The 125,615-nt window shown below is 31.5% G+C and overlaps 10 protein-coding genes and 1 long non-coding RNA gene across 17 annotated transcripts; 5 read left to right on the forward strand and 6 right to left on the reverse strand.

Annotated features, from left to right (window-relative positions):
- Positions 1 to 4,475: 4,475 nt before the first annotated feature.
- LOC101263203 (uncharacterized) lies at positions 4,476 to 7,440 on the reverse strand. Its single transcript, XM_004236964.5, has 4 exons — positions 7,111 to 7,440; positions 6,161 to 6,341; positions 5,864 to 5,927; positions 4,476 to 5,096 (listed from the first exon to the last, which is right to left on the reverse strand). Exons 2-4 carry the CDS (start codon positions 6,307 to 6,309, stop codon positions 4,782 to 4,784), a joined length of 528 nt encoding a protein of 175 aa, XP_004237012.1. The 5' UTR covers positions 6,310 to 6,341; positions 7,111 to 7,440; the 3' UTR covers positions 4,476 to 4,781.
- Positions 7,441 to 16,745: 9,305 nt separating this feature from the next.
- LOC101254375 (uncharacterized) lies at positions 16,746 to 23,092 on the reverse strand. Its single transcript, XM_004236934.5, has 6 exons — positions 22,752 to 23,092; positions 21,547 to 21,679; positions 21,367 to 21,470; positions 18,341 to 18,512; positions 18,114 to 18,254; positions 16,746 to 17,406 (listed from the first exon to the last, which is right to left on the reverse strand). The coding sequence occupies exons 1-6, from the start codon at positions 22,799 to 22,801 to the stop codon at positions 17,035 to 17,037; spliced, it is 972 nt and encodes a 323-aa protein (XP_004236982.1). The 5' UTR covers positions 22,802 to 23,092; the 3' UTR covers positions 16,746 to 17,034.
- A 10,115-nt stretch (positions 23,093 to 33,207) lies between these two features.
- Positions 33,208 to 34,185, forward strand: IPT2 (adenylate isopentenyltransferase). Its single transcript, NM_001257985.2, is given in 1 exon segment — positions 33,208 to 34,185. A coding segment is annotated over 1 exon segment (978 nt).
- Positions 34,186 to 48,989: 14,804 nt separating this feature from the next.
- On the forward strand, positions 48,990 to 55,828 carry LOC104646740 (uncharacterized). The gene is made up of 4 exons (XR_740937.4): positions 48,990 to 49,101; positions 49,208 to 49,282; positions 49,349 to 49,482; positions 55,086 to 55,828. It is a non-coding gene; the product is annotated as an uncharacterized lncRNA (long non-coding RNA).
- An 8,718-nt stretch (positions 55,829 to 64,546) lies between these two features.
- Positions 64,547 to 66,201, reverse strand: LOC104646739 (uncharacterized). Its single transcript, XM_010321119.4, has one exon. The coding sequence runs from the start codon at positions 65,543 to 65,545 to the stop codon at positions 64,748 to 64,750; it is 798 nt and encodes a 265-aa protein (XP_010319421.1). The 5' UTR covers positions 65,546 to 66,201; the 3' UTR covers positions 64,547 to 64,747.
- Positions 66,202 to 66,446: 245 nt separating this feature from the next.
- MKS2 (methylketone synthase IIa) lies at positions 66,447 to 72,643 on the reverse strand. Of its 3 annotated transcripts, XR_011220389.1 has the most exons (6): positions 72,180 to 72,643; positions 71,067 to 71,167; positions 67,796 to 67,905; positions 67,025 to 67,120; positions 66,709 to 66,936; positions 66,469 to 66,631 (listed from the first exon to the last, which is right to left on the reverse strand). XR_011220389.1 is itself a non-coding variant. In NM_001347563.1 (5 exons), exons 1-5 carry the CDS (start codon positions 72,377 to 72,379, stop codon positions 66,817 to 66,819), a joined length of 627 nt encoding a protein of 208 aa, NP_001334492.1. In that variant the 5' UTR covers positions 72,380 to 72,457; the 3' UTR covers positions 66,447 to 66,816. The 3 variants fall into 3 exon arrangements, 2 of the variants coding, with proteins under 2 accessions (NP_001334492.1, XP_025886196.1); NM_001347563.1 differs by having other exon boundaries at positions 66,447 to 66,936; positions 72,180 to 72,457; XM_026030411.2 differs by having other exon boundaries at positions 66,469 to 66,936; positions 71,634 to 72,434.
- Positions 72,644 to 73,628: 985 nt separating this feature from the next.
- On the forward strand, positions 73,629 to 78,454 carry LOC101251672 (PHD finger protein At1g33420). Its single transcript, XM_004236925.5, has 6 exons — positions 73,629 to 74,580; positions 75,299 to 75,425; positions 75,711 to 75,926; positions 76,069 to 76,686; positions 76,776 to 77,688; positions 77,768 to 78,454. The coding sequence occupies exons 1-5, from the start codon at positions 74,250 to 74,252 to the stop codon at positions 77,593 to 77,595; spliced, it is 2,112 nt and encodes a 703-aa protein (XP_004236973.1). The 5' UTR covers positions 73,629 to 74,249; the 3' UTR covers positions 77,596 to 77,688; positions 77,768 to 78,454.
- A 1,550-nt stretch (positions 78,455 to 80,004) lies between these two features.
- LOC101245750 (nuclear pore complex protein NUP98A) lies at positions 80,005 to 93,082 on the forward strand. 4 transcript variants are annotated; one of them, XM_004236904.5, is made up of 14 exons: positions 80,005 to 80,190; positions 81,141 to 81,194; positions 81,305 to 81,373; positions 81,751 to 82,020; positions 83,739 to 84,263; positions 84,640 to 84,864; positions 84,941 to 85,572; positions 86,336 to 86,420; positions 86,504 to 86,549; positions 87,175 to 87,313; positions 87,539 to 87,655; positions 87,766 to 87,943; positions 90,401 to 90,460; positions 92,066 to 93,082. In XM_004236904.5, exons 3-14 carry the CDS (start codon positions 81,355 to 81,357, stop codon positions 92,752 to 92,754), a joined length of 2,985 nt encoding a protein of 994 aa, XP_004236952.2. In that variant the 5' UTR covers positions 80,005 to 80,190; positions 81,141 to 81,194; positions 81,305 to 81,354; the 3' UTR covers positions 92,755 to 93,082. The 4 variants fall into 4 exon arrangements, with proteins under 4 accessions (XP_004236952.2, XP_010319418.2, XP_010319417.2 ...); XM_010321116.4 differs by having other exon boundaries at positions 92,069 to 93,082; XM_010321115.4 differs by lacking the exon at positions 81,141 to 81,194 and having other exon boundaries at positions 80,008 to 80,190.
- Positions 93,083 to 93,175: 93 nt separating this feature from the next.
- On the reverse strand, positions 93,176 to 98,297 carry LOC101250495 (uncharacterized). Of its 2 annotated transcripts, XM_004236921.5 has the most exons (10): positions 98,204 to 98,297; positions 96,991 to 97,219; positions 96,708 to 96,809; positions 96,335 to 96,504; positions 95,762 to 95,895; positions 95,492 to 95,669; positions 94,558 to 95,113; positions 93,896 to 94,008; positions 93,574 to 93,820; positions 93,176 to 93,503 (listed from the first exon to the last, which is right to left on the reverse strand). In XM_004236921.5, the coding sequence occupies exons 1-10, from the start codon at positions 98,257 to 98,259 to the stop codon at positions 93,282 to 93,284; spliced, it is 2,007 nt and encodes a 668-aa protein (XP_004236969.1). In that variant the 5' UTR covers positions 98,260 to 98,297; the 3' UTR covers positions 93,176 to 93,281. The 2 variants fall into 2 exon arrangements, with proteins under 2 accessions (XP_004236969.1, XP_010319420.1); XM_010321118.4 differs by lacking the exon at positions 98,204 to 98,297 and having other exon boundaries at positions 97,095 to 97,219.
- A 1,888-nt stretch (positions 98,298 to 100,185) lies between these two features.
- LOC138347827 (uncharacterized) lies at positions 100,186 to 100,788 on the forward strand. The gene has a single exon (XM_069296370.1). The coding sequence runs from the start codon at positions 100,186 to 100,188 to the stop codon at positions 100,786 to 100,788; it is 603 nt and encodes a 200-aa protein (XP_069152471.1).
- Positions 100,789 to 107,585: 6,797 nt separating this feature from the next.
- LOC101258849 (transcription factor bHLH75) lies at positions 107,586 to 110,593 on the reverse strand. Its single transcript, XM_004236949.5, has 6 exons — positions 110,069 to 110,593; positions 109,693 to 109,815; positions 109,285 to 109,350; positions 108,935 to 109,003; positions 108,712 to 108,792; positions 107,586 to 107,834 (listed from the first exon to the last, which is right to left on the reverse strand). The coding sequence occupies exons 1-6, from the start codon at positions 110,519 to 110,521 to the stop codon at positions 107,736 to 107,738; spliced, it is 891 nt and encodes a 296-aa protein (XP_004236997.1). The 5' UTR covers positions 110,522 to 110,593; the 3' UTR covers positions 107,586 to 107,735.
- Between the last annotated feature and the right edge of the window lie 15,022 nt (positions 110,594 to 125,615).

The following is a 125,615-nucleotide window of genomic DNA, read 5'->3' on the forward strand; positions in this document are numbered from 1 at the left end:
TATTATTGATAGAAATGTCTAAGTTTAGTAATTTTATTGATACAAAATAAAAATTTAATGACTTTTCTAGATAAATTCTCAAAATTGAGTGATCTTTTGAGATATCAACTCCAAACTTAACCTACAAATAGATAATTAAGTGGAGGAATAGTTGATAATCATAGTAAAATTGTGAATATTTTATAAGTAAGAAAATTCAAAAATGGACATTTCAATTAATTAAAGGTAAAACCTGCATAATTAAGTATCACAATAACTAAAATCAAATCCTGTAATAAATTTATCTTTAGATTGTAGGTTCTCCAGTGATAATTGCATAAAGGTTGAGGTTGATAAACAAAGAAATTGGCCAAAAACAAATGCATAAATTTGATTCTAATTTTCATTTTGACACTTTAATTCATGTTATTAAGGCACATTTTAATATTTACGAGTCAATTTTTAGTAATCACTCGATTTTCTTGATTTTTTCTTGTGTATTAGCCCATGAATTTGGTGCAATGGAGCATCAAAAAAAAAATTCTGAAAAAACTTTATGAGGTCCTCCGTAATAATTAAGTATTATCCATAACTTTTAAGCCATACTTTTGCATTTACGAACCACTTTTAGAAATTACATGATTCTCTTAATTTTTCGTGTGTATTAGCCCATAGATCTGGCGCCTTGAAGAACACATTTTTTTTTGTGAAAGAACTTTATGAGGACCTCTATAATGAGTTGCAGAAGAATTACGTATTATCACACCATTTTTAAGGCATATTTTTGAATTTATGTGCAAATTTTTAAGAATTACACGACTTTCTTGATTTTTTTATTAGACCATGTATCTGGCGTCTTGGAGTACCAAAAAAATTTCTAATAAACTTTAGCTCTATAATGAGTTGGTTTTTCACGACTAGGGTTTACGAACCAACCATTAGGAATCACGGGACTTTCTTGATTTTTCGTGTTATCAGCCCATAGATCTGATGCCTTGGAGCACCAAATTTTTTTCTGAAAAACTTTATGAGGAATTCCATAATGAGTTGCGGAACATTCCATATAGTCGCACAATTTTTTAAGACATATTTTTGCATTTACAAGCCAAGTTTTAGGAAGTATGCGAGTTTCTTGATTTTTCTTGTGTAATAGCAATTGGATCTAACTCCTTGGAACACTTAGAAAGAATTTCTGGAAAAAAACTCTATAGGGACCTTCATAATGAGTTAGGGAAGCATTACGCATAGTCACACACTTTTTTAAGGCATATTTTCGCATTTAAGACTAACATTTAAGGAATTACGAGATTTTCTTGATTTTTCGTGTGTATTAGCCCATGAGCATGACCCCTTGGAGCACCTGTGTAGTTAGTTGGGGAGGTATTCCATATAGTCACACAATTTTTAATGCATATTTTTGTATTTACAAGGTATCTTTTAGAAATTATGTGAATTTCTTTGTTTTGTATGTTATTAGCCCATCGATTTAGCGCATGGAGCATCCACAAAAATTTTCTAAAAACTCTATGAAAACTCTTGTAATGAGTTGAAGAAGCATTATGTAAAGGCGCACCATTTTAAGGCATATTTTCATATTTATGAGTCAACATTTAGGAATTATGTGACTTTCTTGATTTTCGTGTGTATGAATTTGGCCCCTCCGAGCATCCAATTTTTTTTCTAAAAAAACTTTATGAGTACCACCGTAATGAGTTGGGAAAGCATTACGTACACTCCCACCATTTTTTTTCAACCACATTTTTATATTTATGAGCAAACGTTTAGTAATTACACGACTTTCTTAGTTTTTGTGTGCATTAGTTCATGGTTTGACGCCTCGAAACGCACAAAAAAAATTAATTTTTTTTTATTGAGACCTTAATGAGTTGGAGAACCATTATCTGCAGCACAACAATTTTTTCAGGGATATTTTCACATTTACAAGCCAGCTATTAGGAATTACGTGACTTTCTTGATTTTCATATAGCGCATGAATATGGCGCCTCAAAGCACCCAATATATTTTTCTGAAGGAACTTTATGAAGACATCTATAATGAGTTGGAAAAGTGTGACGTACAGTCTCGCCATTTTTTAGAAATATTTTCACATTTATGAGCCAAATTTTTAGAAATTACACGTTTTTTTTTTGTTTTTCGTGTGAATCAACCCACATATTTGGCGCTTCAGAGCATCGAAAATATTTATTCTGAAAAAATTTATGAGTTAGGGAAGCGTTACGTATAGTCCCACCATTTTTTTCAAGCATATTTTCAAATTTATGTGGCCAATTTTAGGAATTACGTGACTTTCTTGATTTTTCGCATGTATTAACCCATAGATCTGGCACCTTAGAGCACTCAAAAAAACTCTGAAAAAAGTTTATGAGACCTTCATAATGAGTTACGGAACCGTTATGTGCAGTCCTACCATTTTTAGGCATATTTTCGTATATATGAGTCAACGTTTAGAAATTACGTGACTTACTTGATTTATTATGTGTATTAAATATTAACTCCATAAATCAGGTACCTTGAAGCACCAAAATTATTTTCTGAAAAACTTTATGAACGTTTTTGTAATGAGTTAGGAAACGTTACATATAGTCTCGCCATATTTTTAGACATATTTTGGCGTTTACGAGCCAACTTTTAAGATTCACACGACTCTATTTGTTTTTCATGTGTAATAGTGCATGGATCTGGCGCGTTGAAGCACCCAGATATTTGTTTGGAAAAAACTTCAAAATGAGCTCCTTACTTTTGGGGGAAGCGTTACGTATAGTCGCATCATATTTTAAGGAATGTTTTTTTCCATTTACGAGCCAACTCTTAAGAATTATGTGATATTTTTTATTTTTGTGTGTAATAGACCAAGAATTTGGAGTCTAGTAGCACCCAAAATATTTTGAAAAAGCTTTATGAGGATCTGTGAAATGATTTAAGAAGCAGTTTTATAGTCGCACTATTTTAAGGATCTATTGTTAAGGTCTTAACTAACATCCATGAAAGAATTTGTCAAAAAATATTCAAAATTCGGATCACCAAAAATTAATGGATCATAGCACACGAAAATTGGTGAAATTTAGTTTTACCTGACTTGGACCTTGTTTAAACTTGAAAACGCGCTGGTTTGATCCTCTTGATCAACTGACTTCATTGCTAAGGTCTTAAAGAATTTCCATGAAAACTTTCGGCCAAATAAAATTTGAAATTCCAGATCATCAAAATTTCATGGATTATAGCACATAAAAATGAAAAAAATTGATTATACCTGCTTTGGGGCTTGTTGCCGGTTCGCCCATCGGAACCAAGTGGCTCCACTCCTAAAAATTTTAACGGACGTCCATGAAAAATTTTGGCCTAAAAATATTTGAAATTTCGGATCACAAAAAGTTTATCGATTATAGCACACAGAAATCGAGGGTAAAATCTAATTTTATATGCTTTAAAGCTCGTTTAAACTTGAAATCGATTGGTTTATACCTCGCTACCAACTGGCTCCACTGCTAAGGATTAACGGACTTCTATGAAAAATTTTGGCTAAAAAATATCTGGAATTCGAAATCACCAAAAATCTATGGACTATAGCAAACGAAAATCGCTAAAATTTTATTTTACCTACTTTGAGGATCGGTTGAAGTTGAAAACGTGCCGATTTGTTCCTCAGGACCAACTGGTTCTAGTGCTAAGGTCTAACTGGACGTCCACGATAATTTCGGGAAAAAAATCTAGAACTTTGAATCACCAAAATACATGGACTATAGCACATAAGAATTAGTAAAAATTGATTTTACCTACTTGAGGCTCGATTGAACTTGAAAACACGTTGGTAAAATCTTTTTTTCAATCAAAAAAATGAAATTTCGAATCACCAAAAATTCATTGATGATAGAACATGAAAATTGGTAAAATCTTTTTTTACAAGTTGTTATTGAGCTGACAAGATCTATTGCACCGAGAACGAACAACAGGACCAAGTTGATTTGAAACCCGGGTTGAGTAGTGGACATAAAACGGTTTTAACTTCCAACAAAAAGAATAGTGATATATGATTTAGAAATTATGCAAATGGTTGAGAAAGATGTCTTAGTCCTGTTATCTTCCTCTGTAACTTCGAGTTTAGTCATTATAATATTGAATGTTTGTAACTTCATAACATGAAATTGAAGTTTTTACATATATACTCCATGAATTTTGAGTTAATATGCGCATCTAACAATATTTTGACCAAAATTTTTTGTGGACTCGAGACAACCTATTTAACGAAATAGGTTTTTTCAAAGGAGCAAACATAATTTTTTTAAAATTTAAAAGATACACAAATCGAAAGATAGTCAACCTTCAATGCAAGTATCAAATAAGGTAAAAAGAGGGGGAGGTCCACTTGGGTGGCGTGACAAAGCAGCAAAGCATCTTCACACCACACAAGCATTAAATTGCTACCTACACAATGTGATCGATACAAAATACGTAATAAATATGCAACACAACAACCAAAGCCGTAAACGGAATTCTTATATACATATCATACACATTTTACAATGATTCCACTCAACAACTAATTTTTCCTTCTCATTTTTTACAAAATTTCTTCGAACAAGAAACCATTAAATTACTCCTAATTAGACTCTAATAGCTTTGTTAATAACGACTCTCATTTACTTACAGAGACAAAAAGACACTATATTACATTTTTTACTTACATAGAGATCCCTTTTGAACTTATATTTACACTAGGCAAAAGGATCTTTTTCCTTTGTTTCTCAGTCTGACGAAAATCTTCCTCTATGTACTGTTTTCTCTTAAGCCAAGGTAGGGATGCTGCAATTACGACGATCCCTGTCAAGGCAATCGAAACCTTCAACTCTCACTGCTGGATTATGGCCAAAATTCGCCCTGCTCACACATCCGCCTTTCCTGGCGGATGATGTTGAGGGGGACGAAGCCAATCCAGAGGGAACTGGTATTGCCCGTGGGGATATTGGGGTGACCTTCTCATCCCCAAATCGGGCATCTTGAATCAATGGGTTAGATACTCTGCTCGGCGGTGAACCACAAAAAAATGGGGGCGACGAGGCTACTTGAGCTGCTGATTGATCCATACTACTACCATCACCCTGAATATATTTTCAAAACCATATATTAGCAAATGAATCTACAGAACCTTTTAGCAGACTATGCATACATTGACAAAAAATACCATCTTTTTAGTAATTGGGAAAACCAAATACTCTTTTTCGGATTTGGATACGAACTATCAAAGATCTTTCTCCTTTGGGAAGATACAAGAGCGAAATAATCAACACTATTGATATTAGAAGACCCACGGATTCTTCCGATGAATCATTTCTGTGCCAATGAAACTCTATTATATAACGACCACTATTACAAAGCGTATTACACTCTTGATCATAAAACCACGGATTGATTATTGAACCCTATGAATTGCGTGAAAGTAGGATACTGCATTCCTAATTTTATGAAAATACACATATCTATGGCTAACTCCCACTTTTCGGCTTGAAAAATCTTTATTTTTTGAACTCCGTATTCAATTAAATACCATCACATAAATTGGAACGAAAGAACAATACTTTAAACATCTACGCAAATAGACAAGATGGACCCCAAAAAAGAAAGTTAATCAATAATGATGTGTTAATTGCTTGTAAGCCACTCGATGAAAGCAAAACATGAAATTCACATTCTACGGCCAGCACCGACAAGAACATGGTGCCCACACACTTGGGCATAAGCCTTTTTCAATAGGTCCACATATGCACTCTTTTTAATTTTATTGAATTTATTTTTAGCTTATATACAAACAATATAATGAATTCCATAAAAAAAAAATAAAGTTACTGCACAAAAGTCATAAACTAACCTTTGTGAGGATGATATCCAATAAATCAGCTCCAGCTCTAGAATCACAAAGGTCTTGCTGATTGCTGAAAAAGTAGGTGAAAACTTGGTCAGTATGGTGACCGCACTGCGTGACTTAGTGGTTAATGAAATTAAATTAAAAATCTCATAAAAATAAGATTTTCCATTTTTCCTAAAACACAGTGTACAAAATTATCTGATATTTGCCGCTAGTGAAAATTGACAGCTATGTTGTGGGATTAATCACGCATAAGCTGACCTAAACATAGCGATTAAACAACAAAAAAGAGAAGTTAACCTGACATGCCATCTGAGAGGTCTCGTAGGGCTAATACGACGGGGTTTTGGGCAAACGACGGCGTCTTTCTTATCGGAAATGGAGGAATAAGAACGCCTCATCTCATCACAAGCAGCAAAGTTGCTTTGTTGAATAGAACAGTGGTTCATTTTTCAATTTTTTACAGTTTTAATAAATATACCTGCACCAAAGATAAATAAATAATAATTTTTACTAAAAATTAGAATTAATTAGTAAAAGAAAAAATAATTCTAGATATACTTGACAGATCTAAAGATATACAACAGTGACGTAAGAATAAAAAAAAATTCCTTGAATTATTATGTTGAATTTTATAGATCTAGTCAAAGCTAAAAAAAATTAAAAATTCAAAAAAATAACCATAAAGCCGAGATTAGCCGGCGCAGAATTTGACCTTTCAGTTGCCGGAAAAATTAAAACACCGTAGATCTAAAACAAAAATTAAACATAAGATAATACTTTAAATTAGGAGAAATTAAGAGATCGTTGATTTCCAGCTTCATATAAATTTAAAGCAGCATAATATAACTCAAAACTAGAAAAAAATTTATCTCTCCGTTGAGAAAACATAGAAATCACCGGAAGAAAAAAACGAAAAAAATTAGAGAAACGCGGATCTGAAAAAAAAAACACCTTCAATTCATGTCAAAATATCATAAAATTTCGCTTTATCAGATTCACAGCTCAACAAAACTTACTGAAAAATCGAGAAAATCAGATGATTTCTTCGATTTTTTCACAGATCTACACATAATTTAACACAGCAAAAACTCGACCTTCAAAAAAACGATGAAAAACAAAGCATATCACAATCCTAACAGTATATACTACTTTGCTATACCTCCATAAATCAATTTTTCTAAACTAATTTGAGATTCAACACAAAAAAAAAAACAGAAGAAATTTGCAAAATCATAAGAGGAATTTACCTGAGCGAAGTGTGGGAAAAAAGTATTATTAATTTGAAGAGAAGATTCAAATAAAGAAAAGAGAAAAATAAAGGGGGAAAATAATAAAGAGAAGAAACGGTCAGTTTAAGACAGGAGTAAAGAGGGATAACAAAGACGGGTTCTATGACTTTTATACATTGCAAGAGAGAGAAAAAAATATCAAATCAAAGTACTATATATTATAATTTTATACTTATATAGTTTTAAGGAAATTGAAAAAAAAATATATATATCAAATTAAGTAGAAAACTTTTTGCTTTAATATATTCTCTAAAATTTGTTACCATTGAAAAATATTAGAGAATTCCCACTCTCGCCTGAACATGTATTAATTCGATATATCATTTTACACATATGTTAAAATATATTTAATGTGTCAAGATATTGAGTAATATATCAAAATATTAAAAGATCTATTTCAAATGTGTCTAAATATATTCAAATTTCACCAAATTTAAAAATTTCTGATAATTTAAAAATATATATAATTAACTCTTAACAATATAAAATTTATATAAAAATTGTCAATTAAATAAAGTATTAGTATATATAGAAATTTATTTTACAATTATAAACCCAAGATATTAACTTGAAGGACTAGTATACGAGTTATAGCAATTGTGAATTATTTTAAAATTGTCAAATTTAAATAAAAATGCTAGAGTAAACATTTGGTATTACCTTAGCTAGCGTTTGGCCATAGATTTCCAAATATTCTTGGCAAATATTATTTGAGTGAAAATTTGGGTGAAATTTCACCATGTGTTTGGCCATAAAATTTGGGAAATATATTTCACCTTTTTAGAAAAATATGATTTATACACACAAGTTTTAAAAACTACCAAAACTAACTAAAAGTTTATATTACAAGTCAATTGAATGTTAGTTACAACAATAACAAATAATGTCCAAGACACTGAAACAATGTGGTAATTTGGAGTGAGTGCAACAACAATTATTCCATACATCGTGAAGTAGATAAAGTACATGACTTTGTTACCTAAAGCCAATTTTTAATAATTTTCATCAACAATCATATCATTATTTAATATTTACTAAATATTTCATCACTATTTTGGTGTTCACGTAAAAAATGATGTAATACAACGCAAGCAACTAGTAGAAATGGTGTTTTTGTAAAAGATAAAAGATTGGGGTAAAATTTTAATTTTTAAAATATCCCAAATAATGATATTTGGCCCAAATACTAGAAAAAACTAATATTTGGAAATTTGGAATTTGCCAAATAATGACAAATTGTATGAACAAATATTATTTGCCAAATTTTTCCCAAATATTATTTGGAAAATTTATTGCCAAACAGTTCCTTAATTATTATTTCGAGAGAATAGAACATATGATGATTTTTATTTTACATTTTTTTAAGAAAAAAAAGCAAAGGATATTTAAATTAATATTTAACTCAAAAAAATAATAATCATAAAAAAAAGTAAGATATTACGTTACTTTTTTTAATGTATCATGCTGGCGGTGCCTGCAGCGAGATATCTCCTCGATATTCCCACCCACTTCGAACCATTTTCTTTTTAATTTAAGAAAAAGAATTAGTTTATGATTTTAAATATGTTCTTTGATTTTTGTGTCCATAATAAATGATATTCATTGGTTTTAAAAAGATTGACTAGCTTGATTTGAAATAAAGTTTACGAAAAAAATTTAATTTTACGATTTTTAATTTAAATTTATGTCAAATATATCAAAATTAGTTTAATTTTATGATCTTAAACATATCACGTGAAAAGTTAAAATTAAAATGTTATCAAAAAAAAAAATGTGTCATTCTTTTTTAAATAAACTAAAAAATAAATAAGATCCATTTTTCTTAAGCGAATGAAATATTTTTTTCGATCTCAATTTTTTCAATTTGTTTAAATTGGATATCGAATTTACAGAATAGGGAAAAAATAATTTTTTTTTTGAAACTACCTTTAAAATGTAAAACCTTAAGGAATTTTGCTAAATAAGTGGATCCATATTGATAATATTATTAAATATTTTTCAAAAAAAAGTATATTTTTAAATTGATTTAAATAAACACATCACACAATTAGAACAAAATAAACATTTAAAATTAAAATAAAAAATTGAAATTCTAAGTTTATTTGAAAGATAAAAATAGAATCATTAAGATTTTTATAAAAAAAAAATATCACACAAAATTGTTAATGTTGTTTGTAAAGTACATATTGCACTCACCTCTAATGGTCATTTTTGGGTAAAAATTATGTATCATAGGATACATATCACTCAAAATTATAAACCATTTTATGGCCTTATTGTCACAATAAGCTCCCACATGCTTCTTACCTTAATAACATTGGTTTAACCATAGATATTGGTCGATCATTATTTCAATTCTCGAACTATTGATAGTCTTAAATTAATTAAACTTATATATTCTCTTGATCTGCTACATTACATAGCTAATGGTATTTAAACTATGTTAGGAGCATTATGCTCTTAATAAAAAGCTAAGAGAAAGTTGAAAATATATTTAGACTTCACTCATAATACAAGATCAAATGTGTATTAAATTCAGTTAATCAAGTAAAAGAGTGTTTTTTAAGTTGTCAATAATTTAAGGATAAGACTAATAATTCACGACGAACTTCGATGTGTTTTCAACACTTCTCCTCTGATTTACACATTGTTTGAATGGTTGTTACCCGTTGTATTTGTATTGTTAGTTTTTGAATAATGTTTACTTAAATTCTATTGTATTGTATCGTTTAAATTCAATCGTTAGTCAATATCGAAAACACTTATTTTATGTAACAACCAATTTAGAGTGATCGTGTCGTCCCTTTAATATTTTTCTTTTCATTCTATCTTTATTTATTATTAATAATTGTATTTCATCTTTAATCTACATTTTCTTAACAACACTATCACTTATTCTACTTTTCTTATAAATTTCTCATTTAAATTATAAACACATAACATTATATAACAATAAAAAATAATATAATCTATCAAAATACTATATTTACTAAATCGAAAGAAACATACACAATACCATACATTAAAATTAATTGATGTTTGACTATCTAAATGAACTTTGACTCGTGTCGCCACATAATTATGAATACCAACCTTCCATACAGATTAGTTAACTGTTGGAAGTTGGAAATGAAATTAGGAGATTGGATATACGACGTCGTTTACCTAAAATATTTTGAGCCACAAGCTTTATTGGAAAAATTATTACAAAATATTCTGTATTTTATTTTTACTTGTTCATTTATTTATCAAATAGTAATATTTTCTAAGGAATAATTTGATAATTAATTTAGAAAGTGGATTATGTAAATATTAAATTTTTGCATAATATATATAATATTAGATAATTGATTAGAAAGTAACTTAATGTATAATATTTTATTTATAAATTAAAGCTACGAGATTAATAAATATATAAATCATGAGAAAATCTACATATTATATTTATTCATAATAAAAAATGAAATAACTATTATAAGAAAGAACTAGCTCCCTTATATCTAATATAAAATAATATCTACATATAATAATAAATATATTTTCTCATAATTAATATACGGAGAACTCTATTGATTTTTACTTTGTCAATTAGCTTTTTCTTTGAGAAAAATAATTCCAAACAATTAATTTCATAATTTCTTAAATCAGGAAATGTGATTTAAAATATTATATTGATTACAACTGTTTTCAATATGAAAATTTTGAGTCCCAATGAATATTTACACTCCATTATGTATAAAGGATAATAATATTAACTAGGAAATCAATCAAATGATATTTTTTCTTTCCCAAGAACAATCGAAAGATTGAATTTACTTTTTTTTTTTCTGTTTTTATTAGAAGAAAATAGATTTTTATTCTTCTAAACTTGACGAATATTATTTACCAATATATTTGAATTATTACATTATCAAAAAAAAAATATATATCACTATCTTTAAACCCCTTTACCCCCTCAATTTCAATAATAAATGTCACTATATTTAAGAAAGAAATATTTTGGATTTAATATTAGTATAAATTTTGACTTACTTAAATTTACAATGTGTAAAATCTTATTCAGAGGAGAGAGGAGGAAATTGTTTCCCCATAAAATATTTTTATATCGAGGCTCATATTTAAGACCTCTAATTAATAAATAAAAATTAATTTATCACACCAAATTCTTTAATGACGACTCTGTTAAATGTTATATAATACATTTTAAATTTTAAATTAATCTCAACGACAATAACATATTATTAAAATTCCACAAATGCATCAAACTTATGTGAAAGAAAAAGAAAATAATGAAAGAAAACATAGTAATGAACTGTTAACAAGAAAAATAACGTAAAATCTATTAGAACAAAATAATTACATCAAAGAAATAATATGATAATTCAAATACATTAAACAATATACGACAAGAACTACACGGTACTATCAGTCCTATACGACAAACACTAGACCTACATAAGACATATAAAACCACACTCAACCCCTACTAATATCATTCTATTTAAAATCATGTTTTCAGTAATATAAAACTGCATTATCTTTTGCTTAATCACCTTTGAGACTATGCTCAATGCTTTATAGTCCTACTCCTACCCCTTCAACATACCCCTATACAACTAGCCTCTCGTACCTCTTCTATATATGTTCGAACTATTTTAATTTTACTTTTTTTTATTTTATTTATCTCATAAGCTACTCAAACGTTCTCTCGAGGCTATGATAGTATTATAAAATAAAATTTTATCAAGAAAAGAAAAAGGTAAAAAAAAAAAATCACGTGTAAGGGCACAGAGAAAGTTATTAAAGAGCCACAAGTGGTAAAGCAGAAGCTTCAGCATGTTGGACGCTGCACGCTACTGCTCTTTAGTATATAAAAAATTCATTCATAATATTTGTTATTTTATAAAATTAATACATAAATTATAATATTTTATTATACTTTCAATAATTACTCAGTTTTGAAATAATTATTTAATCGATTTATCAAAATTAATAAGTAATTTATATTCATTTTAATTACTTTATACATTGATTATTACTCTTACTATTGCATTATTCTATAAAATCTGATTTTGAAGAAAAAAAAATCCTCAACAAACAAATTAAAAATAAAAGATGAATTTTAATTATCATTTATTAAAAAATTGATTTTAAAAATTATATTAAATAAAAATAGAATAATAAATTTACTTAATTTCTTAACAAAAAAATCTAAAATTGTGACATATAAAAAAAAAAAAGGAAGAAAGTATTAATTGAGTTACGCCTTCTATTTTTAAAAATGAAATTTCACCTCATTTAGGTCTTTTCTTATATGTATTGTCCATGTAATTAAAATAATTTTTTGTTATTTGTTATTTTCAAAAATAATTGTTTATTATTTGATTCTTTTTACTTATTACTTTTGAATTATTTTTTAAAAATATTTTATATTTAATATTAATTATTTATTATCCAAATTACTTTTCAAAATTTAATAATAAATGTCAATGAATATGAATATTATAATAAAACACTTATAACAATTATTTTTTTTTAAAAGGCACGAAAAGTTCAACATAAAAAAAATTTACAAACTCATTAAAGTATTAATTAGATTGACTTTTATATATATATATATATATATATATATATACATACTTAAAAATGTGAGAATTGTAGCCCAATAGAGACAGCTATAATGGATTTTATATGATCAAATCATTGAGAGATTTGTGGGGTTGCCCATAAACCCCATGTAGCATGTAATGCAGCCTCTTACTGTACATATGGTGGCACAAGAAATCAAATATATTGATAATTCTTTAAATTTATCGATGTTTTATTTAGATATTTGAATTATAATATGCTTGAAATGAGCACCTGATCAATAGAGTACATATACATAATAAAGTATTGTTATTTGGTATTCTCAACTCAAATTTTAAAAAAGTTTTGTTTTATCAAACGTACATTTCATAGATAAATTAACAAAAGCGAATCAACCTCAATTGATACGATTTTGGATAGATATTTTAAATGATTAATTTATTTATACGATGAAAATTTGAAAACAATACACACGAAAACTTTTACAAGGATCAAATGTATATAAAAGAATATTATTATCTTTTAAAATAGACTTTTCGAAATGAATTAAAAATTGCTCAGTTCAAAACGAATACCAAACAACACAATAAAAAATAAATACCTAAGTCAATATTTCTATCCAAAATAAATACCTAAGTCAATATTTCTATGCAAATTGGATTTTGCAGCTATCTTTGTTGATTGTGGACCTACCCTAGTCCTATAATTAAGAATTATGGTTATTCTGGACCAACACTTAAGTCAATATTATGTATTTAGTTATGAGAGAGTTATAGTAGAAGATGAAATAGTTATTGTACATGCATATATATATATATATATATATATATATATATATATATAATAGCAATGATTTACTGGAAAAAGTATATGTGAATCACTTTTATAATAATAGAATATATGTAAATCTCTTTTTATAACGATGAATACATCAGTCCTAAATCAAAAATTTTAATGTATATCAAAACATTCTCCCTTTTCTTTTTATCAAAGAAGGACCCTTCTATATAGTTGATTTGGTTAGGTGAGTGACATGTTATAGCATATATAGTGAACATCACATGCTTTGCCTAATGCCTAATTCTTTAACAAGGCAAATTAGGTAAGGACTCCTTTTACTTTCCCTTCTTGTAGGGTTCAAAAATATTCACTTTTTTTTTTTAAAAAAAAAATGATTTCTCCTGCCTCCTAGTAAAAAAAATTCTCCAAGAAGTTGAAAATAAAATTCTAATTTAACAACACAATAAATAAATAAATAATAAAATCTGAAATAATTGGAAAAAAAACAGCTTAGCATTTCTTTCTCTTCATTTTGGCAATAACAATAATGGATTATTTGATTCGGAAAGGAATTATTTTGGGATTGGTTATTTCAGGATTGTTATTTCACTCTTAATATGGAAAGAAAATAACATTAGAATTTTGGAATATACTAATATTGTGATAAGTTATTCTGTAATTTTATTCCAATCAAATATAAAATTAATTCATTCTAAAATTATCTGAAAATTAATTATCTTTTATCCTTCGTACAAAACGAGCCTAAGAGCTACTTTTAAAACAAAATTACGTCGCAATCCTCAAGGTTATAATGTGTATGAAGATTTTTAAGTCAAGAACTATCATAATTGTGTTGGATGGATAATCTTTCACTTTTTAATCAAAAGTCCTGCATTCATATTTAGAAACACTTTTCTCTTTTAATACTCTCTCTGTTTGATATTATTTGTCATAATTTCTATTTTTAGAGTCAAATTATAAAAATTTTAATTAACATTTTAAGATGTATTTTTCATTATATTAATACACAAAAAATTGCAATTTATAGTACTTTTCATATAGTTTAAGAATATCTAATTTTTTTGTTATGTGATCTAATTTAATTTTAAAAATTAATCAAATTGACTTTCAACAAACGTAATATGACAAATAATCTCAGACGGAGGAAGTAGATCACATGTAAAAACGATTATCGATAGAGAAAAGAAGTCAACAAATCTATTGCTATTTTTGATGCATACTATCACACATTTAAGAGAGACAATTGAACAATTTAAGTCTCATTAGAAGATTATTGAGCTAAATTCTCCATTATGACTTCTTAAAATAAGTCAAATAAATTAAAATGGAGAGAGTATTTATCCGCTTATGAAGACACTGATTTATATTTTGTACATTTAACCTAATTTTAATTTAGAATCACATAATCAAAAATCTTTTTTATTTTCTTAAATTCTGTATCAAATTAAACTAGGTGTATATAGTTTGAGAATCACCACATAAAGTAAAAAAGTATGTGTAACACACTTTTCCACTAAGCTCACCTTTACTTCAGTATTTATTTACTTTCTGCATTTAGATACATGACTTCATCTTTTGTCAAAGAGGAAAGAAAATATTCCCTTTCCTATTATAATATTCATCTTCCGTTAAAAGACAAAAGTATAGAAAACATCCTTTAACGTAGCGTAAGATTATTAATTTTATCTTTAAATAATTGTTAGCCTTAAAAATGTTTCTTTATTTGACTAATTAAATTTAAATATAACTTTGGCTACACGGGTGAAATCCACCTCTAAATTTTGGTTAAGTTCAGGAATGTTTTTAATATTTCTCTTGATTTTTTTATTAAGAGCTCCACACTTCTATGAGAATTTGAGATTACTTGCGCATGACAGATCGGGTGTGTATTTAAGTTTAGTTATTCAAGTAAATGAGTGTTTTTAAGGCTATTTTCTGAAACAAAACTAATAATTTACGTCAAATTTATGGGTGTTTTCAATAGTACTACTTCTCTCTTGGTTAAAAAGATTTTGAACTTCATAAATTCTAAATTCTAGCACAACAATAACAAATATTAGTAATTGAGAACTAAATTTATTATTTTCTATACATATTGCAATTCTTTTTAATACAATTATAAAATTTAAACTAAAGCTATAATAAATTCAATAAAACTCATATATATATCGGTTTCTAGCTCCGTCCCTCGCTATAAGATTGACACTTGCTACTCTTAGAGAGGTTACATCAATTGGTAACCTAAGTAAATATGATGAGTATCAAGACAATAGAAAATGAAAGATGTGAAAGTTACATAAGACTAATTCTGTCTTGACAAAAAGTTGATCTATTGTCTTCTGAATATTTGAAAGGTTACAATACTTAAAATTTGGACCACGTCCAAATTTGAATAAATCAACAAATTGTCACAAGAGTCCAAAGGTATGGGGAAAAATAATAAAAGGCAAAGGAATTATATATTTTTTGGAATAAATATATAGTAGAACAAATAATAATACAAATTTGTTGGAATTTTTGCTTTACATACATTCCTTTTCTAAAGTGACAAGAGCATCAAATTTTGTGGCCAACATATGTTTTGGTGAAATATTCCTCACCTCGTGTGAAGTTCTATGGAACCTTGTACGTCAACTTCTAGCTCCGTCTCTTTTTATCTTTTTTTGACCTAAAAATTATCATAGTTCATCGTTTAAACAGTCTTTTAGAAAACTAAAGGAAGGGAGATGGTTTTGAGCTCAATGCTTTTCAACTTTATGGTTAGTGATTAGTTATATCACTATTGACCACTAAATTAAACACTTTGTTTTTTGGTTAAATGTACTTAATTTGACACTATTGATTATTGATGTGCGAAAAATTACATATTGAGTCTGACATATCAAAACTTTTTTACATGATTATTGAGAAGAGACTACAAAATTTACAATGACATCAAGGTTGATTTGGCTCTTTCGATCCTAAAGGAAGGAAGGTTATATCTAAACATGCATGTTGATAAGTCCTCTTACTTGATTGCGACATGAAAAATTATGGCAAATAAGATAAGATATCAAGTTGGAAATGATTTTGTGACAAGCACTAAACCAAGCATTTGTTTGTTAATTGGGACATGACAAAATTATAAGATGTCAAGTTGGAAATAACTGCAAATTCCATCACATGTACTTAAAGCCCCACTATGAAAGAAAAAGAAAAAAGAGTTGGCAATAGAGATGATTTGCTACATCTAATCCAGAAATTGAGAGAGATAATTATGTGCAGCCAAAAATACATATTTTACAAACATTATTGTTCTCAAAGCTGGTCACTTACTAATAAGAAAACCACCAGCATTATATGTTAAACTTAATGTGTGCCTTTTTCTTCACAACAGTGTCTCATCGACATAAGCTGCCACGACGATAAAGTTAGGATCCTGTTGCTCTCTCTCACACACACACATAAGAAAAGAGGCATCAGACAGATTGAATTTCGAAATAATGATTTAACTTAACTCTTGTCTTCCTCTATCTTTGAAGAACTGAACTTGACATTAACCAAATCTGCAGCAAGTCGTGCAGCAGCAGATGCACGCTCTGCAGCAGAAATAGCAGAACGGGCTCTCTCCAATACATCTGATGTTTCTGGTCTTGTATCCTTTTTTATATCGACTGCATCAGCCAAAGTGCTGTCGCTATGTGATGGTTTATCTATATTGGCGGGCCATAGAGGTGCTTTAGTAACAGAGGTTGGAGAATCAAGACTCTTAGCTCCTCGATTGCCATTTGGAGACGTCACAGGATTTTCAGAAGTTGGTGGATGACCACGAGTATTTGGTTCTAGAGATGCCCGAACAGGTGCAGCAATTTGCTTTGGTCCATTCTACATCATGAATTATTGTGGCAGCAAAACAAAGTCAGATCAAGAAACAAAAAGCCACTTAAAAGTCCAATAGACGCATTACAAATCTAAAGAACTTGATCCTTACAGACATAAGCTTTCAACTGTGTTAGCATAAGACCAATTACAAAACTTTAAACTCCTCCATATGCAAAACATGCGTGTATATTTCAGGGAAAACTAGGTCTCAGTCCCATGTCATAGCATAGCCGCAAAATTTGTCATTTTTAAGTTTGTGCATGATAAAGATTAGACCTTTCATTAACATAGTGTTGAATGCCTTGAATCGTATACAATGTCGTTGTATTGGGCCCTTAATTATCTGTCAATTCTGTATTTTGGGCCCAAGCCTGTTAGGGCGTAGCTTAGCACTATATATATAGACGCTATGGCAAACCCTATTCTGTATTCTGTTCTTGCCTCTCCATAATAAAACTGCTCCCCCTCTTCCCGTGGACGTAGCCAATTTATTGGTGAACCACGTAAATCTGTTGTCTTGTTTTTCGCGTTTATATTTTCTCGTATTATCTCGAATTCCGCATAACACATAGCACACAAGAAAATGCATATATCAATCTTCACAAGAAAATAGAGATGGACCAGGAACCATACCCCTAATTCGGACATTTTCAAGCTTATGAACGACTAAACATTCAAGACACATTAGAAGATTTAACAAAGGAAAGTACCAGAAGGTCCTCCGGGTTTTTACTTAATTCTGCTTCTGTGTAAGAAGAATCCCATTCCACGTTGTACTCTTTTGCAATTTCCTTCAGTACATTGAGCTTTAGTTCAGCTGATGGAGCACCAACTGAAAGTTTCTCTACAATCTGCATATTCATATAAATAACCTCAGCTTAATATAGACAACCCTGCAAGAATATCATTAGCACAATGAAGAAGACGAGAGCGTAACTGTACGGTTAACACTTGTATCAGGCCGAAGCTCAGATGCTGCGGCTATAAATTCCTTTCCGTATTTAGCTGCAAATAGATTCCTGACATGCAATAGATCTGGCAAATCTGAACATCTTGGAGCTGCAAAGATTATACTTGCAACAGCTTCCCGCAACTCTGAGGGGCATTCCCTGATACACCAAAAGAGATAATATTTCATTACAAAGAGCTTTTAGATTATAGAAATGACCAAGACAAACTATAGTGTCCACTAGTAAAATGTGAATAAACCATTAGGAGTGAGTTTGTTGAATTGTGCAATGATCTTGGGCGCATTTATACACCTAAGTGCCGCATATTGTCCATGTTTAAGCTTAAGTTCCGAGAATCAACTCATGTATATCCATGTGTTTGATGTGGATAATCTAATATATGTGATTATACATATTTTAGGTTAAAATGCAGTAAGAATCGACCCAAATGACAACAGGAGTAAAAGTCGAGCATTATGGACGAAAAAAGGCACGTGGGCAGTGAAAAAAGGGAGTCCGCAATGCAGAAAAATCCCTTCATGTGGAGGGCTCGCCAGGACTGTCATCAGACTCTAGAGGACAGGAATGCCAGTCCCTTGCTAGATGGAAAGGAGGGCTTCATGCAGCTGGTACTCTGCGTTGATGGACGTGGCGCGGAGGCAGTGCTTTAGTGTGTGATCTTTTTAAAAGTCAAAACCAAGTAGGAATGAGGGGTACTTTCCACCACTATAAATAGAACCTTTGGACGATTTTGACGGGGGATCACTTTTGGGCTAACCACGCGACAGAGAGAAGACTACAACACTAGGGTTCTTACTTCTCTACTCTTTAATTTTGCATGAACAACATCAGTTCTTGCAATTTTGATTAGAACAAAAGAAGCCAATGACTAATGACCTGTTTATGGGTTTATGGCTAAAAGCATGATTATTTAGTAGACGATTGATTCGACAAAGTTTGTTTATCATATTAGTTGTTCTTATATTCTTGAGCTTGCTATTTTATTGCTTAGCTATCATTGAAATAAATCTATATTCTCTTTTTGAACTCGGAAGAAGGATCGTGAGATAGAACAAATAATATAGGGAGTAAAGAACCTTTAGTCTAGAAAAAAAATGATTTGCAGCTTGGGTCGGAATATACCTAGATCCTCTTACTTGGTTACAAAATGGGAAGACATATAAATAAGTTCGGAATGGTTTACCACATCCCTGCTCAACGATGTAGGTGTGAGGTCAATCTAGATAGACGACTAGAGGCTCGAAAGACCATAATCATGCCATTAACCCCGTAAATCAACAACTAGATAAATGAACTAGTAAATGAATTCAAATACTGTACATGATTGGGAATAAGAGACGTAATCCAAGAATATCTATCTTATAGTGATCACAACCCTTGCTTGCTTTTCGGTCTTTCAATTTACTCATAGAAATAAATAAAATCCAAAATTCTCTCTTGGTAACTTCAGCACTTGTTTACTGTTGCAGTATAGGAATTGACTAGATTCTTGCTGAATCACAAGTCTCTTGGGTACGATAATCCAGGCTAAATCAGTTTGTACTACTTGGGCGACCACATACACTTGCATGTATGTTGGGAGTCGCAACACGCAACTAACTAGAAGAGAAGATGTAGCTACTCTTGCTTAATAACGTACTTTCCCTAGTGGCACCTTACATCCTTCACCTACCAGGTCAAAATGACACAATGTTATAGCAACTATTTTGGTGGCGAACTTAGACTTAAGCCATTTATAAAGGAACAAGGTCACTAGACCTCAATAAAAAGTTCTAGTTGACCAAGGAACACATACCTGTTAAATTATAAATTTTAACGACCAAAAACCACAATTGGACCAAGGTGCATGTAACACAGTTATGTATGATGGTTTGATCTACACAAACCTCTATAAATGCACCGTACGTAAGAGGTACCACTATGATGACTGAGGTCACTGAAAAGAAAACAAGATAAATCCAAAATTACATGGAGGAATTCATCTCAAAATACCAATAGACCACAGCATCTTGAAATATATGTGGTCTTGACGAACAACAAAACGCAAAGGAAGCGAAGTATATGCATAGTCGGGTTTGTTGTTGGGACACTTGCATTAGGTAGATTGTTTTAGTTTGGTTAGATTTCTCTTGTCAATAACATGATATTAGAAGAATCTCTAGTTCAAAAGAAACCATAATTTGTTCGAATTTAGAAATTATTGAGCATTTTTAAAAATATGAACACACATAAAGCAGAATAAATATTGAGAATATATATAGCCAATCTCATTTAGTTCGGGATTAAGGCATTGTTGTTGTAGAGATGAATGCGCTTGCAAATAACATTGGTCCTCAAGGCTGAGATTAAGTCGAATTAGAGTAAGGGTGGTTGTTAGGAAGAAGAGAAGGCAATAATGGAGAGGAAAGATTGTACAGCCATCGATCTACCATGTTATGTCCCAGCCTCCCAGGAGAAGTCATTGGTGAAAAATTGAAAGGGATTCAACATTTTGGCTAGTTATGGGTGTGTAGTTATGTCCTTGACTCCAACCAAACAATTACCTTAAAGAATTAAATAATCTCTCTTATGGTTATGGAATTTAAACATAGTTTAGTTGGTTTCAAATATAATATAAACCCTCCTACTTTTATATGTTGTATTACAACACAAACTTTGGAAGGAGGTACTGCTAGCATTAATTGAATCTACAAGAGACTCTTTCTAGCATTAATTGAATCAGCATACTGGAATAGGGTCTTCGTCTATTAAGCAAAAGAAATGGATAATAAACGCTTTGAGGGATGCACGCATATTATTGACAGCTTCAATTGATTGGTAATCACATGAGAAACAAAGACACCATCTCAATTCACAATATAAGAACATAGACTGTTTGCCTATACAAACCATCTCTTGATTTCAATTCACTAAATAATGCCATCACACCCCGGACCTAATGAGTAAAGAAATTTCACTGCTTTGAAAAAAAGTACAGAAAGAAAGAGCTTACTTTTGGCTTTCAAGGATAGGGACACGGGCAAAAACAAACTCGCAGAACAACTCCAAAATCTCATAGGCAGCCCATACATTTTGCTCGCGTATAATATGCTCAACCTGAATGAAGTTAATACTAGTTAGAGAAATTCCTAATGGAATGATTCAACAAGTAAAAGTATCTCAGAATTTCTACCCTAATTCGAGCTATGGCTTCCTGGCCTGTTTGCAGAAATTGGGCTATCTCCTTGCGCATAAGTCTGAGCTGTGCATCTCTCTTGTTTTGTAGTAATTTGATTCGTGAGATTGCCAAGGTCAAGCACGTCTTGCTACACAGTCATCCACCAATATCAACAGTTACATCCACAGGTAGTGTCACAAGATAATAACAATAATAAGCCTTGATCCTAGATAACTAATTTGATTCAGCATCTTTTTCAATTAGTTTGGCATATGAATCCTCATAAACCATTTTTTTAATAACCATGGTGTCCTTGTTAGGTTTCATGCACCTCACCTCAATTAATTCCATGGGATACCTTCCACCTCTCCCAACAGGTACCAAGTATAAGGTAACTCTATCCACTAAGGCTAGGACAAATGGAAAGAAATTACCTAATGTTTATTTTGTCCACCAAGGCTAGGACATATGGGAAGAAATTACCTAATGTTTATTTATCCTGTGCTGGGATCATTAGAACCCCAGGGTTTATAGTTCTCAACTCACTTCATTGACCATAAGTCCACGTTTAACCATCTCGCTTCATCTCGACTATTACTTTAGTTCTTGCTTTTGATATCTAATATTTGGTTGTTCTTGTTCCTTTCTTGTAGGATTTGCACTACTTCCGCCATGTTTTTTCTACTATCTTTTTATTCTTTGTACTTAACAGTCTCTTTACCTCCACCAGATAGTGGTAAGGTCTGTATCCACTCTACCATCCCAAGCCCAGGACCAACATCATTCAATGCTCAATAATTCGTCTTTACAGACTAATTAGGTATTCTCTGACACTACATATTTTCTACATTTTCTAACACAGTTACAAGAATAATTAGCAAAATCGGATTTTAACAAAATATTGAAACAATACTACTCCAAATCTAAGGAGATCATTTATGTTTCAACCAACACAAAATCACATCAACACAAATCATGCATCTTAAAAGCTGTCTATACCCTTAAATTGCACAAAACCCAAATTTGGGGCTTTACAGATGAAACTTCTAGAAAATTGAAAAAAAAAACCATAAACAGATCTCTGGCCTTCTTTTCTAAAAAAATGAACAGAAAAATTCAAAATAAATTCTCGGATTCGATAAATAAAAGACAGAACAGTTGACAAATGAAGTAGATTGATAGTTTCAGCTAAAAAAAAAAAAAAGGAGTTTTTGACTAACCACTTTGAGCCTTGAAGTCCCCTGTTGAAGAGTTGATTCAGCATCGACATGAGTCGAAGAACTCCACAAAATTGTGGCAATTGCTTAAATATATATCGCAATTCACAATTTTGCTAAGAATTTTGATACAAATTGGTGATCATTGATCTGCGCTGTTAATTTCAATGTCTCTAATGTAAACGATGGAAACAAAGTCAAATTTCAGGTCTCGGGTTTAAAATATAACTAATATAAAAATTATATTTATAAATTATAGCTATAATTTATTTAATTATACTTTATAGCAAATTTTATATTTTTTTATGAAGCTTTTCAATTTATATAATTCGCTATAACCATCCAAATATATTATGACCTTTGGGTTTGAAGAAATAATAGGTCATTGCTTATACTTGATGGGAGTTACATGTACTATTATATTTCATAGGCAGAAATTGTTAGTAGCTTAAAGTTACAAAATTATAAAATTGGATTTTGTAAATAAGTTTTGTTTCGAGTGGTTATTATCGCAAAAGATCAAAAAGTCTAAATATGAAATTCTGAGTGATTTGGCGTAATTTTTGAGATTTTTTTGAATAAATGTATGTTCGAATTCAAAAAGAAGATGAAGTTCATCTTTTTATATATAATATTGTGTATGAGTGTATAAAAGCCTCTTATAATTTTGTATAACATTATATATTGGTGTATAATTATTTTTTAACAAATTTTTGAACATTTTGTAAAAAAACATAATATGCAAATTGTGTATATTGTTGTATATCGAAGGTATACTATTGTATATCAAATTGTATATTGGGCTAAAAACTTTTAAGGTAAGTTTTAGATTATATTTTCACAATATAATTAAGTAAACTATATATTTCTGAAATCTTCCTAAAAAAAACTGTATCCAAAACAATCTATAGCGTAGTAATTTGATCCCTTAGCATTTGATTTTGTTTATATTATGAACCTATTTGCAAGTACAAAATTTCCTAATAATTGAAATTATTTAAACTTGATTTTGCAAGGTGATTTTAAGCTTGATTTTACTCTATGAAAGAACTATTGATAAACATATTTGGATGACTCTAAAAATGATTTTCAAACTTGAGAAGCGAATTGATATACCTATATTAATGATTGACATGCAACATAAATGTACTTTTAAACTTAGCTTCACTTGACATTTATGTCCTCCAACGTCTATGGGTGTACATAGACACTTAAACTATTCAAAAGTTAAACAAGTAGACACGCATATAACATGACATCCTACGTGACAATATGCATTTCAGATGACATCTTACATGTATTATGTTATATAAGACGTGCGTGTCTAAAACAACAACATATATACTTAGTGAAATTTCTCTAAATGAGATCTGAAGAGTGTAGAGTGTATGTTGACTTACCACTACCTCGTGAAGATAGAGAAATTATTTTTAAAAGTCCATCACCTCAAGTGCATCAAATTTAAGTAACAGAAAATAACAATAAAAGAAAAAAATAACAATTAATTAAAAAGCATTATAAAATCTACATAAAAAAATCTAAGTTTTTCAATATTACTACTTATCCTAGGGTTAGACCCATGATGAAATCAAGCCTTGTAATAGTCCATTTGGGATTTTGTTTCAATATTTCACTACACTTTTTCATATGGATCTAATATTATTTGTCCATTAAGTACATAAAAATTCTTTTTGATGGTAAAAAATGATGAAATCTAAACCTATCGTCTCTTAAATTGTTAACGAAGATATATATGCTTTTATGTAATTACCTCTTCAACATAATACAATTTCACTTGAAGTAAAAGTACTTGAACATTATCAATTGTTCAATACCCTCTTCGTCGGAAATGTTTGTCATGTAGCGCTTATCGAAAGTCAATTTGACTAATTTTCAAAGGTATATTAGATCACATTAATTCGATATTTTAAACAAAAAAATTAGGTATTCTAAAACTATATGAAAAGTACTATAAATTACAATTTTTTGCATATTAATATGATAAAAAAATACATCTAAAGATGTTAGTCAAAATTTTTATAGTTTAACTCTTAAAATAGAATTCATGACAAATAAAACCAGACGGAGAGAGTTGTAGTCAAGAAAAAAAAAAAGAGAACCTCAAAAGGACAAAAGAGTAAACTTTTCAAATATTTTTACTTCATACCCTAGGGTTATAACCTATGGTTTTATTGTTATTTTTAAAAATGAAATAATGCCTTGAATTCCAACTAATTATAATTGCCAATTTTGGAGTTTTCACTATTCAAAGTTCATGCGAGGACTAAGCTATATATAGAACAGATTAAAAGTAGCCCCTACAAACAATAGGATAATAATTATTAATAAAAGAAATGTCAAAAAAACAATGTTTTTTATTAAAAAAAAAAAGTTAAAACTTTATAATAGTCAACTGCGCATGAATGTGGATTAATCGTTTGACATTTAAAAGGGTACCTCTTATCTTTGAAGTTTTTCAACAAAATATAATAGTAATTAACAATGATGATTTATAGTACTTTATAATTTAAATGTAACTTCTAAATACATAAATTTTATTGAAATAAAATTTAAGATTTTATGTGAATTGACACTAAAAATTAATCAGTTTAACCCTCGCACTTCTAATCAGGTTACGTAAATTAAAATAGGGTGGGGGTACTTCTAACTCCAATTATACAATGCTTCTTCCGTTCGATATTGTTTGTCATGATTTTTATTTTTAAAGTTGAATTATAAAAACTTTGACTAACATTTTAAAATGTATTTTTTCATCATAATTAATACGGAAAAAACTGCAATCTATAGTATTTTTCATATAGTTTTAGAATATATAATTTTTTTGCTTAAAATATCGAATTAATATGATCTAATTTAACTTTTGAAAATTAGTTAAATTGACTTTCAAAAAACACAACATAACAAATAATATCGAACGGAGGAAGTATTATTATTTTTTAGAAAAAAATAGTTTTGGTCAGAAAATTTGTCACAATTTGTCTAGACTGGTAGCTTACCTACTAGTTTTATCCTTTTGAATATTTTTACGTACCTTTTAATTAGAACATGAAGAAAAGATTGAAGAAAAGATTAGTTTATTTTAAAATAAAAAAATATTATATTTTAAAAAAAAATTTATCAAATTTTTTGGCCATTTAACATTACCCTATATCGAAAAAAATTGAAATCAACAACAAATATAACTGATAAAAACAACTTCAATGACCTCATGAATGATGAAACTTAGACAATTCTTGTGCTTTCACTTGGGGATTAGACTTAATTTCGAAGTGAAGAAAATAAAAAATTTAACAAACACATTGTTTTTTTTCTTGGGAAAATGCTTGCTTATCTTACTATTCTTTTTTAACCTTGATGAAGTAAAAATAAATAAAATTCTCTATGGAACAAAAAGAAAGTTAAAAGTCAACCATATTTGTTGAGAATTATGAACTTTTAGCATCAAGAATTGCTTTTATAATATTAAAGAATTTTAGATTTCAAAACCAATTTTTATATAAGCATAATTCTTAATAAGATATTTCAACAAAAAATAAGACATGGTTTTGATATGCTAGCAAAGAAAAATGGTAGAGGACATATTTTATGATAGAAAGAAAAAGACTTGTCACTAAATATTAATTCAAATCAAAGACACATCAAATCTTTTGGGAGCCCATTATATGGATTTCAAAGGGTCTCTAATTCAATTATAAAGCCTATATAGGTCACATAAAGCTAAAAAGCCATATTTGTGGTGTTTTCTCATGCTTTAATTTTATACTATGGTCATTATCTCCATCTCATCAAATAAACTTGGAGAGAAATCTTTTGTGAATGGTTAATTTCATCCTTAAACTTTTTGATAACTTCAAAAACACATCTTTACTTGCTTATTTGAATTTAAATATACAACGATCACATGACATAACAGATGGTTTTAACTCTTGTAGGAGAGCACGACTCTTAATAAAAAATCAGAAGCGTTGAAAAGATTCCAAAAACTTAACGAGAATTTAGGGATGTATTTTACCCATCTGGCAAGATCAGGGGTGTATTTAAATTTAGTTAGTCAAGTTGAAGAGTATTGTTAAGATAATTTAGAAACAAAACAAACTATTCACGCTAAGTTTATGAGTATTTTCGATACTTATCGTGATACACGAGGAGTCACTATCATTCAAGATCTTGTAGTCTTAGTATCTTTGAAAGTTACTCTAAAAAAGGGATTAAGAGATGATCATGAAATATATCTCATTAACTTTTGAAATCCTTCACTCTTTTGTTTTCTTCCTATCAACTTAAAATGTTCACTTATATTACTTAGTGGGTTTACACACGAATTATTAAAAAAAATTCATATATATATATATATATATATATATATATATATATATATATATATATATATATATATATATATATGTCCTTTCTAGAACATTGAAAAGTTTATTATCTATAGTAGAGAGATCGAGAGCATGGACACGACGGTAATGGGGCGGGGCGGTGTAGAGCGGGGCGGATTTTAAGCTATGTTGGGTAGGGTGGAATTGGTTAATATTTTTGTGAGTTTTCGTCAGGATAGTTCTAATAAATCGATGACCTAAAATCAAATTTGAATGGAGGTCTTAAATTTGAATATATATATATATATAGTCAATTATTTAATCTTTCTTGAGACAATATTCATAATTTGTCAAAACTTCTAATAATTATAGATTGTCCTTGCACATGTAAGAGTAAATCGGGGTTTCATTCACTGTCAAAAGAGTTTGAAAACTAATTCAAATTTAATGAAAATTATAAAGGAAAAAGTTTAACATTATTTTTTTAAAAAACTATTGCATAGAAGCGGGGGTTTTACCCCGTGTGCACCCAAAGAATAGCGACTGCGATGTTCTTGTCATCAATTTTTTTTTAATAAAGAAACAAGTGTTTTTTTCTTTTACTCTCTCCTCATACTACACTAGATTTTATTATTATTATTATTTGAATTTGAATTTGAATTTGAACTTAACCTGAAACCTCATGATTCTTAATCTGCTTCACTAAGTGACATCATTGAGTATAGGCTTCTAACGAAGATCTTTTGTTATAATTAGCGATTTCGAAATTGTAAAAATTATCACTAACCACTCAAAATCTTGTCAAGAGCTCAAGAATTGCTTGATGGGAAAATTACAAGGGGGAAGAATGAGGCATACAAAGGTCAAATTATTAGATGGTACATCTTATGGTCTAGTAATTAAATGTCAAATGTAGGCACATTTGTTGTCTTAGCTACTAATTCAATCACTTCCCCTCTTTATTTCCTAATAACAATGTCATATAGTCATATATATCATTGTCATGCTTCAAGTTGAAATGATAATTAATTATGTTATTATTTCAGTTTATCTTATATGGTTTGAGTCAATGGGAACATAAAATGAAGAGGGTTTGTAGTTGCTAAGATTATCCAGTAAAGATTATTAAAAGAAAATAATAATTTTGAAATTAAAATAAAAGGGAAATATTTTATATTAATTTGACGTACACATCCGAGTTATATAATCTTTGGAGGTCATCTTGATATGGGTGCACTTAAGTACATGCAATGACTTCCATAAAAGCAAAACAATATTAATGATAACAATGATTATATATTTAAAAAGAGAAGTATAAGTTAGTTATCTTGGAAGGGTTTGGTTATGAATTGATGTTTGATCCATCTTAGACCCAATCTATTTTGGGTAACTTATACTAGTTTAGGAGATAACTATTTAGGCTCACGTTTATTTGCAATATTATGGATCTTACTAGATCTTGAACTTTTGCTACATGTATTTGGGTCCTCTAGATACATGTTTTTTGGATAATGAGGTCTAAATTAGGTGTAGTTTTTCTGAAGGAATCGTCATTTTCTATCAGGGACGCTATGTCATTTTCAATCCCGGTGTATTTCGGATGCTTGAAGGCCCCGCTGACATGAAGTGATTTAGAAAGATTCTTCTTTATCGATGGTGATCGGTCATGGTATCCATAGCCTTGCTTCTTTTTTGGCCAAATCTTTGTTTAAGATGGAATGTATCCAAGTGAATTCGCATATATCTGAATCTCTCGTTCACCTATATATCTTCTATATCACTCGTCACTTTCCTCTCTTTCTCGCTTTTCTCCTTCTATATAATATCCAAAATACATGTATATAGTGTATCTCATATACATGTATATATTATATCACATGTATTTGTGATAAGTAGACTATTTTGTTTGCCTCCCTTCTATCTCTCCTTTTCTCGCTTGCCTCTCCCCTATTTTAATATATCTGATAGCAAATACATGTATTAACTTATTTGACTTATAGTATAAAACAGTTAATTAGTGAAACAATATATTGTTATTTAAACTATATAAAAAAAATAGTAAATATAATCCAAATGTTTGTCAAATTAGATGGGTTTTCCATCTATTTTTACCCAAGCAAAATTTGGATGATTTAAATCTTAACTCAATAGTTAATTTAATTCATCTAAAGTTAATTAAACCTGCTCATTTGCCTCCCTAAAAGCAAGATAATAAAACGAAAGCAACTCTACTAACTTATTAATTAATTGCAATAAATAATCTAAAACAGTCCTATTTGTCCACAATCTCACTTCTATCTTCCTTTCGATATCTTTTTTAAGATTCCATCAATATCTTATTATTTATAAAACAATTGAAGAAAAGAAAATTGTATTATGGCAAAGCAACATATGGATGTTCATATCTAGAGTATAATATTATATTTTTTTTAAAAATAAAATAAAATAAGGGTTAAATATAATGTCATGATCTTAGTGCAAAAAAATAATAATTAGTTAATCGACTAGTAGTTTAGTAATGAATTAAAAATCGAACTAAACAGACTTAAGCACGGATACCCTTAATTTAGATCTTCCAATATCTCCTCTAATTACTATTTTAATTAAGGTTTTGTGATATTATATGTTTATAAATTATAAGTTTAACTTTAAGCCTAACGTACGGTCGATAATGATGGACAAATCCTTCTTGTAACACCATGTTGCTTATACATAAAATTAGTGTTTTGTGCTAATCCTACTTAAAACCTAACCATATAGATCTTCACCAAATGGCTACTTCTAGTACAAAGCAACTCTATAATCAATTATAGATTTTTCTAATCACAATTATATTAATTATAACATATGGTCCATATTTAAAGTTAATACAATAACTAAAATAACGTACACAAATTTAAATTTTGTAGTACTGCATACACTTTATCTTTTTTAGAATCCGTTTTTAAGATTTCATTGAATGTGTCGGTTTTTATTATTGTTGATTTAAAATGGGTAGTGTTTACGTAATCTATCTCCTATATTGAGTAACCAAAAAATAATTGTATTTGATAGATCGTCAACTCAAATAAAACATATCAAGCTGCATCAAGTATATGTAAATCTAACTTGATATTAGTATGGTAGAAAGAAACAAATTTTAGCTTTTTTCTTCTTTGATGTCCGATATTCAATCCGATCAAATTCTCCAAAACACAACATAACCCAAGGCTCAAATCACATCTAATTAAGAATGAAAAAAATACTTATTAATACCCAAGGCTCAAATCGCATCTAATGAAGAATAAAAAAATACTTATCAATATAATCAATTTTACAGTTGGTAATCATGAATTTTAAGGAAGATGATATTTATTTAATAAAATTTAACTTTATGTTTAACAAGTTTTAACTTTTGATATTTAAATGTTTATCAATTAAATAATAATAATTGGTGTTGTATTTTTATTAATAACAAGTAAACCAAATGGTGCTTTTGATTTTTCAATCTAAAAGTGAGTGTTGAATCTTGAATTGACCCTTTGAATAAAACTTGAATCTTGAATTGATTATTTGAATAAAAGTTGAACAATGAATTTCCAAATAATTACGACAAATCTTAAATAAAAATTAAAAGAATATTTAAACGTTGGATTTAGGATTGAATTTTGAAGTTAGACTCAATTTTGAATTTAAAATTAGAAAAAAGACAACTCTAACTTGATGCCAATTATTCTTTACAGAATATTCTTATTGGCGTTAAAATTTAATCTCTAAGATAATGAAAACACCAAGTATTTACATTAGTTGAATAAAGTCATAAGTTAGAAGAGTGAATTTTGAATTATTTCCTTAAATAAAAGTTGAATCTTAAATTTTGGAACAACGTCATAAATCTTAATTATAAACTTGAATTAAATTAAATGAATATTTGAACTTTGAATTTAGGTTTGAACTTTGACGTTAGAATTCAACTTTGCAATTAGAATTGAAAAATGCAATTCTAACTTAGAAGCCAATTCAGTTATACAACTCTAACTTTAAAAAATGTTGAGTTATTACTTAATTTAGTGTTTAACAAATTCAAATTTTGTAATCTTTTGTGTATATGAAAGTTTAGTTGAATCGACGATATAACTAATTTTGGTTGAATGGGGATGAGGTATAAATTTGTAGAAGGTGTCAACGATTTTTTAGACTATACTAGAACCTTTTCAACTTAATGGCTTGGTCAAGTGTTATCATAAATGAAAAATTAAAGATTATTGTGCGTTTTGGGAATACATAAGAATTTTGAATTAGCTTGAAATCTTATCGTATAACTTATGACTTCTACTTATTATTATCATTTTCGTTCAATTTCGAAATACTTTAAAGTAGATTTTCATGCTGTGTTGATGAAGAGGATATTTAGTAAATATATTTGTTGTAATCTAATTGATTGTTAACCGTTCTTAGACCTTAATTTAGCTAATTAGAATGTATATATTGTTGAATTGAATTAAAAAGACATTCAGACTGTTGCAAAAACAACAATTAACAACCAATTTTTATTTTTATTTTTACAGAAAAGAAAATAATTTTATTTTTTAAAAAAAGACGACCTCATGAGATCACTATTTACGAATTAAATAAAGTTAATAAAGTAAGAGATCGCATAAGAAATTTTTTAGCAAAAATAAAATATAAATAAATAATAAAATAGCAATCTTATGAGATCTCTTTTTGTTTTAAATAAATAATATATCAACCTCATGAGTTCTCTTTTTTAAAAACTTTTTAAAACTAAATTGGTCTTATCGTGAAGTCTCTTTTTGACGGCCTCATGAGGTCTCTAACGAAAAATGGCCTACGTTTAGATATTTAACGTTCAATTCACTTTTTCTGTATTTCTTTCAATTTCTTTTATAGTTTTTTACTAGTAGTAAATAGTCTTAGCATAACTAATGTAATAATAAGTAATAAACATCTGTATTGTCAATACTTATAATACATTCTATTCAACATTGTTTTTGTAAAATCTATGAAACGACCTCCTAAAAATGCTACCTTCCCAAATCCACTTTTGAGATATAGTGGGTATATTTGATAACTGGTTAGAACAATGCACGTATTAGTAATGTGACAATTAGTTATAAGTGAATGTATATACTATCTAATACATGAATTAGTTACACATGTATAACTTATTCCACCTTCTTACCCTATATAAAATAATACTCTCTCTGTCCCAATTTATGTATCATTTTTTCTTTTTTGAGACCATACCATTTTAGTTTGACTGAGAATTTGCGCATGAAATTTTCAATTATTTCAAAAGAAATTTATATTTGCAAACTACGTAAAAAGTATTATAAGTCACAATAATAGTTAATTCAAAGTGTTTAAAAAATTTATGGAAAAATTTACAGTAAAGATAGACTTATTTGAATCTCAAAATTTAAAAAACGCCACAGAAAATAGGACGAAAGGAGTACATAGATCCACTAATTACTTATACATGTATCAGTTATGCAGATTTTCTAAATTATCAACTAAACATACTATCAGTTTTACACATTAATAATTTATTGTTTATCTACCTATAAAACGTCGTATAAGTTATACAAAAAATTAATATCTGAATATTTTATTTCTTATTCAACTACCAAACGACCGATTATTTGCAAACTTGGACATCACTTATGCTGGTTGAAGGATATATAAAGGGACACAATTGTACATATATTCTCCCTCATATCACTAACACTTCCATTAATCACCATACATATAAATATATCAAGAAAACTACACTACCTTACTTCAAAAATGGCAACACTTGCAGCAAGAAACTAAGTTACCACGAAGGAAATGATACACGTAATGATCAAAAAGTGTTCATTATTCATCGTCATTGAAGTAAAAAAGCTCGAAAATTGTTCGTAGATGTGAAGAAGATGAACCAGCAAATATAATACACTATAACGAATAACAAATATATATTCCCATTATCTGTTCCACTTTCATCAACCCTCTGTTTCTTTTTTTGGTACTATTCTCTGCCAGAAAAACAATCCATTATTTTACTGTGCATATAAATAGTTGCTTAATTTATCATCATTATCGTCATCGTAATCATTATCATCTCTTACTTTATGAGAAAATTATCGTTTTTATCGAGTGCTAATCATTCCAACACGTTGTTTTTCTTCCCCAAATGGACTCGTAATGTGGTTATATCAGCAACCAGTAGTAATGTACCACGATTACAACGATCCAAAAAGATCGTCGTAATAATGGGTGCCACTGGTTGTGGAAAATCAAAACTCTCTATCGAGCTCGCTACTCATTTCTTCCCATCTATCGAAGTCATTAACTCCGATAAAATCCAAGTTTACAATGGTTTAGACATTACAACAAACAAAATTTCAATGAATGAACGTTGCGGTATCGTTCATCATCTTCTCGGAGAGTTCAAATCTACTGAATCACAGCCGGAGTTTACCCCTTCCGATTTCCGATCAGCTGGAGATTTCAGAATCAACGAAATCGTTAATCGAGGGAAAATCCCTTTTATTGTAGGTGGGTCAAACTCATTCATCTATGCTCTGTTAGTAAAACGATTCGATTCACGATTCGACATTTTCGAATCGTTAAATCCGGTGAGTGAGGAGCTTCGTTACCAGTGTTGCTTCATCTGGGTTGATGCTATTGCACCTGTATTGAATCAGTATTTAGATAAACGAGTTGATGAAATGCTCGATTCGGAGATGTTTGAAGAGCTAAAAGAGTATTTCGAGAAAGAGGGGTTTTCCGATTCCGGTTCCGACGGGATCCGGAAGGCTATAGGAGTACCGGAGTTCGAGAAATACTTTAAAGGGAAGATATCGTACGAAGAAGCAGCCATGGAGATAAAGGAGAACACAAGGGTATTAGCAGAAAGACAGGTGAAGAAGATAATGCGGTTGAGAGAAGGTGGATGGAACATACAAAGAGTGGATGCAACAGAAACGTTAACGGCGAAAATGGTGTCGGAAAAAATGGCCGGCGGCGAGAATCCGGCGGGGAAAATATGGGAAGAAGAGGTACTGAAACCAAGTGCCAAGATTGTGAAGCAGTTCTTGTTGGAGTAGGTCATTTTCCAGCTATTTCCAGCTCTCAATTTTTAATTTTTTTTTTAATTTCATCTTAATTTAAATTTCTTTTTTTGAAAAAAAAAATATAGGGGGTAAATTGAGTAAGAGGGCTGAATCAATATTAAAGTCAAACTCGTGATACTATGATCCGAATTATTACAATTAGTTGATTTAGCGAAATATTTTATCGACTATTATTTTTGAGGTTCGCTTCGAGTAAAGTAGAATAGATGTGATGTGTTTATAAATGAGGTACAAAATAGTGCTTAGTTTTTTTTTCTATGTAAAGCTAAATGGCTTTGTGTTTTCTCACTCAATTTTTTAAATAATTTATGGATTTTTATAATTCGTGGATATATTTGTATAATTGAGTTATTTTTGCATAAAGTTGAAATAATAAATTTATACAAACACAAATATATGAACTTTAAATAGTTATATAAAACTACATTATACAAAAGTTATACAAATTCTAAATTATCAAATGTGCGAATTATATAAACTCGAAACTCATGTCTACATAATTACCATTGAATGTATGATGATTAATAACTAGTATATATTTGTTTAATTATGTAATTTCCTTTTAATTCAAGTCTCATACGTATCATTGTATGATTTTGTTAAAGTAAGAGACATTTATAACTCTAGAATTATTATTAAAGGTAAGTCTAATTCAATAGGTGGATGACAAAATGTTTTTATTTCGTAAGACTAATGTGAGAGATAGACTATATTAGGTATTCAAAGAGATAGAAGTAAGTCGAAAAAGTCTTTAAAATGGTGATCACACTAAATATAATACATCTGTAGCTTACAAGCGACATTACGCTAGACTGAGAAACATGAAAATTGAGAATTATGCTAAAAGGTTAGTAGGTAATCAAGAGGCGTCATGTTCTCTTATCAATATCTGTTACTTATTTCCTTTGTATCAGTTACCATATTTTTTATTATTGCTTCATATTCTTTTCTTAATTGTTTCGAATAAACGTTCTTTATTATTATATTTGTTTTACAAGTTTTTCCAAACTAGAAATAAATTCCCTTTAGAATATCAAGAAATTATTATTTTTCATTTTTCGACTCTATTAAAACTATATATCAAGTACTCCAAATATATCATATATTTATATAAATATATATTTTTTTGTATAAAAGGATTTTCTGACGTTTGACCAAAAAGTGAATTAGCTTTTTAGAATGAACTGAAATTCTTGGATTTTAATTGGGACCCACTCATTATTCATTCTAATTTGTGGGACATCTGACAAATAGGACTGTCCTTCGTACCAATTTTCTCAACAAGGATAACCAATGCAAATGGGACAAAAAAAAAAATTATTCTAATATTTATTTTTCAAAAAGATATTATAGGAGTAATTTATATCTATATTTGAAAATCTTTGTAATTTATACCTAAAAAGGATAAACAAAATTTAGTGTGTATTCATCTATATTTTTTAACTCGTGTGATTTTAGTTTATGTGACACTCTTAACTTTTCGTTATTGAAATCTTTTAACTTTGATTGTATATTTGAATATATATATATTTTATAAATTTCTGATATGCAATTCTAGTCTTGATTTTCGACTTTTATCCATCTAATTCCATCCATAAACCCAAGGTTTTGGGCTTAAGCAGTTGTTAGCTTTGTTTCGATTTATTTATCTTATTTTGACTTAACTTATTGTTGTGCAGATGATCGCGCCATCTTATTGTTGTTACAATATTTTTGAATATGACCGTCCGTTTGTTATTGCTTTGGTATTTATTATCATGTTCCTTTTCACTATCTTTGTTATTATATTATTATTTTATTTTGTTTAAACTGAAAATACGTGAAAATTGTTTGTATATACTCTATTTTATTCAGGATCTACTTTTTAAAATTTTACTAAATATGTTATAATCGTGTGATCTAATATCGGAATGCATTACAACCTAATCTTAGATTTTCTTTTTGAGAATTTGATCCTCAAAATATAATTCAATATAAAAATTATATACTTTACATGTCTTTTATTCACTCAATCTATCAAAAGATTCTTTAAATCTTAGCATACACAATTTTATACAAAAAATAAATAAACAATGAATCTACATTATATTGGGTATAATCTTGTCTTCTTTATTTGGTCACAAAATAATGCAACTAAGGTTTTGCCTTTCTTATTTTGTCTATAAGATGGATGGATTTTAATTTAAAACAAATATTTTACAATATTTTTTGTTTGCAAATAAGACAAGATTATAATTCCTAAATTTTTTCTTTTTATATAAAAATAAGTTAAAGGTTGGGTGCTTTTTTAAATCAATGGTGATTTGACGTATCAACATGATATTAAGCATAATACAAAAGTTCAATGCATTTAAATTTTTAATATTAAATTTATTATATTTTAAAAGAATGAATTTTTATATCTACTCTTAATAATTTTAATAAATTATATTATATATAAGTTTATATTTAATACTACCGAATATACGAATTCATATAAGCTCAATATCAACAAATTGCATCCGTTTCTATACAAAAGAGATAAAAATATTAATTTGAATATAAGTAATTAATTTTTTAGTAATATTAAAATAGAAAATATATCATTCATATAAATAAGAATTTTGGGATATATATTTCAATTATGCACGATATTAATTTAACTGAACATGAAATTTAAAAAAAGAAAAATTCATACCTAACACACCCTAAGTTTAAAGCTAATTTTATTTACTAACATCAAAAGAATAATGTCACAAGTCTTTAATCTAAAAATGTATTCATAAATGATAGCTTATAGAAAGACAATTTGAATGCTAGATAGAGTTTAGTTGTTGAGACAATTGTCACATTGCTAGAGTTATGGCTTAGGAGGGACAGCTAAATGAACCAAAAAACTAGTGAAACATCATTAAAAAGCATAATGGAAACTTCATTTTCTTAGTACAAATTGCTATTCAATTCTTATTTGAGTCCCAACTTCTTGTAGTTAACATCTGGTAAATGTGGGGACCTAGATCTACTTGAAAGGTCTTCATCACATTGCTATATTCAAAAATTGTGTATATGCTATGCTTTGCTTAGCCCTTAGGCTCAATTCACAACTATTCTAAGATCAACAGGTCGATCCTTCCGTATTAAGTGAATGCAGAATTTCATTGACTTGAAAAGCATCATTGCTTGTTAGTCCTCTCAATATAATCAATTTGAAGGAGGTACATCGCGGTCATTCTACTACCTCCACCCCACCGTCCTCGTTCAATATGATTCACCGATTCTAAAATTGAATTGTTGTGGAATAATAGAGCTTCTAGTTTTAATTTTACAAAGATTTTATATAAGCTTGTTTGATGAGAGTTCAAATTGGTCCACCCATTAAGATTTAAATTTCGAAGTTTTTGATCTGGCAACATATCGCGAAGGGTGATCAATCAAACATTATTTTTTTTTAAATTCTTAAATTATGTTCCAAATTGTGTTTTTTTTTGTACTTTGTATGGTTGGCTATATCTTAAATAGGTAAGACAATAGGCAAGACATGATCTAATCATAGAGCATATAGAAGAAGTAATGTATTTATTGGGTCCCAATTGATAGAGTAAGGACCTATATCCATGACTTTAACCAGCTCATTTAATAGAGATTATTTATTTAAGAAATGGTCATTTATGAAATTGAATTGTTACATTTCAACAACCCTTCAAGGTACTTTAGAAATGGACATGTCCATGGTATGTGACATTTCATAAGTTGACTAGTGTTAAGCTCGAATTCGAAAGGTAAGGTTGGTACCTACCTTAAAAAAATGGAGGCTTGCCACTTATTAGGAGCAAAGTCAGGTAGAATCAAACGATTAATTTAATATTTTTAGATAAAAATTATAATATTTTATATATGTTTTATTGAAAAATTAAAAAAGAGCAAGTAAAGTGTTGTTGAACATATTTAAAAATATTCTTGAACCCCATTTGATAATTTCTATGCTAATGTAAATATCTTGAACCATTTATAGTTCCTAGCTAATATTGTTAATTAGTTTCTATTATATTTTGTACTGTTTTTAAAAACTAATTAGCCTAATTAATGATTAAACAAACCGGTCACATTTCTTGATTTGTTGACCTTTGTCATAAAAAATATTTTCTAGTATAGGTCATTTTAAGCCTCAACTAATTTAGATTCTTATATAAGGTGCGTTGGAATAATAAAATTTTCTATCAAGATTTTTTATTTTTATTTTTAGGACTCAAAGTCGAGATTTCTGAACCTATCTCGAATTAATAAAACTTTTACACTAATTTGGGTTGTAGTCATTGTTGAGGACGCACCAATTGATATAGTCTTTTTTTGTTCACTTAGCTTAAAGGGAAAAAGAAATCACCTTATAATTAGAGGTATTAAGTTCAAGTCTTAGGTATGAAAAAAATTTAATTAGTAGCGTTACTTATGCTTAATTTAAATTTAATCGAGATTTTAACGCAAATTTCAAACACCGAACCAAAAATGAAAAAGATCGAAAAGGAAACAACAGGCTGAATATGCTGATCACCACATGGGACTTAATAAACCCAAACTGACATATATATAACTCCACAACTTGCCTAATGGTAATTTATAATTGGTACTAGCCACAAACTTAAATCAATGTAACAATTTTATATGAACATTAATTGAATACGACCTCCAAGTAATTTTTTTTAATTGTATGAAAATTTATATAAAATATTCTAACATTCTCACTTAGTTAGATTACCTAATTTTTACCCCTAGATAATTTCTACAATGAAAGAGACAAATTAAAGTCATAATTAATAACACTTCCCTTGGCACTCAAAACTTGTTTACTCATGTATATCAAATTTATAAAATATTTTAACCACTACCTTATCCTTAATTAAATGTAGTACTTATCTTATTAAGTAAGTATAGTACTTATCTAATTTTTTGTTGATTACATAATATTCATTTGAAAGAAAATAATTAATACTTTTTTAATTATACAAAACATATAGATGTAATGTGTGAAAAGAAGATGCACAAATATCTTAACAAGGAGGTGTTAGACTTGACTATGGCAGTGATGTGGAGATGAAGAGGTACAGTAAAAAAGTATCGAAACGAAGTGATTAGTTAAATAAGACATGAAACATCTCCATCTTACCAAACGAGGACGTGATTATCTTAGATAAGAGAAATGAAAGCTAAGAATTAGCATAGAAGATTAATAGACGTTGAATATTGTATTATTAGTATTTACCTATACTATCTTATTCTCCAATCTTTTACTATAAGCTATTGTTTTCTTTTTTTAATTTTATTATTGATCACTCTACCATTATCTTATTTTTTTATTATTTATATTATCATTTGTTATACTTTTTATCCTTGATTATTATATATATTATTCATTATTACTATCATCTTGTTCTTCATTATTTTTGCTTTATTTGAGATAATGTTATTTCAGAGACAGCTTTTCTACCTTTTCATGATAAAAATAAAATTTATATACACATCATCTTCTCTGTAAATTTTGTTTATGTGATTATATTAAATATGTTATTATTGCGGAGATCACGAGGCTAACGATAAATTTGTTAGGAAACATGACAAAGACAAAAAAGGGTGGCATGCGTGTAACACTAAGGAAAACTAGTGTTAGCCCATGCCTAAGCCAACTAGCCACAATATATGAAAATCATTGGCTGAATTTGGACATGCTTTGGTTAATTAACCAAGTTTGTTTGACTGTATAAGAAGAACATAACATTTTCTTTAAGACATCCATCACATGTACACATTTTTATATGCTGACCATATAATAAAACAAATTAAGAGAATGATGATTGAATAATTATATATTTAATGGGAGATCCAATGATAATAGTGAAAGACAAAAATAATATCGAGAAAAAAGTGAACTAATCAAGTGCCTTGGGAACATCTCGAATTAAATCTTGATAAACACAAAAAGAAAGGAAAAAAATAAACGACTTTCACGTATAGTAAATAGAAAATTTATACTTATATGTTATAAAATTTTTGTATTATTGCGCTTCATAGTAAATATAATATATATAATTCGCTATAATATATAAAAGAAGCAATTGTATACAAATTAATTGTATAATTTGTGTATGTATAAACGAAAAGAGAGAAAGATAAAAAAAAATTGGGCAGAGAAATATTTGTATTGTATAATTATAAGTGTATAGGAAGAAGATATATTTATTTGCAAGTGTACATACAATTTTTTCTCGCTTTATACAAATAGAAACACAATTTATACATTTCGTTTCTATTTGTATAAGCAATAGTGGCGAAGATGGCGAGCGAGATCTACGAGAGTGACGAGCGAGAACTGAGAGAGGGGAACGAAAATATATCTATACATATAATTTTTTTCTCGCTTTATTCAAATAGAAACCCATTTTATACACCTGTATTCGTATGAAAATGAAAGGGAGTGAGCGAGAAATGGAGCGAGAGAGGGAGAGTGGCAAACAAGAGTTTGAGGGAAAGAGATGACTAACAAACAGTTTACTACATATCACAATTAAATCAAAGTGTGATTATAACATTTAATTTAATTTATTAATTTGTCATTATACATACAATTTTCCCAAAAAATAATATCCCTTCTATTCTTGATAAAATAACTATTAGGTTTAAATCATTTTACGTTCGTTAAGAAATATAATAATAAATATAAGATATAATTTATAAAGATACTTATTTTTTATTAGGTATTTTTTAAAAATTAAGCGCAATTAAAAGAAATACTTTTTTAATATAAGACTAACTCTACTATCTTTATTTTTTATCTTAAACTTCTAAACTATAAAGCAACACTTACTTTAATTTTTTTTTTAGCTAAATCACACTTATTTTAAAATAAAGAACAGTAATAATTATCCGCAATCTACCACATCTATATAAAATATAATCAATACAGGCTGAATTTTTTACCCCAAAAATAAATTTTAACGATAATTAAATAACAATAATAATTTAATTATCGCTAGTACTTTTATAATAATTAATCATACATATTCGACCAACCTTAATATGGTTAATTCAAATTTTATAAATTATTAACTTAAAATATATTTTAAATTCATAAATTTAAAATTTTAACTCGTGTATTAATATATATGAAATTAACAAAGTTTGAGGTTAATGGCTTGGAAGAAAGATGAGGTGGGTTTGAGTCAGTCCGCGTGCGTATCCTTTGCGCATGATCCTATAAAACCCATACTGCCTCATAAACATCAATTTTTTTTAAATATAAATTATTGAAAATTTCAAAAATATTTATTTTGACTAATTAAATTTATTTATACTCGCAATTATAGATCTTATAACATGATTGAAATACATTTTTGTTTTTATAAGAGTTTGAGATCGCTTGTTATGTCATGTGGTAGATTAGGTATATCTCCTAAATTTAGTTAGTCAAGTAAAGAAGTGTTTTTAAGACTGTTATTAGTTTAGAGATGAAATTAATAATTTGTGTCAAGTTCAGAAGTATTGTGAATACTTCTCTCTTTTTTCTTTTTTTTTATCTTTGTGAGTATATAATCAAGTCAGAATATCACGAACGTTCAATTTTTGTGATTTGTTCTTTATCAAATTTCGATTTTTGATAAATGACCTAATAATATATATTCTGTCTGTTCATTTTTAATTGTATTGCGTTTTCGAAAATTACTTTAACTAATTTTTAATATCAACTTTAGATTACATTCACAATAAATTTAGATATTAAAAAGCTATACGAAAAAAATAGACCACGAAAAATAGTCTATGAAAACGTAAAATAATTAGATATTTTTGGAGTTGCAGAGTTGAGTACTGTTTTTGCCAATATCGAAACAGTTGCGTCATGACTGTTTATAAGCACAAGGAGAAGAATGTTTGTTGGCCTTTTGCATGCTCACCATTTAATTTTTTTTTTAATTTTCCATACTCCAAGACAAGAAAAATAGAATTCATTATACGAAAGAACGTGGTTTAGTAGATGAAATTATTTTCATGTTAATAGAGGTGTCATGTTTGAGCTCTGAATATAAAATGAAAAAAAAAATTCAACCAAAATCTTATTAGAATGATATTTTTTCTATGTTTTTTACCTTTTAAAATATTTTTATTTTTTAACGTTAATGTTATCTTTGAACTAAATAATGAAAAAAATCAATTTATTTTAAAATTAAAAAATATTATAATTTTTTATATTTTTTTGCAAAATTTTGACTATATTCTCTGACCATTTAATACTTTTTAAATAGAAAAACCCTAGGAAGTGTTTCCTATCAAATGGAGACCCCAAATTAAACCCAACTTAGGCTGTTAAATAGCTTTTTTCTGATCTCGAATTTGAATTTTTGATATGAAAAAATTTCTATTGAAAATGTCTTTTCCATATAATCGATGTAATGCATGATTCAAATTTAATTAAAGTTTCAATACAAATTTCAAACGTCGAAAGGAAAATTTATAAAAAAAAATATAATAATTACTTCAATCACAACATATAAACAGAGTAAGTAATAGCCAAATTAATGTTTTGGACCAAGTGTTGTTCATGATATATTATATTACTCGTCCTTAATAACAATATCAAATAGTTTATATTAGTTTTGACAATAAACTATTGTTATATAAAAAGGTTTTAACAATGGAAAACAATTTATTTAAATTAGAGTTCGATTAAATGTGTTAGGAAAGTACCACTAAGTTATTGAATTACCACTAAATTTAAGCTATTTGAATTTTAATTAACATTCTGAAACATGTTTATTTTATTGTATTGACATAAGAAGAATTGAAATTTATAATATTTATGACATAGTTTTAGAAAAACTAAATGTTATTTTTAAAAAGATGATCTTAATTAATTTGTTTTTCTGGGCTATGTATGTTGGGCTCTTGTTACAACATCGGCCCAGGCCCAAATTCTACAGATAATGACACTACAACAAAAACGTATATGATATTAATTTAATCTCACTCAAAGTTGAAAGACATAAATATCAACTATGATCAAGCTAAACAGATGATTACACAATAACAAAAGCATATATGATATTAACCTAATATCACTCAAAATTAAAAGACATAAATATTAACGATAGCCAAGCTAAACAAATGACTACACTTCAACAAAAACATATATGATATTAACCTAATATTACTCAAAGTTGAAAGATATAAATATCAGCAACAGTCAAGTTCAATAAAATATTTATGTATTATGCCTTAAAATAATAAAATTTGTCCCACTATATTTTTTTGTCATTATGGTTTTTTGTCACTTTAAAGATTATCTCAAAAATGTTATTGAATAGTCATTAAATGGGCATTGAATTAATATGATAATCATTAAGAATTCACATGTCAAACAAACTAAACTAGAAAAATAAATAGACGAAAAGGTTTTAAAATATTTTACGAGTTTAATCTAAAATACTATTATATATCATATTATACTAAAAGCCAAAGTTTCTTTTTAACTTACAAATTGAAATATTAAAATACCTATTAAAGTTGAATGACCATCTTATATCTTACAATAAGACTTTATTCCTATGATATCTTATGCAAACGTCAATATACATTTTATTAAAGATCACTATTAGATATAAATTATCTTATAAGATCAGTCAATTGTATAATTATCTCCGCATAGAATACTTTCTTTCATAAGTTGAAAAATAATTAAGTAGTTGCAATAAATCACAACATGGTCCATCTTTTATTTTTATTTGGTTTACCATTTGATATGCAGAGTCTACATTAGAGCTTCAACTAAATTACTTTAAATTTCATATTAACTAATTTAAATTTTGAGCTCTCTGTGGTCTATATTCATCTACGCAAAATATGTATTGTAATTTGCATAATTGTGCTCCATAACAAACATAAATATGTATTTTCTCTATATATATATGTTAAAGAATGACAAAAGTCCCACATAGGTGGTTAATGAGATGCGTGGACTCTTTATAAGGCTTGGGCAATCCTCCTCCCATTGAGCTAGCTTTTGGGGTGTGATTACCCAAGCCTTGTAAAGAATCCACCCATCTCATTAATCGTCGATGTGGGACTTACAAAAAATCTGTTGTATAATTCATTATACATATACAAAGAAACCATTTGTATAATTCGTTATACATATACAAAAGAAAACAGCTGTATACAAATCAATTGTATAATTTGTGTATGTATAAAACAAGAAAGAGAGAAAGACAAAAGAAAATTGGCCAGAGAAATATTTGTATTTTATAATTATTAGTGTATAGGACGGAGACATGTATATTTGCATGGGTATATACAATTTTCTTTTGCTTTATACAAACAAAAATGCAATTTGTACATTTCGTTTCTGTTTGTACAAGCGATACAGGAAAGGGTGGTGAGCGAGATCTAAGAGAGCGGCGAGCAAGATCTGGGAGAGGGGAACGAAAATATATGAATATATACAATCTTTTCTCGCTTTATACAACCACAAACACATTTTATACATTTATGTTTGTATAAAAGCAAGCGAGAAATGGAGAGTGACGAGCGAGAGTTTGAGAGAAAGAGGTGACTGACAAATAGTTTGCTACAGGGCACAATTGAATCAAGTGTGGTTATCGTATTTAATTTGATTCATCAGTTTGCCATTATATACAATTTTTCATTAAAAAAAGGAAAAATTAGTAAAAAATTAGTCAAAATAAATAACATATTTAGTAAAAATATCCATACTTTATAAATATTAGCAATAATGTCAAAAATGTCATTATTTTAAAAAATTTATGTGTCCCAATTTTCTTCCTATTTTATCTCTGTAACGACTTGTTTAGTCGTTTTGAGCAGCAGATTTTATTTCTGGAAAAACAGGCTGAGATGACGGAACCCACGATGGACCGTCATGGACACGACGGACCGTCGAGGGGTCTCGTTTTAAAACACTTAGAAATTCTGAAAATTGGGTACTGAGAATCGACTCTCTGAACTCTGTGACGGACCTGCAGGACGGACCGTCACAGGCACGACGAACCGTCGTGATCCGCCGTTTCAAAACACTTCAACTCTTGAGAATTTGGTACAGGGAACGATTCTCTGAACGTCGTGACGAAAGTGCAGGACGGACCGTCGTAGGTACGACGGGCCATCACAGACTCCTTAAGGAAATCAAGTCTCTGACGAACCTGCATGACGGACCGTCGTAGGCGCAACGGGCCGTCAAAGGTTGCGTAATCCCAGTCGGAGTCGAATTTCTGGTTAAGTTTTAAAGGGGCGTTTTGGACTATTCCTGCTATAATTATATATTTTGTGGGTTTATATTAATAACTCAATTTCTTGGGGGATAAAAGAGGTAACCTTGAGTTAAATTGTGGGTTATTATTGTCATCTTTTACACTTAATTACATGTTAATTAGGGTAAAAGAAAGAGGATTTGAATAAGAAAAATAGAAAGAACAAAAAGAAAAGAGAGGGGATCGAACGAGAGAAAAGGGAAACAAAGAGGATAGCAAAGATCTTGAGGAATTGCTTGCTTGATCACGAAATCTTCGGTGGAGGTAGGTCATGGTTTTTCTTACGATATTCGTAGTAAGCTCTTAATAGCGAATGATAAGTATTGATAATATTGTAAACCCTGCTATGTGCTCAATTGTATGCTTGCATGAATGTAATTATATAATTGTGATTATATAAGCATGATGAAGTTATTGAATCCCAAATCTTGCAAAATCCTAATCTCTTTGTTAATAATGAGGCCTTGGTATAAAAGAAGGCGTGATGAACTAAAATAATGGGATTGATGATGCCTTGGTAAGAAAGAAGGCTTGATGAATTGACAGAAGGAGATTAGGGGATCGGGTGTCACGAACCGACACGTAGTATTAGGGGATCGGGTGTCACGAACCGATACGTAGTATTAAGGGATCGGGTGTCACGAACCGACACGTAGAATTAGGAGATCGGGTGTCATGAACCGACACGTAGAATTAGGGAATCGGGTGTCACGAACCGACACGTAGAATTAGGGGATAAGGTGTCACGAACCGATACGTAGAATTAGGGGATCGGGTGTCACGAACCGACACGTAGATTTAGGGGATCGGGTGTCACGAACCGACACGTAGATTTAGGAAATCGGAGTGTCAAGTACCGACGCAAGAGGATTAATGAATATGAGGGAGCGGAGTGTCACGTACCGACACAAGAGAAATAAAGATAATGAATCTTGAAAGATGATTAATATACTCAATCTAATGAACATAATTCCCAAATGAGTATGGTATTGAGGCTTGAGTCCTCATGTGTGAACTTGACGGTAATTGATTATGACATAGTACTTGTTGTTGCTACATGTTGAGTATCATAATTGATTTTATGATATTACTTGGTATATATTGATTTCTATTTTGAGTTGGCCGATGATATCTACTCAGTACCCGTGTTTTGTACTGACCCCTACTTTTATGTTTTCTTCTTGTTTAATTGTGGAGTGCAGTAAGCGTGCCGTCATCTTCGACTCAACAGTAACTCTAGCCAGTCTTCATTACTCCGGATATCAGGGTGAGCTAATGTTTCTAGCTTGGACTGGTTCTTCCTCTTCATGTCTTGATGCCTTGAAGTTCCGGCATGTACTAGCTTTTATGTATTTTTAGCTTCTTAGAAACTCTTAGATTTAGTAATTTGAAGTAGATGTTCTTGTGATGATGACTTCCAGATTTTGGGAAATAATAGTTATTGAATTGGTTTTCATTAATGAGTTTAAGTCTTCCGCATTACTTTATGTTGATAGTATATTGAAATGTTAAGGTTTAGGTTTGGTTGGTTCGCTCACACAGGAGGGAAGTGCGGGTGCCAGTCGCGGCCCGATTTGGGTCGTGACAATCTCTCTTTTTCAATTAACTCTATATATCCTTTTTTTAGAAAAAAAAATCATTCTCTTTCATATTTATCTTTTCAAATTGTTAGTTCTCTCTCCCATTTAATTTTTTTTCTCTCTCATTGTTATCTTTTCTGATTTTCCTCCAACATTCAAGTTGCAAATATTTTTTTGCCATATATTTTGGTTGTTTTTTTAATCCAAAATTGAATCAACAAGAATCCCTTTGATTAAGGTATCTCTAATCTTTATCCTATTTTCAGATTTCTTTTATAATTTTATTTTTGTTTAAATCTTAAAGAAATATTGTTTGTATTTTTCAATTTCCGTTATGATTTACTCTCCAATGGCTGAATCCAAGAGGCTTACTAAAGGTATTCATCTTAATCAACCAATATCTGGTGACTTTTCATCCTTTAATTTATTTATTATTTAACAAATAGTGTATAATGTATGATCCGCTGCTAAAATGAGGGAAGAAAGAGGGTAAGAACATTTGCAAGACTCATTGGTGTGCAAAACCTTCCTCAAATTCATAACGCAAATGTAGAATCTTTGTCTACTCATGAGGATCTTGAAAAAGACGACGAAGATCGAATAGTTGTCGAACAATTTTCTATTAGTTTGTTTTGTATTTATAGTTCTTTTTTAGAATTTGGTATGCTTTCTTTAATTTGTATTCAAATCATTATGTATACTATCAATATTTATATTTATTAAAAATTTCATGTTGCATGGTTTATGAATCTTGTATTTGTCCCTAATTTGTATTCATCCAAATGTATGTCAACTAATTATATATTTTATTTATAAGAAGAACAACTTTCTATTAGTTTATTTGTATTCGAATGAATACGACTTAGAAAAGGAAACAAGATTTTGAAAAGAAAAATAAATACATAGTGAAAATATATACGAATATAAATGTATTTCTTAAATAGCTACATTTTATTTGACATACATATTGGAATGATTACAACTTAGAAAAGGAAACAAGATTTTGAAAAGAAAAATAAATACATAGTGAAAATATATACGAATACAAATGTATTTCTTAAATAGCTACATTTTATTTGACATACATATTGGAATGAATACAAACTAACAAATGTATGTCAACTGAATTTGATATTTTTTTCTAATTTGTATTTATTCTAAATGTATGTCAACTAGTTATGTGTTTTATTTAAGAATGAGTACACCAAATATTCAATTATTTCTTTTCAATCTTATTCATTCACTTTTTCATCATACTAATTTTTTGTATTTTATATATTATTATACAAAATTCTAAATAAAAACTAGAATAAATAGAAATACAAAAAAATACATATTGAAATGAATACATACAAGATTTTTGAAGAAAAAAATAACTATATAAGGAAAAAATATATGAAAATACAAATATATTTCTTAAATGACTATATAGATAAATTCGGCATACCTATTGAAATGAGTACACTAATAAAAAACTATAATAAATGTAAATAGAATATATTGTGGAATGAATATAATTTTAAAAAGATAAATTCTGGAGAAAAAAATAAAATTTATATTTAATTTGAAAATGTAACTGATGAAAAAATTAAGGATGCTTGCCTTTTTTTGAAATATTCCCCCCTTAATTTTCTCCTTTTTGTTATTAAATAATTATATTCTTTAAATAAAAATAAATAATAAAAATATACATAACAAACTAAAATGACATTTTTACTAAATATTGAAATTGTTGCTAATGAGTCCTCTTAAATGCTAAAATATTGACATTTTAAAAAATTTCCCTTAAAAAAAATAGCGAAGAGCCCAAAAAATAAACTAAGACATGTCTACCAAGCCCAATAGAAATAGGCCCCTTAATCAATCCCTATCATTATAAGCATTTTTCTAACCCTTGTTTCCTAATCTGCTTCTTCAAATGCTCCTCCTCTTTGTGATATCTACTCCGCCGCCTGCATGTTCTTCCCTTTTGTGAACTCTCATTTCCTTCGTCTCCTGTTATGGGCAATCAGTGGTTTTTAATGGTTAGTATGTATCACATATCTTTTGTAGCTTCAAAAGGTAAGTTTAATCTTCCTCTTTCATCTTGCCTAAAGCCTAATATCTGCTGATCTCCATTTATGTTCTCAGGTGAGTGGTCCGGTTTAAAGTTTCAGCTGGATTGTACGAGGTGCTTAGTCAATAGCAAGTTTGTTAATCTCGAAGGTGATTAGGTTTTTAATTCCTTTGAACTCATCCCTTTACCTTTTCTCAACTCTCTTACTTCCTCAGGTTCACCATTGAAGGTCGAGGTGGAAAGGAATTGACGGCTCTTGGGTTGTATCTCCGATTGGTGCATAAACATTGCTGCTCTTTGGATTCAAATCTGACCATATATCCCTCAACTTCTGCTGGTGGCCCTTTTTGTAAGTTGTCATAACTAGGCTAAGTATCTTTTCATTTTCTCACAGATATTAGGCCCTTGTAGTGGCACAAGCTTAATTTGTACATATAATATCTGTGAGACTCTCTGTGCTAATAATCAATGGAAATGTAGTCTATGTTGGTTGGTATCTTTAGTCTTCCTCGTTTAGCCACACGAAACATGATCTATTGTTTGTCCATGTGTTAGTATTATCCTGCATAAGAGTTATGCATCTGATTAAAATGCATGTACTCTTGCTTTTTTGTGTGACTATTGGCATTGTCAGCCAATATATATGCTAAGTACTGATTACTTTCTCTGAAAACATGATCCATTTCTATCTCATCTCGGTCAATTATACAAATAACATCCTCCATAATCTACACCAGTTCCCAAGGAATTTTCTACTCCCTCAATAATATGTTTCTAGTTCTCAGGGAGTTTCGTGTTCTTAATCCCCTTTTGATTCAATAAAGGCATTTTCTACCCACTACTTTGTTAGTGTTTTCTCCTTTGTTTGCATCCCTTAGCTTAGGATCATATAGATCTTCAAGTTGATTTCCTATAGTCATCATCTTCTTTACCCTCTCTCTGGTCGTGTTGGTTTCAGATTCCACACTTGTATTCTTCCCCTCCTTATATGTTTTCTATTTCTTTGCACTTGAAATTCCTCTTTGTCCTCCTTATATTCTGTTATACTTCCGATTTTTAGTTTTCCCCTCTATGATTTTTTTATTTGTTCTATCGCTCTGTATCTTCCCTTTCCCCTTTGAAGTCTCCTCCATCTTCTTACTCGTATTTTTACCCCTGACTTCCTAACTCTAATTTTTATCCTCTTTGAGAAATCACCTAACATATCAACCTCAACCTTAACTGTAGCATATCTAGGTCTAGTTTGATTCTTTTTTTCCATATCAACTTGCAACGACTTCCCCACCACAGTAGCCAACGAGAATATTTCCTCTTTCATAAAGAAATTCGAGGAAGAGATGAAAAAAACATGCAGATTATGGTGGTTGGTGTTTCTTCCTCCAAATTAAACATTGGATCTCACTTAAAGGTGCTCATTGGGTAGGGATATTGTCCATGGGTTAAGTAAAAAGTTGGCTTAGATTTGAGTTAGGCGGCGTAGATCGTCCCTAAATTCGATACGCTTTATTTCCTTCTCTATCCATCTATGCATGTGTTTAGTTTTTGCATTAGCAATGCAACAATTCCAAATAAATCAAACCAAGTTACTCTTCCAAATTTAATGGTTAGCTTTACGATATAATTATGCAATTGTATGGGATGAACACAATGATTCTTAGTAAAGAAACTTTGGATAATGAAGCTTTACTTTGCTTGATTAAGTCACTTGACTGTGACATAGTTGTGAGATTTGTATTGAGGGAGAAAATACAAAGAGATAGATAATAAAAATAGTAGAAACAAAGAAAGATCATATGAATATTGTTGATGATAAAAATTTATATTGTTAGAGATGAAGAATAAGATCGAGAGAAGAATTGTCTATAACTACTAAGGAACAAAACAATAATAGTCATAAGGCTGAATATGATGTTGTCAAATTGAAAACATAAGTTGAGAAAGAAAAAAGACAAAAAAAAGTACAAAAGAGTTTACTGAAGGAAAAAGTCAAAGTGGTTTTATTAATAGGACTATTACACGTAAGGAACACACAAAATGGATTGGTGTGTAGTCCTTACGCGTACTAGTATTATTAGTGGGACCACTCTGACTTTTTCTATCATTAATCTCTTTTGTACTTTTTCTGATTCTCTTCTTTCTCAATGTGCGTTTTCATTTGATATAACATTGTTTTCGGCCTTAGGACTATTATTGATTTTCCTCAATAGTAATTAGGCATATGCTTCTTTCGAGATGGTTCTTCATCTACAACAATATAATTACCATCATCTATAATATTAATATGATCTCCCTTTGCTATTACTCTTTTTATTGATTTTTCTCTTTTATTTTCTCCCTCCATACAAATTGCCACAAATATATAACAATTTTCTCGCCAAGTGGCTTCTTCAAGCAAAGGTAAGCTTGAATGTCCAAAGCGTTCTTTACTAAGAATTCATTGTGTTTATTAAATATATACAACTGCATAGTTATATTGAAAAGCTAACAATTTGGCGATGAGTTTCGAGGTGACCTAGTTACTCTTCTTCTTTTATCTCTCTATCCATTTTTTTCTTTTATTTGATAAGAAGAGTTGTGGATCCCTCCTTGCTTTTATATTGCTCTCATTATATTCTCTCTCTTTAAATCTCTCATTATATTCCCTCTCTTTGAATCTGTGTATGTGTTTGTTTTTAATATCTATGAAATAACAAGTCCGGCAAAATCAAACCCTCTTTGGTAGTGAGTTTTGAGGTGTCCCGATTCTTTTGATCTACCCTCTTGATGAGTTTGATGGTTTCGACATCGTCTTGGACAAATCTTAGCTACACTTAGGTTCTATCAGTCTTGTTTTGATATTTGAATTGACTTTTCATTTTTTGTTTCACCATTCTAGTTGTGTAGTTTTATTTAAATAATTTTGTTATCTTTTCTTTGCTATTTTAGCAATCACCATCTTCTACTTTCTGTCGTTATTAGGTATCAAATTAGAATGAATTAGACTTGACTATTGTTTTTGAGTTGTCATAGATCACTTGAACTTCCAAAAAAAAAAGAGAAACATTTAGTGACCTTTAATATTGCATAGATCACTTGAACTTCCAAAAAAAAAGAGAAACATTTAGTGACCTTTAATATTGCGTTTGGCTAAGACTCAGATAATTTACTTGATCCTTATAAAGAGTGACATGGGCGTATGAATTTCCATCAATCCTTAAATTTGTTTCCACCATGGTATGTCTCTAAGACTTTCGTCACGTCTCTTGTTTGATTCAGTATTTATTCTCTTTCATTTTAAAATTTGAAAACTTAAAAAATATATATGTAGTGACTATTGAAAATCATTTTTTCAATTACGTAATTCATATTTTAGTTGTAAGAGTTTGAATAATATGAAAATATCTTTTTACTTATTTTAGAATTGTGGTAATCATACTCCAAATAGTAGAAGTTAGTGAGGTATATGTTGGTTGAAAAGTAATTAAGGGAGTAATTTGACAGGGCATAATACAACTCCAACTAACTAAGGACATGACCTTATATGTAGAGGTATGATGGTCGATGATTAAGGTAGGAAGCTAGTAGATAGTTGAGTGTTATCCTACTTCATGATTTAGGTATTGCGTAGTTTATTTTTTCTCTTAAGTGTATTAATATTTGTTTCTTTTTCTTACTTACTTTCATGTGTTGCTTACATTTTCTTAGTTGAGAGTTTATATAAAATAACATCTACACCCCCTAAAATATAGAGGTAAATGAGTGCTATATTCTGTCATCACTAAACCCCACTTCTGAGGTTACACTGATTGTTGTATCTAAGATGTATGTATGATTTCCTCAATTAACCCTAATTTTTTCAAAATGACGTTAAGGTTGAAGTAAAATTCCATTCAAATCACTTACAACAATTCATCATAATGAAAGATTAATAAAAATATTATATGAAGAGATGAGTTACTAAATATAAGGATGGTGATGAGGGATAGTTATGAAGACAAGATAAGAAATGAAGAATGAAATTTTGAATTATCAAGAATGACTCATCTCTAAGCTCTCAAAATGAAACTATAATCCGAGATTCTTCTTTCAGCAGACACATATGACAAACTATAATTAATCCTATTTTTTATAGGAAAAGAATTAATGGATGAAGCAAAACATTATACAACCCACTTATAACAATTAATCATAATTAAAAATATAAGGAACTACAATCCTCTTTATTGTCCCATCCTATATCTTCCTAGTCCTTGATCATTTTGTTTCTTCTAAGACAATTCAAGTCCTTCATAAGTGTGGTAGATTGATCAGCCCTGTCTTCCTAGCCCTTGAGAGCCTTCTCACGACGTTGATCTATTGGTTCCTTTATTGCCAATGCCTAAATTATAGCCTCTTTGTACTTAGCAAGCCTCCCAGGACACTGTTTTATTGGTTGCTCCAAATGCACCTCATATCGAGGATCCTTTTCCTTTTGTTGCCATTCTTTTGTGTAATTGATGAATTGCCCATTCTTTTGATCTTTCGTTTTCTCTTAGGATTCAAGTTTTCGATGTCAGCTAAAAGCAAAAACCATCCTTCATCAATGATAAGTACTTCTCCCTTCTCACACATCGTTTGAGAATGATGTTTTAGCAAAGGGTCATCTGAGCCCTTGACAAACTATCATACTCTTTCTTGATAAATTAGATATCGAGTCTTCATCGGAACCCCATCTCTTCATCTAATTATTACAACGCCTTCTCAATCATCTATAACAAAAGAAATGATTAGATTAAACTATAATCTCATAAGGTTTGGCCACAAGAATCTTAAGTTACATAGTTAATCAACCAAATTCAATAGAGTTAACTCCTCCTCAATATGAAATCTATAACCAAATGACTCATTTTTATCCAATATCAACTCTAAGTTTTTCGAAAATTCAAAAATAAATAAAATAAATAGGATTAGTTAAAACTTTCTTCAAATCAGTTAATTAGTTCTAACCAAAAAAAAACTTTGGTGTAAAAATGAATTACCCAAGTGTAAGAAGGATGATCAGGGGTAGTCTGAAGACCAGACATAAAACGATCAAGTTGTCATTGAAGAATCGAGTTCTAGGTCTTTGATAATGGCGGATTGGGATCACTATTGGACATTTTCACAATCCTTTCTCTCAATTTGTCCATGGCTTTCTCCAAATTCTTCTTCGTCTACATCAACTTAGGGTTTTTACAAGTTTGTTTTGGTTGTTGACAGATACATCATTTTGGTGGTTTTACCTATTTATAGAATTTTCTGGGTGGTTATGTTTTGAATTTTTTTGATTTTTTTTTATGGTTTTGGGAGATGATTTTATTTTTAAAAAATATTTATTTTTAAAAAAGGACACTTCATATATTATCTCAAAATAAAATCATGTTTTAAAAATAAAATCATCACCCAAAACCATAAAACTTCAAATTTTACAACATAACCACCTAAAAAAATTCTATAAGTAAGGAATACAACCAAATGATGTATATGTCAACACACCAAAACAAACTTGTAAAACCCCAAACTTGTTGTATAATAAAGAAGAATTTGGAGAAAGCCATGGACAAATTGAGAGAAGGAATTGTCAAAATATACTACAGTGAACCAAATGCGCCATTATAAGAGGCCAAAAATTCAATTCATAAACATGTTGATCGGTTTATGTATGGTCTTCAGACTACCCTTGATCATCCTCTTTATGGTTGATTAATTCATTTTTTAACATAAGTTTGTGTTTTCTTTTTTAGAATTAACTAATTTGTCAAAAGTTTTAACTAATCTCATTTATCTTTTTTTTTTCCCGAATTGTGGGAAAAAAATAGGATTGATTATTGGATATATATGAGTTCTTTGGTTATAGATTTCAATTTTGAGGATGGATTAACTCTTATGAATTTTGTTAATTAATTATGTAAATCGAATGTTTATAGTCTACTCGAATGTTTTGTTTTGTTATAGATGATTGAAAAGGCGTTGCAGGAATTGGACTAAGAAGGGGTTCTAATGAAGACTCGATATATGAGTTTATTATGAAAAATAATGACAATTTGCCAAGGATTCATACGACAATGCTGAAACATCATCTAGAGAAGATATGTGAAAGGGGGAAATTGTTATGATTGATGGAGACGGTTTTTGCTTCCTGGAGACAACGAAAACTCTAATCCAAAGAGAAGGAAAGAGCAAGAGAAGGGGGAGTTACACAAAAGAAGCAACACCAAAAGGAAAAGGAGGAGCATCCTTGACATGTGGTGCATTTGGAGCAACCAAAAATACAGGGTCATGGGAGACTTGCTAAGAACAAGGAGACAAAAAAGGTGATGGTACAACAAAAGCATTGGTTTGTTTGTTGCCAAAGATGAAATTGTACCATCATCTATTTTTGCCCAATCCTCCTTGTACTAAGAAAGCCTCCCACGACCTTGTTTGTGAAAAGGATAAATGGATATTGACTATAACTATGTTAGCAACTAGAAGTATTGTATATCTATCTCTATGGATATTGAGGAGATTGTTATGTTCCTTACTTGAATATGTTTATCTTAAAGTCGGGTCCTTGTTGATGTAGAATCGTTGAATTAACCTATGAGTTAATTCGAGTTGCCTAATGCATACGAAATGAAATTCTTTCTAAAGTACTACGATCACAAACATATTATGTAAAATGAACTTCAAAGATTAAAGGTAATTGATTCCAAGTATGTTAATGAGCAAATTAAATCTTTTACAAGTTCCTGTTAAGGGTCCAGCCCATTTGTTATATTGTTTTTAAGTGAAAGCCCAATCACTTATTGATGTGTGGCCCATATGTTTTGGGCTTTGTTGACTTCTTCTAGAAGTCTTTGGGAGCTGCTGTTTTCTTCTAGGTTTTTTTTTGACGTGACGAAAAGAGAGAGAGAAGCAGATTTTTGAGAGAGGGTTTGAATGCAGATTTTCTGGACAGCCTTGACAAAATTTCAGTTTTCCAGAGATCCGACCGTTGGATCGTTCTGAAATTTTCACAGCTGGTTCACAACATACAGCACTACATCTTGATGGTTCAGATCGTCAATAGGAGCTCTTGATCGTCTGTTATTGCAGCTGGTGTAACCTGCATTTTTTGGGTGATATTCCCAATTTCTCTTCTCTTTTTTGTTGGCTCTTATGTATGTTGTTGTTGGTGGGCTGTGACATCCTTGTAGACTGATTTGGGTATCTTTACCCTCAATTTGTATAATAAGAAAAGAAGAAGGGTGGACTCCTACAAGTCCCGTGGTTTTTATCCTTCACACCGAAGGGGTTTTCCACGTATAAATCTCGTGTGTCACTTGCATATTTATTATTCATATTTGCTTGTGATTTTTTTGATATGTTGCTGATTTGAGCTTGGTTAATTTAGTGGTGAATTTCTTTTGGTAAATTGGGTGAAGTATAATTGGTTGATTGTCTTGAAGTCGATCCTTGTAGGTGTTGTATCCTACTTGTGTTGTTTTGCTCCTCCCTCTACATCTGGTATCAGAGCCGAGTGTTAAACCATAGACATGGAGCATGGAAATAACTCTATGGTTAAACTGACATCAACCAATTATTCCATTTGGCGTCCGATGATGGAAGATTTGCTATATTGCAAGGATTTGTTTGACCCAATTGATGTGGATAAAACAAAGAAAGATGTCCAGCCCACTAAGCCAGAGAAGATGACAGATAAAGAATGGGAAAAGCTGAAGAGAAAGACCTTGGGGACAATCAGACAGTGGATTGATATTAGCATATTCAATCATGTATCCCAGGAGACTGAGCCGCTTGGACTATGGAGAAAATTGGAGGGTCTTTATGAGAGGAAGACCGCTCATAACAAGGCCTCGTTGATTAAGAGGCTTGTTAATCTAAAGTTGAAGCCAGGGAAGTCTGTTTCTGAGCATCTTAGCGACTTTCAAGATATTATTAACAAGTTGACTGTTATGAAAATTGTCCTTGATGATGAGTTGCAGGCTTTATTCCTCTTGAGTTCTTTGCCAGACAGTTGGGAAACTTTGGTTGTGTCCATCAGCAACTCAGCTTCAGATGGTACGATTTCATTGGATGTCATCAAAGAGAGCATGTTCAATGAAGAGCTTAGAAGAAAGGAGATGGGTGTTGATATTTCGCAGGCACTTGTGGTAGAGAATAGAGGAAGAAGCAAGAGTAGAGGTCCCAAAGGGCGTGGCAAGTCAAAGTATAGGTCAAAGTCCAAGGATGGGAGAGAACCTACGATATGCCACTATTGTAGCAAGCCAGGCCACATTCAAAAGTTTTGCTACAATTTGAAAAGAGACCAGCGAAATAAGAAAAATGACCATCATAAAGAGGGTGATGACAAGAATACAGCTGCTACAACTTCTAGTTCTAATGATCATGTTTTTTTTATATGTGCTATTGGAGAGTGTTGTCATGTTGATAGTTCTGACACTGAATGGCTTATTGATACAGGAGCTTCCTATCATTGTGTTCCTAATAAGGAGTACTTTATTGACTACCGAGCTGGAGATTTTGGTAGTGTGAAGATGGGGAACCAGAGCTCAGCAAGTATTGTTGGCATTGGAGATATTCGAGTCCAAACCAATGTTGGGTGCTATTTGACGTTGAGAGATGTTTGCTACATTTCAGATCTACGCCTCAATTTATTGTCTGCTAATGTACTTGATAAAGAGGGTTAAAAGCACACATTTGGTGAGGGTAAATGGAAATTGTCTAAGGGTTCCTTGATTGTTGCTCGTGGCAAGCTTTGTTGTACCTTGTATAAGACACATTTGAAAGTGTGTAGTGGTGAGTTGAATGCTATTGAGGAGAAAACTTCTCCTAACTTATGGCACCGAAGATTGGGGCATGTTAGTGAGAAGGGTATAAAGCTGTTAGCCGGTAAATCTCTTATTCTTGCTGATGTTACTATTTAACTTGACCCTTGTGATCATTGTTTAGCAGGAAAGCAACACAGAGTTTCTTTTCCGAGGACATCTACAAGAAAGAAAGTGAAGTTAGAGTTGGGTTACTCTGATGTGTGTGGTCCCATAGAGGTGGAATCACTTGGTGGTAACAAATACTTTGTTACTTTTATTGATGATGCTACTCGGAGAACTTGGGTTTATATGATGAAGCACAAAAGTGAGGTGTTCGGTATCTTCCAGAAGTTTCATGCAATGGTTGAAAGGGAGACAGATTGCAAACTGAAGCGTCTTCGAACTGATAATGGAGGTGAATACACTTCAAATGAGTTTAAAGCATATTTCTCAAAATATGGCATTCGACATGAGAGAACAGAACTGGGTACCCCACAACACAATGGCGTTGCCGAGAGGATGAACAGAACCATTATTGAGAAAGTGAGATGCATGCTTAGAATGTCCAATCTTTCTAAGTCATTTTGGGGTGAAACAGTTGGAACTGTTGTGTATTTGATAAATAGAGCACCACCAGTTCCTTTGGAGTTTGAGATTCCTGAGAGAGTTTGGTTTGGGAAAGACCCCTCTTATTCTCACTTGAGGGTGTTTGGATGCAAGGCTTTTATGCATGTGCCGAAGGAACATAGATTGAAGCTTGATTTCAAGACTTCTCCTTGTGTGTTTGTTGGATATGGTGATGAAGAGTTTGGTTACAGACTCTATGATCCAGCAAAGCAAAAAGTTGTGAGAAGTAGAGATGTTGTCTTTTATGAGCACGAGATGGGTTTTCATCTCTTGGGTGCTGATAAGACTTATTATTCTAATTTCTCTCATGATGTTATTGATATGCCCATGCCTCATGTTTCTGCTTCAGATGATCAATTAACAGGTGATGCTCCAGAGGATGGTCATGAAATTGCTCATGAACATGACCATATTGAAGAGGTACAACCTGATGTTGTTGTACCACAACCTAATGATGAAGCTGTAGATGTTCAACATGGAGAGTCTTCTAATCAGGGGGAGAAATCCAGTCTACAGGTAGAAGAGCCAACACTTAGAAAATCGACCAGAGTTCGTCAACCTTCAAGACTTTATCCAAGTTCAGAATACATCCTAATCACTGATGAGAGGGAGCCTGAAAGCCTTCAAGAGGTCTTGTCACATTCAGACAAAGACCATTGGCTCAAGGCTATGCAAGAGGAGATGGATTATTTGAAGAAGAATGAAACCTATGACTTGGTGAAGCCTCCAAAAGGGAAGAAAGTCTTAAAGAACAGGTGGTTGTTTAAGAACAAGAAAGATGGCAACAAGCTAGTGAAGCGGAAGGCAAGATTAGTGGTGAAGGGATGCCATCAGAAAAAGGGCATTGACTTCGATGAGATTTTTGCACCGGTGGTGAAGATGACTTCCATTCGTATGATTTTGGGACTAGCTGCCTGTTTGAATCTTGAACTTGAACAACTTGATGTTAAAACTGCTTTCTTACATGGTGATTTGCATGAGGAGATTTACATGGAGCAGCCGGAAGGATTTGAAGTTAAGGGAAAAGAGAATTTTGTTTGAAAGTTGAAAAAGAGTCTTTATGGACTCAAGCAAGCACCAAGGCAATGGTATCACAAGTTTGATTCCTTCATGAGTAGTAATGAGTACAAGCGAACTACTGCAGATCCTTGTGTGTATTTTAGAAAATTCTCTGAAGGTAACTTCATTATCCTTTGCTTGTATGTTGATGATATGTTGATTGTGGGACAAGATGTTGAGATTATTTGCAGGTTGAAAGAGGATTTGTCAAAGTCTTTTGATATGAAAGATTTGGGTCCTGCGAAGCAAATTCTTGGTATGGAAATTGCTCGTGATAGAAAAGCTGGTAAGCTTTGGTTGTCACAAGAAAAGTATATTGAACGGGTGCTTGAAAGGTTCAATATGAAGAATGCCAAACCAGTTAATACACCACTTGCAGCCCATTTCAAGTTGAGCAAGCGTTGTTGTCCTACAACCGAGAAAGAAAAGGAAAGTATGTCTCATATTCCTTACTCCTCTGTTGTTGGTTCATTGATGTATGCCATGATGTGTACAAGACCGGATATAGCACATGTTGTTGGATTGGTTAGCAGATACTTAGCAAATCCGAGCAAGGTTCATTGGGAAGCTGTAAAGTGGATCTTAAGATATTTGCGAGGCACATCAAATCTGAGTTTGTGTTTTGGAGGTGGTGAGCCTATTCTTGAGGGATTTACGGATGCTGACATGGCTGGAGATCTTGATAACCGGAAGTCTACCTCGGGTTACTTGTTCAAATTTGCAGGGGAAGCCATTTCATGGCTATCCAAGCTACAGAAGTGTGTAGGCAAAATATATAGCAGCAGTGGAAGCAAGCAAAGAAATGCTTTGGTTAAAGCGTTTCCTTCAACAGTTAGGTTTGAAGCAAAGTGAGTATGTTGTATTTTGTGATAGTCAAAGTGCTATGGACTTGAGCAAAAACAGCATGTACCATGCTCGCACAAAGCATATTGATGTGAGATATCATTGGTTGCGTGTTGTCATTGAAGAGCGACTAATGAAGTTGAAGAAGATTCACACCAACAAGAATGGTGCTGATATGTTGACAAAGGTGGTCCCTGGAAGCAAGCTTGAATTTTGTTCCAAGCTTGCAGGTATGTCTTCTTGATGACCTTTTATGTTTGGTCTCCCCGAACTGGGCTGGAGGGGGAGATTGTTAAGGGTCCAACCCATTTGTTATATTTTTTTAAGTGAAAGCCCAATCACTTATTGATGTGTGGCCCATATGTTTTGGGCTTTGTTGACTTCTTCTAGAAGTCTTTGGGAGCTGCTGTTTTCTTCTGGGTTTTTTTTTGACGTGACGAAAAGAGAGAGAGAAGCAGATTTTTGAGAGAGGGTTTGAATGCAGATTTTCTGGACAGCCTTGACAAAATTTCAGTTTTCCAGAGATCCGACCGTTGGATCGTTCTAAAATTTTCACAGCTGGTTCACAACATACAGCACTACATCTTGATGGTTCAGATCGTCAATCGGAGCTCTTGATCGTCTGTTATTGCAGCTGGTGTAACCTGCATTTTTTGGGTGATATTTCCCAATTTCTCGTCTCTTTTGTGTTGGCTCTTATGTATGTTGTTGTTGGTGGGCTGTGACATCCTTGTAGACTGATTTGGGTGTCTTTACCCTCAATTTGCATAATAAGAGAAGAAGAAGGGTGGACTCCTACAAGTCCCGTGGTTTTTATCCTTCACACCGAACCGAAGGGGTTTTCCACGTATAAATCTCGTGTGTCACTTGCATATTTATTATTCATATTTGCTTGTGATTTTTTTGATATGTTGCTGATTTGAGCTTGGTTAATTTAATGGTGAATTTCTTTTGGTAAATTGGGTGAAGTATAATTGGTTGATTGTCTTGAAGTCGATCCTTGTAGGTGTTGTATCCTACTTGTGTTGTTTTGCTCCTCCCCCTACAGTTCCGCGATCATGCTAAGCCAAAAAAACGACAGATTGTATCCTGAAGTTACTTATGCCTTGCAGGTTACAACCCTTTTTTGTGGTGTTAGTCTTCATGGTTAACTCAGGCTACTATTGCTGTGATTCCTAAAGTAAGTTCCCCTTTACATTTTTCTGAAATGAGACCCAATAGTATGTGTAATGTAATCAGCAAAAAATTAACTATGTGAATAGTAATGATGATTTTATCATGTCAAGTCATCAAGAACATAATACTAGATGTAGAAGTAGGGGTGCTTATCCGGCGGATAATTACACAAGAAAAACGAATTCTTGGATTATATAGTTTTCATTTTGACTGCTAGGAAAGTTTAGGGGTGTTGCGTTATCATGCATCTCTCATAGTACTAGTCGTACCCTTGTAGTTCTTGACATAGGTCGCTTATTGTGTTTATTGTTGTTTTTGTGTCTTTCTTGTAGACGTTATACTGCTTTTCCTATTAATTGTTATGTTTTCTTCATTATTTTTCTTTTCTTTTACTTTGGTTTGATGCACTTGAGCCTATTTGGTCTCTCGAAAACAGTTTATCTATGATTTTATGATTATTTTTTGTTGTTGTTGATTGTTTGGAAAGTTAGCCTTCCTATGCGTATATGGATTCTCCAAAAACACACCATCTTTTAAAAAATTCAACACGCATTCGTTGATATTTTTGAAAAATCCGAATAACACTTTATAAATATTGTAAAGAGTTTGAGACAGATTTTGTTAGGGACATTTACAATTAATGCAACAGAAGTATCCCAGGTATCATTTTGAAGAGACTAGAAAATGATATCATCACTTTTGGAACAGGGCTATGAAAAAACAAATTGAATGATGCATATAATTATATCTCCTCATAGAATACTTTTATTTATAACTTAAAAAATAATAATGAAGTTGTTGCAATAAATACCACAACATGATGTAATATTCGTCTACATACCAAAAATATATATTGTAATTTGAATGATCATTTTTTGTTAATAGCTTAATAATAAATAATTTCTCATATATGCACCATAGATATGAGAGTATTGAAATTAGAAAAATAAGGTAATAAAGTGAATTTCGCTTAATTACAATGGAAATATCGAAATAACGAGTAATTAAAGATAGAAAGAAGAATGGACATGAGAAGCTTAGATTCTAGACAAAGAGGAGAGGACAAACATTTTCTTCATATGCATAATCCCTAAATCATTGTCCGCGGCCTCTTTTGATGGAACCATTCTCACATCCACTACTCGACCCGGATCCCAAATTAACCTGATCCTATTTCTTGTTCTCGGCCCAAAAGCTCTTTCCGGCCCTATAAATACTTGTGTGACCTTGGTATTCATATTAGGTTAGACTTGATTCATAACAACCGGAGTCAGATGAAATTGATCGAATCTTTTACTTCTATATCTCTCTTTCCTCCTCTTGTTTTGATTTTTTTTTTTGTATTTTGTATTTACAGATTCAGTAAAACTAAACTCTTTTCGGCGATGAGTTTTGAGGCAACCTAATTCCTCCGATCTGCCCCCTCTTTGATGAGTTCAATGGTTCCAACATCATCTAGAAAATCGTCGACAACACTCAGGTTCTATCATTCTTGTTTTGTTATTTTATTGCACTTACCTAATAAAATTAACATAATTGTTCTATTATTTGATGTTTCTATTTCTATAACCTATGTTTGTGGCTTTTGGGTATGATGGTAGTTTAAGAATGTCTCCTCGATTAGGTTTAGGGTTTGGGGGTCAGGGATGGTAAAAGTATCAAGAGAGATTCTAGATTGTAAGTTAGAGTCTATAAAACATAGCGATATTAATAGGGAGGTCAAACGAGTTAGTAAATATTCTTAAGAAGAGGAAGATTAATATAACTTGTATCCAGGAAATCAAATGGGTAGGAACCAAAACTGTCATCATACTCCAAAAGTTGATTTCTAGTTTTCTAAAGATTATATTTACAACGGGGGTAAGTTGAACGAGAGAATCAAAGGGTCCTTTACATCAATAATAAATTTGTAATTAAAAACAGGAAGAGTGTCAATAAAAGATTGATCGACACTAATAAAGGTGAAAAGGTTGTTGCAATTGACCTAAATTGAAATCTAACAAATAAATGAAGCAAACCAAAATTGAATCTTTTCGAGATTTTCATCAAAAAGATTTTGATGAAAATGTGAAAGAACACATTTGATTTGCTTCACTTACTTGTTAAGTTCCTATTAAGATCAATCACAACAACTTTTACACCTTCATGATATTGGTATAGATCAATCTTTTGTTAATATACTTCATGTTTTCAATTACAGATCCATTATTGGTGTAACAGGCCTTTTTGATTGTCTCGTTCAACTTGCCCTCTTTGTTAGATAGTCTTTAGAGAACTTGAAATCATTTTTTTGAAGTATGATTAATTTGCCTGGTACAACAAAATGCATGGTGGAGTTATAATAGATGAGAGATTTGGAGAGAGGCCCTAGAATCTAGAGGTTTCAGGTTAAGTAGGACTAAGACAGAGATTAAAGCTATAGTCTGCCTAAAATGAGACCTACTACAACAAAGATTAAAGTTGAAATTGATATCACGAGAACCCTAGTGTCAGAAATTCATATCGTTGTTAGAAATAAAGACAGGGATAATTGAAATCTATCAATCAAGAGTTGAACATGAGAATGTCCAGAATATTGTTCTCACTATAAAGCTCAGAGACACAATGATGATAATTGATATGGGTGGAATATTGCAACCTGATCTGATCTAAAGAAAGTTTTGACGTAACTTATAAACTTGTTATTAAATGATTAAGAGATCACGAGCTTGAATTATGAAAACAGTCTATTGCAGAAATGCAGGTAAGATTGTGTACAATACATGCACCACTATAGTATAGCCCTTTTCCAAATCTTGCACATTGTGAAAATTTAGTATCTCGAACCGTCCTTCAATCATTATCAATTTCAAATTTTCTATTAATAAATTAATCAGTAATGATCAATAAATTTATAACACTAACTTATGTAGAAAGACGTATTAAAATATTTATATATGAAATTTCATCTAATTTTCTACAAAATATTATATGTACAGACTAGAAGGAAGGATTTTCTTCTATCAACTATTATACAATTTTTTAATATTAAGCTAATTTAGTTAGCTATAAAAAGAATATTGAAAAAAATCAAATTTCATCGTTAAATTAATTGCCAAATAAATTAGCATCAACTCCCTTTTAGTAAATAAATTTATGTCTAATAAAGTCATCGTCAACGATAACGGCGCCGGCGTTCCACCACATGGCACCGTCGACCTCCGTCACCATTTCCACCGGCGTTTTCGCTTTCCTCATATCACCGACCTTAACAACTCCGGCAACTTCATCTCTAACGTACACTTTCTCCACGCCGCCGATACCCACCACTTTTCCTGTACCCCAATCGGCAAATATCGCCGGCGACTGACGCCTCATTCTCGCGTCGTAACCAGCTAAAACAACGCCGTTCCTCTCATCTCTCCATTCAGACCAAAACACCATAGGCACCGTCGGAAATTCGCTCATCTTCTCTTCAACATTCAAATCCCAAAGCTTTACAACATTTTCTCCGGCGACAAATTCAGTTAGCGGAAACAGTCCATAGCTGCTCCGTCGCCTTATAAGTCTTAAACAACTCTTTTTCCCACCCGCCACAGAAAAATCTCGATCACCTCTGGGTGCAATTACCTCTTCATCATTCGAATTCGAACAGACTGATGAGCATTCGTCGTCGTCGTCATCAGAAAAGTCGAAATCTTCGCTAAGATACTGAACAATAGGCTCATCAGATGGCTCAATTCTACGTAAGTAAATGAATGTAAACTTAATTCTTCCAAATAAAGCACTAAAAGTAACAAATATGGCGAAAAACAGAGCACTCCATTTCCAGAAACTGTAAACTTCAGTAACGTTTTCGATATTCGAAAGAGAAAAGAATTGAGAAATCAAAGATGGGTTCTGTAGATATTTAACATCAGATTCAAAATTGCTGATCATAGTTATGAATCTTCAAAGATGTAGAGAAACTGTTTGATAAAATGCTCGAAAGAAAACTAGAATAGATATTGGTTTTGGAAAATTGAAATGAATGAGGTAATCTATATATTATCTTTGCGTAATCTATAACTAATATATTCCTCTCTAAATTATACTAACACGGAAATACTTTACGCACTGAATTATGATATAAAATAAGACTTTTGGTTAGTTGTAATTGACGTGGAGATCATAGTTGGTGAAGAATATGGATATTCAAGAGATTCTTTGGTATAATGAGAAATTATAATGTTGTCATTTGTGACTCAGCATATGGTTAGACTTATCGCTTGTGGATAGTTGAATTTTTCCTTGACACGGTTCTATCTCTAGGTTTTACATATGGATTAAAAATATATATAAACTTCATATCTAATTTATTAAGTATATATTTAAAATTTTAAATTATTATGAATTTATATTAAAATAACTTTCGGAAAAAAATTTAAGGGAATAAGTTGAATTTTTCTTAAATTATCGTAATTTTACGAGTTTTATACCTTAGTTATAAAACTATTAAATGACCAAGATATGCACCGAATAAAATCCATCAGGTTAAGAAGAATTTTGATTTATTCAGCCTTATATATTACTTTGAACTTTTGTTGAGTAAGAACAATAAAGTATAATTGTTGACTTTTGACATTTAAATTTAGAAGAGTGAAATTGAAATAGAGAAGTTAATGATCAATCTTTTTCCATTTGTACAAGTCAAAGTACTTCCATTCACAACAAAAATTGGTCAGGTGACCAAATTATGGAAGTGCTCTGTGTTATACTTGAAAACATTCAAATAGAGCAACAATACAAACTTTAACATAACACGTAAAATAATTAAACGGTGAGCAATTGATAATCATTGTAGATTTGTAAATACTCACAAGTAAAAAGGATTAAAAGTACATATTTCGATTAATCGAAGATCAAAAGTGATAAGATATTACAAGGACTAAATTCAAAAGCTACAACAACATTAGAACATACAAGATGTAACTATACAAGATGTAACTCCACGAGCGGAGGCTTGGAAGGGTGTTGTGTACCCAACTGTAGAGGGACAGGGACTAAATTCAATATTATTAAAAATTGAGGGACCAAGAGTGATATTAACCAAACAAAAATACCTTAAGTTGCTAGATTTTTTGGGTCAGTATATAGAAGGAGTAAATTTTCACTTTCAGAGAAAAATGTTTGATCAAAAGAACTCTTCTGGATTTTGTTGAACAAGCACATTAGTTGGATGCCTCCTGGCGAAGGAACTGAACAAATTTTGATCTGAACTCTGCCGGGATTCGGACAGGACGGTAACTTTTATTGAGCCACACTGCTATTCCTCTTGCCTCCAAGATGGGCTGGAAAAAAGTAGTAACAGAATACATTGAGATATGAAGGTGGTTTTGTTCCAAAAAAAAAAAAAACGCGGTAATAGTGGTAACTGACCTCTTGATCTGGAAGCTTGAAGATGAAGTGTTCGAAAAACAAACGAGCAGCTGAAGAATCAGATATTCGTGCCTTCACGACAAATCTATCTCCACTCTGAACCAATGATGAAAGTAATGAGAACAGGCAGGATAACATAAATTTCAAGCAGTTCAATTCAAGTTTGAAGTTATAAGAGATCAACCAGTCCTGTTCAGAAGAAAGAAGCTCACGTCCCAAGTAAATGACTGAGTCTGATAGTACAGAACACAAGGTTTGTTTGAACAAATTGTTAACTTAGAGCCAGATGATATCTAAAATAATAGCTTAGTTTTAATTGTAGCATAATCAATTGAAAGCAAGTCAAATAAAGATTAACGGAATGTAGACTAATCTTTATTTGATTGTAGTTCCTCCAATTCATGGTAAAGTAAAGTTTCTTATACTTACTGAAGAGAAAAGACAAGTAATTATAGATAAACAAAGACAGTGTCCCAAGTAATTTGGAAAGAAGGCAGTGTCACATTATTATAATCAGCTGTAAAAAGCTTCATTTAGCCGAACCATTATCCATTTGACATTAACCTTCCTAATTATGCTAATCCAAACTTCTCACACTTGCAATTAAACATTTTATTCTTCATTTCTATGTATCCCAAGATCTAAACTTCATATTCAAATGCAAAGTTTTGTGAAACAAAATTCAAATTGAATAGGACACTTAACCAAGGTCTAAAGTTTCTGGTTGCATATTTCTTGGTTCTTAAGGATGTTTAGATATGAGGGTCATACCCTTAGAGGTGCTAGATACTTAAGTGACAGCTCTGTTAGTGCTAGTGCGTCACCACTGCGTGCCACTTCATCAGCACTTATACCAATCCTTTCTAGAAGCTCATGACGACCTGTTTCATTTATTAAAAATAAGTCATAACTACAAGATTAGTTAAATTGTCGTCATTTGAAAGTTTTTGATATGGACAATGTCATATCCAGTATATGATAATATACAACAAGGTAACGTCCTTGTACAGAAGGAGGCTAGAGCAAAATCCCAGAATAACAAAAGATTCAACATAGAAACTTCTCCTTAGGGAAAGGGAAAAATATGGAGGAAAAGACTCACTTCATTAATGACAACTACTGCTACTTTTTTTTCTTGATCAGTTGTAACTGATGACTGTTTTCCCTCTCGTAAATGAGGAGCTGGAAAGAATGACTCAATAGTTACGAGAACAGGGACAACTACAACAATCAAATGAACCAGATTCTCTAACTTGGACACCACTCTACACAGTGAACTTAGGTGTGAAGTACATCACAATCCCTTTTGGCTAAGGAGGAGATTATACAAAGCCAAAGCACAAGAAAGTGTTAATCTGGATATTGCACATGCTTCTAGCCTAACTTGACACAAATTTCAGAGAAGGGGATTGATGTTTTCTGGGAGATATTATCTCTGCAAGGAGGAGGAAGAGGATGCAAATTATCTGTTTCTAGTTTGTACACTTCTCAATGGCTTCACAGCTATGGAAGTTCCTCCTGAGCATTTTTAATATGCAACAGACTATACTAAAATTCTATACCAATACCAAGAGAAGGGGAGCCTTGTCATAACTAGAAAGGTTACTGCCATGTGACCTGGGAGGTCACAGTTACAAGCCATTGAAACAGCCTCTTCCAAAAATGCAGGGTAAGACCGCATACAATAGACCCTTCTGGTCCAGCCTTCCCTAGACCCCGTGCATAGCGAGAGCTTTAGTGCACCAGACTGATTTTTAATAGACTATACCAAAATAGTGAAGAACCTACAACAGCATTGAAAAGCAAAGGAGATTGCATAGGACAAGAATATGTGACACAGTGCCAGTTAGCATCTCGTCGGTGTTTTGGACAGAAAGGAATGAAGAATTTTAAGAGCAAATCAGAAAGCATTTACAAGTTTACATTTATGATTTATTTCTCTTCTTACTGTAGACATGATGTATATGATATAGGAAATATGATAGAATTGCTTAGTTTTTCAGTAGATAGTACTGAGGAAGCAGAGGTATAGTAATGCACTATGTAGGCATGTACACATGCAAATGCAATACAAGCTTAGTGCTGTTTTTTGAAGCAATAAAATTAGCTACTTATCGAAAAGGACAAACTTCCTTGAGGTAACAACCTAGATTATCAGAAAAATGTCAGCTTATTTCAAAAATATCTCTTTTCTCTATACTCATCAATTTGTTTTACTATATCATGAAAAAGGACAGACCTTTCTGCGCATTTGGAGTTCAAGTCATTGCAAGATTAAACCTAGCTCCACCTTTTGCTACACTTCCACTTAAATACTATAAAGCTGCAATAGTTGCCTTAACACTAATGTGCCATCAAATAATTCACTTAATTGAGTTGGAAAGGGTACTTATTGAAAAAATGAAAATAATCAGTAAAGAAAAAACTACACGGAAGTAAAACTTTCTCGAACTCTATCTACACAGAAGTAATCAACTAAAGAAACTATCACCTTTTGGAGTTCCACAATCTGTTCTTGAGTTATCTAAATATTATTGTTTGCCTCTAGAAAAATGACATTGGGTTATCTCTAATTAGTTTCTATTTAACTGGATGGCTGAACTGTTATTATTTTTCTTTTTACTGTTCTTTCATGTCAAAAGTCCTGATCATATTCTAATTTATTTATTTTTTGATAAGGTGAAATTTTATAAATGTAACAAACATCAAGTTGTTATAGAGAAGAGAACACATCAAAGGTAGTCATCACTAACTGTGTAGTGAGCTAAATAAAGTGAACCATGGCCTCCACATCATAAGTATCATGTTCATTTGCCACATTGCTCCGAAAAGAAAGCAAAGAAGTACAATTCTCAAGACTGGTTACATTCTCCTTTTTGCCTTGAAAATCTCTAGTTTCTCTCTTTCCAAATAATCCACCAGATTGTCTGATCATATAATAGCATTATGAACAAGTAAATTCTCATTACTCTAAGCTTTTTAGAAGGAGGATCTTTTTTTTCACCTACAGATACCAGTAACTTTGTCTATTATAGGTAGAACTCATACGCCAAAATTTGTAATAAGAGTAGTATACTGGCCCCATTTTTGGAATTTAGCGTAAGAAACTTTGCAGCTGTTAGTTTAATTCCTTTTTTTACAAGGCAAGTTCAAATCCCTCAAAGTATTGATCTTGACAAAGATAAAGAGTTAATTTAAATCCTTTAAAGTAATCATCTTGTCAGTATACTTCAATAATAGTCGAGGAACTAGAAAGATCTGATATAAATTTATAGAAATTAAACAGAAACTTTTTATTGGTTTATTAAAAAAACTCAACTTGTATACATAGGTCACTCACAATGTAACAGATCTTATTACGTTGGGAAGACTTGAATTTTGATATCCTTGATTCCATATCACGGGTAATCAGGTAATGAACCGTGCCAATTACTTAACAACATTTTGAATAGACAAATTATTAACTTCTTTTTCATTAGGATAGACATATTATTAACTTAAAATTATTGATTTATAACTGAGCAAGTTCTGAGCTTCTGGCAAACAACTATTTGGCAATCAATTAGTTCACATACAAAGTGGATATTGGCTTTATCGTTAGCATGTCTAAATGCAAGATTCAAACAGTCATTGACCACATCAGATCCCTTCAAACTTGGGATTCAACATGTTTCTAGTAATAAGCAGACAAAGGAAATCATATTCATCATCCATTTTTGGGTGGCATCATCTCAAGTTATTGAGAGAGAAACACATTCCATAAACACGGGTAACAGATGATCTAACTATAGGGTTACAAAGAATGTTGAACAGATACAAAAGATCCTTTTCCAGTAATTTCTAGTTTACTTCAGTTTTTTTTTTAAAAAAAGTAATTTCTAGCTTTCTACTCATAACAGTTGCCAGAAAAAATTTCTCCCTTGAGTAAATCCTTTTTCATTAAAAGGGAAAAGCGCAGTATTATATGCTTTTTGATGAATGAAAGCACATGTATAATATGGTAGTTGTAAACTGAAGTACAGATCGAAACCATAAACCTTACCATGTTGGCAATAACTTGCATAAATAGCATTGTTTACAACACCATACTGATCCAATTCATAGTCCCGGACTTTGAGTTCAACTTCATGGAACTCAGCCATTCTGCAAAGCAAGAGCAAAAGGTAAGCTCCTATAAATAGGAAAAAATAGACTATGTCAATGAGCAAACTAAAAATACCAATTCTTGCTGAAACTTAAAATGAAACTACAAGAAAGGGGAAGCCTATAAAACGCTCGACACAAAAAGAATAAAAGGTTTTCCATTTTTCTTTCCCAAAAAAAAACCTTTTCCAGAATTCTGATAAAAAAAAAACATTATTCAATCAATCAGTTTCCACCAATTGTAGAAATTGAAAATGCATAGCCCTTCATTCAGATGGAGAAAACATAGGTTCTAATCAAGTTCAAACCTAACAGAAGCTACAGCAAAACCAATCAATCAACTATATCTAAAGCCCAAACTAGTTACAACAAACTACATAACTCCTCTGCCCATTCAGTTGAAATCAAGTGGACACAAGCCAATGAATACAATACTTAAAGAGTATCTGATCATAATTAGACTTACTTTACCCTCATTGACAACCTAGACAACCCTCATCCGTCATCCAAAGCATGATCCGGACTATGTTTTGTCATACAGGATGAATTTTGAATGGAACTGTAAGTTACTACCCATGACACCTTCCTATATTCAGTAACAATTTGACTTCAAAATTCCAATTTTACGAGATCACCCTGAGAAACCTTTCTATATTCGATAACAACTTGATTTCCAACTTCCCATTTTACGAGATCACCTTGAGACACCTTTCTATATTCCATAACAATTTAACTTCAATTTTCCACTTTACAAGATCACCTGAGACACCTTTCTACAGCCGGTAACAGTTTGACTTCAAACGTCTCACTTAACCATATCACATTTCTATATTTAATAACACTTTTCACTTTTCCATTTCATTAGATGATTTATAACAATACAATATATCCATACACACATATATACTGGTTGATTTAGGTCTTCCTTTTATCCATAAACTCCGCGCCTAATCAAATACTTCAGATAAAATGGGATTGGTGGAGTAAAAGATATATATATATATAGACATACCCTTGGCTACCTTTGAGATCAAAAGCATGAGCTCGAAAACTCCTCAATTTACTGACGGATAACTGTAAATTTGGAAGCAGGAGCTGCCGGTGAGGACTGACCGGTAATGTAGACGGTGGCCGATGATTCGGCAACAGTGAGTTACCGACTGAAGTGGATCCAATGCTGCGAATCAACGGGGAAGCGATGCATTGAGACATTGCGTCTAAAAAATGGTGAAGAATTTGCAGAGGTAGAATAGACGTAAATTGGAACAATTGGGAAATTTGGTGTATGTATATGTATAGGCGTTAACACGTTGTGGATTGTCAATTTAAATATTATTTTCCGTTATATATTCTATTTTATTTGTAAATTTATTATTCAAATATAAATATATAACTAATGACACAAAACAAATAAATTATTTTAAATATAATATTTATTAAAATAATAATATAATATATTATGAAATAACACGTAACAACAATCCAAAAATTTTCCGTGCCGTTGTTTTGTAGCACATGAAAGACTCGTGACAGCGGATTGGCAAAAACAAGGTGAGCTCAAAATGTGTTGTTTAGGTGATGCTTCCTACTTGCTAGGACGGTTGTATAGGGGGGCAAATGAACGATTGACATTAATTTGGATCAATTAAATGAGTTAAAGTTAAATTAATATATATATATATTTTTTCGAATTTCAACAAACAACGCGAGAATATAAACCGCAATAGATAAGCAAATCATAAAGCGAATGTAAATCGTATTAGGCAAATCTTATGTGACAGGCTTAACTTTAAAAAACATTGAGGGGAGATTGATCCCGGGCCATCCTTGTGAATAACCACCCTCCAAACCAACAAAGTCATCTCAAAGGACAAATTAATATATTATTATTATATATAAAAATAAATTATACATTGATAGTTTTGATAATTTTATATTTTGTTTGAACTCTAAATATTTAGTGTAGTCTCTCTCTATATATATGGTTTCGAGAGGATATTGATATGTTAATGTAATGTATATGATGTGTATGTATAAATACATTTATTTAACATTAAATTTGTAATGTATTTAATATATTTATATATATTTAAAAAATAATAAAAATATAATTATCCAGATACATAAATATGTATTTGGTATAATTATACCTTAATTTGGTGTTCGTTTATGACTTTTTGGTACCAATTACATAGCAAAGAAAAACTGGGAGTCACAAGGAAAGAGTGGGAGAGATCATATAACTATTTTAAAGTAATAATAAAATTTAATTAATATGACAAAGAAAATTTGTCTAATTAAATAATTTTTGCATAAATAAATAAATAAATAATATTTAATTATATAAAAATCGAAGCATATCTTAACTAAAAAATATTATCAAAAAACCAATATGTATGCATATTTTTGAATTTCGATATAAAGAAAAGATAATTTTAAAGGAAACCTCTAGTAATTTTTTCATTATATCAAAATTTCACACATTCATTCTTTCACCACTCAAAATTCCAAGGGCATGTCTGTCATTTAACATCAATCTCTATCTTCCTCAATAAGAAAAGTTAATTACGATTTTCCCAACCACTAAAGTTCTTGAACCTTCCTCAAATGTCCCTCCAATTACCCTTCAAGGGTATTTCAGTCAATTCATAATGCTTAATCTAATTTATTAAAGATATTTATTATCATTTCACACTCATCCGTATAATACTTTGTTAAACCGACTTTAAAATAATTATTTTTTCCCCAAATATAAAAGGATTTGGAGAAAATAAAATAATATAAAAGTACAGAAAAGCCCCAGAAATTTTACCAAACCCTAATTTCTCACTCCGAAACAAACGTTCTTCAAGACTTTTTCCCTCCTCTCCTCCTTCTTTTCCTCTTTCTCTCTCAACAACACAACTCCTCTTTACCTCATCGTCTCTGTATCTCTCGTCTTCTCTGTGGAATTTTGTTCATTGATAGGATAGTAAACGTCCGATCTAGGAGTATTCCGTTCAGATCGGTGACGAGGATTGAGATTTCCGACCTCACGCGCCGAGATCTGGGTGATTCGCGCCGGGTTCAGTTAGAAGGAGGTATGGTAGTGAATGGTAGGCCGATGAAGAGGTTGAAGAGGAGAGTAACGGCGGACCTCAACGATTTCCTTACCTTCCCCGACGACGGTAATACCGCCGGTACGGGACCGTTCAGGACGACGGTGAAGGAGTTTTTATCGAAACATGCGATTTTGCCGCCGCCTTCTTCGTTGTTTCCTCACCTTCTGACGTGGCAGATCCTCTTCCGCGTCGGAGACCTCACTGACGGCGACGGAGACGGCGAGTCTTCTCCGGCTGTTGTCTGCCTCGATGTTATCGAAGAAGACGTCGCCAGATGTAGATCCATTTATTGCGACCAGTGCCGAGTCGTTGGTGAGTTTTCCCACCGATAAATTAAATCTGTTCATACTAATTTTGGAGGTGTTCGCCGGACTTCCGTTACGTTCGATGGACTCAATAAATCAGAACCGTTGATCTCATGAAATCAGAACCGTCCAGTTGTCACTCAGACGTCGTATTAAAAAAATTATTAGTCTACTAAAAACTGAGCTAAAACAGCGCCAGCTCGCATTGATCCTTTTCTTAATTAACAAGTAAAAATTATTAATTAATTATTGATTAATTTAAAAAATTATGAACGTGGGGTCCAATTAAAATGTGGGTCCTGATAATTGATAATTGCTACAGTCAGTTGCCAAAGTCTTTTTCTGTTGAATTTACAGATATAACCTTCCTGGATAAAGGGAATGAAAACGACTTGTAAGTGTCACTTGATAGCGGACAATTACGTAATTTTTGTAGGATGTGAGCCTCATTCCACTGGTCCTTGACCAAATTGCCTTGATGATGTGGCATGATGACGACGTTTGTGAAAATTAGAGTAGTAAGCTTTGTAATAGAGAAAAAAAATTGCGTAGCCAAGCAAAAACTATCCCTAATTTTAAAAATCATTTGTCTAATTATAATTTGTAAGAAGTATATTACGATTTTTAGACAATATTTTTGGATATTTGATAATATGTTTTGTAGTTTGAAAGCAAATCAAAGAATTGGACTGAATTGTGTTCTTCTCTTATTCGTTTATTTATAGGTTGGAGCAGTAATCCAGTCTGTGCAAAACGTTTCCATTTTATTATTAAGGCAGATGGAAATTCAGTTGGGGGTTATAACAAATCCTGTGCTGGGTGTGGTGAAGCTCTTCAGTTATCGGAGGCTAGGTAAGAATTTCAACACTTCAATTGTGGATTTCCTTTGTTACGTTGAAATCTTTCTTGCTTGCTTATGGTGTGTGTTCATATGTTGTGGCATTCGTATTTCGTACATTCCCGCTTTGCTGTCCTTCATATGTTTTATTGAATTTTGTAATATGATTTAGTCATTTCGGGAACATGTTGAGGTTGCTTTACATACTTTTGCCAATGGCTGTGAACTTTTTTATTGTTTATCTTGATCATTGTTTTACTGAAAAATGTGGGGCTAAATACATTAATTTGTTTTGTCAGGTGCAAGTCATGCAATCATGTCATGACTGCAGAAGATGTTGAGGATTGGATGTATAATCAGTTGGAGGATACCAGTCATCTTCTGCATGGTGTGATTCATGCCAATGGATATGGACATCTTCTCAGGGTAAACGGTAGAGAAGGTGGTTCCAGGGTGCTTTCTGGAAGTCATATAATGAATTTCTGGGATAGGCTCTGTAAAGTTCTTGGAGCAAGGTAAGCATAATTTGTATTAGATGTTGTGTCGTTGGAATAATAAAACTTGACATGTTTCCCAAGTACTGAAGGCAATTTTCTATAGTTTGGTTCTCGAATGAACTGTATTTGATGATTTAGTCGTGTATTTCTGTATGATCAGAAAAATCAGCGTGATGGATGTTTCAAAGAAGTATGGTTTGGAATTACGTCTACTACATGCCATCACGAAAGGTCACCCATGGTATGGTAAATGGGGTTATCAGTTTGGTGCTGGTAGTTTTGCTCTGACTCAAGATTCTTATAAACAAGCTGTAGAGAACCTTTCTTCTCTGCCCTTGACCATCTTTCTATCTCAAGGACGGAAGCCTCGCACTCGTCTGCAGGACTTGATTTCATTTTATCAGTCCTTGTCAGATAGTGAACTTGTAAATATTCGAGACCTTTTTCTTTTCTTGACTAGTTCGATCCGTGATGCCCATAAACCTGGTTCTGGAGCTGATGAGGCCACTTGTAAGAAGCGTAAAACTTGCGACTCCAAGGTCTTGTGTTCATGGACCAGTACTGACATTTTACGTGTTGAAGAAGCAATGTTTAGAGTACTACGGGCTGTCTCTGGGCCCAATTGGGTGAGCTGGCGTGCTCTTAGAGGTGCTGTGTGTAAAGCTGGTCCTCCTGAACTCCTTGATTATTGCCTAAAGGCACTCCATGGAAAGCAGGTAGCTGACGGAATGGTTGTCAATGTCCGCAGCGTTTCTGGTTCTGGTGCTATGGAGTACAAGTCAGTAATCCATTCTTCTTTGGAGTCACATTTTGTGCATTGTAGATTTTTTTTGCTTTCTCACTGATTTTTTTTCTGACTTGATGCAGAATTGAACGTTGCAACCCAATGGTTAATGTTAATACAAATGAGAATAGATTGCCTTGTACTCCCAACCTCCCATCTGAGGAACATCTGCGTCGAGATCTGAAGTACTTGTACGATTGCATGCTAAACCCATCGACAATGTCTAATCATGTTCCCTTGATCAAAAGGGAAATTGCAGTTGACTCTGCTACTACTGTTCTTGATTGCAAGCAATTTTTGAAAGTATATCAACCTGAAAAATTCTTGCCTATCCTTAAATCAGATGCAATCCAGGTGCTTTGTGAGGTGGACATCATAGAACAATCTGATGTACATTCCAGAAACCCTCCTCCAGAATTATTGATTCTCCCCTCGGATGCTACCATTTCCGACTTGAAGGCAGAGGCATCAAGGATGTTTCAAGATGTTTACCTGATGTTCAAAAGATTCCAAGCTGATGAGCTAGTTGGATATGGTGGTGTGAATGAATCTACTCAGATCAAACTCCTTCTAGGGTCTGCTGAATTTGTTACAGTCAGGGGAAAATTCCTGGGGAAAAATGGGCTGAGCAAGTATAGAATGGAAAGGGGAATGGAGAGATGGACTGTAGATTGCTTTTGTGGAGCAAAGGATGATGATGGGGAGAGGATGTTAGCATGCGATGTGTGCAGTGTTTGGCAGCACACTAGATGTGCCGGGATCCCTGACTTGGATGCTGTTCCTGCCAGGTTCATTTGTCTTAAGTGCAGATGTCTTCATAAGACTACTAACCCAAGCGGTAATTGCAAGGATGAATCAGTTGCTGGTGTGGGATTTGGGAAGAACCTGGCTCATGCTGTCTAAAGTGTGCTGGGATTATTTAATTGAGACCTTATCAAAGAGTATAATAATTAATAGCATTGATATCTATGAGATTGGAGGATGGCTCTATTCGAGGTATATCTACTTTTGTTATACATATGGTATGGTCTGTACTAATAGGACTTCTCTCATACATTACTTTGTGTTTCTGCAGTAAATGGGAGTCTCATTCTTGCTTGCATCATTGGTGCTGAGAATATTTTGCAGAATCTATGATGTTCATGGGTGGTGAAAACTTTAAACTACTTTTAGAACTTGGAAGATTGAAGATGGTGTGATCAGCCAACTCTCTCCTAATAACCAGTGGCAATGCGATTCATCTGCTTCCTCCTGAGTTGTGTTTCCAGGATGCAGGCTAGCGTTGCTAATGAGGACTAGCCTGTGCTGCAATTTACTGAATTTAGACAGAGACAAGCATGACGGAGGTTTATCAGATTGTTCACCTAAGCATTATTTAGCTTCTCTTACATTCCATGTTGAAACAAACCGGTGAAGTGCTATCTGAGCGTTGATAGAGTTCACAAGATACGTGCAGAACAAGCTTGCTCACAATGTATATAATACCTTCCTTTTTTTAAATACCCTTGATGTCAAGTTGTGGCTTGAAGCAAGTCTTTTCTTGTCATGGCAAGCTGAAGAAAGTAAGTTTGCTGTAGTATATTCGAGGAGTATTTTTACAATCTTGTGTTGGTTGAGACTTGGGTATCAGTGCGAGTATCTAGCCATGTTTACGCGATGAGGACTAGCCTCTACTCAAATGTTTCTTCTCTCATCTCTATTTAATGGAGTTAGAAACAGTGCAACAATGCTTATTCCTTCTGAAATTTAGATTATGTTAAAATGCTCTATGTTAGCTTTATGATCTACAAGTTTTATTTAGGCTTTAACCTTGTTTCTGTGAATTGTCAAAACCTGCTTATTATAATGAAAAAAATGCTGCAATAATTCTTTTTAAAGATAAATATTCCGTACAGAAATCATGGTTTCGAGTTAAATATTTGTTAGTAGTAGTAGTTCGTTATAATTTCAGTAGATGTTTGGTTGATTTGATACGAAGTTTCAAAAAGTATATGAGGATTCCGAATTTGTGGTCTTATGATGTATTAACATGTTCTTTTAATTTTTTTCTCTCTTAAACAATTATTAGGTGGAAAGTTCCAATTAATGAATTGAAAAGAAATATGTATTAATTTAAAATAAACTGTAAAGGGAAGTGAAATAAATTAGGTAACATGTTAAAAGTATTCCAGACGTTTAGCGTTTAAAAAAAATCGTTTTGAGTTAAAAGATTTTAGATAATGATCGTGAAAAACTGGTGTTATAATAACATGCAGTATTTTCACTCACTAATTGAAGTGTAAAGTGCGATGCATACATATAAGATATTCGTTTTTAAGTATGCTTCACCATAATCGCAGCATAAATTTAGTGTGTTTTATGTATTTTTTCTTAAGATAATATCAAAACTTGAATTAATAGGATTTGAATTTGACAATATTTCGTTGTAAGTTTTCTTCTACGATAATTGATAAATGGACTTTTACTTTTCAAATCTATGTACAAGTTTGATCATAATGTACATTCATTGGAGAAACAAAAACAATGACAAAAAAAGAAGAAGATGATAATGGCTAAAGCAGTATTAATCAATTATGAGCTGGTTGGGTAACAATCATATACAGTATTATTTTTCTTATTGATCTTCAAGCGATGTTGGTTAAAAATCAAAATATTCTATCAATCAAAGGCGCTGAGGTAGATTTCTATGTTCACGTGGAGTATACATGTATTCATTAACTTCGCATGACATCATGTATATTATGTTAGTCCATCTCGAGAAATTAAAAAAATAAAACTAAATATAGTTATCAATATCCTCGTAAAAAGCATGAAATGGTGCTTTATACTGCTAGCACAAGTTAAAAGATCCGCCGATGCGATCAGAGTTTTGTCAAATTTCTTTTTTTTAGCTTAATATTAGTGTATTTAGACTTTCCAAATCTTGGATTCGCTTCTCGAACTATGTAGTGTAATTGTTATAATATGTTCGAATTAATGATATTATATACACATATGCACATATATATTATAAAATTGGCTATTCACATTTTTTTATACAAGGAAACCCGCAATAACTAACATGTTTGAATTGATTTATTTTAAACATTTTAAAATATAGAGTTCAAATAAAAAGAAATATACTTTTAAATAATCATTTTTAAGTTCTAAAAAATACAAATAAGTTAAAGAAATTAAATTTCCTCTAACTTGTGAGTATGACAGTAGTCGGATCCTTAATCGGATACAAATAGTTTCATGTTAAACGGGCGGGCGGGTCTAAGCCCATTAACCGAACCGTCAATAATTAGCGTTGTTTAAAAGCTACGTTGCCTATTTGTATGATGCAGCGACCTTCTGATAGGGCTTTTTCCGACCAAAACACACACTCTAACTCCGCCGAAGTTGTACAAACGCTAGCTTCCGGCGACCTTTTCAGGTGATATTTCTGCTGCTTTCAGATCGAAAACGAGCAGCTAGTCGTCCGTCGGCCGGCAACATCTTCCTTGTACATCTCAGGTAGCGCCTTTAACCCTAGCTGTTACGATTCCGATTTCTATTCGGTTTCTCCATTACTTTATCAATTAATGTGATATTTTTAGAGGAACTTTCAAAAATAACAAAGATTTGAAACATAATGAGGCAACAATAACTGTAGTTTGCTAAATACATAGTTTACATGTTAGAGGGAGGGGAGGAGAGGAGAGAAGAGACGCGGATTGTATTTGTATGTACGTTGGACAATTGTATATAAGTAACTAGTATGTGTATGTATCAATGACTGTTTTTGTGTACATGTGATTAGTATGTATATGTATCAATAAATACAATAGTATTAATGAATACAATTTGTATCCATGAATAAGTTGTGTACAATTATATTAATTATTTTCCCATATTTTTATGGCCGAGGCTTATATATGTGGAAATCTATTTCTGAATGTGGATTTCTGTACATCCATTATCAAGCTATTGGTGACTTCATTCAACCAGGGACTTCTAAAGAGTAAGGATGATTGGCTTTGCATAGCCGAGATTAGCAAGCATACAGCAACCTAAATAAGAATATAACTTTTGTTGCAAGTTGCAACCTTTTTGATTGATATTTTTGGGGCTTATAGATTTAAATCAAGCATTTAGTAGTTGGTCATCAACACCTCCCCTTGGCATATTACGTAGAGCCTTCACCCTAGCGCGTTAGGTTTTTTATTTCTGATTTTGTTTCTGTTTCCTATACCTTATTCACATTCCACCCTAATGTATACAATATGCTTGTATGGATAATTTGACATATTCAGTTTTTTTTTGCCTTAATTGAGGGGGGAAATCAAGTCCAAAGTTGTACTTCTGCACATAGATGCAGTGTTGTCATTTAAGCACTGTTTTTACATTGATTTACGTGACGTTTTCAAGTTTTACTTTCTTAATAATGGATCTTCTTATTCTTTCCTTGTTTATTAATTTTGCAGCATAATGCATATACCTAGTGCATAGGATTTTTTTCATTCATTGAGGCATTATATGTAAGTGGAAACAGTCTTCTTTACTTCCGTTTCATTGAATTTTCTTTAGACGTATATTTCTACTTCAACAACCAATTGAGAATGATCTGCGCGTTCTGTCCTTTTTGTAGCTTAACTTGGACACTCCAACAACTGCTGGGAAAGATTTGACTATCCAACCATGTTTGGGTCCACGAATGGTAAGTACTTGCAGCTGTCTCAACATCTTTTTTATACTTGAGAAATCTATTCCCCCCTCTCCCCCCTTTACTTCTAATGAAGATAGTTATGACTCGTAGCTTTACTTACATTTTCGTTGAAACTGATACTCCTAACCAGAAATAAAGGATTAAAAAGGACTTGCCCATTCTTATTTTCAATAGCTGCTCTTTTCCACAGTGCACCCGCTCATCTTTCCATTAATTTGCTTCATTTCATAGAAACTATGCCTTTTTTATTTCGATTTGTGTAGTATTTTCTGAAATTTTCTCGTCTATGGTACAATTGTTAGTCTTCATTTTCCTCTTATCGTATACAGTGAGGATGTTCACTGCTGACTGCTTTCTGTTTGTTTCAGCTTTCGGGCAGTCATCTTCTAGCCCATTTGGGTCACAATCAGGTTTCGGGCAGACAAGTAATAACCCATTTGCTCCAAAACCTTTTGGCAGTACAAATCCATTTGGTTCTCAATCAGGTGCTTCCTTTTTTGGTAGCACTTCCACTGGAGTGTTTGGAACCCCCCAATCTTCTTCACCTCTGGGGTCTACATCAGTTTTTGGTGCATCATCCTCACCTGCATTTGGAGCTTCTACTACCACTTTTGGCAGTTCATCACCAGCATTTGGGAGTAAGTATTTGTCTCTTCAAGCTTCATTACATAATTGTGTTATATATATATTTTTTCAGAATGCAATCAATGCTTCATCTCTACAAGCTTCCTTACATAATTGTATTTTAGATGTCTTTTTTCAGAATGCATTCAATGCTTTATTGTATTTTATAGTATTGCTTACACCAAATGTGTTGATACCATTCATCATGATTCTGGGTTTACATCTCAGTGGCCCATGAGGTGGATAGTTAATGATCATTTATTATGCATGTGTCAATGACATTAGGGCTGGCTCACCATTATCAGTTACCACCACTCACCCCCACAATTACCATCCTCAACAGTCGCAACCACCACCGCGACCACAGTGCCAATTATTACAATCAACTATCATCGCTGTTAGACAACTACCAATCATCACTAGCCGCCACCATTATATATAAGACAGCCTCCATAATGATTCGCAACCATCATTTCCTATCACTATCATTCACCACCACCAACTATCTTTATCAACCACCACTTCCAGCCACAACTAACTCCTACCTCTAACACCTCCAGTAGCCAACACCATCCTTCATTGACACCCACAACTACCACCGCTAGCCAGCACTACCAACCATCTTTGATTTTTAAAAATATTGTATTGATTTAGCGCTAGATTGATTTGGTATTTCATTAAATTTTATATTAACTTATTTTTAAATGATTTTGTAAAACAAACAAACTTAATTATTTAGCATTCAAGTCTTAATACAACGATAGAAAATATAACAAACCCAGTATAAGATGTATGTAGCCTTACCCCTATCTTTAAGGTGTAGAGAAGTTGTTTACTCGAACCTCATCAACCGTCCTCCTTTATCGGGGCTTAAGATCATCAATGTAAGCGAGCTCACACAAGCGGAGTTATATTCAGATGTTGACAACGAAGTCTTTTTGTTTAGTGTATTCAGATTCTAACATCTTTGTCTTGATCAAAAACCAAATGCTAAGTAGTAAGTACCAATGCCTGCATAAAGCTCAAGTGTATTATTTGTCTATTCAAATGAATTTGTGTTGTTATTCTCTTACATGATTATTAATGATATTTCCTATTTAAACCTTGTATCTGGAAATATTTTATATATTACGGAGAAATATGCTGTTTCGAGCTTCAAAACATGGTAAATACTGGGCGTGCATGTCTACCCTCCTTCACCTGTAGACTTTGAATCAGGGGAGTATACAATGTGAATTTTAGTGCTAATATTTTTTCCTGAAAAAAATAAATTCATTTACTTGTTAGGGAGGTTATTAGTGCTAATGCAATTTTTATGTAGGAGACATCTTTTCTTTCTTGATGGGAAGAGTGATCTCTATCTATTTTTTCTTTTTGCTTCGTTCATTGTAGTTCTTTCTTTGCATTTTTTTCTGTTATAGACTTCTAGTATAACAATGAATGCATGTTCTTTAATTTTCTGAGGTCAATGAAACCCCTTTACTAATATTTTTGTGATGTAAACCGTATGCTATTTGCAATGGGCATTTCAGCATTTCCCCTTCACTAATATTTTAGTGGCGTTAACTGTATGTTGTTTACAGTGTGCATTTTCCTGCATTCTCCTTAGACTGGGAATCAGTTGACATTATTTACGTAATTGGTGTAATTTTGTTTTAATTGTGTTATAGACTCAATGTGAGGGAACAGTATTTATTTGTTCTTCAATTCTGAAAGTGTCTTGATTGTGAAGGTTCATCAGTATTCGGTCAAAAGCCAGCTTTTGGCGGCTTTGGTTCAAGCAGTGCTCAAACAAGTCCTTTCGGCAGCTCGTTTCAACAATCACAGCCGGCATTTGGGAGTGGTCTATTCGGCTCATCTACACCTTTTGGTACTTCAAGTCAACCTGCATTTGGTACTCCGAGTACTCCAACATTTGGTTCATCAACGACCCCTGCTTTTGGTGCCCCAACGAGTACACCAGCTTTTGGTACATCAAGTACTCCAGCCTTTGGTTCTACACCTAATCCAACCTTTGGCAGTACAAGCAGCCCATTTGGTGTGACAAATCCTCCTGTTTTTGGATCTGGCACTCCGTCCTTTGGTACTACCACTTCTTCTGCCTTTGGCTCCACATCAACTCCTGCTTTTGGTACTCCAAGTGCTCCTTCGTTTAGTTTTGGATCCTCTCCTGCATTTGGCCAATCAACATCTGCTTTTGGCAGTAGCCCGTTTGGCACAACAACGTCAGCTTTTGGTGCTCAAAGTTCTGCCTTTGGTAAGTTGTTTTTATATTCATGCAAGACAGACTGATAGTTTTGTTATTCCTCGTCTCAGTTTATGTGATGCTTTTCCATTCTAGTCTGTTCTTAAGAATTACTATCTTTCTATATTTCGGAACGATAAATTTAAAGTATCATTTTACTCTTAATGAGATGATCTTGTAGCCACACAAATATCTATGACTTATTCTTAACCACAAGTTTCAGAATTCTCTTTTTTCTTGATTTCCCTGCCTATCACCGCATAAATTTGGCTGGAGGGAGTATGATTTTTGATATTATTTGTTCTTTCTTTAACTTTAAGGGTTTGAAAATCCAAGTTAGTTTATCATATTATTCATCTCTGATACTTGGTCTTTTCATATGGTTTAGGAGCCCAAACTTCTGCATCATCTTTCGGAAACCCTAGTTTTGGACAATCTGCCGTTGGTGGTCAACGGGGCGGAACACGAGTTGCTGCTTACCAGGCAACACCTGATGCAGATAATTCCAGTGGTACCCAGCCTGCGAAACTAGAGTCTATTTCGGCCATGCCAGTTTACAAAGAAAAGAGCCATGAAGAACTTAGGTGGGAGGATTACCAGTTGGGAGACAAGGGTAAGTTTTAATGTGAATTATACTCTTGACATTTGTTGATCTTTAAGGTGTTGATAATCTGAACCTCACATTACAGGAGGTCCTGCTCCTGCGGGTCAATCAACTGGTGGAATCAATTTTGGAAGCTCAGCCTTCGCATCATCATCAACTTCCCCTTTTGGCCAATCATCTGCAAATCCATTTACGTCCTCTACATCTTCCAACCCTTTTGCCCCCAAACCATCCACATTCAGTACTCCAAATTTTGGAGTCCCAACTACTCCGGCTTTTAATACCTCTGCCTTTCCAAGCTCAAATACATCTAATCCTTTTGGCTCTACATCCTCGACTTCCCCTTCCTTATTTGGATCAACTTCAGCTTTTGGACAAAGTACATCTCCGACCCTCTTTGGATCGGCTAGTGCTTCGGGTTTTGGGTCATCAACATCAATTTTTGGCTCCTCGTCTGCTCAGAATACTGCCTCAGCATTTGGTCCTAGCTTAAGCTTTGGTAACACCCAATCATCACCGTTATTCCAATCAACTACCCCTTCATTCGGACAGACGAACTCGGCCTTTGGACAGACCACATCATCTTTTGCCCAGACTACACCAGCTTTTGGTCAATCCAATTTGTTTAGTACACCTTCTACTGGCTTTGGTAGTAATCTGTTTTCAAGTGCACCACTGCTAAATACAAGCAGTACAATGGGATTTGGCCAAACAACGGTAAGTTAATCATATATTGTATTCTATGTAATGTTCTTGTGTTGCTTCTTTAGATCTGTCTATCTTTTGGGGTCCCATTGCATTCATGGTTATCAGATGATTTTCACAAATATTTGCTGTATGGATTTGTATGATGAACATGACTATCAGAGAAAATCGCAAGTTTTAGTCATCATCTTTGGCTGTTTGTCATCTTGGCTTAAGCTTCAGCAGTTAAGCTGTTACCTTTACAAGGTTAGCACCTCTTGTTGATTATCTTTTGGGTAGAGGTGCGAGTCGTGACCTGAAAGGGCAGGGAGATGTGGGTAGTTACTTTCATGGTTAATGCAACACTGTGGTCACTTGTGAAAGATAAAAGGTTTCTGTTAGCAAATAGAACTTGGACGTGAGCATATGCTTGATTTTTGGTATTTAAGTAGGAAATAGAAGAGTACGTCACCTCATAAATCGTCAGGTATTAGAAGACCATTCTTATATGGTTGCAAGGGTGTTCAAAGCCAGAAATTATCAAGACATTTGCAATCACGTTTGAGAAAGCGAAACACCTAAATATTTATGCTTATATCTTCAATGCTCTACCATTAGGTTGTCGTTAATTCTCTCGAGGTTGACTTGCTTAGTGTATCTGTTTGATCAATTTTTTGTTTCCTTTTGCTTGCTCTAAAGTTATGTCATTTGCTCTCTAAGCTATATTGAGCTGCCCCCCCTCCTCTGCCTCTTATCTAGTTGTCTGCCTAATACACCCTTTTCTTTGGATTTGAAGCCCTCTCTATCAACTCCTTTTCAACTGACTCAGCCTTCTCAGAGTTCTGCTTTTGGGTTCAATAACTTTGGTCAGACACAAGGAGGTAATTGAAATGAGATATTTCCTTTTGTAGTTGGTGAGATTGGTGATGCAAGTACTAAATCTGTCTCTTGTTCTAATTTACAGCTGCTGCAAGTGGTTTTGGTGGCACTCCCAGCCTTTTCAGTCAGCCGTATGTAACAGCTCTTTAACTGATCCTTAAAATTTCTTTTTACAATGTAAGCACATGCATATTAGCATTAGAGGAAGTTGTCATCTAGATTTGGTCTAACTTGCGAATATAATCTTGATGTCACGTACAGCCCCTTTTATCAGTTTACCTGTAGCATTACTTCCGTTTAGCCTGTACTGATCATGTTTGCCTCCAATTCTGGAATTATGCAGTAATTTCTTTTAATATTTGTCAATTTCTTTCCATTGATCCCCTTCCCCAAAAGAAGAATGCAGTAAAAGGATTAAAGGGCAGCCTATTTCTTCAGATGACCCAATATGACCTTAAATAGAGTTTATGTTATCAAGATTGGGGGTATACATGAGCTATGTGATTTCATGAATAATAGACTGTCACGAGTACTGCCATAGGACATGTTCATTTCTTGTATATTTTGATCCTTCTGTTTCTGTTTTCCGCCTATATACTTCTCTTCTTTCATGATTATATGAACACCAGTACCACTGTCAGAGGACATGTTCATTTCTTGAAGTTCATCTTGATCCTTTTATTCCAGTTTTTCGCCCATGCACTCCTCTTCTTGCATGATTGTTTGTATGGAACTGATAAACACCTGTTGCTACAGGCCAGCTATCCAAAGCTCAGTTGTCGCACAACCTTCAGTTGTTACTAATCCATTTGGAACTTTACCAGCGATGCCTCAGATGTCAATTGGTCGTACTGGCACTTCTTCTTCTATACAGTATGGGATTTCTAGTTTACCGGTAAGTGTGAATGACATGCCTTCTTTACTTTAAAGGGGTTGTGGAGAGTGGGGAAGAGGCTACCTTCCCTGCATTGCTTCTCTATGATATTCTTATTTTGGTTTGTGGATGGGGTCTGCTTTTTTTTTTTTGTATCTACTCCACTTTTTCTTCTTATTACTAACATAAACAACAACAGATACATAATTTGGTGCTCTTGCATGTTTTTCACTTTATTGTTCACAGGTGGTTGACAAACCTGTTCCTGTCCGGATATCATCATTACTAACTTCTCGACACATTTCTCAAAGACGGGTTAGGTTGCCGGCAAGGAAATATCATCCTAAAACTGAGGGGACTAAGGTGAAATGATGTTCTATTTATATGAGACCTCTAAATCCTAAATGAATCCATGGATCGAGTTTTAAGTGCAACACATTGACTGACTTTATGTGACTTGTGTTCCTTTGTAGGTACCGTTCTTTAGTGATGATGATGAAACACCAAGCACACCTAAGGCAGATGCATTGTTTGTTCCCAGAGAGAATCCAAGAGCTTTAGTAATTCGTCCAGTGGACCAGTGGCCTTCGAGAGGTGGTGTGGAGAAAGTATCACCATCAAAGCACATGTCTATCCCAGCGCATGAGAATGGTAAGTTACGGATTGTGTTTTACTAACTACATGGTTCTAAAGCCAATATTAGTCCTCTCGTCGAAGACGTTAATGAATAATGATAGATACTGGCAGATGCCAGCGCCCATGCCACCTAGCCCAGCACCTGTCCCTCGGCACCTACCCCCATTGCCATGCCACCATAGTAGTTACCCAGTTTTCCTGCAAAATTATAGGGCAGTTACCTACCTGCCCTTAATCATATCCTTTAGATTGCAATAGCTCTACAGTTGAGGTTATGCTTGTGGTTGTCATTTGTGTTGATTTGACCAATCAACTGGTGTGTTTTATCAGTCTTGATATTCTTAAGTAGGCATCTTTACTCTATAAGGAGTGTATCTATAGCAAGAAAGATAGCTTTAGCGTGTGGGAAGTTGCCACACTCAACCAAAATTACACCCTAATACGCAGTAGATACATGATAGGGTCTTGATGTTTCTGTTCATTTTGAGTCATCCATACCACTCGACCGAAGTTGCACCCTAACATACCAGAGGCGTGTTATTTGATTTTAGATCACCGAGCATATTCGAAACATTATGCTTTATTATACATTGCAATTTTCTGATTTTCTGCACAGGGTTAAATTGTATGTTGCTTTGAACTGATAGGAACCCCAGTAACTTCTCCCCTTGGTGGTTGAAATAACTTTCTACACGAAAGAACTTGGAATTTGAACCGTGGATTGCACGACTCCTCTTTTTGTGAATATTGCTTTTGGATTATAGTTGAATATTGCACTTTAAGATTTTTGGATTTGCCTTCAATGAGTATAAAAAAAGTAGCTTTAAAAAGATACTCCTAGTCCTTCTGTCCCAATGTCTGTCCCAAAAAGAGTGCCTCTTTCTATATTTAGTAAGTTCTCCAACATTCTACAAAACAAGTTTGAATTCCACAAGATTTAGAGGACTACAAATTTTTAGTGCAAGGCCACGAGATTTCAATGACTATAGATATCTTTAATGTAAGTCAATCATATTCATCCTTAATTTAAGACAACAATATTCTAAGGTCTTTCTTTGTTTCGTAAGTCTATGCCCAGTCAAACTAAGATACGTAAATTGGGATGGAGGGAGTATAATTTTTTTAGGCTCCAAAAATGTTAATCTTTGTAATGGATTTGATTCTCTTTAATAATAGAAGGCACTTTCAGAAGTTTTGAAGTTCAATATTTTGTTATTTGATCATTTTATTTGGCTCGAGTACACCATGGTAGCCCCTCAAACTTGGCCTGGTTTGTCAGTTAGACTCAACTTGCCACTTTCTTCTGTTAGAAGTGCATAATTGAAGGCACTTCCTGAAGTTTTGAAGTGCGATATGTAGTTATTTCATCATTTTATTTGGGCTCAGTATACCTAATAGCCCCTTAAACTTGGCTCCATTTGTCAGCTAGCCACTAACTTTGCCACTTCCTCATGTTAGAAGTGCATCTCCTAAGTACCTCATTATGACGTGGCAATAAACATGAGTACATATTTTCTTAATAGTTGAGCCTAACCATTTGTTTCTTTGTCAGTACCTTCTTTCCTCGGAAGAAGTTGCTGGATAAAAAGAACAAGAATCCGACGGCTTGCTAGGGGATAGGAATCTGAAATGAAAGAGGAGGGCCGGAACTCCCAACTTAAACACACATAAAAATAATGTCTTCTTGACCCGCAGTTGATAGCTCAATGGTGATGAAGAAAAAATGGATCAGACCCGTACGAATGAACTAGTGAATTGTGTCAACTTTCAATTCATTATTACTTGGGAAACAGGATGCAAAGGAGAACTTTAGGCCATGTAATCTATAAATGACCCTGGAGCTACCAAAATCAAAGATTCCTTTAACAAGCGACTATAGTGAGCAATCACACAAATCTGAGACTTCCACACCCAAATTAACCAACAAATATTACAATGCATTCAAAATATGCTAGAGTGCTAAATAGGGAAATCTATAAAACTATCAAACAAGGGATAAATTAGAAAAAATTTAAGCCTCGCTTGGCATTACCAAATGTGATTCTAATTTTGAATCATGTACGTCTTGCTTATAAGCCTCTCAATTATACCTCCATCCTCGTCTTTTCCCGTTGTAGAATTTCAACGTTGCCTCTCTCTCTTCTAGAGCGTGTGTGGTTTTTGTGGAGTTGGTGTTTCCCAAATTGTCTTTCATCTACTGTTATGTGTGTTTTTTTCACTCGTCTTTTGTCTTGGTATGACACACTCGATTTTGTGGACCTGTGTTTAGGAGACATTTTGGACCTTTTAACCTCTTATTTTTCTCAAGTAACAAATTATTTGAAGAACTGGAAAGAATGGTACCTTTTTTTGCTTGTGTTTGTCATTTCTCTAAGTAGTCTTTGTATGTACTATGTCGAGTCTTGTTTTCAGAACTATTTGTGTTGTATATTGTGGGTCTTGTTTTTGCTGAAGAATGCATTTCTTATTCAGGTAAAACTGCTGAAGTTGTTTGTGCTCCAGTTAACGAGGCCAGTGCAAAAGATAAAAACAGTAAGTACTTTTTGATATCTTGTTTAAGTTTTTCAATAAGCAAAAATTTTTCTGAGTGTATCAATTTGTCAAAAATAATTTTGGTTCTGAAAAAAATGATGTGAACATTTTTTGTTTGAGTGCCAAGTTTATCAGTACCATATACTACAAACAAATTCAACTCAGTAATATAATCCTACAAACAATCTAGGATATTTAGTTCTCATCAACAATTAAACTGATTGAAAGGAAAGGGATAAGTAGAATGGGAGAACTCCTGAAACAGTCCCAGGGCTTTGGTTAAATGTGAGAGTGCAACACAAGATGTATGGATTAGGTACACGTCAGGAGTACTAACCTGCCGCGGATTGAAGTCAGGTATTTTAAGTGAAGAAAAGATGGGTATGAATTTATCACAACAAGCTTGGAACCCTGCGCCAATGGGCCCTTGAAGATTTCTAGGTCATTAAATAAAAATGAGAACTTCCCTCAGCTAGAGGTTCTAATTTAATAGCTGGAACATTAACAGTGAAAATGACCTCTGTAACAGCTAGGAAACAAATTATCAGTCTCCTTGAGACCCGCCACATATCTCTGCAATAATGGATGATAAGTATTACTTTTGAAAACCCCCCCACTCCCCACCCCCTACATTTTGGCTACATTTTTCTGATTATGGTAAGTATATTCTATATTAAGTTCCATTTTGTCCTTAGTTTCTAACAGCTCTTTCAAGATTAAAAGAATTTATCTCTAATCTTTGAGTCTAGAAGTTGACATCACATAAACTATTAACTCCTTGCTGGGCAAGGCAGTAGATTCGCTTTCATGATCGGCACAAAGAATAGGCTACTTTCTCAAGCATAGGAGGATTGAGCTCTTGATTGAAACTCCCAGCATCTTTTACTTCTATCCTCCTTGGCTCTAGTCCACCTGGTTCAATTTTATATCATATTAATTGGCCTAATACCCTTTAAGACAATCTGCACTACGAGAGTTTTGTATGTATGTATGATGGATTTTAGTAGTATTATCCCTATGTAGAATCTAATATTGAACATCTTGAGATCCCCTTGTAAAATAATGCATACTTACGATCCGAGATTTTTGAAGAGAACAATGAGGTGGGCTGAGATAAAAACATTAGGTGTCTTTCCATCTGTCTAAGCTTTTGGTGAATAGAGTTTACTTTGATATTTGTTGCTGGTGGAAGGTAGATGGAATTAGTCAAGGTGCATCAAGTTGGCTCAGACACTATAGTTATCCCAAAAAGATAAGAGATCCTAAAAAGTGAGTTCTTAAACTCTTTGGGGTATAATACATTTGAAATATAATAATTGAGTTTGTCCAACTCCAACAGTTTTTAACTTCAAACATGCTGTCCTATTTTACCTATTAGACACGCCTTTGATAACCAACCCCCAAATAAGAAAAAAGGAAGATGGAGAACTGGAACTAGCCCTTTGCTCTTTTCTGCTATCATGATAATAGCTGTTAATTGAATACAAGTTAGAAGCTCGTTACTTGTTAATATGAGTGTTGCTTCTGCCTTACAATGTCAGTTACCAAGTTGTCACCAGAATCAAAACCAGTATGTGATCTCATTTGCTGAATTTTTTCCTGCAGAAGATCCGGTTGAGAATGGCCTTGATAAAGAGGGCCTCGATAGTACCAAACTGAACCAGAAACCTAATGGTCTCCACGAAGGGCAACATCTCCGAAAAGGAGGAGGGTCTTCCATTACCCTTACTGGCCATCGAGCTGGTGAGGCAGCAATTGTTTATGAACATGGGGCTGACATTGAGGCTCTGATGCCAAAGCTCTGCCATTCCGATTATTACACAGAACCACGGATTCAGGAATTGGCAGCCAAAGAAAGAGCTGAACCTGGCTTCTGTCGCCGTGTGAAGGATTTTGTGGTTGGAAGACATGGGTACGGTAGCATCAAGTTCATAGGGGAAACAGATGTCCGTCGTCTTGATCTTGAGTCTCTTATCCAGTTTAACAATCGGGAGGTGATAGTCTATATGGATGAAAGTAAGAAACCTCCTGTCGGCCAAGGTCTTAACAAGCCTGCTGAGGTGACACTTCTCAACATAAAATGTTTCGATAAGAAGACCGGACAACAGTATACAGAGGGTCCTAGAATCGAGAAATATAAAGAAATGCTTAAGAGGAAGGCAGGAGATCAAGGTGCTGAATTCGTGTCATATGATTCCGTCAAAGGAGAATGGAAGTTCAAGGTGCAGCATTTCAGCAAATATTGGCTTCATGAAGACAACGAAGATGAATATAGCGAATATTTTGATGCCTAGCTGCAGCCGGCAAGAAGAAAGACTAGCTTAATTTCTGGTATACAGCTACTTCATGTAAAGAACCCACTAGCTCATTTGTGGAATATGGGTTGTGTAGTTCCCCCCTTTTTTTTTTCAGTTTTTGTTGTGGATCTCGTTTTTTTCCCCGTTGTATTTGTTTGCTTTTTCTGGTCTTTTTATGTCATTATATCTGTTGTTTCAAGAAGTGCAGTTTTTTTCATTCGGAGATTTTGAATTGAGGAATCTACGCTCATCTTTTTATATGCTTAATTTAGGACAAAATGGTTCACCTGGAATATAAATTGAGAATCTTTCTTTTAACCAGTTACACAGGCTGAGTGCAAATGTGGTTGAACCTTAAAGAACACCATAGCATATATTTTGACATATTTCTATTTCTGGGCAAGTGCTTCGCAAGCAGTATGCAATGATCTATCTATATATATATATGCTAAAAATCTCAAACAAGGAGATGCCAAGTTACAGTATATTTCTGGTTTTCAATACAAGATGTAAACTTCCAAGTACTACGAATCAGCATTTTTCCCCAGAATTTCGACAGGGACGACAGGTATAGAGTCCCACCATTCTTTTATTCTCCGATTTACTTTCTCATTTTCCATGTATTTCCCAATCTTTGAAGTCTGTACAAAGATGCACAACGTCAAAGCCATAACGATGAACTTGAACGGAACCACAACTAATATCACTGCAGCAACAACCATTACCGCCATTACTAAATCTGCATGCTGTAACCACATTTCAAAAATTAGTAAACGATAGAAAAAGGGGAAGAATTGTTGTGTTGCGTTGTGTTACCTTTGGAGCCTTTGAAACAAATATGGACCAGATTTTCAGTAATACTATGTTCATGCTTTGAATCAAGTCGTAGACATTTCTTAGTCCATGTTGTGCTGACACTATGTTTTCCATCGTCGTGTGATCAGATCCAGTGTAGATAACTATTTTACTTGCCTTATCTAGTTCATCCCTTCTTCGTCTTGTCCATATCATCGTTGCAACTGTTCCCAATAAGAGAGCTGCTATTGCTTTGCCAATACACTCTCTGCATTCACAAACATCTAGTAATGTCTGTAGTTCATTTTGTTCAAATAATGTATGTAGGAATTAGTATACTTACGCATATATGACTACGAGTGTCGTCAAGACAAAAATGGAGGTGCATAGAGGTCGTTCCCATGTTAATACCTCTTGAATATAAGGCATTAACCTCCCGAGCTGTTTGATAAGACCCTGATTAGTACAGAAAAGAAAGACGGTCATGTTAGGATATTTCGGAACAATACAGCAGCATTGAGTATAAGCATACTATTGAGAAGACATCAATAAGTAAACAAACATGACTAAAACTTGGCCTTAACCGGCAAGTGAACGCTCAAACTTTGAGTAAGCACATCTAGACAACTAAACTCGCCTCGCGCACATTATCAGTTGAACACTCCCAACTTTCAAAATGATCAACCAGACACTTCAAAACTTAATGTGCCACGTCAACGTCACACAGTGTGGATGAGTTAGGGTGTTACGTGTGTAGATGAACACTCTCAAAGTTGGAGTGATTACTTGTTAGCTGAAGCCGAGTTTTAGTATCTGTATGTATTATGCTTATTAAAAACTCTTCAATTCAGATTAAGTGATACGGAGTTCTAACAAAGAGGGGAAGTCAAGCTTCCATTCTGGTTGTTTTTGCAATTTCTTACTTTTCTCGCCTTCCCTAGCTTCGTAAATCTATAGGAGATATGGTATGCAAGCAATTACGTCGAATAGCTCAGCAACACTTACCATAAGAACCTGGACACTATTCCCCACCCCTTCCCCTTTCAGCTCCTCAACAGTAGCTTTGGCCTTTTCAATCTCCTTTGCTTCCTCTCTCGCTTGATCGATAGCATTCCCCAATGACGAGACACTGTCGGTTTGTCCAGGGATACGGTTGCTATCATTGATTTCTTTGACCACTTCGGCTGGAACAGGCATCAGGGAGATATTCAGGCTTCTCAAGATCGAGCTAGCACTACAAGGATGTCCAACGTCTACTTTCTTCAGACTCCCAGCAAGCTCTTCAAGTACATAATCTCCTTTTGGTAACTCGTCTAGCAAATCGAAAATCAAGAACTTCTTGGGAACTGGTGGAGAGATTCTAAGCATTTCTCTAGCTGCATGAAGCCTTATAATTCCTAGTATTGTCCTCGCGTGCATCTCCCATGATCCTGAAGGTGAATCAACCTTAAACTTCCGTAGGAACCGATGCAAAAGTATAATCTCCTTTATAAGAGCAAGCCAATGGTTGCGCCTTGTTGAGCTTGTCATTTCGGGAAATTCCAAGAGAACGGCTTCTTCCCTAAATTATACAATGCCAAAAGTACTCATACTAGTCAACAATATCGTGCTCAAACATGGTCCTTGAAGTCATATAAGAGTATAAATCGTGAAATTCCACATGAACATGGTATATTACAAGCAAAATTCATCCTTCAAACCAGCAATTCTTGAAGCCTTTTAAACTCGTCCTTTCTACTTTGCGCAATCTGTTATAGATATCTATTCTTTGGGGCAGAGTGGGGATTCTCAAATGTGAAAAAGGATCCGATGAAATTCAAAAGAATAAACGAGCCATACTACTTGCAACATTAGTTAAGACTGTTTTATAAAGCAAGCGATAAATAATGCCAAAATACTTGAGTCATTAAGGAGAAGTGGAAGCTGAGAGAATACTTACAATTCAGAAGAACTATAAACTATAGCCTTGTCAAAGAGCGGAGCACCCCACGGACCTGTAGCAGCAGGTTTGATACTCTGCTCGAAATCTTCCGAAAGATTGAGCGTAAGAGCGTCTTTATAAGAAATGACTCCGGATTCCTCGAAGTACAGGGCATAGTTTGTTAGTGTCAGCCTACCTAGAAACAGAAGTACCGTTAAGTCGTTAACTATAATATCCTTAAAATACGAGGTCTCAGAACAATGAAAAACTATAAGGAAGGAAGAGTACCAGGCCAACTTGTCCCTCCAATATGGCGCACTATTCTTTGTGAACTTGCAGTTCCTTCTACGTGTATTATAAACTCGTCATCTCTCATTTCCACACCCGTTGGAGTTGCTTGTTTCTGTAAATGCTTTATGCACCTAAAGTCCAGTAGACACCAAAAATTGTCAACAAAAATGATGAGGCCTAGCGCAACTTTTTTAGTGAAGTCGGTGGCGGAGCTAGGATTTTTAACAAAGGGGTTCAAAATCTGAAGAAGTAACCACATGAACTAACTGAAGGAGGTTCGATATCTACTATATATACATTACAAAATAAATTAACCATGTATAAATAGTATATTTTCCGCCAAAGGGGGTTCGCTGAATGTATGCTGTCTCCGCCCCTGCGGACCCTGAAGTACAACATCTGATCTCAAATTCCATTTTTGGAATCTAGAATTGGCTGCTACAACATTATTATACTAGTCGTCAGTGATTTAATTTTTGTCGTTGATTCTGAGTCCATTCTTGCATTATAGCTCCACGAGAAATAATCTTCCAACTAATAGGGGGGAAAGCAAGAGTTTAGAATAATTACTTTATAGTCTCCTTCAAGAATATGTTATAAGCAGGAAAATGCAGACGATTTTCCGTAGGTGCTGTCAGAGTCTCGAAAGTACATCTTCCGTTGACAAAATCACCTACTAAATTTACGAGTGTCGCTAGCCACAAGAAAGCATGCTCTCCAACACTAGGTTTATGATCAACCTGCCAATCCAATCACTTTGATCAGTTATTTGGAGAGTAAAATTCAACGAAAGAAAACTAAAAATCTTCGAGCTTTCACCTACGTTATCATCATCATCTTAAGTCATAACATAGTACTAATACGCGCATAAACAACTTGTCTGATTGAGTAACATAATGTAACAAAACACAGTACTTCTAACTCAAGGATTCAGATTTCTTACAAGGAACGGCAAGAGATCAGAGTAGAACAAAGGGATGTCATCTTGTTCCTTACTCATCTCAGCAACAACTTTTTTCTCTTCTTTTTCTTTCGCCAACGACTCCTGCATTATTTACGAAATATATGTAAACTACAATGTACGTATCATATAAGGAAACTAAAGCATGTAATCAATATTCTAGTACAATTAACAAAATAAACTCGCGTTGATTCAACAAAACAAACGATGGTTGATTAAACTAAGTTGCATCAAAGACACGACGATTGTACATGAGAGAACATACTTCATGTGTCTCTTCTTCTGTTGAACTAGGCATTTCCCATGCCAACATCATATCAAACGTGAATCGGATAAAATCATCATTATCAATCATTTCTTGCAACTTACTACACATATCAGTGAGGGCCTTGGAGCAGCAAAACTCGACTAATTTCCTCGAATATCCCTCCATGTTAGGATCACATCCAGCCTCAAACTCATGCACTAATTCATCCACAGATGTGTCCAATTTCCTAACATGAAATGATCTATTAGTACTAATAACTTATTGCTAATGATTCACATTATAAATGAAAAATGTATTCACAATTTTTGTATGAAACTTTGTAGACTTTCAAAAACAGAGTTTATGACAAAACTTGAACAATTTGGTAGCTCTACCAATTTACAAAAGCCATAATACATGAAAACAACAGTTCAACAACAGTTCAGTGCACAAAACATCCCACCTTAACCTCGTCTCAGTATATATATATATATATACACCTACGTAAAAATTACGAAACATTTGTATAAAATTTAACATAGAGCACCCAATGAACAAATGATCTGACTAATCCATTGGGTGCTTAAGGCTCTTTTAGTGTTGCTAAGCCTGAGTTCGACAGAGCACCACAACCTTAAAATCCTAAATCCGCCTCTGGGCGATATGAAATAGACATTTTGGTCTAAATACTCCGTCACTTTCAGAGCATGACAACCTTAAAATCCTAAATCCGCCTCTGGGCGATATGAAAGACAATTTGCTCTAATACTCCGCCACTTTCATAGCATCACAATCTTAAAATCCTAAATATTGGGCGATATAAAATAGACAATTTGCTCTAATACTCCGCCACTTTCAGAGCATCACAATCTTAAAATCCTAATTCCGCCTCTGGGCGATATAAAATAGACAATTTGCTCTGATATTCCGTCACTTTCGGAGCATCACAACCTTAAAATCCTAAATCTACCTCTGGGCGATATAAAATAGACAATTTGCTCTAATATAAGCATTAATGACAATCTCCGCGACTCAAACCATAATATGAGTTACATCATAATCAAGCACCAAAAATAAATTTATTTAGCCTCAACTATGGATGTTCATTTATATCATGAATATATATTTTCATTTGATAATATTTTATAATATTTGAAAATTAACATAATTCAATTTTTTTATATAAAAAAGTTCAAATTTTATTTAGCAATTCAAGAATAAGAGAACTAACTTGGCACATCTGCATATAACGTCGTTAGCAATAGTTGAAAGATGCTTCTTTTCCATATTATTAACTTCTATGGCTATTGAGTTTTAAAAGACATTTTTTTTTTTGGTTTAGAAATTTATAAATGTATTTTAATTTGTCTTTACACAATATTTCATTTTTTCCACAAATTGAAAAAAAATAAAATCAAATGGATAAGAGAAAATAAAATAAGTGGAGATTATTATTGGTGACACGTGGTCAACATGCAAGGGACCAAAACTCTACTCATCACGTTAAGATTTTGTGACCATTTTTCTTATTATATAAAAATGAAAGAAAACAATACTTTCCCACTTTTATGTCGTGATAGAGTCAGAAATTTTAATAAAGATATTTAAAAATAATTATATGCGACTGTTTAAATAAAACAAAAAAGTATTGTGCTATTTCAAGTTTGAACTTGAAATTTCTTCGTTCAAATAAACATACATTACTATTACATCAAAGACATAATCCAATTTTAAATTTCCATCCTTCAAATGTAGAAATATATAAATAATCAAAGACATTATCCTGATTTTAGGTGAAAAGTATAAATCATTTTGTTATAAAAAGATATAAAAACAAATTAATAATAAAAAATTTTTATTTTATTAACTTTTCCTATTATTATTTTTTGATAAATATTAATTATAGTACGTGCTTAGGCATGATCTTATATCAATAAGTATACAATTGTTAACATAATATCAATGTGTAGTATAAAAAATGTTGACCAACGGGTCTTGTTTGAACTTAAATAAAATCAACGATATCCCTTACTGAACCAACACATACAAAAAAAAATAAAAAAAAATCCCCATTTTCTATTTCGAGTTTCGTTTGAACTTGAAAAAAATAATATTTCACCCTTTAAATTAACGCACACAATTTAATAGGTCATCACAGTCACCCACGAAAAATTTAGGTTGAAAAAGTGTGGCACGCATATAATATAAAATTTATGAACTATAAAACATACAAAAAAAAAAGAAAAAAATTCTTATAAGTTTCGATCCTTGTTTGAAATCACAAAGATCTACGTGTGCCCCTCTGAACCAATGTGCATCATTTAATAGGTTGTCATGGATGATCACAAAAAATTTCAGTCAAAAAAACACTGGATGCACATATCATACAAAAATCATAGACTATATAACATTGGAAAAATTCCTATTTCTCGTTCTAGACCTCATTTGAACTCAAACTAGCCTACATTTGCCTCTACTAACCAATGCATGACATTTAATAGACCGCCATGAACACCATGGAAAAACAAATTCATCGAAAAAATGATCAGACACACATATCACATAAAATTTATTGACTATAACTACACTATTTAACGAAAAAATCCATATTTTCTATTTTTTAGAATTCATTCGAACTCGAAAAAACCTATATTCGCCCTTCTTAACCTTCGCGCGATATTTAATAATTTGTCATGGACTCCCTATAAGTAATTCGGCATAAACCTAGTGGGACACATAGTACTCAAAAGTTCTGGACTATAATACACAAAACACATCATTTTATTTTTAAACACTTCTAGAATAATTTGATAGTTTATATAACAATTGATTTATTAAAAAAGTTTTCAAAATTATAATCAACAAGAGAAATTTAAATATTTGCATAATTATGTAACATACAATAATTATTAAAGAAGGTGTTACTTGAACAATAGGGTATAATTGTAATTAGTAAACAAGTTAGTTAGGAGTTAGTTAATTTGTTAGTCTATTCTCTTATATGTATATATATGTAGATAGGAAGGGAGAGAAAGAGTGAATTCTGTTTTCTTCTTAATTCAGCTGCAGTCTTCAAATTACTGTTAATATACTACTTCCTCTTCTTCATACTCTCAATCTACATTAATTCACATGGTATCAGAGTCATCTGTAGATTCAACCAAAGCTGGTTCAAATTAGATCTGGAAGATTGGGAAGATTGAAGAAGCAACAATGGCAGTCGTCGTTGACAATGAACTCCCAGAAAAATTGAGTCATAATCATCCATTGTTCTTGAATAACATTGATAACTCAGGTGTTATGTTGATTTCGATCCAGCTATCTGGATCAGAAAACTTCTCAGTATGGAGCAGAGCTATGAAAATAGTTATTCTAGGAAGGAACAAGTTAGGATTCATCGATGGATCTTGCAAGAAAGAAGCGTATGGAGAAAACTTAAAGAATATGTGGGAACGGTGCAATGCCATTGTTCTATCATGGATTATGAATTGTGTATCAAAAGAGTTGCTTAGTGGAATTGTTTACTCAACTAATGCAGCAGAGGTATGGAAGGAACTGTGTGAAAGATTTGATAAAGTGGATGGGAGTCGAATCTATCAATTACACAAAGAAATTGCTACAATCAGTCAAGGTATGAGCACTATATCTGTATATTTCTCTAGATTGAGGGAGCTGTGGGTAGAGTATGATAGCTTGGTGCCTATGTCTAGTTGTGAGTGTCCTGGTTCTAGAAATTTCATTACGTTTATGCACAATCAAAAGTTGTTGCAATTTCTTATGGGCCTAAATGAGTCTTATGATCAAGCTAGAGGCTAGATCTTGATGATGATACCCCTTCCCTCACTTAATAAGGCTTACTCAATGTTGATTGAAAGAGAAAGCCAACGTAGAATCACTCAAACCACTAGTAGTGAGCAGGTGGAATTGCATGCGATGTTTACTGCCAGAAACTCATCTCTACCCAAACAAAGACCTTCTAATGTTCCTAGCTATGATCCAAATGTGTATTGTGATTATTGTAATAGAACAGGACATACTCGAGCTGTTTGTTTTCAACTTCATGGATATCCTTCTGGTCTTGAAAGAAGAAAGAAAGGATCAGTGTATGGAAGAGGAAGAAATCAAAATGACAAAAGGCAGTTTCATACAGTTCATAATGCTGTTAGTAATGATCAAGAACAAAAATACACTGAAGAGTATAGTTCTAATAGGGAGGAAAGATCAAGCAACAACTCTTATAATCAAGGTCACAATGGAAAGGTAGCCAGTAGTGATTATAGTAGAGGAATGAGTGTTATCCAAGATCAGTACAGTCAGATACTTCAAATGCTTGGACATACAAATTCTAAAGGAGGAGCAGAAGGATCAAGTTCACAGTCTAACAATGCTGGAAATGCTAATCTAGTTCAGGAATATTCATCCTCAACAGGTAATGACATTGCTCTTACAGTAGGGAATAAACAACAGGGGTGGATTATTGACTCAGGAGCTACTAATCATATGACATCCTTACCTACTATACTTGATTATCAACAGCAAGTGTTATCAGATAGACCTAGAAGAGTATATTTGTCAAATAGAGACAATGTCAAAGTTACTCACACAGGATCTTGCCATTTGACTTCACAAAACACTATAGAAAATGTGCTATTAATTCCTGATTTCAAGTTTAATCTGCTGTCAGTCTCAAAGCTTACAAAGGATCTAAATTGTGTTGTTTCTTTCTTTCCTAACTTTGTCATATTTCAGGACCTCTACAGTGGGCAGGTGAGGGGGATTGGTAGAGAAAATGCAGGTCTCTATCATCTACCTATTCACAAAGTAAGTAGAGGCAAAGTAAAAAGTCAGTCTTTTACAGCAGAAGAGGATAAAGAAACTCAAACTTCCTCATCCATATCAGATTCAAAAGTTCTACTATGGCACCAAAGATTAGGCCACACTTCACCTAGTGTCTTAACACAAGCTCTCAAATTCTCAGTTACTCAATGTTCCAAGGAAATAAATACTTGCACAATCTGTCCACTAGCTAAACAACATAGATTACCTTTTGTTCATAGTAGTTCTATGTCTACTCAAGTCTTTCAACTACTACATATTGATGTATGGGGGCCATTCAATACTGCTACATATGATGGTAATAGATTCTTTGTAACAATTGTTGATGATTGTACAAGAATGTTGTGGTTATTCCTAATCAAGTTGAAAAGTGATGTTTGTGTTGTGCTACAAAATTTCTTTTGTTTAGTGCAAACTCAGTTTCATTCCAAAGTTCAGGTCATCAGAACTGATAATGGTTCAGAGTTTGTAAATGTAGAATGCAACAAGTTGTTTACCAGTCTAGGGATTGTACATCAAAGAACTTGTATTCATACACCTCAACAGAATGGCATAGCTGAGAGAAAACACAAACACATCTTGGAGGTAGCTAGAGCAATAAAGTACCAAGGTCATATTCCTATAAAATTTTGGGGACACTGTGTCTTAAGTGCTGCATATATTATAAACAGACTACCTACACAAGTGTTACATGGTAAATCACCTTATGAAAAGTTTCATAAGCAACAACCCTCACTTCTACATTTGAGAGTATTAGGTTGCTTATGTTTTGCCAAGAATATGTATATTCAGGATAAGTTCCAACCAAGAAGTGTAGTTGCTGTTCATATGGGTTATAGTGAAAACACTAAAGGGTATATACTATATGATCTGAAGAACAAGTATTTTTTTCTTAGCAGAGATGTATTGTTTAGAGAATCTACATTTCCTTTTGCAATCCCATCTTCTACAGCATGGCAATTATTTCCTACCACATTCTCAGCAGATGTGGTTACTGATTCTACAAAGTCAACTACAATTGAGGATGGACCTAATATGCCTACAGTAGATGTGTCCATTACAGAACAAAGAAGGTCTACAAGGAATAGTAAAGCTCCTCTATGGATGAAAGACTATGTAGCTACTGCAAAACTTAAGTCTGGAGACAAGCCAGCTTACTCTATTGATAAATATGTTGCTTATGATCACTTACCTATATCATACCAAACATTTCTGTCTAAGTTTGGAAATAATGTTGAGCCATCAACATTTGAAGAAGCATGTTCTGATCAGAGGTGGGTAGAAGCTATGACTTCTGAAATTTCAGCCTTGGATGCTAACAACACCTGGACTATTGTTTCATTGCCTCCAGGAAAGAAGGCTATTGGATGCAAATGGGTGTTCAAAATCAAGTATTTAGCTTCAGGTGAAGTGGATAAGTTTAAAGCTCGATTAGTTGCCAAAGGATTCAATCAAAGAGAAGGTATTGATTATCAAGAAACCTTCTCTCCAGTAGTAAAAATGGTCACTATCAGAAGTGTATTAGCACTTGCAGCTACTGAGAAATGGCATGTTCATCAAATGGATGTTTCAAATGCATTTCTTCAGGGTGATCTGATAGAAGAAGTGTATATGACACTACCTCAAGGTTTTCAAACTCCTAAAAGCTTTAATGTGCAGGGGGAGAAACCAGTGTGTAAGCTTATTAAATCTTTGTATGGTTTGAAACAGGCACCTAGACTGTGGAATGTAAAACTCACAGAGGCACTGTCTAATCTTGGTTTTGTTCAAAGTCATCTAGATTACTCATTGTTTACAAAAAGGACTGGTGTATCTTTGGTGGTAATTCTGGTATATGTAGATGACATGATGATTACTGGAAATGATCTGAGTTTGATAAAGGATACAAAGAGAATATTACTGGATACTTTCAAGATGAAGGATTTGGGAGATCTAAGATACTTTCTTGGAATTGAGTTTGCCAGGTCACAAGAAGGCATTGTAATGCATCAAAGGAAGTATACTTTAGTAATCATTTCTGAAGTAGGATTAGGTGCTGCTAAACCAGTTAGTACACCATTAGATCCATATGTTAAACTAACCACTAAAGAGTATGATGATGTGAATGGAGAGAATAAAGAAGACAAGTTACTAGAAGATGCAACAATGTACAGAAGATTAGTTGGCAAGTTATTATATCTGAATGTTACAAGACCAGATATTGCTTTTTCTACACAAACACTTAGTCAATTTCTTCATCAGCCAAAACAATCCCATTTAAATGCTGCTCTCAAAGTTGTAAGATACATTAAAAACCAAGCAGGACAAGGAGTGTTACTGTCCAGTAAGAGCTCCAAACAGTTAAAAGTTTACTGTGATGCAGACTGGGGAGCTTGTTTACACACTAGAAGATCAGTCTCAGGATTTATGGTGAAGATGGGAGAATCTTTGATCTCTTGGAAATCAAAGAAACAGGCCACAGTCTCTAGAAGCTCAGCTGAAGCTGAGTATAGAAGTATGGCCAGTGCTATAGCAAAGATTACATGGATAGTTAAATTGTTCAAAGAGTTGGGAGCTAAGATTCAAACTCCAGTCAGTGTTTACAGTGATAGTAAATCAGCAATACAAATTGCTGCTAATCCAGTGTTACATGAAAGAACAAAACACATTGAGTTAGATTGTCATTTCATACGTGAGAAGATTCAACAAGGTTTAGTCGAGACAAAGTATCTACATACAAAGGATCAAGAAGCTGATATGCTAACTAAAGGATTAGGAAAATCTCAACATGAATACTTGTTATCCAAGTTTGGAGTAATGAACTTGTTCATGCCTTCAAACTTGAGGGGGAGTATTAAAGAAGGTGTTACTTGAATAATAGGGTATAACTGTAATTAGTAAACAAGTTAGTTAGGAGTTAGTTAATTTGTTAGTCTATTCTCTTATATGTATATATATGTAGATAGGAAGGGAGAGAAAGAGTGAATTCTGTTTTCTTTTTAATTCAGCTGTAGTCTTCAAATTACTGTTAATATACTACTTCTTCTTCTTCATACTCTCAATCTACATTAATTCACAATAATTTATATATATATATATATATATATATATATATATATATATATATATATATATATATATATTATTTCTGTTATACGGAAGATAACAAGAAGTATTGAAAAAAAATTAATTATGAAAGTATTGAAAAAAAGAAAAACTAATTATGAGATTATGATTTATCACAATATAATATCTTTTATAGAATTTATGAGAGTAAAAATCTATTAAAAAAAATAAAAATAACAAAGAACAAGTATAAAATTTATGAATGTAGAACATTGTAAAGAGTATAGTTATTATATATAGGACACTATATAAGATATGATTGTTGTCTTTATTGTTTTAATTGATGACAAATAAATATATAAATTTTACTAGACCAACTATGAATGAAATATAAATGCACATAAAAAAACTCCTGATATGTTGAGTCTTCAAGATCAAGGGGAGGGGTTTTTATTTTTCACTTTTTATCATATACTAGTTTATATTATGTGCATAAACATACTAAAATATAATTATTTTATTATTATTATTGAGTAATAAAAGTAAATGTATAATAATATATGATATTTTAATTTTATATATTAATGTTTGATGCGAATCTAATTTCATTCTAAATTATGTAAAAACTGGTTAATTAAATTTTAAATTCATAGAGTAAATTACTAACTAATACAAATTTAGATTGTTTAAAATATTAGTCTCAAGTAATTTAACAACAACTTACATTTTTGCATATTGATTTAGACAACTACTATTTTTGTAAATAATAAAGTGAGAATGGAGGCCTAAGAAAGAGTATTAGAAGTTCAATACTTGAACTATTGTCATGTCTCGTGTTGATTCATTATTTTTGTTGCGATATATTTCGTTCCATAAATGAATTTTACATGCTTGAATTATATAAATAATACATCACAATGTCTGACTAACAATATTTTCTCTATCTTCGAATTTTCTCTTTCGAGTTTGTAATAATTAATCGAAGGTATCTATCACAATTAATAATACCATCAAAGAAAAAAAGAGCGAAATGATGATTTTCTAAAAAATAAATCATTCACTTATATAATAAAGTGGATCGAGGTTAATCTTTCAAAAATATAGTCAAATAAGGTTTACTTAATAATTTTTGTTTCTTAATGCTTTAGACTTCCAAGGATTATAAATTCTCCTTTGCCTTCAAACACTTGTGCTTTGTGTTCACCTTTCCTTTTTCTTTAATTTTCTTCTTCTTTTACTTTTTTGCATATCTTCTTTTTAATTTTTATTTTTTTTGTGATCTAAAAAGAGATGGGGCTTAGTGCATGATTATGCATCTATAGTTCACAAATTAAGCTTTTTTTCAAGTTACTACAAAAGGATATGACATAATCTAGAGTCATAAATATTTCACTATTTTGAGACATTATTGAATGTTACTATTTGGCTAAATGAATCATGATAGTTAAGATGTCTATTTCCTATATTTCATTTCATGACCCAATCTTTTGAATGATTGAATTTTGTTCCTATTAATAATATATCCCATCATTAGAACAAAGGGTCACAAGAGGGGGCGGAGCCACAATAAATTTTAATTGAATTTTACACAATAAAATATTATATTATGTAAATAGGGAAATAACAAATATATAATTTGACATACACATACATATATGAAACATATTAAATTTCCTTTGTTATATAAAAATAAAACTGAATTTCTGACTCCGTACTGACCAATAAGATTTGTTCTATCTCCCCATAGATACACAATTTGAGGGACCTCATGAAGGTTGTATAGATTCATGTAACTTATGTTCATTCATTCTCTATGTGTTTTTATTTTGAGGGTTCATTCTCAATTGTTATATGTGGAGGGGATTTGTTATTTGCTCAATCTTAATTTAGAGATTGTGAAGTTGTTGAAGGATCTCATTCTTTGGACATTAATTCTTATATACCCCAATTGTATTTGTAGGGTACACATTGACACTTAAATTTTGAAGTCTAGATACACATAATTTAATGTCATATTAAAATAATACTTCATCCACTCCCAAATGTATTCAGCCATAATCATAAATTGAATTTATTTCAAATATTAATATTTGACTATTAAAAAGTCAAGTAGTATTAATTACCTTTTTGATTATTTTTTTAAAAATCTAATTACTCAAATTAGTGAAATGTTGATTAAGTAAGACATTACACATAATTTAATGTCATATTAAAATAATACTTCATCCACTCCCAAATATATTCAGCCATAATCATAAATTGAATTTATTTCAAATATTAATATTTGACTATTAAAAAGTCAAGTAGTACTAATTACCTTTATGATTATTTTTTTAAAAAAAAATCTAATTACTCAAATTAGTGAAATGTTGATTAAGTAAGACATTTTAAAAGGAGATAAATGGTGGTTTAAAGTTGAAAGTTGTCTTTCCAAATAAATCTTTTAATTTTGCATAAATATTTGCAAATAATATTGATGTTCAAAATTAGTATTCGACACAAACAAGCATGAAATATTAGTTATTTACTATCAAATAAATTTGTATAACATCTTAAATTCATAAGGTAGAAGGTAAAGTTCGTATACATCCTACTTTCTTCAGATCCATTTGTGAAATTATAAAAATATGTCAAGGTCATTTTTGCTCAACCTATTTTAAAATGCAATTCAATTTTCTTCAAAACCATTAAATACTATTTTGAATAGAGGAATTACTTGTAAGAACACTAAGTACAAAAAACAAAGATAATTGATATGGAAATCAAGGTTTATAATAAATAGGTTTTCAAACATATTAACTATCTATTACATATTATAGGGATAATAATATAAAATTGAGTATATTTTCTTAAAATTAAAGTATAATGATAAGTAGGTCAAATTAAAGAGGCCAAGATGTTTGAAATTGAGGAAATCCTCCATACCCTTCTCCAACAATATTTTTCCCCATTCCTTGAGCTGCTGCATACCCATTTGTTCCCTACCAATTTAATTCTTAATGTCAAATTTATAGAAAATAAAACAAAAAATCAATTTGACATCTCATCAGTCAAATCTCTTTATAACAGTCTTCCTCTATCGATAAAGAATGGGACAAAATATATATATATATATAAACAAATGATGTTATAGAAAGTTTTTATTGTATAATATATGCACTCATCAAATTAAATAAAGTAGGAGAGTTTGTGATGCACATCAAATATGATGTAGATGCCTCATATATCAACTATTAATGAGAATATCGGGATTTATGATGAGATTGATATAATTTTTCTATACTTAATTAAGTAGATGTTTGAGGTTTGAGCTTTAAAAATAGAGAAAATATTTATAAGGAGCGTTCCACTTTAATGAATCTTACTCAACACAAATTTAAATTAATTGAAGCTCAGAAATAGACCAATATCGATTTTGAAATAGAAAATACTAAAAAAAAAATTTAGAGATTTTTCTTTTTTTTAAAAAATGGATATAGATCAATTTGTGACGAAAACAAAACTTTTCATTTAAAAATATTTTTATTTTGAGATGACGATGATTTAGCATAGAAGAAAATGAAAACTAATGAAACTATCTATATGCAGAAGCTAGCAAAACATACCTATTTCAACGATAACGATAAATCAGATTAATATATATATATATATATATATATATATATATATATATATATATATATATATATATATTTATATATATACACACACACACCATTGAGCATAAAAGAGGATTTTCCAAATTAAAAATTGGTGTTTTTTATTTTCTCATTTTTGGGATTTGCCTCTTTGCAATATATATCTTTATAAAAAGTGAAAGCACTTTAAACTAAAAAATAAAAAATAAAAAAATTATACCTGCATTGAGTCCATATCATCCATCTCTGATGAATTGAAATCATAAAACAAACTTGCTGCTGATAGTTTCATTGAAAGAAACTTAAAAAAAATAAAATTAAAAAGGATTAAAAATCCTCTATTAGAGAATATTTTGATTGAATTTATTAAATATATTGTTCTAATTTTTGCACTATGAAAATAAGAACATAATATATAAATTTATACATATACATATACTTACATCAATTTGATTTTGCAATGACCGGACGTAATTGATTATTACATCTAACATCACTGCCATTCCCATAGTCTGCATTACAAAATTAATGATTTAACGAAAGTAAGAGATTATGTTATTCAGACTCTACAAAAATTTTATCATATTCATATTACATCTTCTAAAAATTTGTATTATTTTTAAAGAATTGAGCATGCGTCTATTGATCTTTTTTAAGAGTCTGAATGATATAGCTAATAAGAAACTTTTTTCTTTAATAGAAATATAAGTTTAACAAAAATCAAACAAGAAGATTTTAATTGTTTAAAATTATATATGTATATAGTATATATGAAGCATATAATAAATATTACCTTATAACATCCAGGAACAAGTTCTTGCAAGCATCTGAGTTTTTCATTTATTTTCTCCCTTCGAAGCTATATATTCACAAACAAGAAAATAAATTACTAAATATTGTATAAGAAATTAAATTACTAAATATTGTATAATTTAACAAGTCTTTTTTATTCATAGAATATGTTAATGATGAATACATGAGATGAGTCGATAAATACGGTCAGACCTCTCTAAAACAATTTCATTTGTCTTGATTCTTTCATTGATATAGCAAAATATTGTTATAACAAACATATAATATAACATAACATGAAAAATAGGAAATTAACATGATTGTTACCGTGAGATATTTGTTATAATAAATGACTATTATAGAAAAGTCTGATCGTATTATAAATTGAATTTGATTAAAGAATTCTTACTCTTTCAGCCAAACTATGACTATCAGTAGCTTGGCCTCTCTTTGCTCTAACATGGACAACTTCTCTTGGTTTCTCAACTTCCTTTTGATTGTTCCTTTTTCTCTTTCTCCCTTCACTTGTATTCTATATATAACACACACACAAAAAAAAAATCAACTACATCTTAATATTCAGATGTACATTCGAATTCAGATATCTAGATCTTAATGCACATCTTAATATATATTCATACGTGTGTTAAGATGATGTACATTCAAATTCAGATATCTAGATCTTAATGCACATCTTAATATATATATATATATATTCAGACGTGTGTTAAGATTCAGACGTATTAATCATAATAAAAACAAACATAATTTGTATTTATGATCACCTTGCTAGTAGTATTTCCAGAGACTAGAGGATGAGGAGTTGGAATATTAATGTTATTATTACTACTATTCAACATGGATTCTGATTCTGGAATTGAGCTAGTACATCCATAACTTGGACCTCCCAAAGTAAAAAATTGAGCAGCAGCAACCGCGACGGCGGGATCATAAACATCATGGCTAATATTATTCATATGATGATCATTATGAAAATTAGACATGATGTTGAGTTCATGTTGATGATGATTAGAGAAGTTTTGATCATTTGATGACAAAGACAAAAAACCATGTTGTTGATGAATATTATTTGAGGAGAAATTTTGATCATTTTCAAGTTGTTGGCTTATGCTATTTAGAAGTTCCATATTTGAATTCATCAAAATAGAGGAATTATTGTTACAAGTAGAATTCAAAGCATGAAAATCTAGAGGAGTAGAAGAAGAAGAATCACCCATGAAAAATTTGGTAGATTTTTTTTAATATGATAGGATTAGGTAATGTATGGGTACTATAGTTTCTATGGTGGGGTTTTAATATATACTATTCCATACGTCTCATTTCACATCTTCCCAGCCGGAGTCAGAATTTATAAATTTCGAATTTCAATCTTATAAAATGATTGAGTCATAAAATAATAATATAGATTTTAAAATAAATATTGTGTTTGATCAAAATTATTAAATCCGACTAAAAACATAATTGATATTCTATATACAAGTCATGTCATCAAAGATAAATTATGAATTATATAATTAAATAGTTTTCAAGTACAAAATGTACTTCAATCGTTTCAATTTATACTGATAATTTGATTTGATTTGATATAAAAAGAAATATGTTGAAATATCAAAATTATGTCGAAATTGAAAAGAAAAGTGTATCACATTTAAGTAGGAGAAAAGAAATAATTGATTTTACAAGGTAATAAGGCAAGCAATTTAATGTATATTTTGATGATTTGAGAAAATAGAATATATATTATTGGGTAAATATTAAAAGGAGGTTTGTGGATGTAATCTCTTGATGGGTCCACTTCAATTTGATATATCAAGTAAATGGGACCATAACTTAACTTTGGTTGAGTATGATCCAAATTGAGAATATCATTCAAGTCTTTTAATAGTTTGGCATTGAGTTGTTGGAAATGACAAGAGTGTACATTCCCATTGACCACTTTTAATATTTCTTATAAAAAAATTTAGACCTCGTACTTGTAAATAATAGATGATTTAACTTTTTTAGATTTTATATGTCTGGTGTTTAGAATTTATATCGAAGTGTCGGTTAAATTTAGAATTGCACGACTTATTTGGAGGTGACGCTTTCGATAAAATTTCCTTCTATTCAGGGCTCGAATCGAGAACTATAATTAAGAATGAAATAGTCTTACTATTTTACCTTGACTCATTCGTAGTTCATTAAAGATTTGATAAAGATAATGATAGTACTACTCTTGATCATCACTATTTCCTTTTGTTTGAAAAAAAAATTAACATGAAAGAGATTAATAATTTCAATTTTTGAATTATTATTGTTTATGTTGGTTAGTGTTGTACCTCCTCTATTATTATAAAGTAATGTACTAAATCAAATTTTAATTGGTTAATATCACATATTGTTTTCTTTTTATATGATGTGGAATGATCCTTGAGTGAAATATAATTAATCCACTAAATAATTTGAGAAATGGACAATATCGTAATGGTAAAGATGGTAACGTCAAGGGAATATTACTTATTGCAAGACATGGATATAGAGGTCATAAGTATATACAATAACATTAATTTTCGATGGAATGGAAAATAAATATAATCATAAAGTACGATCCTAATTGAACAATGGTATAATCATAATCATAAAGTACGATCCAAATCGAACATATATTTATCTCTAACACTATGAAAATCCTGAGAAGAAAATTCTATAAAAATATGTAAAATGTCCTATACCTTTGAGTGCTCACTTAATAAACTCATTTTCAAAGTTAAATCAAACTTAAAATATAGTTTATAAAAATATATCAAAGACTAATTACTCACCCTAACAATTAAAATTCATATATTTGTCTCACGCTTATTATTTAAACAATCCTTCAAGACCCTTCTTTCATTCTCAAAACGTTATCGATCTTAAATTATATACAAATACTTTTAAAAAAATATTTTTTGTAAAAAAGCATTTTCTTCCTACCAAACATAAACGATACTGAAGAGTGTAATACTAACTCCACAAGTGACAAATGACAACTATATATATCTACATTAAAAATAAATAGTTGATATATCACAATTATTATTATTATTTTCATCATATTCCTCAAGTGTGTCATTTTCAAGTCCTAATATTTCTAGGATTTTTCAAAAAAGTATCTCTCTTTTCTAGCTACTTTATTAACAAATTTTCCAAAAGTAACAATTAGGATGTATGAAAGTTACACTTACAAATGTAGATGAAAAAAAACAAGAAAAAGAAGTAGACAATCAAGATTTTCCATTTTAGTCATTTTTGTACAATTAAAACTTAGACTAGTATTGTACAATTACTTCATCTCCTAAAGCATGATGAACCATACCATGTATATATAGGACCACAAACAAGTCACAAAGTCCTAGACATGGAAACATGGCAAAATTTATATTGTATCGTACTATATCAAAAATGATTTTTAGCAATAATTAATTAATAACAATAGGTTAATTGTCACTGAAAATATATTTTTAGTAGTGACATTTAGCACTCGCGATAAACGTTTTTAAAGTCTATAGCGACATTATATTCAATAACAATTGACTAATGTCGTGCCGGTAAAAGCTTTATCGCTCTTTGTTATCGTGTATATTTAATGCTGCTAAAAATTGTTTGTGTTATAGTAACAATGTTTTAATAAGCGCGAGATAAAACATTTTATACAGTATGAAACGAGGTGTAAAACCCTAAGCTTAAGCTCCATGAATCTATAATGCGTATAATATCTCATATATATATATATTCAATTTTATAATTTTATTACTATGCAAATAATTCGAAGTAATATTTTCAAATGTAACAGTACAAAAATTGATAACAACTTAGATAATCTTTAAAATGAAATTATCATATATTTCATTGTGGATCTCCATATTTACTAGCTATTTCCACTCTTATTTTATAGTTGTAGTAATTAATTTTTATGTTTTTCGAGGAAGAAGAATGATTAAAAAGAATGTTAAGCATGAATGACAAAAAATAAATAAAGTTTCCTTAAGAATATATTATCTAATTTTTTTTTGTCACTTTCTCTGAGAGTTGTCTTTCTTCTATATATTTAATTAAAAAAAATCACTACAATATGATAAAATAAAATATAAACGTCATCACACCAACAATAAACAACATAATTCATTGAAAAAAATTCTATTATTAGAATAACAAAAATCAATGACTCAATAACAATTAACTAGTACCGATAAAGGCTCTTTATTAATGTGCATATACTAAGTTAATCAACTTTAATTAGCTAATAACCTCCTCTAACTTATCACAACTAACTGTCTAATAAACTAAGACAACTAATTACAATTAAATTATGTGATCCACTAGACCCCACTTCTATAATTAATCAAGTGCGACATAGATTTTACTATTAAATATGTCATGTCGAGTAATAAAAGAGTACATATATCAATATGTCATAACTTTAAGAGAAAAGGGTTAGAAAATCAATTTGATTTGGATCAAAATAGTGTATATATGTCTTAACACACGCGATCCTAAAGTCAATCAAGTGCGAATAAATTTACTATTAAATGTTATATCAAGTAATAAAGAGCACATATATCGTAACTTTAAAAGAAAAAAGAGTCGCAAAATCAAATTCAATTTGACTCAAAATAACGTATATACGTCTTAATATGCATCCTATAATTAATGTACTAGATAGTTTGTAATCTCAACTGGCTTTGCTAATTGCTACTAATTTTGTAACTAATCAATTAATTCACTGTGTAATATAAATAGAATAGAAAAATCTAAGCAATTTGTAATATTCACTTGTGTATATAAATAAAAAAAGACCTAGCTAGAAAACAATTTGTATATTCACATGTATAGCAAGTTTAGTACCAAATGTGATCATTTGTAATTTTTGTTCTTTATAGAATATAGTCTTTTTTTTTTTTTTTGGTATATAGGTAGTTCTTTTTTTTTATACATTCACAACAACGTATTAGAAGGTAATAGTTTCTTTATACATGAATCTTAACATGTAATAGTAGATTAATTATCATCTTAATTTATTACTTATTAGGTTATATATCAATGTTTATCATTGGAATTTACATATAACTCATGAATGTACATACATATTTTATATGATTAGTACTTGATCAAATTCTTTAGAAGATTAAGAGTTTATTTAAATTGGCTTTTGACTTATGATTTTTGACTGATTTTTTTATTGTTTTGATTCAAAAATAAGTGTTTATAAATATTCTTTTTTATTTTACTCAAACACTACGAAACTAATTAAAAACTATTTCGACTTAATTAAGTCAATTCAAACAAACACCATAAGTATTTATGTAAAAATACTTATTTTAAAAAATGAAATGTTTGACCAAACTTTTGAGAGACGATAAATATCTTTAGATATATACTTAAAACTCTTTTAAAGAAGCTAAGAAAGTAATTTCCCCCGATAGTACTCATTTGAAAACATTTTTGAAAATATACACATAAAAACACTTTTTTAAAGCTTGGTCAAACATTAATTAATGTTCAAAAATGCTTTTTGAATTGGTTATTGTTATAATTACTATTATTTAATTAGTATGCATTTGAACTTCCAAAGTTAGCTATAGAAAATGTAGATACATATAATATAGTACCACTTTCTTCTAGTGGAAAGTTTTAATATTCACATTCATACCTACCTAAAGCTTTGTTTGGCTATATTGGATTGGAATTCCAAAAGCTAGGATATGGGATAAAGATTCATATCATTTATGAAGCAATCTTTATCATAACTAGACCTTTCATTTCTCTAAAAAAAAAATAAAATAAAATATATATATATAATTTTCTTCATTTTTTTTCAAATAATAATTTATTTTTTGTCTATCTACAAAGGACTTAATAAAGTGGCACATTCTCAAGTCTCTATCCAATTGAGATTGAAACAGATTGCACTAATTTCAATTTTCAATTATGTTTTCTCTTGTAAATTAAATTATTGCAGGCAGTGGAGAATATATATATATATATATATAACAGAGGACAGAAATCACATATTTTTACGGTAAAATTATTATTTGTTCCTTATAAATTTATAATTACAGAAATCTCTCAAACTGATATAATAATATAAACGCTGGTATATTAATCTGATGCGCGAGATACATTAATCATTAAGTAAGATACATTACATTTTATACATGATACATTAATATGATATACACTTTATACCTGATACACTAATCTGATGCGCGGGATACATTAATTTAATGCACTGATACATTAATTTGATGCGCTGATACATTAATCTGATGCGTGAAAATGAGAGATTTTGGAGATTTGTAAAACTAATAAGGGATATTCCAACAAAATTTCATTTTTGAACAAAAAATATTTTTTGAGTTATTTCATCTATTACATGATCGAAACAAGGGAAGATACATGTCACACTATGATTTTGCATCAAAAAACTATGGTTAAAACAAAAAAAGAAGTAAAGAAAAATACTAAATCTCAATTTTAAATTTTAAGCATGATATTCTTGCATTTTCTTGAATTATTTTATGGTCAAATTTCTTTATAGTGATAGTTCTAAATTCTTTCTTTTTAAGGCTATTTATAAATCTTACATGAACATTTAAAGAAAAAAAAAAAGGAAATTTTGTACTTTTGGTCACTCAAATATTGTTTTTTTAAAAAAAAATTGTGTATAGCTAAGCACTTTTAGCCTTCAATCAATTAAAAAGGGAACTTTTGTATCTTATTACTTGGGAACCTTCACAAATTTGACAAATTATGTATAATAACATCACTTGAATTGGAGCGGGCAATAATTTTTTTTCTTTATAAATTATTTTTAATCATTTTTTAAATCTAATCTCTAACCTAAAAATGAAAAAGATAAATATTTATATGACAATATTATTCAACCTATTTTTTAAACTTTTTTTAAATCATTTTTTAAATCTGAACTCTAACCTAAAAATGAATAATATATATATTTATATTGAAATAATTTATACTTATCAAGTTTTATATATGTACAGGGATCGAGCGTACATATTTCAACAAATTAAAAATTTATTTTAATTTAATTATATATCATAAAAATTTAAATCAAAATTCACCTTTTATATGTGTGTGTATATATATATATATATATATCAAAAATCATAAATATTTATTAAGGAAATCTAGGACATCTGAATAAATAAATTCCTTTCTTCATTTTGGGAATTTAACTTTGCTTTTCCTTTTGTCCTTTGTTTTGGTGTATGTACGTACAAGTAATAAATAAAGGATTTTATGATAATTATTCAATGATAATAATATAATTTTCGTTATATTTTACTTAACGATAAATAATATAATATAAATTATTATAATCAACGAATATAAATGCTTCTAATGCTTTAACGTTTTTGGATACAATAATATTAATACAATTAATACTAAATATTTTTATAATAATAAAATTTATTAGCGCTAAAAAAAATTTATTATCACTAAATGTCTTTTTCGTTGCCGTTTACTTAGGAATCTCAAGTAACTACATCCCCATAATTAATAATTGCTATTATAGGTAAAGAATTTTTTTTCTCTTTTCCTTATTTTCTTCTTTGTTTAAGGGAATTGATACATTTTCTTTGAAATTAATATAAAAAAAACGAGTTAATTGATTTAATACGACAAAAATGAACCATTACTATAATTAGTATCACAACTTTATTTATTCAAAAGAAATATCTCTATTGCCTAACTTAAAGAATTAAAAGTATGATTTTGGTGTCATTAATTAACCAAAATTCTTTTATTTTCTCAATTTACCTTTGAAATTCTCTATCGACTTTGGTTTTTACAGTATAGATTGATTTATAGATGATCACTCAAAATAATTTTTTATTGAATAACATTGAACTAAGAAAGATATAAATATTCGAAATAATATTTATTAATTGAGTGATTATTCTGAAAATTCCTCACATGTGTTGTAAGGCATGATTCCTAAAAATAAACTAAAATTTCAAGGCCTAATCATGAAAAATATTATCATTTAGATTAATAAATTTCCTTTTTTTGAAAAAGTGTGTTACATTGAAAGGCTTGCATGGTTTCCCAACTTAAATTGCTTTTGTATAATGTTTATCTATATTTGGATATGATTAATTTAGAGATTTCATTTCAATCACTCTAGGGCTAGCATTAGGTAGTTTTTGATAATAGTAACTTAAGAATTTCATAAAAATGAATGTTGGTCTTTTGATTAATATAAAAAAAAAAAAGAAGGGAAAACATCCACTACAATAATATAATTGTCCTTATATTTCGCGGTAATAATATAACATGATTATTTATAGTCAACATTCTATATAAATATAGATAAACTTTTTAGTGATTCTGGATATAATGACAATAAATCAATTTGTTGTTAAATTTATTTGTGGTAATAAATATTACCGATCAAAGAAAAATTTATAGTAATTCCCGCGCTGTTACGATATCTCTTCAGAGATTACCAGGTTTCAAAGTATTTGATAGGAAAAGTTTGTCGTTAATTATTATGGGCAGATGCTACCCTTACATCTATGAATTAGATATAATCTAATAATTTCAGTGCACATTTTGTATTTATGTTAACCACTTAATATATATAATTAAGGGAAAATTGTATATATAATAGCAAACTAATAACCTAAAATAAATGAAATAGATAGGGTTTGATTCAATTGTGCTCCATAGCAAACGTTAGCTAAAATTTGCCAGCGTCTCTCTCCCAGAAATCTCGCTCGCCACTCTCCATTCTCGCTCGTCTCTCTCGCTTTATACACAGGAGTGTATAATTCTGTTTCTGTTTTGTATAAAGCGAGAGAAAATTGTATATAAACATGCAAAAATATATATCTTTGTGTTATACACTTAATTATACAATTTACAAACATTTTACTTCAAATATTGCAGAGAAAAAGGTCAACGAATTATACAATTGCAATGAAATACAATTTTCTCTAGCTTTATACAACAGAAGTGTATATATTGTGTTTCTGCTTTTTTATAAAGCGAGAGAAAAACATATATCTTCTTGTTATACACTTAATATTGCAGCGAAATAGGTAGTGAATTATACAATTGTGCATTATACAATTGCAGTAAAATAGGATAGCGAATTATACAATTGCAGCGAAATAGGCCAGCGAATTATACAATTTAGGCTATACACTTGTATATGTATAGCGAATTATACAATTTTATGTTTGCTATGGAGCGCAATTATGCAAAGTTTGCTATAACATACAAATATGAATTTTTTGTTTGTTATATGTGAAAGTTGCCCTATAATTAACTTATCAAAACCTCAATAAATTTCTTTTTATCTAGAATCTGTAAGTCTTAAATTTAAAATTTTAACTCCGACTCTAATTATGATTTATGGGCATCACTAAAACAACCATAATCCAATTTTTATAGAGAAGCAAAATTTAAAACTATAGTAAAGCGCAGTATAAAGAAGTTCATCCAATTAACCGCAATCATTATAATTAATTAATTATCATCGATGTATACATATGTGTATACTAAATGTATAACATATATACACATCAATTTATCAATTATTTACAAATTCAACGATAATTATATCAGTTAAATTCGTAAAAGAAAAATTAAATTACTTTTATTGTAAAACTTTATGGGAAAAACTATAGAATATAACAAACATCAATATATATTTAAGGTAAATGACTATAGTTCATTCTTTTATAGCTCATAATCTATTTTTTTTAAAAAAAAAATTATATATAGATATAAATATTTATTAAATAGCAAAGATAATTTTACATGCCTAATTAATACCAATCAAACATGTTTTACGGTGCTTTACTCTCCATGTTTACCCTCTTTACGTGAGCAAAAAGAGTTTGAGGATTGTTTGATTTTCATTTTTTTATATATAGTGAAATACTTATATATTTGAATACTTTGTATTTTATATATATATATATATATATATATATATATATATATATATACACACACAATTAATAACTCAAGTATTTATAAAAAATGTGAATATAAGAAAAAAAAATTGAGTTTGTTGGCATTTCGATTTTTTATATGGTCATATACTTAAAAACTTGGATACTCACATTATATTATTTTTCATTTTTTAAATTTTGGATTGTCTACTGTATAAAATTTTGTTTAATTACTATTCATAAGGTAAAATTAGTTGTTAATTTAATATAAGTTATTAATTATTCGTTGGAATTGTAGATGATAGAGACGCAATCATTAGTTTTAAATTTAATTATGGGAAGTTGAGAGTTCTAGAAACGTAATTAGGGGCATTCAGTGACTATAACAAGAAAGTATTTTATTTAGTGTATTATAATTATAATTGTATCATTGTATAAATTAAATTTTTTTTTGAAAAAAGTACAAATATACAGCAAATTTTTTTTTTGAAAAAAGTACAAATATACAGCAAAATTAAAACATAAAATGAAGTCATTTTTTATAAATAACAAATTTATAGCTACTAAACTTCAATGATCCTATAACTATAATCATTTATAGTACAAAGTCTTTTGGACTTCTAAATTTGGCCCAACTCTCCCCGCCCCGCCCCGCCCCGCCCCAACCCAATTATTACATCAGCGCGATCACACCAAAGTCCAATCGCGGTTCAAATATTTGGAAGATTTGCATGATCGGACAAAAGAATTTCTAGGTCTCATTTCGTTAACACATTTTTGCAATTATGTAGCGATCATAATGCACCAATTACTCAAATATCGTATAAATAATTATTTTCCATTATAAAAATGTAGAATATTTATTCAAATTGATAAATAAAAAAGTAATGTGATATAATAAATAGTAAAGAGAGTCCCACATATAGCAAAAACTAAATTGGTCAAAGTTCTCAAATATTAATTGCAATTATTAATTCAGTAATTTCTTTAGAAAATTTAATCTCTCCTTAATATTCCTTTATTTAATACTTAGGATTACTCAACATTTAATATTATTTACCTCAGCCAACAAAATAATTGACTAAATATTTTAGAACTTGTTATATATAGATCCGATCAATATCAATTTTCATTTCATACTTTATAAAATGAAGGCAAATTATTTCTCCATTGTTGTTATCTTCTCATTGTTCTTCATCTATGGTAATCTTAACTTCTTTTTTTTTTTTTTTGCAAATTCTCTAGCTTAATTAATAGTTTTAGATTTTTCAAGTTAACGAACATATTTATTTATTTATTTTCAGTCCTGTAATGAATAAATATTACATTTTTTTGTATGTACACTTAGAGTACAATTTTCTTAAATTTTATTTCATTTTTACTAGATTTTCAATTTTTTTTTCTTCATTTCATTTTCGAATTATTCGTTTAGTTTATATATGATTATTGATGAAAATTGATATATTGTGCAGGGTGTTATGCAACCAAATTATTTATAAGGAATAATTGTCCTCACAAAATTTGGCCAGCTACACAAAGTGGGGCAGGTCAAGGAGCGGCGATCCCAACAGGATTTCGATTAGCTTCGAGAGGAACAAAAAAATTCGATCTACCTAATTCATGGTCAGGAAGAATATGGGCAAGACATCTCTGCTCCTTTTCTGATCAAAATTTCACTTGTCTTAGCGGAGATTGCAAGAGCGGCTCAATAGAATGTAATGGCGCGGGTGCTACACCACCAGCAACCCTAGTACAATTCACAATAGCAAATTCGTCTAATGAAAAAGACTATTACTCTGTTAGCATTGTCGATGGCTTCAATTTACCTGTCTCTGTTACACCTATAAATAGACCTGATTGCGGGATAGCAGATTGTCTTGTGAATCTTAAAGACGTGCATTGTGGAGATCAAGTTGATTTAGAGGTACGAGATCAAAATGAGACAGTAATCGGGTGCAAAAGCGGATGCTTAGCGTTTAATCGTGATGAGTTGTGTTGTACTGGTGAGTATAGTTCTCCACAGACTTGCAAGCCATCTATCTACTCTTTAACACTAAAAAAATTGTGTGATAAAGCTATTACTTATCCTTATGATGATGAAACTTTATTTACATGTAGTGGAGGAGCCAACTACAAAATTACCTTTTGTCCATGGGGACAAGAGTTGCCTGTTTTAAAAAAATAGGTGGCCTAAAGTCAAAATTTATTAATATAATGTTTATTCAATATTTATTTTATTGTTTCTTAAAATGTGTGGTTGTGCAGAATGGAAGATGAGAACCTAGATAAGGCTTAAGTACACATCTTTTTAAGCGAATCAATTTGTCACGATCCAAAAGTCGAGGTTTTGATGACATACACCCCGAGAACCTCAAAATGGTGTGAAAGCAGAAAGAAATAACACATAAGAGACTTTCAAAGGGAAATCAGGCCACGATCGATAAGAAACAATAAAGAAGTTCTCAAAATAAAAGGCATTTAATTCATTTCTAGATTCTGAAATATATCTCAATTTTTCGAAAGGAAATTAAAAATTATAAATGATAGATGGAGACCAATGACAATCTCAAAAACAGAATCTCACCCCTACTTCTATTATCTATCTAGGGTAAAGTGAAACAAGCATAACATCTTGTTTTAGTAAACCTTGACTGGAGTTGGATCAATATGAAGTTTGTATTGTTGAACAAAAAATCAAAAGAGAAATTTGTTGGGATATCTTTGATTTTGAATTTACATTCAAGATCATATGATATTTTGATGATTAAACATCGTACGAGCTACAATCTATGTATAATGATAATAAAGAATAAATAGTGATATTCAAGAACTAAGTAATTATATATAGCGATTCCAAATAGTGGTTGGTCTAAGATTGTTATCAATCAACGTCAAAATATAAGAAGTAAACCTATCAAAGGGAGTCTAAAATGTTTAATATAAAAAGGTTTCATAATATAACTTTCCGGTTGAATATACTTGTAGAAGAATTTGAGATTTAAGATTGAAGTTGAAATTATGTGCAAATCTTTTAAATAAACATCAATTTGAAATAAAAAACTTAAAATTGAGGTCTCAAATTATATGGTGAAGCATCAACTTGTTTAGTAATTTATATTTATAAACTAATCGCTATAAATATTTATAAACTTTAAATCTTGAATTCAACTACTGAGATGATGGTCAGATAAGTAGACTTGCAGATGACTTGTTGAAAGGATGCAAAGGACAAGGAAAAAGCTATTGTATCTAGCACATAAAAGAGATAAGAATGATGACCAATATATGATAAATGACAAAAGTATTGAGAATATTCCAAGCTTTGATGCAGATTATTGGTTTCAATTCTGAATTATTGAGAATTTTTAAAATATTTTTTATTTAACTAAATAAACTTTAATACATCTCAATATTTTGATAGAAATAGAAGTGGTAAAAAAAAAAATAAGAGAGATAAATATCATCAACCTGTCACATACATATAAACTTTATCTTAAAACTACTAATTGCACAAATTTTTAAAACTTAAAGTATTTTAGTTGTATATTTAGGTAAACGTTTAGTTAACCATTTATTTCAGGCATAATTTTGCATTCATAAGCCAATTATAAGGAATTATGAGCTTTCTTAGTTTTTTTTGTGTGTATTAGTTCATGAATTTGACACTTCGAGTAGTCCAAAAAAAATTTCTGAAAAATCTTGTGAGGATCTTCGTTCTGAGTTAGGGAAACGTTACGTACAATCTAAATATCTTTTTTCAAGCATATTTTCGCCTTTACAAGTTAACTTTTAGAAATTATCAGACTTTTTTATTTTTTTGTGTGAATTAGCTCATGGATCTGGTGCCTCGTAGCACTCACAATTTTTTTCTCAAAAGACTTTCTGAGGACCTTCGTAATGAGTTGTGAAAGTGTTACGTACAATTTCACCATTTTTTCAGGCATATTTTTATGTTTACAAGTCAAATTTGAGGAATTATGCGCTATTTTCTTGATTTTTCGTGTGTATTAATTCATGGATTTGGCTCCTAGAAGCACCCAATTTTTTTCGGAAAAAACTTTATGAGGACCACCGTAATGAGTGAGAGTCCCACCATTTTTCAGACATATTTTCGCATTTACAAGTAACTTTGAGGAATTATAACGTGACTTTCTTGATTTCGTGTGTATTAGCCCATGAATCTGGTGTCTCGGAGGTTCCAGATTTTCTCTGAAAAATCTTTATGAATACCTCAGTAGTGAGTTGGGGAAGCGTTATGTACAATCCCACCATTTTAAATATATTTTCACATTTACAAGTCAACTTATAGAATTTAAGTGAATTTCTTGATTTTTCGCGTGTATTAGCCCATGGATCTGGTGCCTCGAGGCATCATAAAAAATTTCTGATAAACTTTATGAGGACCTACATTATGAGTTGGGAAATTGCTACATACAGTCCCACCATTTTTTAAGGCATATTTTTGCATTTACAAGCAACCATTTAACAATTACACGACTTTCTTGTTTTTTCATATATATTAGCCCATGAATTTGGCGTCTCGGAGCATCCAATTTTTTCTTTCTGAAAAACCCTTATAAGGACCTTTGTGATGAGTTAAGAAAGTATTACGTATGGTCCCATCGTTTTCTCAGGCATATTCAGGCATTTAGAAGCCAACTTTTAGAAATTACATGATTTTCTTGGTTTTTTTTGTGTGTATTAGCTCATGGATCTGGTGCCTCGTAGCACCAAAAAAAATATTCTGAAAAGCATTATGAGGGAATCCATAATGAGTTTGGGAAGCGTTACGTACAATACCATTGTTTTCCTAGCACATATTTACATATTAAAGCAATTTTTTGGAAGTACACTACTTTCTTAATTTTTCATGTGTATTAGCCCACGGATCTAGCGCTCTCGAGCATCCAATTTTTTTTAAAAAAAAATTATTAGGACCTTTGTAATTAGATGGGAAGGCATTACGTATGGTCCCACCTTTTTTTCAGGCATATTTTTACATTTACAAGTCAACTTTTAGAATTCATGGGACTTTCTTGGTTCTTCGTGTGTATTAACTCATTAATCAGGCACCTCGGAACACCCAACTTTTTTTTCTGAAAAAACATTATAAGGACCTCTATTATGAGTTGGGAAAGCGTTTAGTACAATCCCACCGTTTTTCAAACATATTTTTGCATTTACAAGCAAACTTTTAAGAATCACTCTAATTTTCTTGTTTTTCATGTGTATTCGCCCATGGATCAAACGCCTCGGAGCACCCAAAGTTTTTTTCTTAAAAAACTCTATAAGGACCTTCGAAATAAGTTGGAAAACGTTACATACAAACTCACATTTTTTCAAGCATATGTTTGCATTTGCAAGCCAATTTTTTAAAAATTGCGCGATCTTTTTGATTTTTCACGTATTTTTAGCACATTGATCTGGAGCCTCAAAGCACCTAAATTGCTTTTTTTTTGAAAATTTATGAGAACCTCCGTAATGAGTTGAAGAAGTGGTACTTATAGTTCCATATTTTTTTGGCTCATATTGGCATTAACAAGCAAACTTTTGGTATTTACACGACTTTCTTGTATATTAACCCATGGATCTGGCGTCTTGAAACACTCAAACATTTTTTCTTAAAAAACATTATGAGGATTTTCGTAATGAGTTGGGGAAGCGTAACGTAAATTCCACTATTTTTCAGGCATATTTTCACATTTATAGGCCAACTTTTAGAAATTACTTGACTTTCTTGTTTTTTCGTGTGTATTAGCCCAAGGATCTGGCATCTCGAAGCATTCATTTTTTTTAAAAATAAATTTTTTTTAGAACCTTCGTAATGAGTTGGGGAAGCCTAACGTACAACCCCATCATTTTTTCATGCTTATTTTCGCATTAACAAGCTAAATTTTAGGAATTATGTGACTTTCTTGATTTTTCGTGTGTAGTAGCACATGAATTTGACGCCTTGAAGCACCAAAATTTTTTTATGAGAACCTTCGTAGTAAGTAGGGGAAGCCCCACCATTTTTGCAAGCACATTTACGTATTTACAAGCCAACTTTTAGAAATTTCATGATTTTCTTTTTTTTTTCTTCATATTATCCCATGGATCTGGCGCCTTGGAGCATCAAAAATAAATTTTGACATATAATCCCACCATCTTTTCATGTATATTTTCATATTTACAAGCCAATTTTTAGATATATGCAACTTTCTTGTTTATTCGTGTGTATTAGCCCTTGGATCTGACGCCTCCGAGCACCCAAACAAATTTTCTGAAAAATTTTTGTAAGGACATCTATAATGAGTTGGGAAGTGTTGCGCAATCACAAAAAAAAAATTGTTAAAGTGGACAAACAATTTTGTGTGTCAATTGCAAT

The sequence above is a fragment of the Solanum lycopersicum genome, chromosome 4 (assembly GCF_036512215.1).
Source record: "Solanum lycopersicum chromosome 4, SLM_r2.1".
Lineage (NCBI taxonomy): Eukaryota > Viridiplantae > Streptophyta > Magnoliopsida > Solanales > Solanaceae > Solanum > Solanum lycopersicum.

What these genes read in the sequence shown, in the direction of transcription:
- LOC101263203 (XM_004236964.5), bottom strand. Translation starts at nt 6,309, where the DNA reads ATGAACCACTGTTCTATTCAACAAAGCAACTTTGCTGCTTGTGATGAG. An exon ending in CCTCTCAGATGGCATGTCAG is followed by an intron (nt 5,928 to 6,160) that starts GTTAACTTCTCT and finishes CTACTTTTTCAG; the next exon opens with CAATCAGCAAGACCTTTGTG. An exon ending in TGGATATCATCCTCACAAAG is followed by an intron (nt 5,097 to 5,863) that starts GTTAGTTTATGA and finishes AAATATATTCAG; the next exon opens with GGTGATGGTAGTAGTATGGA.
- LOC101254375 (XM_004236934.5), bottom strand. Translation starts at nt 22,801, where the DNA reads ATGTCGATGCTGAATCAACTCTTCAACAGGGGACTTCAAGGCTCAAAG. An exon ending in GGACTTCAAGGCTCAAAGTG is followed by an intron (nt 21,680 to 22,751) that starts GTTAGTCAAAAA and finishes ATGACTGTGTAG; the next exon opens with CAAGACGTGCTTGACCTTGG. An exon ending in CCTATCCTTGAAAGCCAAAA is followed by an intron (nt 18,513 to 21,366) that starts GTAAGCTCTTTC and finishes TTGGTGTATCAG; the next exon opens with GGAATGCCCCTCAGAGTTGC.
- LOC104646739 (XM_010321119.4), bottom strand. Translation starts at nt 65,545, where the DNA reads ATGATCAGCAATTTTGAATCTGATGTTAAATATCTACAGAACCCATCT.
- MKS2 (NM_001347563.1), bottom strand. Translation starts at nt 72,379, where the DNA reads ATGTCTCAATGCATCGCTTCCCCGTTGATTCGCAGCATTGGATCCACT. An exon ending in GATCTCAAAGGTAGCCAAGG is followed by an intron (nt 71,168 to 72,179) that starts GTATGTCTATAT and finishes CTTGCTTTGCAG; the next exon opens with AATGGCTGAGTTCCATGAAG. An exon ending in AGTATCTAGCACCTCTAAGG is followed by an intron (nt 67,121 to 67,795) that starts GTATGACCCTCA and finishes TCATTGGTTCAG; the next exon opens with AGTGGAGATAGATTTGTCGT.
- LOC101251672 (XM_004236925.5), top strand. Translation starts at nt 74,250, where the DNA reads ATGGTAGTGAATGGTAGGCCGATGAAGAGGTTGAAGAGGAGAGTAACG. An exon ending in CTTCAGTTATCGGAGGCTAG is followed by an intron (nt 75,426 to 75,710) that starts GTAAGAATTTCA and finishes TTGTTTTGTCAG; the next exon opens with GTGCAAGTCATGCAATCATG. An exon ending in TGTAAAGTTCTTGGAGCAAG is followed by an intron (nt 75,927 to 76,068) that starts GTAAGCATAATT and finishes CTGTATGATCAG; the next exon opens with AAAAATCAGCGTGATGGATG.
- LOC101245750 (XM_004236904.5), top strand. An exon ending in TGCTCAAAGTTCTGCCTTTG is followed by an intron (nt 84,264 to 84,639) that starts GTAAGTTGTTTT and finishes CATATGGTTTAG; the next exon opens with GAGCCCAAACTTCTGCATCA. An exon ending in TATCCCAGCGCATGAGAATG is followed by an intron (nt 87,944 to 90,400) that starts GTAAGTTACGGA and finishes TTTCTTATTCAG; the next exon opens with GTAAAACTGCTGAAGTTGTT.
- LOC101250495 (XM_004236921.5), bottom strand. Translation starts at nt 98,259, where the DNA reads ATGGAAAAGAAGCATCTTTCAACTATTGCTAACGACGTTATATGCAGA. An exon ending in GTTTATAGTTCTTCTGAATT is followed by an intron (nt 95,114 to 95,491) that starts GTAAGTATTCTC and finishes TGTATAATTTAG; the next exon opens with GGAAGAAGCCGTTCTCTTGG. An exon ending in TTGTTTCAAAGGCTCCAAAG is followed by an intron (nt 93,504 to 93,573) that starts GTAACACAACGC and finishes ATGTGGTTACAG; the next exon opens with CATGCAGATTTAGTAATGGC.
- LOC138347827 (XM_069296370.1), top strand. Translation starts at nt 100,186, where the DNA reads ATGGCAGTCGTCGTTGACAATGAACTCCCAGAAAAATTGAGTCATAAT.
- LOC101258849 (XM_004236949.5), bottom strand. Translation starts at nt 110,521, where the DNA reads ATGGGTGATTCTTCTTCTTCTACTCCTCTAGATTTTCATGCTTTGAAT. An exon ending in GTCATAGTTTGGCTGAAAGA is followed by an intron (nt 109,351 to 109,692) that starts GTAAGAATTCTT and finishes GTGAATATATAG; the next exon opens with CTTCGAAGGGAGAAAATAAA. An exon ending in TTGTTCCTGGATGTTATAAG is followed by an intron (nt 109,004 to 109,284) that starts GTAATATTTATT and finishes TTTGTAATGCAG; the next exon opens with ACTATGGGAATGGCAGTGAT.